The sequence below is a fragment of the Grampus griseus genome (assembly GCF_964374135.1).
Source record: "Grampus griseus genome assembly, chromosome: 2".
NCBI lineage: Eukaryota > Metazoa > Chordata > Mammalia > Artiodactyla > Delphinidae > Grampus > Grampus griseus.
Window position 1 is genome coordinate 168,240,455 of NC_139018.1, and position 121,896 is coordinate 168,362,350.

The 121,896-nt window shown below is 42.8% G+C and overlaps 3 protein-coding genes across 11 annotated transcripts; 2 read left to right on the forward strand and 1 right to left on the reverse strand.

The window, feature by feature from the left end:
* The first annotated feature begins 1,481 nt into the window (after positions 1-1,481).
* On the forward strand, positions 1,482-44,939 carry OPTN (optineurin). Of its 8 annotated transcripts, XM_082648941.1 has the most exons (16): positions 1,561-1,701; positions 6,282-6,410; positions 7,264-7,307; positions 8,518-8,694; positions 9,296-9,498; positions 13,953-14,114; positions 16,391-16,464; positions 18,620-18,754; positions 27,120-27,222; positions 28,729-28,844; positions 30,213-30,362; positions 30,739-30,832; positions 32,184-32,342; positions 37,131-37,261; positions 38,740-38,822; positions 43,150-44,939. In XM_082648941.1, exons 4-16 carry the CDS (start codon positions 8,529-8,531, stop codon positions 43,275-43,277), a joined length of 1,704 nt encoding a protein of 567 aa, XP_082505067.1. In that variant the 5' UTR covers positions 1,561-1,701; positions 6,282-6,410; positions 7,264-7,307; positions 8,518-8,528; the 3' UTR covers positions 43,278-44,939. The 8 variants fall into 8 exon arrangements, with proteins under 8 accessions (XP_082505071.1, XP_082505070.1, XP_082505067.1 ...); XM_082648940.1 differs by lacking the exon at positions 7,264-7,307; XM_082648942.1 differs by lacking the exons at positions 1,561-1,701; positions 7,264-7,307 and adding an exon at positions 1,862-2,196.
* A 12,235-nt stretch (positions 44,940-57,174) lies between these two features.
* Positions 57,175-88,337, forward strand: MCM10 (minichromosome maintenance 10 replication initiation factor; the record flags this gene model as incomplete). Its single annotated transcript, XM_082649442.1, has 19 exons — positions 57,175-57,181; positions 62,102-62,443; positions 63,248-63,352; positions 63,497-63,634; positions 65,273-65,444; positions 67,462-67,627; positions 69,332-69,499; positions 70,725-70,841; positions 73,495-73,694; positions 75,128-75,228; positions 76,209-76,319; positions 76,407-76,524; positions 78,235-78,463; positions 79,606-79,747; positions 80,375-80,493; positions 82,339-82,452; positions 84,343-84,488; positions 88,125-88,167; positions 88,254-88,337. The coding sequence occupies 19 exons, from the start codon at positions 57,175-57,177 to the stop codon at positions 88,335-88,337; spliced, it is 2,622 nt and encodes an 873-aa protein (XP_082505568.1).
* Positions 88,338-100,507: 12,170 nt separating this feature from the next.
* Positions 100,508-110,153, reverse strand: UCMA (upper zone of growth plate and cartilage matrix associated). Of its 2 annotated transcripts, XM_082649629.1 has the most exons (5): positions 110,013-110,153; positions 109,632-109,697; positions 109,452-109,547; positions 106,013-106,111; positions 100,508-100,925 (listed from the first exon to the last, which is right to left on the reverse strand). In XM_082649629.1, exons 1-5 carry the CDS (start codon positions 110,068-110,070, stop codon positions 100,828-100,830), a joined length of 417 nt encoding a protein of 138 aa, XP_082505755.1. In that variant the 5' UTR covers positions 110,071-110,153; the 3' UTR covers positions 100,508-100,827. The 2 variants fall into 2 exon arrangements, with proteins under 2 accessions (XP_082505755.1, XP_082505756.1); XM_082649630.1 differs by lacking the exon at positions 109,632-109,697.
* Positions 110,154-121,896: the final 11,743 nt, after the last annotated feature.

The following is a 121,896-nucleotide window of genomic DNA, read 5'->3' on the forward strand; positions in this document are numbered from 1 at the left end:
GGAGCAAGTGGGTCTGGAGAAAACGACCCTGACCACTTTCTCTACCAGAAGCTCACCCACCCTCAACCTTCTCACTCTACAGCTGGTGGCAGCCTTGTGTATGACGCCTCCCCCCACCCCTAACTATCCCACCCCATCCCATCCCATCCCTGCTCCGAGCTTCTCTAATACTCATTTAAGCTCTCCTTTAACATGGTTTAAAATACCGGAAGTGAGCCCGTAGAGTTGACTCGCCCCAGGCACCCCTAACAAGCCCAGGAGGGGCCCTCCAGAATTGGGTCTGGGGCACGTACTGACTTGCTAGCCCTCTTTGCCTTGAGCAGGGGGTTAGTCTCTGGGTGGTGTTAAGGGTCGGGCAGGAAGAGCTGGCCTGGAGCAGGCGGTCTAAATAGAGGAGTTGAATCCTTCAGGATACCAGGAGAGGGCGCGTCCCCCCCTTTCCTATTTCGATTAGGGTTTTTTTTTTCCGTTTCCGTCTAACCAGCAAGCAGTTCGGGTGAGCAGCAACGTGCTTGGTATCCCGCTGATTTGAGCAGCGTCAGCCTCTTCATTCGTAAATCAAGCTTCTTCCCACGTGCGACGCGTCCTTCTTACTCTTCAGCACAAACCTGCTCCCAGACTCTCTCTCCCCCACCTCCTGGGACGCCGCCCAAATTTGTTTTATCTTACACGAGTGGCCTGTTACCCGGAGAACCGGCCGCACCGGCTTCGCCGAGACCTGGACCTCGCGATCAGACGCCTTGTGTGTCCTGTGTCTGCGTCCTTGCTTATCCCTCTTCGCGGTGCTTAGGATGCAAACTAGTGCGGCGCTCCCTCCTTCCTCGTCTTGTTTCCTTACTTTTCACGCTGTCTAGTCTGGAGGCAACCACCCTCCTCCGGTCCAGTAGATCAATACTTCTGCCTTCCAGGTACAGTCCAGGTCGATCTAGTAATCCCACCTGCCTGGAGCACCTGAAACCTCCGAGTGTCAACGGCTGGCCTGTTCCCCGGGAACAAGAGCCCCAGAAGCATCCGGCAGGCTTTGTGTTTTTAATTAAAGGTCTATTTCAAGGGCAAAATCGGGTGGAAAGCCGTGAGTGCTCAATTAACTCTATCTAAATGTAAGGCCTTTAACAGAGGTTGAGGTCTCGTCCCAAGGATGCCTGGGACCGTCGCCCTCTTTCGGTGGGGCGCAGCGGCCCCCGTGGCTCTGGACTTCTACAGGCACCCCCTGCGGCGAAGACCGACACCTCACACTCCATTTAATTAACAGTGTTTTAATTAACGCCGTCCGTCAGGGCAGTCACACTGGCTTAATGCGCAACCCGCATTAACCCGCGTCCGGGTCTGGACCCTGGGAGAACTGCGGGGCTAGCAGGGAGGCTGTGGGCTGGCCCACGAGACAGGCAGGGAAGAGAGTTGGGGCGGGGCCTGCGGGGGGAGCGGCCTGCCGAGGGGCGGGCGTTGGGGGTGGGGCCTGCGGCGGGCGGGGCCCGGGAAATTCCCGGGCGGAGGTGAGGAGGCTGGCGCGACTGTCAGCTGAGCAGCGCTGGGTGGGGTCGCGAGGCCGCGCGTCCGCCAGAGGCTCCCCAGTCCCCGCCGCCGCCGCCGCCCCCGGCCGGTCCCCTGGTCGGCGTCTGCATCCGGGTCCAGAGCCCTCTCCCAGCGGTAACGATGCCGAGGAGGCAGTGACCCCGAGGGAGGCCAGAACCCGGGCGGCGGGTGAGCCGGGGCAGGAGGCGGGTAGGGGCTCCCTCTCCGCCCTGGAAGCGGTTCCCGTAGCCGCCTTCCCGCGACCCGGAGCCAGTAGGGACGTGGGTGGAGAGGGTGGGGCGTCCCCTCGGGTGGGACGGCTGAGCTCGCTGGGAGGGTTTCCGGGCCCTGGCGATCCTGACCTGGTGCGGAAGGGCAGCGGGGGCGTGCAGCCCAAAGCGCCCCTTCCCCCTTTTTTACCCTCCAGGCTGGCCGCAGGTGCCTTCCCTGTAGGTCATGAAGGTGGTCTGAGGCTGACATCCTTCCGCAGGTTGGGAATGATTGTACAGCCAGTTCCTCATTATAAGGGAAGGGGTTAAGGACACACCTTTGGAAGACGTGCAAACTACTCTAGCTTTACGAGATGGCCCAGGACACTGAAGAACCGGTGACCGCTCTCTAAGGTGGCGGTATTACTGAACAGCTGAAAAGAATCTTCATAAACCGTTGTGTCTAGGAGGGCATGTATGTATGTATGTGTGTGTTTATAGATACGTAGAGAATATGAATATGTGATGAGGCCGAGAACCCCAAAGGGATTGTTTCTATCGTGTAAGCTGCAAGCAATGAGCATCGCTAAGAGAAAATGTAACCCAGGTTCCGTCTAGCCTCCTTCCTCCACCAGGAAGACTGCTGTATGGAAATTATATGCCACAGCACTGCTTAAGGATGAAACGGAAAACCAAAACTTAAAACATCAAAAGCCTGGGATCTGGTTAAGCAAACGCACTGTTAACAGAAGAACCCCTCACCCTTGCTCTTTGCCGGAAGGAGAGAAGAGCTAGGGGGCCCTGGCCACCCCGCCCAGGATATGCCCAGTTTGGAGTGGGCTGGGGAGGTCCAGTAGCAGAGGCCAGTCCAGGGACTGCCCCGTAATGCCCTGGGCAAGGCAAGTCGAAATGTAGCCTGTAGAGAGGACAGTAATTAGCGTCTTCCGGGTGATTGGCCAGTTCTTCTACTGGGCCAATTTTAGTTTTTCATTATAAAAGTAGTATTTTTTTTTTTTTTGGTAACTGACCTCAAGTTGCATATTAATGTTATGGGTTCGAACTAAACTCCCCGAAAAAACAAAAACAAACATTCTTGAAAGGAATTGGTCACTGTTTTACCCTCCCATGGAATCCCCACCCTTAGGTAGGGGCACATGGGTATTCTCTTCTCCAAGCCTCACTTTTTCTGAATTTTATAGAGACTTGGACTGTGTGATATGTTCTTTGGAATCTATGGAATAGTAAATCCAAAGGAAAAGGAAGAAATTAAACTCTGTGTTTTGAAAATAAAATCTGTTTCACTGAGAAAGAAAAAAATTATATTGAAAGTTCTTGTTTTCACTTTGACCTATTATGTGGGTTGAGTAATAGAATATGTGTTATGAAATGACATCCAGATACCTTTGTAGTGATATTTTAAAAGTGGTACTAATTTTCAAAATAAGTTGAGTTCAAGAATCCGGAAATGAGTGCCACTGAACTGTAGAAAAACTCATAATACTAGTATGTCGGGTTTGTGTTTTACAAGTGTATGACTTTACCTCTTACACTATAGCTTCATTTCATTTCAGCAGACATTTCCCGAGAGCCTGCTCTCAGTGTGCCAGTCTGCAGGAAGAATAAAATAGAGACCTTGACTTAGGTTTGATGGGAACATTGACTGGCATGGTGTGATCACAGTACTTTACATAAAAGGACCAAGGGGGTGGAACACACAAAGCGCTGTTGGGTGCTCAGAGGAAAGAACAGGTCATTTTACACGGGACATCTGTTCGAGCTGGCATTGAACTGTCCAGTGGGAGTTTGCCAGGGTAAAAGCAGATCCAGGCATCTCGGGGAAGGGTAGAAAAGCAAAAGAAGGCCAAGAACTGTGAGCTCTTTAATGTGCCTCCGGCATGAGTGGCATTGGTGACAGGAGATGATACAGCTGGGTAAGTGGAGGCCAGTCTCTGAAAGGCCATGTTTGTCTTGCTCGGGAGCTGGAGCTCTGTCTGTGTGGGAGGGGTTTAAGCAGGGGGATGCCCTGGTATTAGGAAAGAAACCATGGAGGTAGTGGGGCTGCAATGGAAGGAGATGAGTCCAGCCATGGAGGAAGCTATGCAAATTCATTCAGCAAGTATTTGTTGAACCCCCATATATGTCGGGTAATGTTCTAGGTGCTAGGGACACGGCAGTGGACAAAACAGACGAAAGTCCCGTACTCTGTGGGCCAGACAAGACAAGAAGGGCCTGACCTAAGCTGGTGGGGATTGAGAGGAGGTGGGAGTGACAGGACTCGGTGACCCATTAGACTTGGGGGAAGAGCAAATAGGAAGAATCAAGCATAACTCTCAGGTTCCTGCCTTGGGTGATGAGGCCGTCTATTTCCATTTTCTGTATGTTTGCACTTACGAAAGTCAGAGTACCATTTCTGGCATAAAAGTTAAGTCTCCTTTTACCCCCTTAATAGGATATGTACTTTGAGTTCTTTTTCCGGGATGGTGATGAGTTTAGTTGATGCAATCTTGGAATGTTACTCAATCCCCTTGAAAACCCAAACCAGGATTTGCCAATAGCCAGCAATTGTCTCTGATCAGGAAATAGGTTTTCACTGTTTAAAACTAATGTATCCATGTGGGGATTGAACCTGTGAATACTTAATCAGCAGGTTCGGAGAATCAGCCACACCAGGGTAAGGACCTGGGTTTATTCTGTATTATTCTTGATGGTCCAACGACCAATGGAGAGAAGTCAGTGTAAGGCAGATTTCTGTTGGATACAAAACAGCTTTCTGGCAGTCAGAGCCATCCTGGAATAGAATGGGCAGTTGCCTGCTAAGGTCATGTGCTCATTTTTTCTGTCATTGAAGTCATTCGAGCCTGGTCTATATGACCATCTGCCATGGAAACCGGACAGGACATTCCTGCATTGAATAAGTTCGGCTGGGTCATTTTTAAGGCCAACTCAGAAACATGATTTAAGCTCCTGCCTACGAAGTCAAGTCACTGCTGTAATTACTTGACCTCTGGAATTAAGAACAATAATTATAATCAGGAATTTGAATAGCAGATCCAGGAATAAAATCTAGGAGATTTTGCTTTTGATCTTCCACCTTCCAGGTGGTTCCTATTTTTCCTCATTGGTGAAATCTTGACAAATCCTGTGCTAAATTAATTCACCCTTCTGTAGTTAAAAATAAAACACCTTTGTTTAGAAATGATGCATTTCTGATCATTGGTTGGATTTTTATGAGAAATTCTGTTATTAGACAGAATCTTGGAGTAAATGGCTTAGTTCCTTAGTTCATAACCTTTGAGGATGTGTGCAAGGATTTATAATACATCCCTGCATTTTCTCAATTGAAAATATTTCAAGGTGATGCTAAACATTTAGAGAATTCAGCTTTCTCTAACTGGCATTCTACCAGTAGACATCTCATATACGCACTGTACTGTGATAGGTTGTAATGACGCCCCCCAAATATTCTAAAATCATAAAATGCACTTTGAGTCACCAAAAATCAATTAAATTGCTTTTAGTAAAATTTTGTTTATAAGTATTTATGTGCTTATGTTTGGCATTTATGTTAACTTATATACTATGACATTTGAATTACCAAATAGTTTTCCTAACAATGCTGCGTAGCAAAGAGCTCACTATAATCGGGACGGGCGTATGTATTAGTGAGAGAGGGCAGCATGGCTATGAGGGTGCTGGGGTGTACGTGCTGGACAGTGCGGGTTGGACTGTGATCTTGCTAGAAGCTTAATACTTTTCATAGAGCTTTTGAGCTGAAAGCAGCTATAGTGATCATCATTTGCTAGGCAAGTCAGTAAATCATCACAGAGGTCAGATGAGTTCTCAAGGTCACGTGTCTGGTTAGTGGCACCCGGTTTATTTTTCTACTGTCTCCCTCAGCATAACCCTGTTTTGTTTTTTTTTTCTCTCATGTCCTTATAAAATCTGGGCAACCAGAAAAAGTTGATAAGTAGAATCGGTTTTAACTGTTACAGTTGTGCCTCAAGTCTTGGTGGAGATATAACGGAAAGTCAAGGAGGAAAAATACCGGAAGGAACAGTCTCTCTTTTCTCCCCTCCCCCTTCCCTTCTCTCCCCTCCCCCTTCCCCTACTCTTCCCTCCCCCTGCTTTAGATACTTTAAAAACAAATCTGTTAAATGTCTCCAAAGTATAGTCTAATCCTTGAATACCTGAGGAAATTTAATATTGACAAGTGAATGACACACGTTACAAGGATTTTATCTTTGTCAATTACTTAGAATTTTAGTATTCTTTGCAAAATAGATAGGAGCACTGTTATTTAGTAAAAACCCATTTTTATGAAATTTTAGCGCCAACGTAGTACTATGCAAAAATGAGTTTATGGAAAGTCAGAAACTGGCTTTATCCAAATTATTTTATGCAAAATAATCCCAATTATTTTATTGGGGAAAACAAGAGCAGTCTATTCTGGTCACCTAATGCTAAGAGATAGCACACTTTAGCAGTGTACCTCTTTCTAAATGAATCAGGATATGCTTTCAAAAGGCTCAAAATGCTTTATCCGTGTTTTTCACTTCATAGACTTGCCGTCCTCATTAAAGAATTCCATGAGGATGCCTTTCCTGTGCCAGCTGCTCTAGAGGAATCACACAGGCCACAGTGCTGGGGGCCGGCTGTCCCCTCAGCAGCACTGTCTCTGATTTCCTACAGGTCCTTTATTTTATTTATTTTTTTAACATCTTTATTGGAGTATAATTGCTTTACAGTGGTGTGTTAGTTTCTGCTGTATAACAAAGTGAGTCAGCTATACATATACATATATCCCCATATCTCCTCCCTCTTGCATCTCCCACCCTCCCAATCCCACCCTTCTAGATGGTCACAAAGCACTGAGCTGATCTCCCTGTGTTATGCTGCTGCTTCCCACTGGCTATTTTACATTTGCTAGTATTTGTAAGACCATGCCGCTCTCTCACTTCGTCCCAGCTCACCTTACAGGTCCTTTAGACCAAAAGCAGGTCACCAGGCTCTCAGTTCCAGGAGACCTCCAGAGAGCCTAGGGATTGCCTCCTGCCAGTGGGAAAGCAGCACCGCTCTGCACCCCAAGGGTTTGGTGCATTAATATACGGGCATTAATACATGGTGGTTTCCCCAGCTTCTGCCCTAACATGCGCAGGGACTTAACAACAAAAACCATAACTGAAGCTTCCCTTGCAGCCTCTTAGAGAGATAGTCATTTGTACTCTGCCTTCCTGTCGGCAGTGGCAGGTTCTATCGGCACACGTGGGAACTTCTCACAGGGACGAGGTTCTTTGGACGCAGTGAAAATTTGTTAGTAACTTGTTTGTAAGCAGTTCATTGACTGTTATTGCTAAGAAGTAAGAAGAAAAAATCCTTCCGGCAGCCTTGGTTATTTCTTTAAGATTTCTGGCAGTGTGCGATGGATGGGTGAAGTGGAATCTGAACTCTGGGTGAGGTGAATGGGCCCGCCTTCCATGTTTATCTATAGAGCACACCCAGAGGTTATACAGCAATAGATCAGAGAGCACTTCTCTCTCCTCAGCTTCCAGTGACTGATGCCGTAACTCTGCAATTCCTCATGAAAAGGTATATCATCATCTCTGTGAAATGTGTAAAAGAAAATGTTTGCCCACAGCATTTGATTTCTGTGTTTGCCCAGGTGGTAGGCCATACAGAAGTACAGTTGGGTACACCCATCTATCTTATTTATGGTCACACTGACCCCTCGACAAATAAAGTGGTATGCTTAAAATATTCTCAGAATATGCAACAACTAAGCAAGATTTTCTTAGTCTTTTAGAACGCTTTGCAAAAGTATCGACTATGGAAGCCTAAGTATTCAGTGCTGCCTTCACTGTATGACAGGGCTGGGTTTTGGAATCATCCTTAATGCTCGGTTGTGCCCTTCATTGAGTGACCTTGGATGAGCTATAAAACCTCTGTGAACTCAGCTCTGTCGCCAGGAAAATGGCTGTCTAGTTGAGTTTTAGTGAGGATTAGAAACTGACAGTCTGGTGCAGTGATCAAGAGCATAGTAAGCATTCGAAATACGTTAGTTCTCCCTTTCCTCTCAGCCAAATATACAAGAAATAAAGAGATTTTGTAACAATTAATTATTGAGATATAATTCACATACCATACAATTTCACCCAAAATAGGAAGATTTGAGCTTAAAGATTTTTCTGGGGAAAATCCATTTAATAATACTTTGCCAACATCTACAAATGTATACATGGAAAGCCTCTTGAACTCCCCACGTTAGGATTCCTGATCATCGTGGTATCATGTCCGTCTCTCCCTCCTCTATCCCCCATCTCCTCACTGTACCCCTTTATACACACTTATACACAGACATACACATACAAACTAAAGCTAGGATGTACCTTTTTTGTTTAAAAAGGAAGAATCAAGGTTGTTCAAAATATAATGGGAGAGGGCTGCCCTGGTGGCGCAGTGGTTGAGAGTCCGCCTGCCAATGCAGGGGACGCGGGTTCGTGCCCCGGTCCGGGAGAATCCCACATGCCGTGGAGCGGCTGGGCCCGTGAGCCATGGCTGCTGAGCCTGCACGTCCGGAGCCTGTGCTTCGCAACGGGAGAGGCCACAACAGTGAGAGGCCCGCGTACCGCAAAAAAAAAAAAAAAATATATATATATATATATATATATATATATATATATAATGGGAGAGAAAGCACCTTGTAGAATACTTATTAGCACTTGCACATGGGCTTGTGGGACTCGTGAGGACGCCATGCAGAGGGGAACAGTTATATTTTTGGTTTGTGACTTTTCCATAGGAACTGCTGCCATGTCCCACCAACCAGTTAGCTGCCTGACTGAAAAGGGGGACAGCCCCAACGAAACCACAGGAAATGGACCCCCCAGTCTGGCTCACCCGAACCTGGACACGTTCACCCCGCATGAGCTGCTGCAGCAGATGAGAGAGCTTCTAATTGAGAACCATCAGCTGAAAGGTGAGCAACACTGGCCCCATGTTTCTTCATTCACGCTGGGCCTTCGGGAATGCCATCCTTTGGTAATAGCTTATAGGTGAATCCCTGTCTCTGCGCCTGGTTCCTTGGGGGAAGAAAGAGCACAGAATTAGCTCTGAGTAAGGCTAAAGCTGTTTCCATTGTTTACTTTTGGATACAGGTAAAAATAAAGAGTATGCATCTCTGGGAAATGGTATAATGACATTTAGCCCATTTAAAAGGAAAAAGAAAACAAGGCTGCTATTATTACAGAGTTAGTCCTAAATATTACCTTAAAAGAAAGCCTTCTAATATCTCCAGCCATGGTTTTTGGGAGAACCAGTGTTCGAATCCAGGAGTGATGGACCTCAGTCTATGTAGTTATTAATAGACATTTTGTTATAAGTCAATAAAATCAATTTTATTTTCTTGAGACTCTTCAGGACTAGAGACATTAGACTCTGCTAGTCCTGTCTGGAAGTGGAAACCACTCACTCATCTTGCTTTGCAGTCTTTCCGGCTGACCCTGGGGCCCAGGTGGGTTCCATTCATGTCCCCAAGTCCAGTCCCCTGGTGTGACACTCTCCCTCTGCACCCCATGCAGAAGCCATGAAGCTGAACAATCAAGCTATGAAAGGGCGATTTGAGGAGCTTTCAGCCTGGACAGAAAAGCAGAAGGAAGAACGCCTTTTTTTTGAGACCCAGAGCAAAGAAGCCAAAGAGCGCCTAACGGCACTGAGTCTTGAAAATGAAAAACTGAAGCAGGACCTCGGAAAACTAAAAGGGAAAACTGAAAGGTCATTCGGGGTGAGCAGACTGACCACTTGTGATTTTACTCTGTTCGTATCTGTAGTGCAGTCTTACTTGACCAGACGTCTAGATCAAAACCTTTCACGGTGCAGGCTAGATGGGTGCTTTGCATTATCTTGAAAGAAGCGTGCTTGATGAGAACATTGGTTACAATTTTAAGGGTCATGGATAATCTCTGGTGAAGGAAAGAAATGGGTAAAGCTTTGACCATATTGATTATAGTCAAAAGAGTGTTACGGTTATAAGTCAGTATTTTGTATTCATTATAGATGGTACGGAAGGACCTCTGCCTAGAACCATCCAAGTGTTAGTCGTCAGTTTATGTCTTTGGTGTAGAATTACACTTTAGAAATCTATCACTCAGAATTTTCACTCATTGACCTTGTCCTTTCTCTCCGTCTATAGATTCCTCGCTTTATGTTTTACATTTACTTCTGAAAACTGGTTTGACAAATGTCATGTGATATGAGGCTGTAGGGTTGCCACATTTCCACTGACCCAAAGAACCCAAGAAGTGTGCTCACACCTGAGAACGAGTATCAAAGATGTGAGTGAAAAAGAAAATCAGAGCACATTTGAAGCCTCTGCCCATATTCTAAGGCTCACTGGGTATTATTTGTTTAGATGGACATCTGCAGTTCATTTTCTTCCAAACCTAGAACTTAACAGCTTTAGGGAGGATGGAACACTGGGTTAATTCTTGGATATCAGTGATTTTCTTTCCTTTTTTTTTTTTTCAGTTCATTTACAATATTGTGTTAGTTCAGGTATGCAGCAAAGTGATTCAGTTATATAAATTTTTTTCAGTTTATTTTCCATTATAGGTTATTACAAGATACATAGTATAGTTCCATGTGCTAAACAGTAAATCCTTGTTGCTTATCTATTTTATGTACAGTAGTTTGTATCTGTTCCCTTATTTTTTTTCTTTTCCATCATGGTTTATTACAGGAAGTAGTTTGTATCTGTCAATTCCATACTCCTCATTTATCCCTCCCCTCATCAGTGATTTTTCTTGAGACTTTACCTTGAACTTTGTTGATGTCTAATTTCTTAAATAGGTAAAGAATACAAACAAAGAAATAAAATAAGGAAAAGAGAAATATGGAATAATCTAAAGAATGAAAAGTTGTTTAGAAAATTATCATAGTTTATATCAATGATCTTACTCATCAACTCTTGCTCATGGGACAATGAAAACATTCAGCTTTAATAAATTTGTATTTGCATTGCAAATGTTTCATTATTGATAAGAGTTATCATGTCTGATGCTTCAGTTTGTCTTACAGGTCAAAGGGCATTAAGTCACTTCTTTGGGCAAAACCTCTCATTGTCTAAATATTTTTGAGGTAGAATACTCTGAAGAAATGATCACTGGGATATATGGGTAATTTTCTACTTGCTGGAAGAAAATATCTCACTTTGTTTTCCTCCCTTGGCTTTTGGGATGTGGGCTGACAGTTGGCTTCAGCCTGCGGGGGCCCAGCACTTTGAAGCCAAAAAGGAAGCTTCCAGAAGCAGTTTGTCTGCCTGAGATAGTCTGCCTGTAGGTTTTCCAAAAAGGTCCCAGGATTGGAAGAAGTTGAGATCAGAAGCTGGAGCTCTGGACATCTTCTTTCAGTGCAGACGATCAGCTGAAGCAAACTACAAGCAGGACTCAGAAATGAGCCCTTGGGACAAAGTGACATTTAGGACTCTTAAAAACCCTTGGTCATCAGCTGTATCCCCCCAGACTGTACCTCCCAGGCCCACCCCTTGCCCCCCCTGCCTCTTCTGTAATGTTTGTCCCCTGGACCACTTGTGTTGTTGTTGTTGTTTTTTGGTTTAAAAAAATTTTTTTTTATTTATTTAATTTATTTATTTTTGGCTGCACTGGGTCTTCGTTGCTGCGTGCGGGCTTTCTCTAATTGTGGCGAGTGGGGGCAGTGCAATGGGCTTCTCATTGCAGTGGCTTCTCTTGTTGCAGAGCACGGGCTTTAGGCACGCGGGCTCAGTAGTTGTGGCTCGCGGGCTCTGGAGCGCAGGCTCAGTAGTTGTGGCTCGCAGGCTCTAGAGCGCAGGCTCAGTAATTGTGGCACACGGGCTCAGTAGTTGTGACGCACAGGCTTAGTTGCTCCGCGGCATGTGGGATCTTCCCGGACTAGGGCTCAAACTCATGTCCCCTGCATTGGCAGGCGGATCCTTAACCACTGCGCCACCAGGGAAGCCCAGTTGTTGTTAATTTAGGCCCTCATCTTCCTGATTTACTAAAGCTCTCAAGGCCTCAGATTTTCCTCACTCATGCTGGCCCATCTTTGCTGCTGCTTCTGCAGGATGCGCCCCTCCTCCCCACTCACCCACCCCCACAAGCCATCAGGGCCTCTCCTGTGGTCTGTGTCACACAAGGGAAGGGAGCAGGGAATTTCCTTTGGAAATCTGCCTCTGATCTTTAGGGTGAGGCCGAGGCATTACTGGTTCTGTCCAGTTTCACTGAATTATACATCATAATGATCTCTAAAGAGTACTTTTTAACTTTTAACTACAGATGGCCGGGCAAAGGTCATTAGATAGACTCTTGTTTTTGGATTATAAAATGGCATATCATCCTGGGCACATTTCCAGGACAATACAAGCACAGAAAAAGACAGAGAAATTGTTGTGTCACGAAGGCTAATCAGTGCTAAGTGCTCAAAACTGATGAAACACATAACAAATAACGGAGCTGGGCTTGAGATCCAGAGAATAAGCCCTGGAAGTTTAGTCCGGGAAGACGATGGTCAGAGCCGGAACAAGTGAAATGCAGAGAAATTTAAGGTGTCACCTCACGAGGTGTTTTATAGCCAAATCAGCGGATCCGTAATTTCCCCAGGGTAGTTAAGAGATCCGCACAGTTGCATAAAAGAAAACTAACCTGACATCTGAGATTCTAGAGTCATGGCCTTATATCCCCAGTCGTCAGACCCTTGTTTAAAACTCTTATTTCCTTCCTTAAAAGTCCATTCTTCACAGTATACTCAGGGAGGGCAAGAGGGTGGATGTGAAAATCCCTCACAGAGCATAGTCTTGCCCTTCCCCACCTGCTTCCTAGTACCAGGCTAGGCAGTACATTTTCTTTTATGTTTTCGTGCCTTTAAATATACATTTCTTTGGTCTGAGTCATTACCAAGAGAGACTGCATAGGCTTCTAACCTTTCCTTACAGACCTAACCCTTCAGTTTTACAACGCGTTGCTTTTTGTAACGCTTGTGGGAGTTTCCTAGCAAGACGATGGTCCAAATGAAGGCAGAGCATGATTCCACTGGTGTGAGGGGCATTTCCATGCTGCCAATTACTACAAGCCCTCTCTTCTTAATACTTCATGGACTAGCTGGTTTATGGTCCGTGCACAAGCCTTTCTGATAATTTTTTGGTTTTACTATAAGCCTTTGGGCCTGTTTACCATTCCTTAGGAGATCTGTCATGGGGGTGTGTGTGTGTGTGTGTGTGTGTGAATTTTCTGTGTGTTGCAATCCTCTGATAATCTCAAGTGTATGTGCTTCTGGTGGCACCATGTCCATAAGAGCAGTGAGGGAAGAAATCAGAGAGGCTAAGAAGGTCACGACTGGAAGAGACCACAGAGACCACGTGGTACCACGTCTTTCTTTCTGAGCCGAGAAAACTGAAGCCAAGACATTGAGAGAATCTGCTCAAGGTGACACATGCTCTGATTAGCAGAGTGTGGACTAGAATCTGCTCTCCCTTCTCCCAAGTAAAAACACCACATGTCCACAGGCTCTTTCTCTTATGACTTTGTCATATGTAGTAACTGCAACAGGATGAACACAGCAGGTACTCAGGGAAATATTAATGTTTATTATTAATTTTTATAGAGGCAGAAATTTAATTTTTCCACCCTTGGTACCAGCCTCTGAATTTTCAGTTTTCTTATTTCTCACCAGACTTATTTTTAGCAACCTTAAAACATGAGCATAGAGTACTGTAGCAACCAGACTACTTACCTGGGAGAATTTCGTTGTGTTTTGTTATTACTATAACATTATGCCCTTGGTGCTCTGGCTTCTGAGTAGACATGACAAGAATGGGGAGACAAGAATAGGGGTGGGTATGCATTTGTAGGGGGGAGAAAAAGGCAAGAGGTTGAGTTGTGGCAGTTCTTTGTGGAATTCGGGACTAGAATTTACAAGTCTACCATTGCCAAAGTCTGGCTGGTTACTTTCATGGCATCAGATTATTTCAGCATGCTGAGGAAGCCTTTCTTGTCATGAGGTTATTTTAACTTCCACTTGTTTGCATATGATAAAATAATGTAAGCTTTTCCATTTTAATTGGCATGTCAAAATAAATGGCTAAGGATAAGCTAGAATATCCTACTGTAAAGCATAGCTGTCTTGCCAGTGGGTATGGAGACACTCGAGTCTGATGGCCAAGCCCCTAGCGTGATTCATTAATTCACTTTGCTCCTCGTCCCCAAGGTCCCCAAGGCAGAAGCAGAACAGGAAGTGGAACAGCTGAAGACCCAGGTGGCACGCCTTCAAGCTGAAAAGGTCGATCTGCTGGGCATCGTGTCTGAATTACAACTCAAGCTGAACTCAGGTGGCCCCTCCGAAGACTCCTTTGTTGAAATCAGGATGGCCGTAAGTGTGTTGGTTTTGGTTTTGTTTTAAGCAAGTTACAAAAACCTCACCTGGACAGCTGCTACAAATACCACCATTTCCTTTCAACATGAGGTAGCCAGATAGTGGGGAAACTTCAGCGTAGTCAACGGAAGTGTATAACATGATGCTTGCGGCTATCATAGCTGAAATGGAAAATACTGATTACCTTTTATGACCAAAGAGATAGTCCTTTTTCTTCCAGTATGTCCTGACAAGAGATAGTCCTTCTTCTTCCAGTATGTCCTGACAAATTTACGTGACTGACCTAAAAAGAAAAAAAAGGCATAAACTTTTTCAGCCCAGGTCTCAAAGCTGTGTTCAGCATTTCACTTAGGTAAGCGGAGCTGTGATCAGATGCGGTAAAATCAAAAGGCTTTAAAACACTGACTAATAACAGAACCCTCTTTTCAAGCAAAGTCTTACGAGGAACGTTGGTATATTAAAACTAAGAAGTGGAGAAAAGAAAGAGCAGAGTGGTTCTGGTTGGACCCTCAGGGAATACCCTGGCTTGTCCCTGCCCTCTAACGGCAGCTGCTAGGGAACCCCCGAGAACAGGGTTTGAAGGCAGGGTGGTCTAACTGGCATGTATGTGCAACCCCAAATGACGCGAGCTGGGCGAGGCAGCATGTGCCGGCCCATCCCTGGTGGGAAGCATGTGTCGGGGTAGCTGGCGTGCAGGCAGTCCTGCTAAAGAGCACAGAAGGTAAGTGAAGCCCAGAGGGACCTCTCCTCTGCCACTAGAAAAAAACTGCATACAGGGTGAGGGAGACAAGCCCAGGAGGAGAAAATCCTCCCTCACACACACAGTCACTCCAGCTTTGTCGGAGTACACGTCTGATACAGGCAGAGAGGTTACCTGTGTCTCTGAAAGAGAAAACTCGACTTTGTAGGTAAGTGGGAGTGGGGGCGGGGTGAGGGGCACCTTACGAAAGCTTAATAACTAATGGATGTGTCTGAAATGGTCGAGTGCGACTTTACCTTCTCATTTATTTGCTGTGCACAAGGTGAACAGAGTTGCAAAATGGCTCTTAATAGCCCTACCACCCACGCCCCTCATAAATATTCGATGAATAGGGGCTGAAGTCAAGCGAAGTAAAATACTAATCAGGAAGTACACTAATGTCAGAGGACTCTTTCTGCAAGTGAGCAAAGATTATGAAAACACAGCGTTGATCAAAGAGCGTTAACCTTCTGCAGATAGCTGATAAAATTCAGGAAGCCCAAGGAGCGTATCAGAAGTTTCCAAATGAGGCTTCTTTCTTTGGGATGAATGGTTAGCATAATATTCTCCCTCACTGATGAGTGACAGTTATTTCTAGTGTCAACATGTTTTTCTTGCCTTGCTTCTGTGAACAGAAAAACACTGCCCAAGATTTAGGAATGGTGTGCACACACAGAATTGTCTAGAACCATCTCTGTATTTTTGGAAGATCTTTCTGCTAGCTCACTGGAATAGAAATGTCTTTCAAGGGACTTCCCTGGTGGTCCAGTGGTTAAGAATCTGCCTTCTGATGCCGGGGATGCCGGTTTGTTTCCTGGTCAGGGACCTAAGATCCCACATGCTGCAGGGCAATGAAGCCCACGTGCCACAACTAGAGAGAAGCCCGTACGCTGCAACGAAAGATCCCGCATGCCTCAACTAAGACCCGACGCAGCCAAATAAATAAATAAATATTAAAAAAAAGAAAAAGAAAAAGAAACGTCTTTCAAATCATTTAAGTGTCTTAGTCTTCCTGTTCCCTAAGTGGCCCGACATGCATACAGATTTCTAATAGGACCTAACCTATGCTTGTGAGCCTTGCCCACAGAAAACAGCCTTCTTTTCAACGTGGCTTCAGCAAGTTCTAACATTTTGCATGTTAAAGGACTGTGTGGGAAAGGTATGTGGAACTGTCACTAGCTCTGTGTGACCTTAATCTGGTCGGGGAGAAGGGAACTACCAAGGAGAAAGAGAAGAAGATAAGCTTTCCTGTGCTGGCGGTCAGGTTGACTGCTGAATGAGAGGAGCCCGACCTTCTCGACCTTCTCGTCTTCGCCTGGATGTTTATAGTCCTGACGGGGAGTGCAGGTTGAGGGAAGGGTAAATTTCCATTACATTTGAGTGACCGAATTTAAACATCTCACATTTCCACGTTTGATAGGTTCCTTGGGTTGTGTGTCATCCAAATTCCTGCTCTTTTGCCTTTTTCTCTTTTGATAAGGAATTTGTCTTGCAGACATACTATGTTAAATCCCTTTCATTTCTGCTTTTACAGGAGGGAGAAGCAGCTGTGGCAACGAAAGAAATCAAGCCAAGTCCTGGGCCCACGAGAACTGATTCCATTGACACGTATGTGAAGACAGACTAGGGCTTTCAGACAGACACGCTGGGCAGTCTTGTCACTTTCAACTCTCCCCTGGGAGGCCAAACATGGTGGGCTGAAAAAGCCACTTATTAATTTATACCGGGACCTTTCAAGAATGTTCCATTTGAATTGCTATTTAATGTTGCAGCCCAAACTGGTGGAGAAGAAAAACTATGTTTGGTGCCTTTGTCGGTGAACTGACCCCTCACCACTCTGTGTAGAGGTGTTTCGTCTCCATCAGATGGGCAGTGAAAACAAGCTTCTTCTCAATTAAGAGACCCATGTTTCCTGATTTGTTTACCGGTGCAGTCTGATCCGGACCAGGCTGCCCAGCTGATAAGGGGGAAGTTTCCATTTTGTCTTCCCTGTTCATTCCCGAGTACAAGCCAAGGTGACTAATTCAGGATAATCTTCCATAGCAATGACTGTTGTTGCTCTGAGTGACGGTGGCTGTTTTTTGAAAGTGCCCAGATATCTTACCTGGTGAACTGCAAGTAGACTTGTGACAAGTAGATATTAGGAAGCCGACATCTTAAGAGGTGGGGGGACCTTGAGGAGGAGACGGCAGGGGAACTGGGCACCTGAGTCTCTTGCAAGCAGCTCTGACCCAGAATGCGCTGTCAGTTCATCCTCTGTAAGCAGGTTCCTACTGCATGACTCTGCTTAAGAAGAGTTATCTGAAAATTTCCCTAAGGATCTCTTCCCTCATAGGCTTTTAGTATCTTTTTTCTATAACTTGATGAATGTACTTATAAAACATAAAAGTGGGTTATTTTTTTTTTCAGTTATGCTCCCAAGCCTTTGTATAAGGGAGAAAATCAGGATTAGATAATATTTTTTCATCAAACAGGGCAGTTGGCAGAAATGAAAGTTACTCCCTTTTTTAGTTAGAAATTCCTCAGCTTCCCCCTTTCCCCTATTGCTTTTTTTAAAAAATTTATTTATTTATATTTATTTATCTTTGTCTGCATTGGGTCTTTGTTGCTGCGCGCAGGCTTTCTCTAGTTGCAGCGAGCGGGGGCTACTCTTTGTTGTGGTGCAAGGGCTTCTCTCTAGTTGTGGCGTGTGGGTTTTCTCTTCTCTAGCTGTGGCGCGCAGGCTCTAGGGCGTGTGAGTTCTGTAGTTGTGGTGCAGGTCCAGAGCACTTGGGCTCTGTAGTTTGCAGCAGGCGGGCTCTGGTTGAGGTGCGCCAGCTCAGTAGTTGTGGTGCACAGGCTTAGTTGCCCCGCACCATGTGGGATCTTAGTTCCCCGACCAGGGATCGAACCCGCGTCCCCTGCATTGTAAGGCTGATTCTTTACCACTGGACCACCAGGGAAGTCCCCACACAGCTATTTTTTAATAACAGCTTCCTTACCCTGTTTGAAAATATTTTAAGGAGTCAGAGATGGATTTCTAGGTTCAGAGTTTGAGCTTTGGCGATGGGAACTGGGATTGAATCCTGGCTTTTTGTTAGATGTGTGACCTTGAGTAGGTTACTGAAAGAGCAGCTGCTGTTGGCATCAGCATAGCTGTCCAGAATGTTTAGTTGCTGCAGTGCTCGTTGTGGTTTTCTTCATCATTGAACTGCCTCTTGATTTAATCTGAGTTGGAAATCAAGAAAAATATTTGACATGCCAACAGTGCCTACATTTCTCTTCTCTAATTGTTTGAAACCAGAAACAAAAATGATTTTCTTCTCCTGACTAGAGAACGTGGTGGTTTCAGTCGAGATGGAGAAAGGCCGGTGGTCTGCATGTCACCATGGGCAGCACACATGCTTGTGCCCTTTGTATGACTGTGGTCTTCCTGGAGATTAGTCCTCTAGAAAAGCCGGACACCAAAAACCAGGGCTACCTCTGCCCCACTGTTTCGGTGGGTCCTGTGGTCTGGTGCCGTGGAAATGGTGACCATTTGGAGGAAGCGAGCACGTGCAGTGTAAATCGAGCCTACCCATCAGTCCCCACTCCTTCCCTGGAAAGCATGGAGGAGTGAGGCACTGGTGGTCACTGGGCCAGCTGTGCTTGGTCTGTAAATGAGAATTAACTAGAGAATATTCTGGAAAGCAGTTCCTTTAAACCGGTTCCAGTAATATTCGTAGACTCTGACATTTTTGTTTTCTCATGAAAACCTTTTAACCTCTATGCTGTCCTGATGTAGGAGCAAATCTGCAGAAGGTGCCAGGAATTATTTGGAATTTGAGGAATTAACTGTGAGCCAGCTCCTGCTTTGTCTAAGGGAAGGAAACCAGAAGGTGGAGAGACTTGAACTTGCCCTCAAGGAAGCCAAAGAAAGGTATGAAATAGGCAATGCGAAATATGCATACATTGCTTTTTTTTTTTTTTTAAGAAGATGTTGGGGGTAGGAGTTTATTAATTAATTAATTTATTTTTGCTGTGTTGTGTCTTCGTTTCTGTGCAAGGGCTTTCTCTAGTTGTGGCGAGCAGGGGCCACTCTTCATCGTGGTGCTCAGGCCTCTCACTATCGCGGCCTCTCTTGTTGCGGAGCACAGGCTCCAGACACGCAGCCTCAGTAGTTGTGGCTCACGGGCCTAGTTGCTCCGTGGCATGTGGGATCCTCCCAAACCAGGGCTAGAACCCGTGTCCCCTGCATTAGCAGGCAGATTCTCAACCACTGCGCCACCAGGGAAGCCCCATACGTTGCTTTTTTAACAGTTTTATTGAGATATAATTAAGATACCATACAATTCATCCATTTGAAGTGTACGTTTCAATTTTTTTTTTTAGAATATTCACAGAGTTATGTAGCCTTTACCACATTATAATTTTAGAACATTTTTCCTTCCAAATAAGCAGCCCAATGCCTGTTAGCACTCACTCCCCATCCCTCCTAGTAATTCTACTTTCTGTCTCCATAGACTTACCTTTTCTGGACACTTCATACAAATGGAATCATACAACATGTAGTCTTTTGTGATTGGCTTATTTTATTTAGCATAATGTTTTCAAAGTTTATCCATGATGTAGCATGTGTCAGTTCTTTTCTCCTTTTTGTTGCCAAATAATATTCCGTGACGTAACTAGACAACGTTTTGTTTATCTCTTCGTCATTTGATGAACATTGGGGTTGTTCCCACTTTTTTCCCATTATGAATAATATTTGCTCTCAACATTCATGCACAATATTTTGTGTGGACATATCTTTTTAATTCTCTGGGTATATCCCTAGGAGTTGAATTGCTGGGTCACATGGTTACTGTTGAATATTTTGAGGAACTACCAAACTGTTTTCCACAGTGGCTGCACCATTTTACATTCTCACCAGCAATGTATGAGGGTTCCACTTATTCCACATCCACATGAACACCACTGTTGTGTATCTTTTTGATTATGACCATCCTCGTGGATGTGAAGTGGTATCTTATTGTGATTTTGATTCTGTTTCCCCAATGGCTAATAATGTTGGGCATCTTTTCATGTTGGCCATTTGTATATCTTCTTCTTTGCCCATTTAAAAAAATTGGATTGTCTTTTAATTATTGAATGGTAAGAGTTCATTAATATTCTGGATACAAGTCCTTTATGAGGTATATGGTTTGCAAATATTTTCTCCCAGTCTGTGACTTATCTTTTCACTTCCTTGTTGCCATCATTTGCCAAAAAAATAAATTTTTTTTATTTTGATCTAGTCCTGTTTATCTGTTTGGTTTTTTGTCCCTTCTGCTTTTGGTGTTGTATCTAAGAAACCATTGCCTAACCCAAGGTTACAAAGATTCACCCCCTGTGTTTTTTCCTAAGAGTTTTATACTTTTAGCTCTTATGTTTAAGTCTGTGATCCATATTGAGTACATTTTTGTGCATGGTGTGAGGTAAGGGTCCAACTACATTCTTGCATATGTAGATATATTGCTGTCCCACACCATTTGTTGAAAAGATAATTCTTTTCCTCACTGAATTGTCTTGACACCCCTGGTGTAGATCAGTTGACCATAAATGTAAAGATTAATTCCTAAAGACTCAGTTTTATTCACTTGATCTACATGTCTATCCTTATGTCAGTACTACACAGTCTTGATTACTTTAGTTCTGTAGTAAATTTTGAAATTGGGAAATGCAAGTCCTCCAATTTTGTTCTTCTTTTAAAAGATTGTTTTGACTATTCTGGGTCCCTTGTTTTTTTTTTTATGTAATTCTTAGGATAAGTTTGTTAATTTGGGGGGAAAAGCCAGCTGGGATTTTGTTAGGGATTGCATTGAATCTGGAGATCGATTTGGGAAGCATTGCCATCTTAACAATATTAAGCCTTCTGATCCATAAACATGGGTGTCTTTCCATTTACTTAGGTCATCCTTAATTTCTTTCAATGATGTGCTGTAGTTTTCAGCATACAGGTCTTGCACTTCTTTTTCAAAATTTATTCCTTTGTATTCTAGTCTTTTTGGTGCTATTATACATGAAATTGTTTTCTTAATTTCATTTTTGGATTATTCATTGCTAGTGTAGAGAAATACAACTGATTTTTTTTTTTTTTTTTTGCGGTACGCGGGCCTCTCACTGTTGTGGCCTCTCCTGTTGCGGAGCACAGGCTCCGGACGTGCAGGCTCAGCAGCCATGGCTCACAGGCCTAGCCACTCTGCGGCATGTGGGATCTTCCCGGACCAGGGCACGAACCCGTGTCCCCTGCATCGGCAGGCGGACTCTCAACCACTGCACCACCAGGGAGGCCCCTACAACTGATTTTTGTATATTGATCTTGTAGCCTGCAACCTTGCTGAATTCATTTATTAGTGCTAATCATTTTTTTAGTGGATTCCTTAGGATTTTCTGTAAACAAGATCATGTCATTTGCAAAGAAATAGTGTTACTTCTTCCTTACCAACCAGGATTCCTTTTATTTCTTTTTTTTGCATAATTGCCCTGGCTAGACTTCCCGTACAGTGTTAAATAAAAGAGGAGAAAGTAGACATCCTTGTCTTGTTCCTGATCTTGGAAGAGAACGCTTTCAGTCTTTCACCATTAAGCTGGTATTACCTTTGTTTTTCATAGATGCTTTTATCAAGTTGAGAAGCTCCCTTCTATTTCTAGTTGCAATTTTTATCATGAAAGGGTTTTGGATTTTGTTAAATGCTTGTTCTGAGTCTATGAAGATGATTGTATGGGGTTTTTTTTTAATATTTACCTTTATTTATTTGGCTGTGCCAGGTCTTCACTGCAGCATGGGAGATCTTTTTAGTTGCGGCATGCGGGCTCTTAGTTGTGGCATGCAGACTCTTAGCTGTGGCAGGCATATGGGCTCTAGTTCCCTGACCATGGATCGAACCCGAGCCCCCTGCATTGGATCACAGAGTCTTAACCACTGGCCCACCAGGGAAGTCCCTGTATGGGTTTTTTTTAACCTCTATTAATATAATGTATTACATCGATTGATTTTCCAATGTCAAACTAACTTTTCACCCCTGGATAAATCCCACTTGGTCATGACGTATGATCTTTTTTATATGTTGCTGGTTTGGATTGCTAGTCTTTTGTTAAGGATCTTTGCATCTGTATACCTAAGGGGTACTGGTCCGTAGTTTTCTTTTCTTATGTTGTCTTTGTCTGGCTTTGGTATAAGGGAAATACTGGCCTCATAGAATGTGGTATACACACGCACTTTAGGATAAAATTTATTTACCTCATAGAGTTGTGAAGTCAATGAATTTCTACGTGTGAATGAACTTTTTATGAAGGCAAAGTGCGAAATCACATAAGACGGGGGAGATAATGCAACAGTTTTAGGGTTCCATTGATTGCAACATTTAATAATAAATATACTATAAATAGAATATACTATAATATACATAAATATATTATGTCTGAGACATAATTAATTCTCTCAGACATTATAAATGGCTCATTAATCTTAAAATTATAGCACTATAAGAAGCACTTTCTAACTGAAGCAGTTGAAATTTTTAACTATAAGATCTGTTTTTAAAATATGAAGCGTAAGTTATTTATTCAGAATGAGGGTAACCTAGAATATTCAGTGTTTGTCCAATGACTTATTTGATCGTCAGCTCTTTTCAGAGGTGAAAAAGGTATGATAGCTATGAATCGTAGGTTTTTACCCCATATCCTACCACTGTCCCTTAGAAAAGTTCAGAGGTTAACTTCCAGGAAACTAGTACCATGTATTCTAATGGAGTAAAATATTCATCCTGCCTTTTTGACAAGTCCCCAAATCTAGTACTAATGCACAGAAAAATAATTAAGTAAAAGCATTCTTTTTACACCTTAATTATTCCAGCCAATTTTTAAAGGGAAGATGTTTTGCTTTGAAAAAGACCCTTAATAGTCGTAAGTAATCAGTGTGTTTCTGTTTCATTGGCACGTTTACCCTCCTGAGTTCTGCACACCATTCTAAGAAGTCAAGTTTAGCCAGTAATTCATCCTTCCTCAGATAACATGATTAGCTTTAATGATAAAAGTATAAACTTAGGAATTTTCTGATTATACATCCGGATCTTTCATATAATCTAGTATATATTTCCTGCTTTCAAAATAATGATAGCTCTCTGTCTGGAGGTATAGCTTTTCAGATTGCAGCTAGGAAGTCAGGCCTGCCTTTGAGATGGGTTTTTCCCTCTCTCACCCTGAGCTCCCTGTAAAGGATCCCTTTCTCAATAGCATTAAATTTCCATTTTGTGAGTCAGCCTTCTCGCAGTATTTAACACCTGGCAAGTCAGTGATTGGTTGCCAAGAGTAATGTTCCCCGTGTGGGTATATTAGGATGACCTCCTGGCTAAGGTCGGACTGAAATCAAGAAATAAAATCACTGATTCCTGGACAACCTGGCTTGATTTACTATGTGGGATATGATGGAAAGACGTTCCAAGACCTAACATGTCTTCTTCTCAAATACATAAGTCAGTCTTCAACCATTTTCATGAGAAATAGGGGTAACAGACAGTTTAAAATTTACTCTGAAAAGTTTTAGGGATTTGTGGGGACAGCGGACAACAGATTTGCCTTTCTTCCATTGTTTGCCAGGATTCATATATATTTCGTGCAATTTGTGTCTTCTAAACAAACTTAAACTGATAGCCAGGAAGGAGAGGGAAAGTATACATGAAGTGTGACCCGGGATAATCAAGAGGTAGTAGGGAAAAGTCAGCCGAGATGAAAATTTGCCCTACAAAATTAAGTTGAAATTCAAATGTAGGTCAGAAGCCTGCATCATATGTGAGTGGCGTGATAACGGCCCATCCTTCAACCCTGCACCAACCAGCTCTTGGCCCATTGATTTGCTTAGCTAGAAACAGTGCCTGTGCACCAGTTAGGTTGGGCAGTTTGCAACAGATACTAATGCTGTTTGTTTATTTGTTATTATCACTAAGTTTTTAATTTTTAAAAAATTTTTTAATTGTTTTTTTTCGGTACGCGGGCCTCTCACTGTTGTGGCCTCTCCTGCTGTGGAGCAGAGGCTCCGGACGTGCAGGCTCAGCGGCCATGGCTCACGGGCCCAGCCGTTCCACGGCATGTGGGATCTTCCCGGACCGGGGCACGAACCCGTGTCCCCTGCATCGGCAGGCGGACTCTCAGCCACTGCACCACCAGGGAAGCCCCTATCACTAAGTTTTTTAAAAATCAGGTTTGAATTCACATAGTTTAAAGAATTGGTTCCACAAGCTTTTTATGGAAAAACAGTAATTCTTTGACCAACCCCCCTCCACCCCCCACCTCCTTTTCCTGCTTCTCAGACAACCACTTGCAACATATTTAGCTGGTTCTTTTGATACATACTCCCATATATCAAGATTAAATTGCTACTTAAATTTTGTTTCCTATTTTAGACATAATCTATTGACCTCCCGCTATGAAGGATGAGGATTTAACTGCCTTTCACCCTCACCGTTGTCACTCCACACACTTCTGGACCCTTCTTCCCACCCCACTCCAAAACTGATTATATTGACATTCAGTTAGGTCACTACTGTTTATTATTATTTTGCGTACATACCCATGCACACATACAGTTCTCTGTTGAGCTGTGCTCTATGCTTTGACCACTTTTCCTTTTTTATACTTTAAAAAAAATCTCTATGCAGAATTACCTTTACAAAAATTTGCTTAGTTTCACCATACTCTTCTCCAGTGAGGAAATCTCAATTACATTCAAACATGTTAGTAGTCTAATAGTTTTCTCTTGAAGACTTTTCTCCTGGAGTCAGCCTGGTTGTTATCTAGGTCCTGCTGTATTGCAGTCATCTTGGAATCTCCCTTTGTCATTGTCCTGTGGAATTCCTTCATCTCTACTGTGTTGGATCACCTGTTTACTGAATCCAATGCCTTTCTCATTCCCTAAATATCTTTAAATATCTCCACTAACTTACTAAGGAAGAATATATGGGAAGGATATTTTCTGAGAACTGCATATCTGAAAATGTCTGTTTCTACCTTTTTATACTTAATGGATAATTTGGCTAGATATAGAAATCTGTATTGGATATAATTTTCCCTCCAAATTTTGAAAGCATTACTTCATCGTATTCTAGCTTTTGGTGTTAATGTTGAAAAACTCATTGCCATTCTGATTCTTAATCTTTTGGTTTAAAACTTCTTTTGTTTTTCCTCTCCCCCAAAGGTTCTTTGCTCTGTCCCAAGTTTTCTGACATTTCACATGTGCTTTGGTGTGACCTTGTTTTCATCCATTTGTTCTGGAGATTCTTGGCCTCTTTCTTTCTGCAAACTCATGTCCTTCAGTTCTCAAAAAATGATCTTGAAATAATTCAGGGATAATCTCTTATCCTCAGTTTTCTCTGTTCTCTCATTCTAGCACTACTGTTATTTTTAATTGGACCTCCTGGACCAGTCCTCTGACTTTCTCAACTGGGTGTTCCTCTTTTCCATTTTTCTCTCTCTCCTTACCTCTCTCTTTCTCTCCATCCCCCCTTCACTCTTGCTCTTTCTCTTTTTCTGCTTTCTGATACATTTGATCAACTTTCATCTTCTTTGTGGTGCGGGGGACAGTTCCTTTGAATGTTCCTCTTCCATTTTATTATGGTGGTAATACGTTTCCTTCTGTCCCTATTAATGATAGGTTTTTTGTGTTTTATTTGAAGTTTTTCCCCTTGGCATATTCTAATTTCAGTAAGTTGTTTTACTTTCTGGTTTACTTTGTCTGTTTCATTTTAAGGTTTTCCTGAAATGTCTGGTAATCTTTACTGTTTGATTGGATTTAAGACTGGGGGGTTAGATGCTGATCAAAGTGCTGTGTGGGGCTTCCCTGGTGGTGCAGTGGTTGAGAATCCGCCTGCCAATGCAGGGGACACGGGTTTGAGCCCTGGTCCAGGAAGATCCCACATGCCGCGGAGCAACTAAGCCCATGCGCCACAACTACTGAGTCTGCGCTCTAGAACCTGTGAGCCACGACTGCTGAAGCCCGCACACCTAGAGCCCATGCTCTGCAACAAGAGAAGCCACCGCCATGAGAAGCCCGCCCACCTAACAAAGAGTAGCCCCCGCTCGCCGCAACTAGAGAAAAGCCCGCACGCAGCAACGAAGACCCAACACAGCCTAAAATAAATAAATAAATAAATTTATTTAAAAACAAAGTGCTGTGTGCATGTGTAGGGAGATCTGGCCGGGAGGTTTCCTCGGGGAAGTCTTACGTCAGAAACTTTAAATCTTTTCCTTTTCCTGATCAAATTCTCCAGAGGAGACTTTTCCAGTCTCCTGTCTGAAGGGTACTTTTCTAGATGCCAGCATTCTGGAGATGAGTAGGAACAGAAGGCTGAGGGTCTTAGTATTCTGTAAGTTCCCCTCTTTTCAGTAGGGAACCCAACCCCTCAACTCTGATTAATGACTCTGAGTCAAGAGACCCTTTATTTTATGACCTTCTAGTCATTCTTAAACAGGTCCCAACTTTATCCCCACGTCCAGAGGTACCTGGTGTCACTGATTCCTGAGCCTTTGGGGTCCCACAGTATGAAGTGGGTTCCATCTTGGCTCTCCCTACTGGTGGCTCAGATCCAGTCCTCTTGGGCTATCTAGTCAGTTCCCACTCATACCTAATGCTTCCCAAATCTTCTTGCTATTATTTCCTCTCCCTTTCTCTTTGTTCTTGTAGGTATGTGGTTTTTAAAAGTCATTTTAGTGGCATTCAAGGTGGGAGAAAAATTACATGCGTATATTTAAATCTACCGTCTTTAACCACAAGTCTCTTTATTTCATTTGTATCGGGATGGCTTTCATATGATTATGATTCAGTGTAAGAATGTTGCTATATTTGTTTGTTTTCAGGACCTCATAAACTTATATGGGTCCCAAAAAACAAGTCTTTCCCTCTCTGCCGGATCCTTATAAAGGGACACCCACTCTCATGTAGCACATATGCATGCACATGTGTACAAACATAAAAACACAAATTTAAAAAATATTTCTGTGCATGACAATGACGTGAAAAGAGGCAGTATTTTTCAGTGTTCAAGATAAATTATACATATCTTATACCTCCATGTGCATTCATCCCTTAAATCAATTCTAGCCAATATCAGATTGAAAGCAAAACCAGAGCTAATATAGAGAATGCGAAGAGATTTTGAAAACATTGATCTTCTATCCAGATTTTGAACAGTGTTCTTTTCAGTGCTTCCGCAATTGTTTTTCCTCTGGAAGCCAAAGAGAAAGTAACTTTTCTATATTCTTTAATTTTTCAGAATTTCTGATTTTGAAAAGAAAGCGAAGGATCATTGTGAGATTGAGACCCAGACAGAGGGGCGCACAGAACAAGAGAAAGAAGAGGAGAAAGGCACGGAAACTGTGGGTACTAAGAGTCTAAGACTGTTACCACACCCCCGGTGGACAGAGAGTAGTGCAGGCGCTGGAGCCGCGTCTTGTGATGTGTTATTGGCTTTCGCAATAGAGAAATAATTTCCATGTTGAGTATTTTCTATTTCTCTCATATTTCCTTGTCCTGATCTGAATTTCAGTCATTGTAAATTGTACTGAGATGTATTCCTGTCCTAGTGATTCTAGGAAATCACGTCTCTCTCTCTTCTTGGCTGATTTTCTCTCCAGAATTCCTAAGTGGACAGGCCCACTAATTGAGAAAGGAATTTTGTCCAATTTATAATAAGATCATTTGAGGATGTGACCCAGAAAGATCTTGGTTCTATCCCACTACTGGTTTGAACAAAAGAGTATGAACAAAAAAGGCTCATTTTTATATACATGCTCATATACATTTCTGTTCTGTGGCAACTCAGAGACGTGCCTCGTAGCCTGCAAACAGTCCGAAGCTTGGGGAAAGGTCATGAAGGCAGGAAGTTGTAAGACCCATAGTAGCCCGTGAGAAAGGCATTTACATAAAATACTTTAGCTGATTTATTTATACAGCAAGTATATATCAAATGCCTACTGTATGCCATGCTCTGGGCTGAGTCTCCTACTTTCAAGAGAATGGAGAATATTTTAAAAACTGAGATGAAGAGAACACCTGTGAGTAGTAGTACCCTGTTGACTACAACTAATCGGTAACTAATAATAGAGAAGTACTGAGACTTCCATGGCACCATAAAACTCACTGACAAAAATTCTAGAGCTGCCAGGGAAAAGGCAGTACAGTGAAAATAGTTGAGTAAACTAGAAAAATAAATCAGCCAGGGAACACGGGCATGAGTTGCTAGCTGGATAAATTAGATTGTGCTTTGACATCACTGTGATCTATGATCCCTTGAACTATGATCAGGATTCTTTTCTTTTTTTAATTTATTTATTTTTGGCTGCTTTGGGTCTTTGTTACTGCATGCGGGCTTTCTCCAGTTGCGTCGAGCAGGGGCTACTCTTCATTGCAGTGCACGGGCTTCTCATTGTGGTGGCTTCTCTTTGTTGTGGAGCATGGGCTCTAGGCACGTGGGCTTCAGTAGTTGTGGCTCACGGCTCTAGAGCACAGGCTCAGTAGTTGTGGTGCACGGGCTTAATTGCTCCATGGCATGTGGGATCTTCCTGGACCAGGGCTCTAACCTGTGTCCCCTGCGTTGGCAGGCAGATTCTTAACCACTGCACCACCAGGGAAGTCCAGGATTCATTTTAATTAAGATAAAGACATTATCACAAGTGCATCCAAACTGATCAGTTAATGATCTATAATGAAACAGAGTTGTACCCAAAGCTTTTTTTTTCCATACAAGATATTTCGGGCGTTAATTGCCAAAAGTTTAATCAATTCAGCAGTCTTATTTAGACACCAGTGGTTCACACTGTTTTCTCACAAAGAGGTTCATTTAGCCTCTGATAAACGCGTGTTTGTGATTGCCTGGATGACAGGTTGGAAGTGAAGTGGAAACGTTGAACCTTCAGGTGACAACCCTGTTTAAGGAGCTTCAGGAGGCTCACACGAAACTCAGTGAGGCTGACCTGATGAAGAAGAGACTTCAGGAAAAGTAAGAATGAGAGACGAATTTTATCCTCCTTTGAAAAGTGTACAGTTTTACGAAATATGTTAATATACACAAATATAGTTTTATTACTGTTTTACTGAGTAAAAGAAAAAGAGACCTAATTAAAATATGAATTCAGAAAACACTAATGTTCAGGTTAATATAGAAACATATTAAGAAGTCCTTGTAGTAATATGGGGGAATGGGCCCAAGGGACTCTGATTCTGCTGTTTGGGGACATTTGTTAAGCGTATATGAAGACCTGGAAAAAGCAGTGAGCCAGACTTCCTGTGACTTACGTGAGCTGACCACATTGATGTGAACAAACATAAAAGCTACAAAGGGCAAGAAGAACTTGAGTGAGATTTACTTAGGAAAAAAAAATTGATTTTCAATCAGTTATGAAGTCTAATTTATAAATTGGGAGAATTTTGCATTTGCTTGTTTCTCTTGATGTAAGAAGTTATCCCAAATTTAGGAAAGCTAAGTTGATGTTGTTCTTTTGGATTAGTTAGCAAACATATTTCTAGCCCAATATACAAGTGTATGTTTCCACGGAGTTACACTGACCAAGGTTGTACAGTATTAATGGTTATCTAGTACAGCATAGCAGCTGATGCGAAGGACTTTGGAGAAACAGACCTAAGGGTGAAATATGGATCTACCCCTTCTTTGTGGTATTACCCTGGACAAGTTATTTATTTAACATCTCTGAGTCTCAGTTTTATCATTTGTAAACTGTGTGTCATAATTCTGACTTTGTATTAAGTAAGCTAATGTTTAACATGCTTTGCGTTAATGCCTTGCACGTAGCTATCAATGGTTTGTATTTGCTGTTATATTGAAATTTTCTCTCTGATCTTTAAGAGGACTGAAAGCATTTCCTTCTCCCCTATTGAATCTTTGTCAGAAGTCATATTTTTTATGCTTAACAGAGCCCATAGTTTTAAAAATACTAAAGATATCCATGGATCACTATATGAGAAGCACCTCTAGCCAATTACTAGTTTGGTCTGTATCTAAATCACAGAAATATATTTGCATGACTAGTTGAAACAATTACTCCAGGTAGACAGTAGCTTGTGTGATCTTAGATCTGTACTTGTTTATGCTAGGCATAACGGTTCAGAAATATGGAAATTTCTTTTACAAAAATCTGTATTTTTTTATATTCAGGCATAATGGTTCAGAAATATTACTTACTTGTAGTAAAGAAGCAGGGAGGATAAAATATTTAATTTTGTACTGTTAAATTTTTGAAAAATGTAATCCTAAAATTCTTTGCATTTGCTACATAATCTGGGGATTCGTTTAAAAGCCACTGAGAAATGAAGTATTGTTTTGTCCTCATGAAATTTTGCTCTTTCTTAGATGTCAGGCCCTTGAAAGGAAAAATTCTCCAAACCCATCAGAGCTGAATGAAAAGCAAGAGCTTGTTTATAATAACAGAAAGTTAGAGCTCCAAGTAGAAAGCATGCGATCAGAAATCAAAATGGAGCAAGCAAAAACAGAAGATGAAAAGTGAGTATGCTGTGACTGAATGGCTACTTGCTAAAAGAAGATAGAATAGCTCTTTTATGCAGATTGGAATCAAGATTTAAGAATAAATTTAAAATTTTTTTCTCTTTTATTTATTTGAAGGCGTACTAGTAGACTTTTCTGAGGAGATAAATGTTAAGTTTTATAATAACAATTATGAAAATTATTTGTAATCTATCTTGATTGGGGAGGGGGGAATTGTTTTCTTTGCAAGTAAGAACATGCTAGTAGGTGGTGGGATGATAAGGGTGGGAGGGAAGATTTTGTCACCTGAGTGTTCAGAAGAGGGTTGGGAGGTAAGACTAAGCTTCTATGATATTTTTCCCAAGATTCCATTTTAAAATTTCTTTCTAAATAGGTCCAAATTAGCCACTCTACAGTTGACACACAACAGGCTTCTTCAAGAATACAATAATGCACTGAAAACAACTGAGGAACTAAAAAGAAGAGAGGTACTCATAGAAAAAAAATTACTTTCATAGCCATTTAACATTTTATGTAAATATCTAAAGTAGTTGTGTTAATCCTTAACTAGGTCTGATTTCAAGGGTTGTTTTTCCATTTGTAATTGATTTCTTGTGTCTAAGTGTTTATAACATTTTATAACTCCTGATATTCCACACATGTATAATGTGCCTTGTGTACAGAGGTGATGTGCATGTCCTATGGTCGGAGTACAGTTTTAGCATTTTTTAAATAAATTTATTTACTTATTTATTATTTATTTTTGGCTGCATTGGGTCTTTGTTGCTGTGCGCGGGCTTTCTCTAGTTGCAGTGAGTGGGGGCTACTCTTCGTTGCTGTGCACGAGCTTCTCATTGCAGTGGCTTCTCTTGTTGCAGAGTGCGGGCTCTAAGCACGCAGGCTTCAGTAATTGTGGCACACAGGCTCAGTAGTTGTGGCTCGCGGGCTCTAGAGCACGAGCTCTAGAGTACAGGCTCAGTAATTGTGGCGCCTGGGCTTACTTGCTCCGTGGCTAAGCTTTTAGCATTTCTAACAGTGGATGGGTTTGTAGGAGAGCTGAGCCTGGGCTCCTACATGAGTAATGACTGTATAGTGAGACTGCTGCCTGGAGCTATCACAGGGCTAGCTTGCCTGCTGTCAGTGAACTTGAGGCCCTGGACTTATCCGGCTGCATCTTAAATTATTGTAATAGTAATAGTAATAATGCCCCCAGAATGGTGTGATAATTTAAACACCATGGATAGAGATGTCAGGTGATAGATGTAGTAATTAACCCGATGGTGGGAATCCTTTCACGATGTATATGTATATCAAATCATCACATTGTACACTTTAAATATTTTACAATTTTATTTGGCAGTTTTACCTCAATAAAGCTGGAATAAATAAAGACCACAGGAGCTTTGAATTAGAAGGGGTCTTTGAGTTTATATTCTTAGAAATATATTTTCTGTTTTTCATTTACTTTTACTAGAATATTGTTCCTCTCTAGGACCTAGTAAATTTTTAATTCAAACATTCCACTGACTTCATAAAGTTAAGAGTAATGTGAGTGAAATAATAGGAGTATCAGCAGCTTACACCCGCCCTGAGATAGGGTTTACTATTTTCTCCCTTATTTTAGTGTTTTCTTTTTATAAATCATTATTTTAAATTAGGAAATTATTATCTTCAAGGTGTAAATTCAGTGCATGAAAGTTGCCGAATAAGTTATCACTGCTGATTACCAGAATAGTTTACAGCCAGTCATTTTTTAAAAAATAAACCTTCATCTAATATTTTACTAAAATAGGTTGAATTATTTCAAAACCATGTCTAGAATAAGTTTGTCTTTTTCAGTCGGAAAAAGTGGATAAGGTGGTGCTGCAGGAACTGAGTGGAAAGCTGGAACTGGCAGAGAAAGCCCTGGCTTCCAAGCAGCTCCAAATGGATGAGATGAAGCAGACCATCGCCAAGCAGGAGAAGGACCTGGAAACCATGGCTGTTCTCAGGGCTCAGGTAGGCTTCGTTCCCAAATGTGAGCCGAGGCAGGCCAACCCCGATTATATTCTCTAACAGGAAAGTGATAGTGCTTAAAGTATCTGTTTTGATTTTATACTATTTCCACCAGTATATTTTTAAAAAACCTTTTTACTGAAGTATATCACAGGTGGAAAGTGCACCACACTTTTAAGGGTATTACTCACTGAATTTACCCATTCTACAGTTTATAGACAGCTGGATTGTTTCCAGTTTGGGGCTTTGTGTTTAATGTTGCTCTGTCATTCTTACGCGTGTCTCTTTGTTCACCTGTGCATTCATTTCTGTTGGGTACACACCTAGGAGTGGAACTGCTTGTTCATAGAGTATGCATGTTACCCAGCTTTAACAGATAATGCCAAAGAGGTTTCCAAAGTGGACCAGTTTTCACTCCCACCAACAGAGAGTTCCTGTTGCTCTATATCCTTACCCATACTTGTATTAGAATTTTTAACGATTCTAGTGGGTTTATGATGGTGTCTCATTAAATCTGCATTTCCCTGATGGTATGAGAGTGAGTACTTTTTCAGATGTTTACGGCCTTCTAAGCATCCCCTTTTGTGAAGAGCCTGATCAGGTCTTTGCCCAGTTTTCTTCTGGTTTTCTGGCTTTTTCTTCAATTTATAGGAGTTCTTTATATATTCCACATACAAGCCCTTGCCAGTTATACTTTTTGCAGATTTCTTCACTCTATGATTTGCCTTTCCACTCTCATGAAGGTGTCTGTTGAACGAAAATTCTTAATTTTAATGCAATCCAGTTTATGAGTCTTTTTATTTATGATTATAGTACTTTTTGTGTCCTGTTTTAAAAACTTTCACTATCTCAGGGCCATGAACATATTCTCCTATGTTGTCTTCTAAAAGTTTTATGGTTTTGCCTTTTACATTAAGATCTAAAAACCATCTGGAATTAGCTTTTCTATATGGAGTGAGGTAAGGGTAAAGATTCATATTTTTTTCTGCATGAATATCCTGTTCATTTGGCACCATTTATTTAAAAGGTCATCTTAAGGACTCTGATGCCCTCTTTGTCACATATTGTGTCCAGGTACCCACGGGTCTATTTCTGGATTCTATACTGTTCCATTGGGCTATTTGTACATCCTTGCTCTGGTACCATACTGTCTTATAAAGAATCAAATGCTTTGATATCTGGTAGCAAGTCTTCCTACCTCATTGAGATTCTTCAAGAGGACCTTAGGTTTTCCTTTTCTTATAAATTTCAGAATTCGCTTGATATTTTCTACACAGAAAAAAAACCCTGGGATTTTGATTAGAATTTTATTAAATATATAAAAATCAATTTGGAGATGATTGGCAACTTTACATCATTGACTCTTCCAGTCCACAAACATGACATATCTTCTTTAATTATTTTCAGTCATATTTTTAATCTTCTTAGTAAAGGTTTTGCTTATCTTTTATTAGATTATTCCTAGATATTTTCTATTTTTTTGATATTTTCTATTTTTATGATAGTTTTATAAATAGCATTTTTAAAACTTCATTTTCTAATGGTTGCTGCTATATAGAAATACAATTGATTCCTAATATTGACTTTCCATGCAGTAAACTTACTCAACTCACATTTTAATTCTAATAATATTTCTAAATATTCCTTTGGACTTGGTACACTAAGATCAGTTAAATAATGACAGTTTTTTTTTTTTCCTTTCCAGTTCATTATATTTTTTTTTCTTTCTTTTTCTTGCCTTATTGCACTGGCTGGGACCCCAGTGCAATGCTGTGTAACAGTGGAGAGAGCAGGCAGCCTTGCCTTGCTCTCAGTCTCAGTGGCAGTGTTTCCAACATTCCACTGTTGAGTGTGTGGTGTTTGGTATAGGCTTTTCATGGGTATCACTTACTAGATTAAGAAAATTCCCTTCTCTTCCTTGTTTGCCAAAAATGTTTATTTTGAGTGGATGTTGAATTTTATTTAGGAAATGTTTTTCTTCATATAATGATATAATTAGATAATTATATGCCTTTTTCCTTTAATTTGTTAATGTGGTAAATCACACTGATTTTTAAAATATTAAACTTTGCCTTTCTTGAATTATTCTCTGTATATATTGTTGGATTTGGTTTGCTTATATTTTGCTTAGGATTTTTGTATCTATATTCTTGAGTAAGATTGGCCTAGAATTTTCTTTCTGCTCATGTCCTTGTTGGGTTTGGATTTCAGGGTTTTACTGGCCTCATAAAAACAAGTTGGGGCACATTTCTTCTCTCACTGTTCTCTGGAAGAATTTGTGTACAATTGGCTGGTTGTGACTGTTTTGGCCCACTTTTCATACTGGTGGGTGGAGTCCTTAGAGAAGAGTTTTATTAGTGAACATACATCCTGCCTGAGATGTAAAATCACCAAAAAAGTGGGGGGAAACCTTTTTTTGTTTGTTTTTATTTTGTTTGCTTAATTAAAAGTGGGATCATGCCATACATTTTGCACTACTTTTTCATTCATGATATATCTTGGATATCTCTCCATGTTATTACTCACAGCCATATGTAGTTTTTTTTAACAGTTGTATGGTGTCCAAAGTGTACATTGCCATGACAGGTTTAACCAGTCCTCTATTAATGGACCTGTAGGTTGTACCAGTATTTTTGCTATTATCAACAATGCTGAACTGAACATTCTTGTATCTGTGTCTTTGTGCACTTGTGGAATCTCTAGTAAGATACAGAAATGGAATGGTTGGGTCATTGGATATGACTGTTTTTAAGTTAAATAAGTATTACCAAGTTGTCTTCCAAAAATGCATAATGAAAATTATTCTCTTACCCGAAGTAGATGAGAGCTCCTATTTCCCCACATCCTTGCATCACTCTTTTAAATGTTTGCCAATCTGAAGAAGATAAACAGATTATTTGTAGTGTAACAATGCCAGAAGTTTATTATTCCCTATATACATACTCAGTACCAGCTGCCCAGAGTGGCTGGCCCAGTGAAATATGGAAGTGGTTGACTGAACTTATGGGTTTAGTTTTATTTCGACAGGAATAGAATTTCAACCTGAGCTCTTTAAGGCATTTCCTTTGTTTGTGCATGATACTGTAGTCATGTACTTTTGCCATGTTCTGTACAGAGACATTTGTTTTGATGGATACTCTTGTTCATTCATTCAACAACTCTTTTTTGAGCACTTTATGTCAGACACTGTTCTCACTGCTGGGGATATAGGAATGGACAAAACAAAGGCCCAGTTCTTACTGGCTCAAAGCTCATAACTGATGGAGGTGAGACTCTAACTCAGATTTAGGTCTGACTCAAAAAAAAGCCCATAATCTATCAATGATAACCATAAAATGTTGGATTACTCACAAATGGCAGAAGTCCCTTAAAATGATCTACTTCATACTTTTTTGGTAACTACAGTGTGATTAGAATATTTAAATTTTTATTAATTTTACTTTTTAAAGTAATGGATAAAAATTTGTATCCGAAAAAATAAATAATAAATAAATTTGTATCCGAGAACCACTAAATTTGAAATGAAAAACCCAATTTTAAATATAGGAAGTTAAAAACTGGTATTGAAATAATGCTCAATTCACTATTAAGGCATTCATTTTCACTTTATAATTTTTGTAACAGTGAAGAAACTACATATTATGGCATATTTACTTTTTTATAGGTAACAAATTATTCTCCAAACGTAGCAGCTAAAACAACAAGCATTTGTTATCTCACACAGTTGCTATGGATCAGGAATCCAAGAGCAGCTTAGCAGGGTGATTCTGACTCGGGGTCTCTCATGAGGCTGCACTCAGGATGGACTGAAAGATCTATTTCCAAGATGGCTCATTCTCATGGCTATGGGCGGGAGGCCTCAGTTCCTGACCATGTGTGCCTCTCCATAGGGCTGCTTGAATACCCTCATGACATGGCAACTAGCTTCCCCCAGAGCAAGTGATCCATGAGAGAACAAGGCAGAAGCCATGGTGTCCTTTATGACCTAGTTTCAGAAGCCACACACCATTACTTCTGTAATATCCTAGTGGTTACACAGGTTGGCCCATTCACTGTGGGAGGGGACCACATGAGGGTATGATTACCAAGAGGTAAGGATCACTGGCGCCATCTTGGAGGCTGGCTACCACTGTGGAAAGCAGTATGGTAAATGGAAGCGTCCATGGTACATGGGCTTCAATCTGGGTTCAAATGCTGGTTTGAGCACTTAACTAATTTCCCCAAGATTAAGAGCTATTAAATTTATAAATGTAAGATGAGCATAGCAATTCTGCCTTCCCAGGATTTTGGATAAGGAGGAAATAAAATGGTCAATAAGGGCACCAAACATAGGACGCTGCAGATGTTTGGAATTCAATAAATAGCATCTATTTATTGTTGTTATTTTAAATTTAGCTTAAGGCCAGCCTTCATGAATATACCTGACAGGGTAAATAAACCATTTACCATATTAAGCTAGTACTGAATATTATTTTTAAAAAAGAGACCAGAGAATTTTACTGAACTAATGGTACACACAGTATTTAAACTACCTATATCTATGTAATTGCTGGGCTCTGATAGTTTAAAGCACACACACACACACACACACACACGTAACTTGTGTCTTCTCTTTGAAGGTAGTTGGAAAGTCATGGTGATTACACTGGTTTCTAGCAGGGACAAGTACCTGTTATTTGCAAGACAATGTCACAAGATGCAGCACTACCTCTTCACCTTATCAGCAGGTGAGCTGTAGAGAATCCACATTTGTCTGGGTGGTAACTTCTGTCTCTTTTTTTCCTCTAACAGATGGAGGTTTATTGTTCTGACTTTCATGCAGAAAGAGCAGCAAGAGAGAAGATTCATGAAGAAAAGGAGCAAATGGCATTGCAGCTGGCAATTCTGCTGAAAGAGAATAATGCTTTTGAAGATGAAGGCAGGTGAATGAGGGGAAGACTTAGAGCACATATCACCCGGTCTGTGGGAGAGGTGACCCACAGTGTTTCCTAATTAGAGCTATAAGAATCGCTCTGGGGCTTCCCTGGTGGCGCAGTGCTTGAGAGTCCGCCTGCCGACGCAGGGGACACGCGTTCGTGTCCTGGTCTGGGAAGATCCCACATGCCGCGGAGCGGCTGGCCCCGTGAGCCATGGCCGCGGAGCGGCTGGGCCTGCGTGTCAGGAGCCTGTCCACAACAGTGAGAGAGAGGCCTGCGTACCGCAAAAAAAAAAAAAAAAAAAGAATCGCTCTGAGCACACTTTGCCTGACGGTGTCCCTAACACTTAGTTTGCCCTGCCAGGCCTGGCAGCATCTTGTGGGAACCTGATCGAGTTCTTTTAGATAAATTGTAAAAACGTGACATTATGTGTTCCGAAGTCATATCCTGCCATTGTCATGGATGAAATATTCCTAACACTTTAAATAATTCTGTAATGTTTTCAAAGAAAATACTGCTAAAATTACTTCTATCTTTAAAATTTTCATTTTGATAAAAAACTGAAATATTGAGAAATAGAAAATAGAAAAATACAGAGAATAAAATAATAAACACCAATATGTATCCATCCAGAATCGACAGTTACTAATATTTGTTTTATTTTCTTCAAGCATATATATATATATATTTTTTCCCTTTGCCGTACGCGGGCCTCTCACTGCCGTGACCTCTCCTGTTGCGGAGCACAGGCTCCGGACGCACAGGCTCAGTGGCCATGGCTCACGGGCCCAGCCGCTCCGCGGCACGTGGGATCTTCCCGGACCGGGGCACGAACCCGTGTCCCCTGCATCGGCAGGCGGACTCTCAACCACTGTGCCACCAGGGAAGCCCCAAGTATATTTTTATTAAAAGAAAAAGGAGTTGTAAATGAAGTTGCAGTCTTCTCCCCACACCCCCTGCCATTATAGTCCTCTCTCCCTTCCCCACACTGCCTGCAACAGCATCCCCAGCTGTTTTGTACTTTTGCATATATACACATCTATATAATATCTTAAAACAAGGTAATATTAATTTCTTAAAACAAGGTGCCTAGGTTATAAAACGGTCACTATAGGTATTATTCTGCAACTTGCTTTACATAACTAATTTTGAACTCTGTGTGTGTGTATATATATATATGTAGAGTTACTTCACTCTGTTTAATTGCTCTGTTGTGTCTTGTTTTAGAAATATGCCACTTTTTTCTAATCTTTTCCCCTGTCAATTGACATTTTGTTTGTTTCCTGATTTTTAAAAATCTTATTTACTTTTACTACATTGTGTCCTAGTGCCAGTAATATTTAAAGCTCAAATTACTCTTAAGTTCTGGTTTCTATGAACCTTGGCTTTGTAGTTTAGGTCTTTTTTTCTCGTACTTCTGTTGAATGCCTGCTCAACGTTGTCGTATTTCAGGGTTTCACATATAGTGCTGCTTTTCATCCCAGCAGGCAGTCCCTGATGGAAATGCAGAGCCGTCATGGGGCGAGAGCAAGTGACGCTGACCAGCAGGCTTATCTCGTTCAAAGAGGTGAGTCATGTGTGATTCTAGGTTGTCAGGGCTCCTGGGGTTAGCTATCCTATGAAGAAGATGCTTGAAGAAAAATTCCACTATACATCTATACAATGGATTCCAAATCAAGCTACCAAAAATGTAGCACCTATCAGTCGTTTTTCCACAGTACCTCAAACTCCATCTACTCTCTACTGAATCCAGACCAGACTCTTCACACTAGCAGTTAAGGCCTGGCATAGCCAAACTTTTGAGCCTTCTCTCACTCTTTTCCCCTATAGATATTAGCCAGTGGAATCACTTCCTGTTCCTTGAACTTATCCTAAGCTTATATAGCTACATATACTTGCTTATGCGGTATCCTTCACGTAGATGCCCTTCCCTCATTCATATCTCTCTTCCTACAGTCTCTTTCCAATGAACTCTTACCCCATTATTTATGTGTTCTAAATATGCATTTAAGTACTCTAATAAATAAGCTCCCTTGGAGCTTATATGCTCACCTGCTTCCTGTTTTGCACATAGTAATGTTACCATTTATTGAGAGTTGACTATGCATGGATGCTGTGCTGATCCCTTCATACATATTATTTCATGTGATCCTCAAAAATTCCACGAGGTATATAGTATCACCATCTTCCAGAAGACAAGGTTAAATAACCCAGGATCACGAGGATTTTTAGGCACAGAACTGGACATGGGACCCAAGGTTATCTGACTGTTCACCACTACATGGTACTGCATGTAATAGATTGGCACTAATTATATACTACATCCAGATTTTAATTCCCTGAGTGAAATTGATCATGACACTTATTCAAAGTATGGTGCTTTGTTTATTGCGTGGTTTCAATACTCTAGTAATAATGTTCCGTCATTTACAGTAAATTACATCACTGAAAGGGAAGTATTTTCCTTGAGTCTAGATATGAAAAAACATAAAATTCACAGGATCAAAGACTGACATAGCTAGATGAAAAGTTAATAGCAATGCCACTAAGAAGAATCAGGGTGTTAGATGTTATCCAAAAAAAAAAAGAGAGAGCGAGAGAGAGATGTTATCCACATTTCACATAACTGGTTCTTTAACTTTTTTTAAATGCTGGCTGAGTCTAAGTCCCTTCCACATACCAACAGACTATTGAAATGGAACTATCACAGTGTTATCAACAGCAAGGAAGCAATATTAGTATGTATAGTTAACTATTAAATCCTAGGGAAATTTCTGAGTATCCCTTTTACCTCCTAACTCCACCAATGCCCCTGCCAGAGTTCTTTTACAGGAAAAATTAGGTTAAAGTAAATATTAGAGGTAGTAATTCAGGTTAAAAATACACATAGAAAAAAAATTCCACAAAAAATAATACACATGGTATTCATGGAGCATATGCAGAAGCAGCACAGGGACTGACATAAATATTAGCCTCAGGCATTTTTTAGCATCAGCAGGTAAAGCTGTGTTCTCTGAAGGCTGCATCTACCCACATGAGCACCACCAGGCCTTTTCTCTAACGTGAATTTAAATATCCTATAGCAACATCCATATACCCCATACCTAGAAGTGCCTCCAAGATTGTTTTGGTTCAAAAAACGGACAATCTCTTGCACCTGGATTTCTTAGGGGAAGATATAAGGCAAATATCTATTTACACTTAAAAAAAAAAAAAAACTGGTCAAACACTCTTTGACTTATAATCTAAAAATTGCCACAGAGGGGCTTCCCTGGTGGCGCAGTGGTTGAGAGTCTGCCTGCCGATGCAGGGGACACGGGTTCGTGCCCCAGTCCGGGAAGATCCCACATGCCGCAGAGTGGCTGGGCCCGTGAGCCATGGCCGCGGGGCCTGTGCTCCGCAACGGGAGAGGCAACAGCAGTGAGAGGCCCGCGTACCACAAAAAAAACAAACAAAAAAAATTGCCACAGAGTGCAAGTGTATTCTTAATTATCCTAATAAGCTTTTTTGTCTTATAAAAAACAATATTCCAAACAGATTGTCTTAAGATTTTTTGTTTGTTTCCTAACAAAGCTGCCTTAAACAATAGCTCCCCTCAGTATATTTCATCATGGTTGTCCTCTGCCGTCTGCAGCCGTCTAAGTGTCTACTCTGGTCTGGGCGCTTGACTGAACACGAGGGAACAAAGGGGCATAAGGCATGGTCAGATCCGTGAAGGCCTATGGTTTAGTTGGAGAGACAGGATGTGCACATAAAAAGATGAATTCATAATACAAGATAACAAGTAAGGAATAGAAATAACAGTGCTGGAGATAAGAGGAAAGGATAACCCCTAAGGGCCAGGGGGGTTGAGAAAGGGCTTGGAAAGATGTGACTTTAAGCTTGACCTGGAAGCCAGGATTTAGATAACTTCTGTATGAGAATAAAGGGGCAAAGGCAGAAATGAGTGTGATGTGTTAATAATGAAAACTGACTAAGCTTATTTTATAGTGAAGAGCCAGGAGGCAGAGGGAACCCATTAGCTGACTGATAAAACAGCCCCAGTCTGCATCTTGAAACCTAGACCAGGACAAAAATAAAGGCACAGACAGATGCAATAAAGTTTAAAGGGATGAATTAACAGTCCCTGATAAGTGGCAGATTGTCATCTAGAGCAGGGTTTGGTAAACTGCAGCCCACGGGCCAAATCTGGCCTGTCTCATGTTTGCATAAGTAAAGTTTTATTGCAGCATAGTCATGCCCTCTTATTGACATATTGTCTGGCTACTTTCATGCTACAGTGGCAGACTTGAGTAGTTATGACCAAAATTTATGACCTGTAAAGCCTAAAATATTTACTGTCTGGCCCTTTACAGAAAGTTACTGACCCCTGATCTGAAACAATGAGACTGTTAGAAAGCTCCCTGCTTCAGAAATCATGCTTTGCGATCAGTATTTCTATTCAAGGGTGCTTCTAAAGTTTGCTTAACACAAACTATCCGTAACAGTCTCCCATGTTAGTGAATTCAAATAATATGCTCAGAAGCAAAAAACCATACTAAAAGTTACCTCGGGCTTCCCTGGTGGCGTAGTGGTTAAGAGTCCGCCTGCCAATGCAGGGGACATGGGTTCAAGCCCTGGTCCGGGAAGATCCCACATGCCGCGGAGCAACTAAGCCCGTGCACCACAACTACTGAGCCTGCACTCTAGGGCCCGTGAGTCACAACTCCTGAGCCCACGTGCCACAACTACTGAAGCCTGCGCGCCTAGAGCTCGTGTTCCGCAACAAGAGAAGCCACCGCAATGAGAAGCCCGCGCACCGCAACAAAGAGCAGCCCCTGCTCGCCGCAACTAGAGAAAGCCCACGTGCAGCTACGAAGACCCAACATAGCCAAAAATAAATTAATTAATCAAAAAAAAAAGTTACCTCCACTATCATCTGCAAAAACAAACATTTTGGGGGCTGAATAAAAATCTAGAGACCTGGGTGGAGACGCTGAAAAACTAAAATGCTTTGCATCGGTGCAGAAAGATCAGATCAATGAGGTGCTCTGGGAACTAGAAACCATTTCCTGTACTGAGCACGGTCTGCACACAGGGGACCTGCTGAGAGCCCTGACTTCTTCAGAGCGTTCTTTGATTTAAGACTTGAACCTCAGTCCAACTCCAGAATTGGGGGAAACAATAGGACTGATTCTTCAATTCCTTCTCCTCACTTCCTTTATCTGGATAACTCTTGTTCATTCTTAAGACTCCTCTCAAGTGGAGCTGGTCTCATCAGGGGGCCTGTCTGCACCGAGCAGTCTGAGCCAGGCGCCCTTTCCTGCCCTCCCCAACAAAACCACCTTGTGTCTGACACAGCCTCAGTGCTTCCCTCACGTCGTGCCACTGTCTCTTTTTCTTGCCTGATGTCCCCACCATGTCTGTATCCCTCTCTCCCATCTCCCAAGTGCTCAAAAGCATCTACTGAATGGCCGTAATTGTTGTCTCTGCTCCTGAGAAGGTCCCTGCTGTTCCAGGGTCCCTCTCCATGCTCTGCGCACTGTCCAAATTCTCTCCTTCTCCTTAGCTTACATCCTCATCTATCCTTTTCTTCTCTCAAATATTCTAGTTTTTACTAGAACATGTATCATCCTGTACCTAAAACCAAAACCACATATTTTCACATACCTAGAACCTAGAACAGAGCCTAAATCCTAAAACATGATAGGGAAGCAGGTATTACTTTTGGAGATTTTTTTCTATGTGTGTCGATTACTTCAGTTAAAGACCAAAATAAAACCTGTATTCATTTCCCACGAGGTATTGATTACCAAGTTTAACTGATGTTAAAATTAAAATTTACCATCTGTTTTTAAAAACTGCTTGCAGCATGGAAGGAATGGATTAACATTTCATTTAATGCTTATTCCCAGGAGCTGAGGATAGAAACTGGATGCAGCAGGAACAACAGAATATTCCAATTCATTCTTGCCCCAAATGTGGAGAAGTTCTGCCCGACATAGATACACTACTGATTCATGTTACAGACTGCATCATTTAAGTGTTGACCTTTCACCTCCCCCAAACTGTTGGTAAATGTCAGATTTTTTCCTCCAAGAGTTGCACTTTTGTGTCATTTGTTTCACTCAAATATTTTGGCTCATTATTTTAGGAGAAAGAAAACCATTATGTTCTAAAAAGGACATTTTTTGGTGCATTCCCACAAACTCGCAAAATAGAATCCTTAACGTACCACTCTTCTGATAAGAGGTCTGTTTTTTTTTTAATATTGTTGATGTGAGCACTGAACTGTCCATGCGGGTTATGAGTGTGTGACATCGTGGATAGAGTAAATGTGGTAATAAGATGGAAGAAGCCTCACTGATTAAGAACTTTCTAAGGAGGCAGGAAAAATGAAGTGGTCACAGATTTAATCAAGAAAGTGTCTTTGAAGTATTTTTAAATAAATTACATTGTTATTTTTCTTTATTCATTTAAGATAGATCTATCTGGGGTTGTGTATGTATGTATATCTTACAGTTTTATTTCAGCCACAGCACCAAAATTACAATGTGGCTCTTTTCAGATGAGCCCTGTGACCTTTTACTTGATCCTCAGGACAAGTGAAAAAATACTGACCTACGTGAAGCGGATATATTAGGTTCACTGGATGTCATGTAATCATCCACAGTGTAAAGTTTTCTTTTTCTTTTGTTGTGCTGCAGGTATATGTTTATCAACTATACAGTAAATAGTGTATTAATTTCTAAAAAGAATAGCTATCTATTAATTTTCTTCCTGGATCAGGCTCTATATTCATAATCACAAAAATAGTTATTGCAAAAAAAATAGTTATTGCAAAATAAAATTTTGCTTATGAATCTTTCACATTGTTCATATATGACTAGCTAATTTCATAGGATGTGTTTTCTGTATTCAGCTTCATATAAGCTTAATACTTATTCAGAACCATTTTGTTAATTCCGTGAATATGAGCAAATCCCTTTACTAGATACCGGTAAGTGGTGTTTGAATTAGAAACTGTTCTTTCTAAGGAGGTGAAAAGATAGGGATTTGCCGTATTTTGTAAACCTACAGTTTACCAGCCATAAAAGTTAGCAATGTCCTTATGTATCTATATCCTAAAATATTTAAGAGAAAAATTTTAAATCTCCTCTGTTTGACTTTGTCATAAGAATCTCTCCTACACAAACTTGACTTGTGTGTGCCTATGTGTGTAGGTATATATATTTTTTAAAACAGGAATCAAAACAGTTAATTACAGCTTCATGCCAGGAGAACACACTGCACAAATTCAACAGTAATTTAGATCCCCCCCACCCCAGGGGGTTTGTTAAAGACATTTCTAAAATAACTATGAAATTTTTACTTTTAATTTCTTGTTTATAGTTTCTAGTTTAAATTCTTTTCCCTTACTATCTTATATTGGAGAAGATAGATTTCTACAGTATCCTAAATAAAAAAGCAAACCAAATGGTTCTACACTTATGATATTGGGAATATCCTTTTACTTTGTTCAAGTAAAAATATTAACCTGATCCCAATGTGAAATAACAGTGTGAATGTGCTGATTAAGCCTGTTATCAAATTGTTTCCTTGCTAATTAGATGGATTGTAAATGAAGGCAAGTTCATATGGTCAATTTAAATTGAGGCTATTGTTTTGGGGGAATCAAACAGTTTGGTAAACAACTTGTAAAGTCTGTGCATGTCTTGTCCAGTTAATTTAGTCTTCAAGGCCTTGTTCCATGTTACCAGTTAACTACACCTCATCAGAATTTAGGTCCCTCTTCTAGGGCCAGCCATGCTGTATTCTTGTGTGGCTAATGGGAACAACAGAAAGATGGCAAATGTGAAGAAATATGAGGGAGCAAAAGAAACTTTTACAGCTAATAATTTTACACAATTAAGTCTTTAAATATTATGTTAAAAATAATTTTGTTCTGGCATGTAAGGAGCTTGGACGTCATCACTCCTATCCTTATAATGAGAAAAACGCCGAACAAACTTAAAATCGTCAACTCTTTTAAATCTTTCAGAGAACTGAGGTCACAGGGTAAACCTTTGCCCCCAAACTGGAGAGACAAACAGGGAGATACAGAGAGTCGCTGATGACCAGACCACAGTCTCAGGAGCAGAAACCACAGTAGGAGCCAGTACCTGAGTAGGAAAATGTAAACTGTAATTGAAGAATTGCTAAAGTCTCAGTGTGGATGAGCTTGAGAGTTAAAAACTCCAGGGGGAGCCCAGTCTTAGGGGGAACCCTGCACTTTCATGAGTTTTACCTCCACAGATCCTACCAGATTCCCACAGTAAAGATTAGAAAAAACTCCCCCATAATTCCAGCAGGGCTGGGGGGCAGGTGGGAGTAGACATTTTGAAATACACCAGAGCATTCTGTTCTTCTTAAGAAGTTTCCTCAGGGAAACTTTTTTACCAGAGCCTTACTTGCTGGGATATTATCAGAGCCTGACCAACCTGGGGGAACAGATACACCCAACTTATGCCCCCTTATTCTTAGCACCTAAGGAGGAGGGAAAAAACCTGTAAAGGTCACAGCCCAGAGGCACAAGCTCACGAAAAGACTAACCATAGACCTATAGAATGCTTCCCCTCCCCGCTACCCCTCACCACCACATCAACAGGGCTTCTGTATAATAACAAGGGATTACAACGGAAACAACTGCACATCTTAGACTTTCTCTAAGAAGTCTATAGGGAAACCCAAAGACAACAGTGGAGACAAAAACAAGGACACCAGAGGAAATTTCAGCATATGACACAGCTGCAGCAAACACTAATAGTCCAACTCCTAACCAGATAAACAAAAACCCCACACCAAAGGCCTATTTACCACAGTTCCTTTTACCTAGTACATCATGTTCAGTTTTCAACAAAAAATTATAAGGCATACTAAAAGACCAAAAAACAGTTTTTAAAGATAAAGAAAGCATCATAACCAGACTCAGACATAATGGATAGATATAAAACGGAATTTGAAACAACTGTGATTAACATCCTAAGAGCTCTAATGGAAAAAGTGACAATATGCAGGAACAGAGGGGTAATGTAAGCAGAGAGATGGAAACTCTAAGAAAAACTCAAAAGGGAATACTACAAATCAAAAAGCCTGTAACAGAAATAAAGAATGCCTATGATGAGATCATGAGTAGACTGACCATGGCTGAGAAAAGAATCAGTGAGCTTGAAGAAATGGCATGAGAAACTTCCAAAACTGAAAAGCAATTTTAAAAAAAGAATGAAGAAGAACAGAATATTCAAGAACTGTGAGGCAGTTATAGAAAGTGTACAATGAGAATACCAGAAGGAGAGAAGGGGACAGAGGAATGTTTGAAGTAATAATGGCTGAGAATTTTCAAAAATTAATGACAGGTACAAACCACAGATCTGGGAAACTCAGAGAACACCACACAGGATAAATGCCAAAAAAGTCTTCACCTAAGTGTATCATGGGCAAAAAGCAGAAAATCAAAAACAAAAAAAATTTTTTTGAAAGAAGCCAAAAGGGAAAAATAACTTACCTGTAGAAGAGCAAGGATAAGAAATATATCAGACCTCTCTTCAGAAACCATGCAAGCAAGAAGACAGTTGAGAGAGAAGAACCACCAGCCTATAATTCTGTGTCCATGGAAATTATTCTTCAAAAGTGAAGGAGCAGTAGACTATCTTAGACAAACAAAAGTTGATGGAATTTGTTGCCAGTAGACCTGCCTTGCCAGAAATGTAAGCTCCTCAGAGAAGGTCAAAAACTCAGATCTATAAAAAGAAAAGAAAAGCGTTAGAGAAAGGATACATGAAGATAAAGTCTTTTATTTTTCTTATTCTTCATGAACAGATAATAGGTTTTCTCGTTTTTTGTTTTTTGGTGTTTTTTTTTGGCTGTGCTGCATGGCTTGTGGGATCTTAGTTCCCCGACCAGGGATCGAACCCAGGCCCTGGCAGTGAAAGCATGGAGTCCTAACCACTGGACTGCCAGGGAATTCCCAAATAGAATACAGTTTGTTCAAAGTAACAACAGCCACATGTATTTGGTGATTATAGCTAATGGATAAATGAAATAAATGACAACAGTGTTATAAGGGATAGGAGGGAAGAATTGGGGATACTCTGTTACAAGGTATTTTCCCTACCCATGAAGTGATATAGTATTCTTTGAAAGTGAACTTGGATTAGTAGTCGATGTATATTGCAAACTCTAGGGCAACACCACCCCACGCCCCAAAAAAAAGTTTTAGAAAGTATAATTGATAGGCTAAGAGAAGTGAGAAAATGGAATAACATAAAATGTTCCATTAAAACCAGGAAAGTCAGAAATAGAATGAAAGACAATAGAAGAAACAAAGAACAAGGGCAGTGAACAGAAAACAGTAACAAATATGGTAGATGTTAATCCAGTTATATCAGTAATCACTTTAAACATCATTGGTCTCAATATACCAATTAAAAGACAGAAACTTTGAGAATGGATAAAAAAGCAAGACTCATCTATATGCTCTCTACCCACTTTAAATATAAAGACACATATAGATAAAATGTAAAGAGATGGAGAAAGATACAGCATGCCAACACTAATCAAAAGAAAGAGTAGCTATGTTAATTTCAGACAAGATTTCAAAGCAAGGAAAATTATCAGGGATAAAGGGGCATTACAAAGTGATATAGGGATCAATTCTCCAAGAAGACATAAAAATCCCTACTGTATATGTACCTAAAAACACAGCATCAAAATACATAAGGCAAAAACTACAGGGAAAAATATACCAATCCACTAGTATAGCTGGAGACTTGAAAATCCCTCTGTCAGTGATTAACAGACCCAATAGGCAAAAAACTCATTAAGAACATAGTTGAACTGAACGGCATCAATCAACTACATCTAACTGACATTTATAGAATACTTCATAGTGTACATATGACAGAATACACATTCTGCTCAGGCTCTTAGAGGACATTTACCATGACAGACCACATTCTGAGCCATTAAACACAGAAATTTAAATTTAATTTAAGAAATTTAAAACAACAGAAATCATACACAGTATGTTCTCATACCACGGTGGAACTAAACTAGAAATCAATAACACAAAGATACCTGGAAACCCTCAAAACACTTGGAGATTAAATACACTTTGTAAGTTATACATGGATTAAGTAAGTCTCAAGAGAAATTTAAATATATTTTAAACTAAATGAAATATAACATCAAAATTTGGGGATGAAATGAAAGCAGGGCTTAGCAGGAAATGTGTCGCATTGACTGCATATATAGAAAAGAAGATCTAAAAGCAACAGTTAACGCTTCTTTAAAAAAACTAGAAAAAGAATGGCAAGTTAAACGCAAAATAAACAGAAGAAAATAATACAACTGAGGCCAGAAATCGATGAAATTTAAACCAGGAGCTCGATAGAGAAAATCAATGAAACCGAAAGCTGGTTCTTTGAAACAACTGATAAAATTGATAAACCTCTACCCATGTTAACTAAGAAAAGAGAAGACACAGATTACCAATATCAGTGTGCCATGAATAATTGGAACTTGAAATTAAAAAAACACGATAACATCTATATTAACACCCCAAAATGAAATGCTTAGTTATAAATCCAATAAAATATGTATAAGATCTGATGAAAGAAATAAATGGAGAGATATTCCATGTTTATGTATAGGGAAACTCCATATTGTTAAGATATCAGTTCTTCCTAACCTGATCTACAGATTCAATGCAATTACAATCAAAATCCCAAGTTATTTTGTGGCTATCAACAAACTGATTCTAAAGTTTATATGGAGAAGCAAAAGACCTAGAATAGCCAACACGCTATTGAATGAAAAGAACAAAGTTGGAAGGTGGACACTACCCAACTTTATGACTTACTATAAAACTACAGTAATCAGGACAGTGTGGTACTGGTGAAAGAATAGACAAACACATGAATGGAACAGAACAGAGAGCCCAGAAATAGACCCAGAGAGTCTTTGACAAAGGGGCAAAAGCAATTCAGTGGAGAAAGGATAGTATTTTCAACAAATGGTGCCGGCACAACTGAACATACACATTCAAAAAGAAAAATAATAATAATAATCTAGTTGCAGACCTTATTACACCTTTCACAAAAACTAACTCAAGCCACAGACTGGGAATAAATCTTTACAAAACACAGATCTGAGAAAGAACTGGTATCAAAATATCCAAAGAACTCTTAAAATGCAACAATAAGAAAACAACCCAATTTTTTAAAGGTCAAAAGATAATGGATACCTCACCAAAGATGTAGAGTTGGCAAATAAACATATGAAAAGATGCTAAACCGCGCACGTCTTTAGGGGATTGCAAATTTCAGGATACCATCTCACACTTATTAGAATGGCTACAATTCAAAACAATAACACCACCAAGTGCTCGGGAGGATGTGGAACAGCAGGAATTCTCATTCACTGCTGATGGAAATGCAGAAGGGTACTTTGGAAGACAGATTGGCAATTTGTTGCAAAACTAAGCACACAATCCTTGGAATTTACCCAAATGTATTGAAAACTTACATCCATACAAAACCTGCACATGAATGTTCATAATAGCTTTACTCATAACTGCCAAAACTTGGAAGCAACCAAGACGTCCTTCAACAGATAAATGGATAATCAAACTGTGGTGTACATCCATGTGATGGAATATTATTCAGTGCGAAAAAGAAATAAGCTATCAAACCACAAAAAAAAAAAACATGCAAAGACCTTAAATGCATATTGCTAAGTGAAAGAAGCCAATCCGAAAAGACTACACACTGTATGACTTGAACTGTATAATGCTCTGGAAAAAGCAAAACTACGGAGACAGTAAAGAAGGTCTGTGGTTGCCAGAGGTTTGGTGGAGGGATGAGGGGTTAAGAGCACAGAAGATTTTTAGGGCAGTGAAACTATTCTGCATAATACTGTAATGGTGGATACCTCTGTCAAAACCTACTGAATGTGTAACAAAGAGTGAACCCTAATGTAAACTATAGACTTTAGTTAATAATGTATCAATATTGGCTCATCAATTGTAACAGAAAGTCCCATACTAATGCAAGATGTTAATAATAAAATTGTGTGTGTGCCAAAGAAAACATACAGATGGCCAAGGGGGCACATGAAAAGATGCTCAACATCACTAACTATTAGAGAAATGCAAATCAAAACTACAATGAGGTATCACCCCACACCAGTCAGAATGGCCATTATCAAAAAATCTAGAAACAAAAATGCTGGAAAGTGTGTGGTGAAAAAGGGAACCCTCCTACACTGTTGGTTGGGAATGTAAATTGGTACAGCCACTATGGAGAACAGTATGAAGGTTCCTTAAAAAACTAAAAACAGAACTACCATATGACCCAGCAATCCCACTACTGGGCATATACCCTGAGAAAACCATAATTCAGAAAGAGACATGTGCAACTTCCCTGGTGGCGCAGTGGTTAAGAATCTGCCTGCCAATGCAGGGGACATGGGATTGAGCCCTGGTCTGGGAAGATCCCACATGCCACAGAGCAACTAAGCCCACGCACCGCAACTACTGAGCCTGCGCTCTAGAGCCTGCAAGCCACAACTACTGAAGCCCGCGCTCCTAGAGCCTGTGCTCTGCAACAAGAGAAGCCCCCACTTGCTGAAACTAGAGAAAGCCCGCACACAGCAACGAAGACCCAACGGAGCCAAAAAATAAATAAATTTTAAAAAAGAGGACGTACCACAATGTCCACGGCAGCACTATTTACAATAGCCAGGACATGGAACCAACCTAAATGTCCATCGACAGGTGAATGGATAAAGAAGATGTGGTGTATATATACAATGGAATATTACTCAGCCATAAAAAGAAACGAAACTGAGTTATCTGTAGTGAGGTGGATAGACCTAGAGTCTGTCATACAGAGTGAAGTAAGTCAGAAAGAGAAAAACAAATATCATATGCTAACACATATGTATGGAATCTCAAAAAAAAAAAAAGGTACTGATGAACCTAGGGGCAGGACAGGAATAAAGACGCAGATGTAGAGAATGAACTTGAGGACATGGGGAGGGGGAAGCTGGGACGAAGTGAGAGAGTGGCATGGACATATATACACTACAGAATGTAAAACAGATAGCTAGTGGGAAGCAGCTGCATAGCACAGGGAGATCAGCTCGGTGCTTTGTGTCCACCTAGAGGGGTGGGATAGGGAGGGAGGGAGGAGATATGGGGATATATGTATGCATATGGCTGATTCACTTTGTTGTACAACAGAAACTAACACAGTACTGTGAAGCAATTATACTCCAATAAAGATCTACTAAAAAAAACTGTGTGTGTGGAAGGGGCTATATGGGAACTCTGTTCTTTCCACGCAATTTTTCTGTAATCCTAAAATTGCTCTAAAAAAATAAAGTCTATTATTTTCTTTAAAAATGAAAAAAAAAAACCTTTTAACTATATATAAGATTATTTAATATGAACACATATAAAATTGTTCACATTAAATCATAAAATCAAGATTATGGTGAAAATTGACCAACAATTTCATTTGACCCATAATGAAAGGGCTAAGTTGGAATTGCTTTTAATGAAATATCAGATTTATTATGCAATCATTAATTCATGGAAGAAAGCTGATAGAACAGCTAGTTGCAGCTTTGAAGTGTAATAGGAATCAAGTATATGGACCAATATTCAAATGTTTTAGTGAAAGGACAGGTACCAAAACTGCTTTGCTATGAAAGCAAAAAGTAGAAATAATTTTACCATCTTCTTTGGTATCCTTTGACTTACAGAGTTCGTCATTTTAAAAATTATTGAAATAACATTATGTTCTCTTTGTGAAGATATTGGTCATCACTGAGTTATTGCAAGTGTTCTTTTTTCTAGGTAAGTAATTGCAAAGATATGAAGTATAATACAAAAAAATATTGGCTTAGGAACTCTCAGTAAGCTGATAGGTTTATGTAGCAATTTTGTCCTTTAGAATTTATTCTGCATGCATAGAGTATGTATTGTAGTTATTAACTCAGCAAAACCAAGGAAGAAATGTGTTGAGCATTCTCATGAATTAATTAAAACCAGCAAGGCTAGAGTTGTTTTTATTGGCTTCTCTTTGCAAAGCATCAGTTGAGATGGAGGAACATACCCTGTTGCTTGAAGTAACCTCTAGATTGTTTGAAAAGCAATAGACATTTATTTGGGCAACAAAGACAATATTCTGTTAGGAAAATTAAGGAGGCTGGGTTTTCCTTTCTCAGGAGGGCCATTCATCTTCAAGTAGAGAACTGCCTCTGAGGAAGGATGACAGTTTTCTCAGTAAAGCGTTTTTGTTCAGTTAGTTGGGCAAATTCAAGTTTGGGATAAGACTCTAGAGAATTCTGTGCCATAAAGCATGAGATGTGAAGGCAGATGTAAACAGATGTCTACAGGGAGGTGGTGTGGGTGCTTTGGAAACCGGCTGTTAATTCCAACAGAAGATCTGATTTTCTGATTTTTTTTTTTTTTTTTTGCGGTACGCGGGCCTCTCACTGTTGTGGCCTCTCCCGTTGGCAGAGCACAGGCTCCGGACGCGCAGGCTCAGCGTCCATGGCTCACGGGCCCAGCCGCTCCGCGGCATGTGGGATCTTCCCGGACCGGGGCACGAGCCCGTATCCCCTGCATCGGCAGGCGGACTCTCAACACTGCGCCACCAGGGAAGCCCTGATTTTCTGATTTTGAATAGCATTGTTTCCTGCTGGGCCGAAAGGTGGAAGCATCGATTTAATCGTCTGGTGCATTAACCCTGGAAACATACTCAAAGATATTCTGCTTCTACAATCTCTACTTTAGAGAACTCAACTGCACTCACTAAGCCTACACCTGCAGCCCTGATATGTCCCCTTGGCTTGCGTCACATATCTAAAGGTAGCGCTGAAATCTCCCCATCGCCTCAGGCTGAACTCACATCTCTACCCTGTCCAAAGCAAGCTCCTCCTCTGTAAGTCAGCCGTCTCTCAGCTGTTGCCAACCTGGCCATCGTCCTCTCCTTTTCCTGCCAAAGGTAACTTTCCTCTGGTCAGTTACCAAAGCAGATAAGTTTCCCTCGTAAAGTGCTTCCAATTCGTCCCTTCCCTTCAGCTCTCACAGTCTGGGACTATCACGATCTATCAAGCTTCTTTGTCTTCAATTTCTGGTGTATCCAGTTCCTGAGCACCTATCTTTTGAATTTTTTTTTCTTTTTGGCCTCACTGTGCGGCTTGCAGGATCTTAGTTCCCTGACCAGGGATTGAACCTGGGGCCACGGCAGAGAAAGCACCAAGTCCTAACCACTGGGCCGCCAGGGAATTCTCCCGAGCACCTATCTTTGTTAGCTTAATCGTCCTAAGCATTGCCTTATAAAGTAGTAAGAATAAAAGTTATTACACTTTTAATGCTTACATGTGCTGGGCACACTGCATATTTTCAAGTTTTTCTCATGAATCCTCACAATACCCTGTGAAATAACTATGACTGTCCTTGTTTTGAACATAAGTAAGTTGAGGCTCAGAGAGGTTAAGTAACTTAGCCGAGGTTGCACAGTTAGCATGTGGCAATTAAAAATCATGCAGTCTTAACTGCATAGTCTGGGCACTTAGCCACACCTTTCTCTATCCATCTACCTTCCTCCCCCACCTGCTCAAACGGGGTCCCTTTACCGCTTACAGAATATTCATCATCTGCCACCCTATTTGTTTTACCTACATTTTAAAATGTTTCCACCTCATCTTTCCACCTATCTTTTACCTCCTCATCAGCAAGACTGGTGCTCCCTGGTAGTCACCTTATGTTGTCTTTTATGCATAGATCACATCTCCCAAACTAGACTAAATGCCTACAATATGTACCTTGTCTTTGTCCAAACATGTACACCTGAGGCACTAAGATTATGGCTGATAACCAGTGTGTGAAAAGGTACTGGAAATTCTCATTTGATCCTTCCTGAAACCCTCTAGTTATCGCTATTATCAGCACTTTACGGATGAAGAAATTGACCCCCCGCCCCGCCCCCGCCAAAGCTAAGTGCCTTGTTCAGGAGAAAATACTCTATTCGACTTTTTCTCTCTGTAAACATTTATTGTGTGCCAGGCACCAACAGCAAGAGAAAAGACAGAGGAAGAGCTAGGAAGATGAAAAAGACACGGTCCCCTGGTCTCCCGATGCTGACATTTTGGTGGGAAGAAGCAGAAAACAGTTATTCCCAACTCTGACGCAATTAAAGTCCACGGACCACGAACTCCTCCGCAAACAGTGGTTTCTACTGGGTCTAAGAATCTCATCTAGTCTTTCCTTCTCATTTTACAGACGGTGACGACGGTCAGAGAGAGGTAAAAGTGGACCAGATTTTTGGTTTGTTTTTCAGTCCCATTATCTCAACTGAAAACGAGGTTGTAAAATAACCAACCGAGCGAAATTATCAACAAGCCTGTTCAGACCTCTATACAGTCAACCCAGCCACAGGCAATCTGTGAGGGCAGGGGGAAGGTCTGCAGTGGGTTCCCCGGTTTGAGCCTCAGTGTGCAGGCTTCTCTGCGTAAAGCATAAGAGAAAACGAGGATGACACGGTCAGTGCCGGAAAGTGTCAGGAACTAACTTCTGACCTTCTATGAACATACCGTACCGGGACAGTTCTACTTCCCGGCGCCTGTGGAGACGCTATAACACTTACCGGAGGAAGCCAGGGCTGCACCGACCGGAAGTTCCCTTGCCCCCAACAAAGAGGGCGCCGGTCACGTGAGCCAATCAGATTGCTCTACGCAAGGGTCACCTTCTTCCCGCCCCCCCGCGGTCGTTTCCGCCAAGACCTCTGAAGTAGCCAATCAGTGCAGCCCCGAGCCGGCGTGCGTCTGACGTCAGAGGCGTGGGGGCGGAGTCGAGTTGGAATTTTGGCGGTCTGGCTGTAGGAAGGGAAGGAGTTCGGAGCCGGTTAAGGAGCGGGCCTGCGACTGTTGAGGGGCAGGGTGAGGGACTGCCCGCGCGCGTCTGTGGGAGAGTTTAGCGAGCTCCGAGGGCGGGAGGCGCGGAGTCCGGGGGCGCTCAGGTGGGCGAGAGTGGAATTGGGCGAGGGCGGGGGCGACCTGGGCCGAGCGCGGGGCCGGGCGCGGGGGTGGGCGCTGAGTGCTGAGCGGCGGAGGTTCCGGGGCTGGGGGATTGCGGGCAGTTACGAAATGCACCGAGAGGTGCCAGGTGTTCGGCCGTCCAGGCTATTTAAGGGTCCAGTTTCTTCTTTTTAAAGATAACCTTTTAAGACGCTTGCTAAACGGGTGCCGTCTGTACTGTGTCTTATTCATTCATTCATTTGTTCAAATTGATGATTTGCTAATAGTTACTGAATGCGTCACCCATCACTTCAGCCTTCGTGAAGTTTACACTTTAAAGTGGCTAACAGGTAACAGACAGGTACACCATAGTGGAATGTGCAATAAAGTCGTGAAAAGGAGGAGGTGAGAGGGTTCCAGGGGCCTGGTCAGATAGGGTGGTCTGGAAAGGCTTAGAAAAATGGAGAGTTAAGCAGAGACTGAGGGATGAGAAGGAACTAGGGGAGAGCTTTTCAAAGAACCTGAGGCCCCAAAGCACTTGTGTGTTCAAGAAGTTGAAAGCAGGCTAGTCTGGCTGGAGCATCCTCCGTGGGGGGGAGGGGGGACGGAGTGGTTTTAGAAGAAACTGAGGAAGTGGAAGTAGGCGGGAGAGAGTAGCCATTGCCTCGCAGGAACTTTTGTAAATTTTGTTCTAAGGGCAATGGAAAAACCATTAAAGAAATTTTATCAAGGGAATGCTGCCATCTGACTTAACGTTCCTAAAAGACTACTAAGGAAAGAAAAGATTACCGTAGCTTTTGTACAGAGGATAAATTACAGAGACAGTGGAGACCAATACAGGAAGCTAACACGGTAGTCCAGGCAAAAGATTGATGGTGGCTTGGACTAGGCTTTTTGGCAGTGAAATTGGGGAGAAGTAAAAGATTTGAGCAATATACTGGAGATAGAACCCCTAGCACTTGTCGGATGGTCCTAGGTGTGAGGGTGAGGAAGGGTGCGTGGGTTTGTTCGGGGGAAAACAGGGTTGGTTATACAAATAAACAAGAACAGTTTGCTCCTACCTAGCCCTCAGGAAGCTTACAATCCCGCAGATTCCCCAGTAGACAACACAGTGCAGGGTCCATAGAACCTGCATGATGGGTCCATAGAAATGTTTGTTGAATAAATGAAAAGAAAGCACCATAATTAATACTTGACATTGGACTTACCAAGGTCATATATATTATAGGGCCCATGTAAGTTAAGCAGTAGCCTAGAAAAATTTATATTTTCTTCTTGCAGTTCTAAAAACCATTTTAAATGAAAAAAGGAAACTGCACAGAATTATATGACTTTATCCTAATTAACTATGCCAACTATTCCTCTGAGCTTTGCTAACTAGTACTGAATCGAAATCTTGATGTGACTAAGGCTGCAACTAAGTAGAACCACACAGTAGGCTCTTATGGACAATGTAGACCTCAGATGTGTTACAAGAAATAAAACAGATAATAGCCCTACTATTTAGACCAGCCTTCATAATACCTGTTCACAATTTGTCTCATCTGTGTAACCTAATATCAAACAAACTATACCTCAACCGAGTTTCTGTAACCATAGATTGGAGACAAGAAAAGGAACTGCTTCCATACTAGGAGGCAGATGGTGTTGGTGGTGGGGTGAGAAATAGCCAGAGTCTGGATGAATTCTGAGCTCGAGCCCCCACAATATGTAGGCTTCTGGGTTTGCTGGATACGCGTGCAATGTGAGAGAGAAGACTCAAGGGTGTCTTTTCTTATGTTCATTTCACACAGCCAAGGTCCTGCATCTCCTGCCATCTCCTGGGCACCTGATCCTGCCTCACAGCTCTCCATCTCCACTGTTCTCTTGACAGCATGGATGGTGAGTCCTAGCCGTTTTCTCAGTTCCTCTTTGTTTCATGGAAAATCACTCTTGTGTTCATGGGCTTGTTGTTACTTATTCCACTTATAAAATAGTGAAAATCGCTGCCCTCCCCTTAAGCACTGTCTGAGTGTTTCGAAAGAAATCTCACTTCAGTCAGTGAATGTTATTTGTTTTAATCAGGTGAGATTTCTGTTCCTGACAGCACTGATTGTCTTTCATAATAACGGTAGTTGACATGTACTTACAATATGCCAAGCACTGCTCGGAGATCTTACGTATACAGTTGGCCTTCCATATCTGCGGATTCAACCAACTGCACATAGAAAACATTCGAGAAAAAAAATCCAGAAAGTACCAAAAAACAAAACTTGAATTTGCTGAGAGCCGGCAAGTATTTACATAGCATTTTCATTTTATTAGGTATTATAAATCACCTAGAGGTGATTTAAAGTGTACGGGAGGATGTGCATAGCTTATATGCAAATACTACGCTGTTTTATATAAGGGACTTGAGCATCTATGGATTTTGGTATCCATGCGGGATCCTGGAACACATGCCCTGTGGATACCAGAGATGACTGTATTAACTGATTTTACCCTCACAGCAACTATTTTATAGACCGGAAGACAGATGTCTGAGTGACTTGTCACAAGTGAAACTGTCAGAGGCAGGGATTTGAACCCAGGCAGCCCACGTCGGAGTTCACATTTGATATTGAAATCTGTTGAAATGGTTTCAGTCTAGCTCTCACTTAAATTCTTATAGTGCTTTTAAATTTTGTTCATCTTGCAGGGATGTGTGCAAAATATTTACCTAGCAAAGTGATGTTGCTCTAATTAGCAGAGCTTAGCCTGAGAGCAGCACAAAAATGATTGTGCTGGCTGTGAAGAGACCCTAACAAGTAAAATGCATTATTTTTCTGGTTGTGTAATTTTGTTTATTATTTTTCAAAATTTTTATTGGGGTATAGTTGATGTACAGTGTTGTGTTAGTTTCAGGTGTACTCTGGCTGGTAATTTTAAAGCCCAACTTTGTTACACTTTGACTTTTAAAAAAATTAAAACCAAATGTTGAAATTCATCGCACTGTGATAATATGTGAGATTGATTGTACCATTGGTATAATGATAGTTTCCTATTTCTTAAAATCACCAAATTACCTACAGAGCCATTGATGTAATACAAAGTGTAACTTTTTGCTGTGAGGTGGTCATGAGAAGAAGTGGTGAATGGGTCCATGTTCTCTCAGAAATCACTGTATCTAAAAAAAGTCTCATTTGGCTGGCATGGCTTTACAATTTGGTCCAGTACAGACGAAATCAAAAAGTTTCCTGGTGCTAGGTGCTGTTGAACAACATCCATGTTTACTTGCTAGTAGAGAGAGCAAGATAATAAAAAAACAAGTAGGGAAATATCAGGTAGTTGGTAAGATGGGAGGCGCTGGAACGAGCTTGGATGCTGAGAGGAATGCGCCAGGAGACAGGGAAGAACCGGTGATGTGGGAGAGAGCTGGTGATTGTCACCCGAAGTCCTGGAGAAGCTGAAAGTGGGAACCAGTGTCTAAATGGAGAAATGGACCAGAAATAGGACTCGACACTTCATCTGTCATCGCTGGAGGAAAAGCAGAGAATACAGGCTCAGGTTTGGTAGTGAAAGATGATGCAGTCTGATTGCTTCTGTGTTTTTTCCTATAAAATACGGAACAGCATCAGTCAGCCAAGATTAAAGTGGGAGGAGAGGGCATCAGAGGTTTAAGGAGAGACGTGTGAAGGAGGTAGAGAACAGGAAGGCAAGTGTATCAGGGAAGTGTGAGGATTTTTAAGCAGTATTGACTGCCGTTTGTTATTGGCGGGTGTATATTTAAAGTTAAACCAGTCATGGTGGTGGGTCTTTGTTCAGGAAAGTTCACCAGGTGGAGTGCAGGCAGGGAGGTGGTGGCCTCTCGGATTTCATCAGGGTTAAGAACCATGAGGGCAAGAGAGACAAGCAGGGGCGTTAAGAAGCTTTAGAAGGCAGTGATTATAATGATAGAACATGGATCCAACGTGAGGAGATGGGGTATGAGGGTGGTAAAAACACTGTAGGAGGGTCGATGGATTTGGACATCTTTTTTTTTTTTTAACTTTTATTGGAGAATAGTTGATTTATAATGTTGTTTAGTTTCAGGTGTACTGCAAAGTGAATCAGTTAAACATATATCCACTCTTTTTATTTTTTTTTTCTTAAGATTCTTTTCCCATATAGGCCATTACAGAATATTGAGTAGAGTTCCCTGTACTATACAGCAAGTTCTTATTAATTATCTATTTTATATATAGCAACGTGTATATGTCAGTCCCAATCTCCCAATTTATCCCTCCACCCACCCCCATTATCCCTGGCAACCATAAGATGAGGGGAGGACAGGACCATTGAAGGTGAGGTCAGGAAACAGAGACGAAGGCATTGGCTGGATCATCCTTGTGCAGGTTGTAGTGACTGAGAATGGTGACAGCAGTAGAGATGGAGGGGAAGAGGGAGGCATCCAAAGGGAAATCAGTCGGTGACAGCAACCAGGAGGGGATCTTGATGAAAAAAATCTTCTGTCATGAACTGTGGCTTGAAGAAAGTTAAGAGGGGGCTTCCCTGGTGGCGCAGTGGTTGAGAGTCCGCCTGCCGATGCAGGGGACACGGGTTCGTGCCCCGGTCCGGGAAGATCCCACATGCCGCAGAGCGGCTGCGCCCGTGAGCCATGGCCGCTGAGCCTGCGCGTCCAGAGCCTGTGCTCCGCAACGGGAGAGGCCGCAACGGTGAGAGGCCCGCGTACTGCAAAAAAAAAAAAAAAAAAAGTTAAGAGGTTCCAGAGTGAACAGGGATAAGCAAAGAAGACATCAGAACCCTGGAGTTGATCTCCAGATATCTATTGCATGCTTAGTGCGTGCTGGACACCGTTCCAGCATTTGCAGTGTGGATGATTAAAGAACTTCCACTCAAGAGGGTCACAGGGCAGCCAGATTTTTGTTGTAAGAGCAACTGAAGATATAGGAAATGGGCTGGTAGTAGATTCTGTTGGGTCCAGAGAGCAGATTCCAGGAGTTTGGGAGCAAGGATGGTGGAAGATGGAGTAGTATAACTTGGAGAAGACAGATGATTTGGGGTGGTGACCGAGGTAAACTGGGATGGAAGGCATCACGGGATCAGCCCTGGTCCTCATGAAAAGATGGGTTCAAGGCCCAGAGTGTGGAGCCACTAGGCAACCTTTTTCACCTGTGGCTCCCAGTGGTGTGGGCCCAGGCCTCTTCCAGGGTGTGCTCTTTACAGCAGCTTGGAACGGGAGAGAGAGGAGGGCCTCTTGGCTCCGTTTGGGGGTGTGGTGATCTCAGCTGGCGCCTAGGGAGTCTCATGGGCTCTTCTCTCTTGCTGCACCCTGCTGTCTTGGAGTCTTTGTTGACTAAGCAATTCAGACTAATCGTTAGGCAACCCCTGACTTTAAGCTTTAGACTCTTCCATCAGATTCTAGGCCTTGAGTTTGGCTATTGGCTCATTTCCTTCTGGTAAGGGAGCATAGAGCAGTGGAAAGGATATTGGTTTATTGATCTAGAGATCTCCATCCTAACCCAGGCTTCTGTGCTGACCTGTTTCACCATGTGATCCTGAACAGACCCTTAACCTTTCTAGGTTTCAGCCCCTGTCTTTCGAGCGAGGGGGTGCATCACATATTCTTAATGATTTTGCTTTAAATGCCTTTGATTTTATAAAGGAATCATGCCCAAATAGGGGAAAAAATGAGCAAACAAAATAAACAGATAAATCAAGAAAGAAGGAATCCAACTGGCCAGTAAACATAAGCAGTTCTCTACCTCACCAGTAATCCTGGAAATGCCAATCAAAGCAGCAAGCTACCTTTTAAAATCATTCATCAGATTAGAGAACATCTTAGATGAGGTACCAGATGTTGGTGAGGCAGTAGGGAGAAACTCTCACAAATGTACAGGAAGGTAGATACATGCTTGCAGCCTAGTTTGCAGTGGGAAAAAATTAGAACTAGCCCGTTTATTGGAAAATGGCCTTTATTGGAAAATGGGTGAGTAAAACGTGATACAGTCTTACCGTGGAATACTATACAGCAGTTGAAAGAAATAAACTACAACTATATTTTGATTTGGATGAATCTTACATGCAATGTTGAATGAAACCAGGATAGGAGTAACACGTACAGTATGAAATAATCTATATAAATATTTTTAAAGCAACCGAATACTATGTTAATGAATACTTATATATTTATGTTAAAAGTATGAAGAATGGCCTCGAGTGATATAGCAAAATTATGACAGTGATTGCAGTGGGGCCTGGAGCCAGCCAGTGGTAAGGAGTTGGGACAAGATTTGACGTGATAAACCTTTTAAACTTTTTTTTTCCCCAACCATTTAATGTACAAGCTAAAAGCAAACATGATAAAATGTTAGTGATGGCTAATTCTGGGTGACAGGATATGAATACATTTAATATAATGCTTTGTAACTTTCTATAGTTTTTAAAAATTGCTCAGACGATTAAAAAGTGAGGGAATATGTCCATCTAGAACCTAAATGTATACTTAGCATGTTTTCCAGTTATTCCCTTGTGGGTTGAATTTCATTTGCAGGAAGTGTCTGATTAGCTGAAGTAGCACAGGTAAACAGGTCTAGCCCAGTGGCTGCCCCACGGTGGTCACTAAGCAGATACTGGCTCCTGCTTTCTTAGCCCAGTGCCCTCCAAGAAGCACTTGGGGAGAGGAAAGGTAGAAACAAGAACAATACTTACACCAGGCAAAATGGTGAATCTGCCGAGTCATTTTAACTGCCTTATGAATGTTGAATGTTTTAACTCTGCTTGTCAACGGCTGCTTTTCACAGGTAGGCTTTCTTTCTTTGCTTTTTCTTCTTTTTCCCATAGTGGAGGAGGATGATTTGTCTCTGCTGACCGCACTGCTGGAGGAGAATGAGTCGGCCTTGGACTGTAATTCAGAAGAGAGTCAGCCCTTGACCCAGCAAGATGGTGAACCTGATGCATTCGATGAGCTCTTTGATGCTGACGGTGATGGTGAATCTTACACAGAGGAGGCTGATGAGGGTGAAGTGGAAGAGGCTGAAGACCAAAAGGAGAATTTGGATGCTCTCTTTGGAGACATGGATGACTTAGCAGATGAGGAAGAAGCTCCTACGTCGCGATCAACGCACAGCAGGGTCCTCCCTGGTCCTGCCCCCAGTCAAGGGAAAACGAATCAGGAACTGCAAGGTGCCCTACCACTTGCTTTCTCTAATTCCTTTACAGTAGCCCTGATGCAGACCGCCCGTCTTACAGCTTTCCTCAAAGTAGCTGCCGAGTCAGGGGTAGAGATGAAGGACTTTGCCAAGGACATTGGACGAGTTAGTGGAGCGAGCATTTAAAGCCAGCATCGGAGGGTACAGAGGCCCCCTTATATCAGGGTCAGCCAGGTGTGACTGATCCTTCGCAGAATGGCTCTAACATTTCTCACGCTCGTTACAGAAAAATAATACTTCAGGATTTAGCAAAGGGGGCCAGGGACAAGACTAGAAAGCAGCTACACGTTCTACTTCAGCAGAAGACCATTTCTGAACACTCACATTGAGGACTGCCATTTCCTTATTCCTGGCGTCTTTCTTATATATTTTTAAATTACAGTAAAATTCTGCTCTAATCAATGGGCTATTTCTTCTAATACAGGAACCAGCATTTATTATATTAATTATGGTACTTGATTTACGAAATAAATATAATCATTTCTTGACTTAAGAAACTGTCAACCATGGACATGTATCTGTGATTATCTGTCAGTAGTACAAATTCATAACCAGCTTTGGTATTAGAGATTTGATTACTGGAAATAATCATGTTTCTTTCTCTGAGGGGACCCCTTCGAAGTGCAAAAGTTAATTGTGAGTTTTCGGTATGTGATTCTATTGTGGGTCTCAAGGTTGTGGAGGTGATGGGTGGACATCAAAAATCATTTCAGCACTTTCATCATGTATACTATTTCCTCTGGTCTGGTTCTTAAATCAATATATTTTTCTTCCCTAGATGAATTAAGGAAGTTGCAAGAGCAAATGAAGTCCTTACAAGAACAGCTGAAACTAACTACAATTAAACAGCCTGCAAGTCCAGCCCGTCTGCATAAAACCCCAGGTAATCAGACTAATTCTAAGGATAGTATGCATTTCTCTTACGAAGAAATTATAACATTACTTCTGCATCCAACTCCTGGTAAAACGGTTTTTGAGCCCCTTTCTAAATTTTCTTTACTAATTTCTTTTACTTTTAATCGAGTAGATAAGTCTCCACGTCCCCCTCTTAAGGAGAAGAAAGTTCAGAGAATTCAGGAGTCGTCGCGCTTTTCTGCAGAGCTTGACGTCCCTACTCTACCAAAACCCAAGCGGGTGGCTCGGACACCCAAAGTTTCACCTGCAGGTGTAGTACTTGAGGCCTCCCTGGTTTCTCACTGCTTGGGTTCTGTTTGCAATATATTTTGGCAACGTCATGTGTGTGTGTATGTGTGTGTGTGTTTTGGTGTATCTTACCTGCCCATTGAGAAAAGTAAGCTTCCTGGGAATGGAAACCATATGCTATACTTCCTAATCTTTCTCTACATCTCAAAGTGCTTAGAAAATCCTGAGGTAGAGAATAGATAATTTAACTAAATGCTTAGTGGATTCAATATTTTTTTAGCTCTTATAGTCCTATAGTTGACTTGAATTATAGTCAAGTATAACCACTGGGTTGAGTTCTTATGCTAGCAATCTAGAGATTTAATCTTCAGACTGTGAGACTGATCCCCTTATAAAATGATCAAGTTTTATGTGAAGCCAGGTTGTTTTAAACCAGAAGGTCCATTCTTTAGAAAAGGCTTCTTTGCCAGGAGTATAGAATGGTACTCAAAATCCTATTTCAGCACGTACATATATACACACAAAATAAAATGAAAAGGATTTATAAGCTCTATGTATTGGTTTTGTCGTACTGCCTTTTTGCCCAAAGTGATTCTTTGGAAGATCTAAGACAAAATGGTCTGGAGATAACATAGTTTAGAGTAAGCAACATTTTATTGATCACATGTTCAGAGAGGCCCTTTTCATTACAATATGATACATATGGCTCAATAGGACGGAATAGCTGTAGGCTCCTAGTGTTCGTATTTATTTGACAACAAATTATATATTCCATGTATCCACTTATTAATAGTGTTTATCCCCTTAGGACCTTTGGTATATTACTAAGCTGTTTTATTAGGCAATGTCCAAAGTTAGGTTTTGAAGGGATGGGTCAAGGGCATGGTTTCTGGAGATTCTAAAGTTCTAGGGTTGTCCTGGCCCCTGGCTTGCGAGAAGTGATCCAAAGTCGCTTTGAAGGTAAACAACAATCTTACTTAAGAGAGAGAGACATTGTATTAAGGAGAGTACCCAAGCTTTCTGACCCTCAGGAGCATTATCAAATGCTTCTAAAATATGAAAAGTAACCATGTCAGAATACCCTGGGCCCCCTAATTACACCCCCCCCCAAGTAAAATGGGATTGAAATGAAATGAAACAAGAGATAAGAAAACAAAGGGGAGCTCACTTTGGATGTTTTTCAGGTAGAATTTGACCCTGTGCATACATCTCCACTAATTACTGATTTCTGTAGGAGGTCTCTACCTCCCTTATGGAATCTTCTGCAGTGCTCTGTATATGGTGAATACTCAGTAAATGGCTTTGCCCAGAGGAACAGTGTTTTAGAGCAGCACTGCTGCAGCAGCCACTGGCTACATGTGGCTAAGTAGATTAAATTAGGCATCATTTCCTTAGCTACACCAGTCAGTTTCAAGTGGGCAGTGTCCACCTGTGGCTGGTGGCCGCCACACTGGACAGCGGCGCTATAAAACATTTTCATACGTGGCAAGCTCTTTGGACCACACTGCAGATCTGGTGGTAGTACAGAAATGGTCCTGTGGGCTTGCTTTGTTCTCTCAAGATTTGGTTATTGCATATGTTGATTAAAAAAAGAACCAATTCCATTTAATGTTTAGTTATCAGTGTGGTTTTCTTTTTAATTTTTATGTTCATTTTTTAGAGCCCCAAAGCTCATCTTTCAAGATGACAAGTGCACCTTCCCAACCACTCCGAACAACTCCTGGGAACAAGCCTGGTGGGATGACGAGGGATCAGAGTGCAGGGACCCCCAGGAGCTCTGGGGAAACAACTCAGACAGTCTCCGTGGAAGCCTTCTCCGGCCTGAGGCTCAGGTCAGTAACTGTAACGGGCCTCTCACTGTGCTCATAGGCCCCACTAGATGCCTCTTCCTCCTTCCTAGGGACTTGGCGTTCCAGAAATAGTGTGTTTGTACCGCAGATCCGCATAAGACCTACAGCTCTTGAACTTGACCATACTAGGCCATCAGCACTGGGTTTGAACCATATATTTACATGTGAATGAGGAAAACTTTCTCTTGCTTGTGTAAAGAATAAAAGACATATGTTCATAAAAAGAGGTCAGTAAATAATAAGTACTGTATTTAATCAGAAACTGATGGAAACAGTGATAGAGACTATTTTTAAACACCTAAAGGTATGTACAGTTTAACCAGGATAGTAGTATCTTCTTACAGTTGATGTTAAGAGAAATAGCTGTGCTCTTTTTCTTCCTGATAACTTTTAAGGCCAATTTATATTCTGTGTATCTTTTCCATGGAGAAATTAAGATATTCAGTTAAAATAGGAATAAATCCCAGGATCAGTTCAGGGAAAAGCCTGGACTTTTAAATCTTCTGTGCTCTGCACCACTACTGCCTTGCATCTCCATTATTACTGCTCTTGAAGCCCAGGGCAGAGCAGTAACCCTTAACTCTGAAACCCGATTGCCTTTAGTACTGTCTATCTGAGTAGCCAGGTGCAACCCCTCTAGAAGACCTGAGCTGTCAATCTAAAATAAAACTGCTAAGCTCTTAAATAGTTTATTATTAAGCAGGGGGAGAACAAGTGACTGCTAACATGCAGTAGAAGTTTATTGTAAAGACTCCGTACTCTCCAAAATTGGGGGGAAGATCAGTATCTTAATTACATTTGAGACAGTGTCGGAGGGACAGAATACAGTAAAAGCTCATTGAGGGGGCTCAGGGTTCTTTTTCAAGGTAAACGTGGCCCTCCTGAGATGATACTGCCTTTCCCAGTTGAAACTCCCTACAGATAATGAAAGATGTTGCTGATGTGAGCGAGCTGAACGTTTGAACTGTATGGAAGTAGATGAAGTTGAAACACTCAGCCAAAGCTTCTGAGGGGCCTACAAATTCAGCGGATTGCAGAATCGTTTGAGTCTCTATAATTGTTCTACCTGAACCATAGAACCTAGAAATACTCGGAAGGATCACTGCCTGATAGTAACCTATTAACTTACAGAAATAAGGCAAAGAAAGGATTTCTTCACCTATGTCAGTGTTTCCCTCCTGAATATTCTTCATTGTTCAGAGGTAGCTCTTGGACTTTCTATTCTAGAAGCCTTCTGAAAGAGTCAGAAAGCATGTTTTTTCCTGTTTTCTCTTGTCCTTGAATATGTAATATGATCAAACATGGAACAGATGTTAATATTCTACTAGAGAAAAACAATTTGCAAATTCATGAGTTTTTAGCCACTCATTAGGAAAAAGAATATATTAATCGAAGCTAGGTTCAAAGCTTTTATTTATTATGTGAAAAGGTTGGCTTAAAGAAAACTAATTAGAAATAGTAGAACTTCTGAAATTCTTACAGAATTGATGGAATTGAAATATCTTATTTACTTAAGCAATTCATGATTTTGTATTAAAGCCAAGAGATTATTTTTAAAAGGATATTATAACTTTATATTAGAATTCATAAGAACTTAAAGAATTTGTGATCTTTATTTTCTACAGAGGTCCCAGTTCTAGATCCAAGGAAAAGCAAACCTAGCTTTTAAAATTATCTCTCTCTCTCTCTCTTTTTTTTTTTTTTTGGCCGCACTGTGCGCCATGTGGGATCTTAGTTCCCTGACCAGAGATCAAACCCGTACCCCCTGCAGTGGAAGCACAAAGTCTTAACCACTGGACCGCCAGGGAAGTCCCAAAATTATCTCATTTTTATCTGCTGTAAAAATATGTGCCTTGTCCATTACTACATAACTACACCTCCCTGAAAACAGGTGCTTTAGAGATTTCTGCCAATTACATCTGTGCTAACCAATTTGCTACAGTGCCAGATAATCTCTTCTTAGAATAATAATCTACCAATCGCTGGTTTCTTGACCCAGGAAGCCTCGAGTATCCTCCACAGAAATGAACAAGAAAATGACTGGCCGAAGACTGATCAGACTATCTCAGCTCAAGGAAAAGATGGCAAGTGAGAAGCTGGAAGAAATAGACTGGGTGACATTTGGGGTCATATTGAAGAAAATCACTCCACAGAGTTCTAACAGCGTAAGCCATTTTATTGATTTCTCAGCTGTTTCATCACAGATTGACAGTGGGGACTCATATGTTCTTGATTTGTTACCCAGAGGCCATCAGTATTTCATTTTGAAGTCATTGCTAATAAGTTCCCAAGTTGCCACACCATCGTTGGGTTGGTACCCGAGGGGGAGATGTGTAAGGAGGGCCCTACTTAAAGAACATCTGGTTGTACAGGCTTCTTGGGCTTTTTACTGTCCATGTCATTCTTTCTTATGTCACTTGTCATTGTTTGTTGATGCATGTAGATGCCCCTATGACACTGCAGTCCCTTTTGTGCAAGGGAAGCAGGTCCTCAGAGAGGCTGAGTTCACAGATCCTTTGGAAGCTTTACTAGGTGTAAGATGTCAATTGCAACAGTCCTGAAATTGCTGACTTGTGCCAGTACAGTATGGTATATTTAATTTGATGGATATTGCAAAAGATGTAGCAAGTTTTAAAATAACAGTTGACTGAGGCATAACAGGAAAATTATTTTATGGCCTGACACGTCAGAAAATCTGGATGCTAAGCCTCGTTCTCCACTTAGCAGGAGTTGTGGCCTTAGGGTGGCCCTGAATCTTTCTTTGAGGACCTCCGTTTCCTTACCTGTAAAATGAAGGAACTGGCTTTTGATTCAAAGGCTCTCTCTAAAATACTGCAAATAATCTTGCTCAAAACTAATTCATTCTCCAGTTTAGAACTTGGCCAACCTTAGATTTTTTTATGAGCTCTGACACGAGGGCTTGAGTTTCAGATTCTGAATCCTGCTCTAGCCCTGTTCTATCTCGCTGAATGTGAACAAGTCTGGTTTTCATTTGGTTAAGTTCCTAATTGCATCACTACTGGCTATAATGACATGGAAATAATAGGTGTGAAATTTATCTGAACTCCTCTGTACAAATCCTTGGGAGAATAATTAGAATACTTGAGTCTAGGCGATAGCTCACCATAACCTGTAACCATGCCCACTCTGGGCTGCCTCTGAAATAGCTTGATTCAATGTTGTGTGAATTATTTTGTTTAAAAAAAAAATCTGTAAACATGGAAGATGTTCATATTATAAATGGGCAGCATTTTGAGTTGCACTTCTTGATATGTCATAGTATTTCCAAAATTTTACAGTTAAATACAACTAGTTTTCTTTAAATGATGCTTTTTTCTTCTAAGCTAAGCAGAGATTTAGAAACATTAAGCTGAATCCTCCTTATTAATATTAATAACATAATCAGTGATAAATAATATTTACAAAATTTATATTAGTAAGTTCTTTTTTTATTGAAGTATAGTTGATTTACAATGTTGTGTTAGTTTTTGGTATACAGCAAAGTGATCCAGTTATACATATATATATTCTTTTCCATTATGGTTTATTACAGGATATTGAATATAGTTCCCTGTGCTATACAGTAGTGGTCCTTGTTGTTTAAATATTTTATATATCATAGTTTGTATCTGCTAGTAACAAGTTTGCTATTGGCTTGCCTTTCTTCACCTTCATTTCTAAAATGAGAAGAGTCATACCAAAACCTAGAGAAAGGATTAATTTATAATTAACAGACATTCTGATGATTACATATTCAGGGTGGGTTATACTTAGATATTTTTCCACAGTAGAACACTCGAACAGTAAATGGAGACATTGTAACCCATTGTTCAAAATTTATTAAAAATAAGAATAAATGTTTGCTCCAGGGGAAAACATTTAGCATCTGGCGATTGAATGATCTTCGTGACCTGACGCGGTACGTGTCACTGTTCCTCTTTGGAGAGGTTCACAAAGAACTGTGGAAGACTGAACAGGGTACCGTCGTAGGGCTGCTCAACGCGAACCCCATGAAGCCCAAGGATGGTTCAGAGGAGGTAAGACTCTGTTTCCATGATTTTTTTTTTGGTCTTTATAACTTAGCTGAGTTCTATCACAAACATTTATATCGGTCTACCTCCAGGTAGTAAGTCAAGCTTTTATATTCTTTTGTCGCATTAAACTGGTTCTGTTTATTCATCTATCCCCCACCACCAACATGCTGAATTGCAGACTGCTCTGGAGTACTTCATAACAACTTCTTTCGTTATATCTTTTCAAGTTCGTTCCAAGGTTCCTGTAATTCTTTCAACTCTTGGGCTCAGGTTCCCTTAGATCTCCCATGAATTTCCATGATGGCATTGAGAAGCCAAGGGTTTATAGTTGAGGGAACTGTGTTCCATTTGTTAGTACAATCATAGCTGCAGCTTGTGAATTTTCATTTTTAAAGTGAATTTTCATCTTCTCAAGCATCATTAGAGTTTGGATACTACCTACTGATTCTCTAGTAAATTGCAAACTTAGATACAGTATGAACAGCAACAGTTTCTCCACTCAAGCCAGCAAGAAGCTACTGCTTCTGTTGTAGGCAGATTATTATATCACAAGGAGTGAGAGACTAAGTTATTTCATTCCTTGCTTTCACAGAGAAGGGCAGCAAGTCTTCATTTATTGGTTAAGAAGGTGTTTGGCTACAAATAACAGAAGAACTTCGCTACAGTTTCTTTTTCATAGTAAACCCTGGGGTTTGTTTTTCTTATATAATAAAAAATCCAGACATAGGCAGTGTGGTGATGCCAGGGCTGGTGTCCATGAGTCTCTCAGCCTTTTCCTCTTAGTCACAAGATGGCCGTGAAGCTCTAGCCATCATATTTCCATTCAAGGCAGGAAGTGAGCCAGGCTCCTTGCTCTGCTTTTAAAGGAAAGCAGAAGCTTTCCCAGCTACCTTCCCTGCTGACTCCTGCTGAGTGGAGTCACATGACCACCACTAGCTACAAAGAATGCTGGGAAAACTGGGAACTGGATCCATCATCTAAGGCTGAGCGTTTGGATTCTGATAGCAAAGACACGGGAGAAAATAGATAGTGGGTGGAGAACTAAATGTGTCTTCTACACGTCCCATTTCTACAGCTGTCTTATGGAACACTGGCTTCAAATTCCAGTGCACTGATAGAAAGGATAAAAAGCTTCTTAACTCGCGCCAACTGTTGTTATATCCAGTCTTGCTGTTGAAAGGCCGTACCTTTGTCTGCTTTTAACTCCAACTCCCCGTTTTTTCTACAGGTGTGCTTATCTATTGATCATCCTCAAAAGGTCTTAATTATGGGGGAAGCTCTTGACCTGGGAACCTGTAAAGCAAAGAAGAAGAATGGAGAACCGTGTACACAGACTGTGAATTTGGTAGGTTTCAGCTTTGTTGGGGTGGTTTTTGCTAAAGACAGAAACTAATAGGAATAAATTATAGGTACTTTACCTGTAATGACCTGTTTGGAACTGAGTTTCCTACATAACAGGAAGCATCAAAGTGAGAAAATTGAATGTGTGGTTAATAATGGCCAGTTTACAAAGCTGAGGGTGGGGGAAAGATTTAACCTCTTAGGAAAGTGATCTTTTATTGCTAGCTGACTAGGAGGTATAAGAAAGATAGAATTTTAATTTGCCCTCAATTCTTTCTAGTGGTGGAGATTAAACACTAATGATGAAATATACCGAAACCTTATTTTAGTCAATACTTAACTCCATTATACCTTTTCTTAGAGCTTTCTTTTTAAAAAAATAAATAAAGCTTTATTGAGATAGAATTCACATACCAGACAATTCACAATTCTAAAGTGCACAATTTAGTAGCTTTTAATATATTCAGAGGGTTGTGCAACCATCACCACTATGTAATTTCAGAACATTTTCAGGACCCTTCCAAGAAACCCATATCCATTAGCAGTCATTCCCCACTCTTCTCTCTCCCCAAGCCCTGGCAACCACTAATCTACTTTCTGTCTCTATAGATTTGCCTATTCTGGACATTTCATACAGTGGAATTGTATAATATGTGCCTTTTGTGTCTGGCTTCTTTCACTTAGCATAATGCTCTTAAGATTCATCTGTGCTATATCCATGCTACAAAGCCATTTATTAGCGCTTCATTCCTTTTTATGGTTGAATAATATTTCATTGATGACCACACTCTTTTTATCCATTCATTGGTTGATGGACGTTTGGGTTGTTTCACATTTGACTGTTACGGGCAATGCTGCTGTGAACATTCACGTACAGGTTTTTGTGTGGATGTCCATTTTCAGTTCCCTCGGGTATATATAAGCCTAGGATGGAATTGCTGGGTCTTATGGTAACTCTATGCTTAGGCTTTTGAGGAACCACCAAACTGGTTTGCAAAGTGACTTTTACATTCTCCCCAGCAGTATTGTAAGTGTTCTAGTTCCTCCACGTCCCGGCCAGCACTTGTTATTGTCTGTCTTTGATTGCAGCCATCCCAGTGGATACTATCCATCTAAGTGGTACTTCTTAGAGCTCTTTGAAAGGATTAAATGACAGATTTTGGTTTCATCTCTTTTTGTTTCCCTCATTCTTGTCTAACAGATGAACTAGTGAGCAGGACATAGGAAGGAGGGAGATGGTTGGAAAAAGAGGTCTCAGGGGGAGTACTTGACAAATCACTTAAAACGCCACTGCCACCATCTCTGAGGTTCACCCAATAGGGTAATACTTCGGAGTTTCTCTTTGTTTCTTTCACTGAAAGGGTAGCATTCGTCCAAGAGTCAACCAGAGAAACAGAAAACCTCACTAGAAACTGATTTTGTTTTATTTTTAACTTTTATTGAGGTAAAATTCACATTATGTATAATTGACGATTTAAAAGTGTACACGTCAGTAGTATTTAGTGTATTCGCTTTGTTGTGCAACCACCAGCTTCTTCTAACTTCCAAACCTTTTCTTCACCCCATAAAAACACACCCTACCTATTAAGTAATCACTTGCCTGGTGACCTGTAATCTGCTTTCTGTCTCTAGATATATGCCATAAAAGGAATCATACAACATGGGACCTTTGTGTCTGACTTCTTTCGCTTAGCATAACCTTTTATTTTATTTCCTTTTTTTTAAATAAATTTATTTATTTTATTTTTGGCTGCGTTGGGTCTTTGTTGCTGCGCGTGGGCTTTCTCTAGTTGCAGCGAGCAGGGGCTACTCTTCGTTGTGGTGCACGGGCTTCTCATTGCGGTGGCTTCTCTTGTTGTGGAGCACGGGCTCTAGGTGCGTGGCTTCAGTAGTTGCAGCACGCGGGCTCAGTATTTGTGGCTCTTGGGCTCTAGAGCGCAGGCTCAGTAGTTGAGGCACACAGGCTTAGTTGCTCCGCGGCATGTGGGATCTTCCCGGACCAGGGCTCGAATCCATGTCCCCTGCACTGGCAGACGGATTCTTAACCACTGCGCCACCAGGGAAGTCCCTAGCATGACCTTTTCAAGGTTCATCCTAGAAGCTGATTTTACTTCCATTGTAGAAAGAGGGCAAAGGCGGTGAATGATGCCACTTTTTCACCCAAGTAGTGTGTTCAGAGGAGTTTAGGGGAAGAACGTCTCCCACCAACCCTGCTTTTTGTTTTTAATTTTTATTGGCGTAGAGTTGATTTACAGTGTTGTGTTGGTTTCGGGTGTACAGCAAAGTGAATCAGTTATACATATATCAATACATATATCCACTGTTTTTAGATTCTTTTCCCGTATAGCCCCTTACAGAGTATTAAGTAGAGTTCCCTGTGCTCTACAGCAGGTTCTTATAGTTATGTATTTTATATGTAGTAGTGTGTATATGTCAATCCCAATCTCCCAATTCATCCCCGCCCCCCCCATCCTTACCTAGGAAAAGAACTTCAAGTTGCTGCTTAGCTGTGCATCAAGAATGGTCTCAGAGGTCAGCAGGGAGGCTTCTTCTCGCAGAACAGCTCTCTGTGAGACTGGGAGAAAGGATCTGTGTCTCTTAACGTTGTCCCCGGCCTGTCTCCCTAACGCTGATGCAGCCGCTCTTCCTTTTTACAGAATGACTGTGAATACTGTCAGTATCACATCCAGGCCCAGTACAAGAGGCTCAGCGCCAGGCGAGCAGACCTGCAGTCCACCTTCTCCGGCGGCCGAATTCCAAAGAAGTTTGCCCGCAAAGGCATCAGCCTGAAAGAAAGGCTGTGTCAGGATGGTTTTTACTACGGAGGAGTTTCTTCAGCCTCGTATGCAGCCTCAATGTGAGACTTTCTCAGGGCTTCTTTGGGGTCAGCGGTCTTGCTTGTCTTCTTTTAAGAGTAAAAAGAGTGGTTGTACGTTTCTATCCCGGTCCTGGAAGACTTGTACAGGTTTTATCTCTCATAGCGTGCTGCCTGGAACAAGACGGCTGAGGGCCTCTTTCGTTCCTGGGAAGAGAGGAAAACACTCAGAAGGCGGGGAAACTAAGTCAGGTCATGGTGGTCTTTAACAGGGAACCCACACGTCCTCTTTGGCTTCTAATGTGAATAGTGCTGCTTTGTCAGGGCTGATGGGCCGTTAAAAGTGTTAATCATAGTGTTGACATACTTGAAATCATTTCCCTGACGACTATTAGTGCGAGGTTGCCGACCTCGTGGAACCCACATTTAATTTAGTGAATGAATATGCAGAGAAGCCTCACGGGGGAGGGGGCGCTGCTGAGGCTGGCATGCGTGGCCTCCCCTCTGGGGATCTCATTCTCTCCCTGGAGTCCCTGAGTAGATGATGGATGGCCTCGTCCCTGTTCTCTAGAAAGTACGTCTGAGGATGTGGCAGGTGGGGACCTGGCTCAAGGGAGCTACACTTGGTCCAAGAACAAAACAGATTTTGTCCTCGATCCAACAGAAATTGGGCTAGAGGACTCTCACTTCCTGTATATTTTGTGATATCAAGCACATTTTTAAGATTTAAAATAATTTCTGTATTTTACCAAATTGCAAAAAGCAATACACATATGTTATTTTAAAAAAATGTATGGAGAGTTTAGCCAAAAGAAGACAGTAAAAACCATCTATAATCCCACCACCTAGATAACTGTTAGTTTTGGTATATATGGTTCTAGGGGTCCTTTTTTCTCAAATGTATAACGTTTTAATAGTATAAAATGAGATCATAATATACCTATACTTTGCCAACGTTCTTTTTTCCCACATAAAATAATGAATTTTACTTTGTGGAACATTCACTTATGGCATTATTTTTAGTGGCTACATGGTGTTCTTTTACATGGCTCTGTGATAATTTAAATAAGTCTCCATGGATAAACATTTATAGCATTTCCAACTTTTAACAATACAAACAAAGCTTCCGTTAATATCCTAAATTTTTGCATAGGTCTTAGGTAAATCCTAGACTACTTGGTGAGTCCTAGTCTACTTGATCAAAGTGATGGCATATTTTTTATTTCTCTTGCCAACTTGCTCTTCCGGAACGGCCTTCAATCAAATTTGTAGGTCGCCTGTTGTTTTATATCTGTGACATAATGCACACACCAGTTACGCTGTAGGGCCATGGTATTAAGAAAGTCTACTTACATGGTGATTTGAGAAACGTTGACAGTTTGTAATAAATGACTACTTCTGCACCCTCTTTACCTCACAGAGTGTTGAAGTTCAGTGATTTTCCTTTTTTGAGGGGGTGACTCTTGTCATTTCAGTGCAGCTGCTGTCGCACCTAAAAAGAAGATTCAAACCACTCTGACTAATCTGGTGGTTAAGGGCACAGACTTGATCCTTCAGGAAACTCAACAAAAACTCGGTAACTTTGTTTCTAGACACTATTTTTCTTTCTCAGGTTTAAACATGTAGCCTTCAGGATTGAAACTGGTTAGATCCTAACACTAAGTTATACTTGGTGAGTGATGTGGCCTCAGCAGAACGAACCAAGCTTGGTTGGCAGCATCTTAAGAAAAAACAGCATATTAATCTTAGCTGTGTCTTAGCTTTTTAAAATGTCTTGATGGGGACTTCCCTGGTGGTGCAGTGGTTAAGAATCTGCCTGCCAATGCAGGGGACACAGGTTTGTTCCCTGGTCCAGGAAGACCCCATGTGCCGCGGAGCAACTAAGCCTGTGTGCCACAACTACTGAGCCTGTGCTCTAGAGCCCGTGCACCACAACTACTGAAGCCCGCACACCTAGAGCCCGTGCTCCACAACAAGAGAAGCCACCGCAATGAGAAGCCTGCACACCGCAACGAAGATTAGCCCCCGCTCACTGCAACTAGAGAAAGCCAGTGTGCAACGAAGACCCAATGCAGCCAAAAAAATAAATAATAAAATAAAATAAAATGTCTTGACGTATCTGAGTCTAACTCTTAGTGTCCAGCACTAGAATCAGTAGTATCAGGCTCCTAGTCAAACTCGTCGGTTATCTTTCATTAAAACAGGTCTAGGTTGGAGAATGCCACCTCCACCCTGTCCTTGGGGCTCTGTTCATAACAGTGGTCCAGGTCTAGCATGGATCCTTATGTATAGTGCATATTCCAGGAATAGTGTATGAAATGACCCTGCAGGTATTAGTATGCTAATCATTTTTCAAAAATAAGATACATTTGTCTTACCCTTGCAGTCCTACTGGTCTGAGGTTAGAGGTAAAAGATTCTCTTTTCTCTTGATATTCCATCTACTTCATTTACAAATAACTAAAGTTATGAAAGCAGAGTTTAAAAAGGGATAAGTCACACGACATAAAATACTCTGAATTTTGAATCCTCTAATGCTGATATTTGTATATTCCAGGAGTACGCCAGAAGAGCTTGTCTTGCTCTGAGGAATTCAGGGAACTGATGGACTTGCCTACATCTGGAGCCAGAAACTTGAAACATCATTTAGCCAAAGTCAAGTCATCAGGTAGAGTCAGCCTGTACCTGCTCTGGTGTCTGCGCGTGGGTCCCCACAGCCTCTCAGAACCCCCTCAGCCTGTGCCTTGTGTTTCAGGGATCATGGGGAGCCCGAAACCTGCTTTCCAGTCTATCTCGGCATCAGCCTTCTTGAAGCAACAGAAGCAGCATATGTTAGAGTTGCGGAAAAAGAAATCAGAAGAAATACAGGAACGGTAGGAGTCACAGATTTAATGTTCCCTGTTTAGGTAGCTCATCTCAGGAATTCTGAGGATGTCTTAATAGATTTCAAAAGTGTGACTTTGGATTTGGGGTGGTTGGCTACCTTTTTAACTTTGGAAGTTTTTAAAAAATTAATTTTAACATAACCTTTAAAATTATAAAGCATTTAAAGTTATGTATTTCTGACTTATGCTAGTAAATCCTGAGACCTGGTGGTACAGGCTGCAGTAATTAATATCACTGTGGAAACGAGAAAGGAGTAACATATAAAGACAGTTTTGTGAAAAGGGAAAGTAGGTGTTGAGCTGTTTGGTGCCCATTTCTCAGTTTTGCCACAGTTAGGTTTTTAATTACAGGCTGGGCCAATGCGTAGATTCTGCATTTGTTCAGGTCAGTGATAAAAATGAGGCACTGAGAATGGAGAGTCATTTCAGAGGCAAAAGCAAGTGGAAATGGGTGTGGAAGGTAAACAAATCAAAGACTCTTGAACTCAAGTTATGCGATGGTAGCAAGAGCTACTGCTTACAGTCACCCAGCATGCGCTGAGCCACACTGCTTTACACTGTACACACATCCCATCGGTCCTTACCATAATCTGCGAGGTGTTCTTAGCCTTGTTTTAGGGCGAATGTAACTGAAGACCGGAGAGTTAGTAAGTGGTGGAGCCAAGTTTGAACTCACACCTACCTGTTCTACTCCAGTGTTGAACCATTATGCTGTCCCAGATCTAGGCTCCTGTAGGGTACCTAGTTCCATGGAAAAGGACACCTATTACGAGTCAGGAGGAAATGCTTTGGAAAAATAAGAGAATGGATTTGGCCTCAGGCAGGTTAGTTTGAGGTGCTGGTGGGATATCTACAGAGGTATTCATCAGGGGCCTACAGGTGACGTAAATGTATATATATGGACATAAAAATGTATATGGAGTTGTGAACCTTGTAGGGAGTAGAAAGCACCCGTCAGTTTAAAGGCATTAGTCTGAAGTTTTTCAGAATTTTGCTGGCCAAACAAAACATACCTTTGGGCAGGATCTGCTAGGCAATTTGCAAACTCAGCCTAGAGCCTACAGGAGTGGGGATGTGGTAGGGGAGAGAAGACTGGCCCAGGATTACCTGGTACTACTAGTCCCGGGCCTCTCACTTATGAGCAGTTGGCTCTTGGGCCTCAATTTCTTTATCCCTACAATGAGAGGTTTGGCCTAGATGATTTCTGACCTTTGTTGTTTTTAAATAGTCCTTAAAGCCATATATAAAATAATCACTGTGTGAATTATAGCACCTTTCTGTTAGGACTTCCAAATGTAACAAATGTGTTATCTCTTCCCAGTAGAGGAAACAAAGTACAGAGAGATTCGGTGAGTTCCTGAAGGATCTCGGCTAACCAGAGGGCTAGGAATACAGTCCACAGCTTGCCTTCAGGGCTGAAGGTGCTCCATAGTCTGCACCCACTGGGAAGCGAGTTGATAAGAATAGTAATCAGTTCTAAACTGGGGAAACAGTGAGCACTTATTCAATGAAAAACCAGTTAGCTTAAGAGTTAGTGAGGCTAGTATTGTTTTTACTGTGCACTAATCTGAATTAATAACCAAGAAGGGAAAATTATTTTACTGACAACTGCTTATCAGCTGGTGGCCTGCCTGCGGTCTCCCAGTCTGCATGTTTTGTGCTCGTGTGCATAGTTTGTGACTGCCTATTTCTTTAAAGATTTCTCCAAAGTGCGAGTGAAGTTGAGAGCCCAGCTGTGCCATCCTCTTCTCGACAGCCCCCTTCTTGGTCTCCACCAGCGGGGGCTGAGTTCCCCAAGCTGAAAGGAACCCCAGCCATACAGATGCCAAAGCTTGGAAGAGACATCCCAGAAGGAGATGATGTCCTATTTTTTGATGAGTCACCACCACCAAGACCAAAACTGAATAAGTTAGCAGAAGCCAAAAAGGTAACTGGCATCTCTTTTCTTCACCACTTGAATTTGTATTCTGTGACACACAGCTGGTATTTCAAACTTTATATACCTGTGACCAGGAAAGACAGTCCCCTCATACCTATTTATTGATCATGATAACTAGTCAAAGGAATTTTAAATGATAATGGGTATCAACATAATGCCATTAATTTAATCCAAGAGAACTAACTACTGTCTCCATACTAGTTCTTGTTGGGCTGCAGGAGATAACCTAGAAGAAGATACTGTTTTACAGCTGGAGACCCTAGTATTAGGGGGAAACATTCTTGGAATTGTTGAGGCAATTGAATTGTCAAATAGTGGTTTAAAGAATCCTTCTTTAAAAGAAATCTTACACAGAAGCCCAGTCTGTAGACAGATAAAAGCTAAGCTGCTCTGATTGAAGTGGGAATTGGGGGTGGTCAGAACCCCACCACCTCAGCAAGCTCTGTCTCTCCTTTTCCTGAGTCACCCTGAGCCCCCGACTTGAGCCTGTCTTCTCTTTACTCTAGTTAGTAGCTAGAACCACATGAAGGGCAAAGGCTAGCTGCAAGCCAAAGCCATGCCTACAGTAATAGTAATAGCAATTATGCACGTATGTGACTGTGTGTCTGTGATATGTGCATACATGCTATTTACTATGTGCAAGTACATGCTTGGCTTGCATTGTCTCATTTTATCCTTAAAACCACAACCCTAAAAGGTAGGTTAGTGCTGTCATCCCCATTTCGTAAATGTAGAAACTGAAGCTGAACAATTAAGTCAGGTTATAAACTAGTAAGTGGCAGGGCTGGAATCCTTTCCTAATCTGTCTATTCTGAAACAAACTTCCAAAATGTTTATGTGGTTCCTCTGTGGGCCTAAAAGCCTACACACTAGCTGAAGGACCAGCTGAAGTTTAACTATTGATATTTAAATAAGCTGAGATTTGTTTTACTAACTTAGAGACCTGTCTTCCATTCTTTGAAATTTTAATAATTGTGTTAATAATGCTAAGTAAAATGAAGATATATTTTGCTAATGTATGTTTGAGAACAGCCAGAATTCCCTGGCTAATCACTGGAAAGGGATACAGAGCTACAGATGCCTATCTCATCTTTTAGATTTTAATCTCCCTCTCTTTCCTTTTTTTTTAGTTGGCTGCTATAACCAAATTAAGGGTAAAAGGCCAGATTCTTACAAAAACAGACCCAAACAGCATTAAGAAGCTAAAGGAACCCCAGGATGTCCTGGAAGTGAAGGAACGTGTAGAAAAGAACAACACATTTTCTCCTCAAGGTACTGCGAATGGGAAACTTAGTAGTAGGAAAGAGACACTGCTTATAAAGGAAATGGTCCAAAACATAACCAGCCTCCCTGACATCAAAAGACATTATTTTATTTCCATTTACCTCTATGGAGAGTACCTAAGTAGAATTTCTGCAGTTGGAACTGATTGTTTTTTATAGTCACATTAAATTAAAATGAAATTATGCACAATTTGAAAACTTGAGATTACTCATTGAATCTTTGCACATACATATTAGTAGAAAGATTTGTTTTGAAAGAAGTAGAATTCCTTTGTTTTAAATTGCCCTATTTTTATTTTTAAAACTCTGAAGCTGGCAGTGTCCTTTTAACATGAGTTTGTAAATAGGAATTTTGTTGTTGTTGTTGTTACCTGTTTTCATAATTGGCTCTTATTTTAAGGTGAAAACTATTCTAATTTAGTGGTCAAGTCTGCCATCCCCTCCCGCATATTCTAGTTTGTACTTCTCAACTCAGTTCTCTAAGAGCCATCCTTTGCTCATACCAAGTGGGGGTAAATGCAGTTTGAAGGGTCTTGTAGGGGGAGACGCAGCTGAGTTGGCGAGGCCCGCTGGCCCTCTGAGGTTCCTCTGTTCACTCTTTTTCTTTCTGCTCTAGCTGAGGATGAATTGGAGCCTGCCAGGAAAAAAAGGAGAGAACAGCTTGCCTACCTGGAATCTGAGGATTTTCAGAAAATTCTAAAAGCAAAATCGAGGCACACAGGGATCCTAAAAGAGGTAAAAAAGAGCCCAGAAGGTCAAAGGTGACAGAGATGTCCTCAGACTCGGGCTAGTATTGTTAAGAATCTCTTCCTGTTTCCTTAGCCGAGATGTTAGTTGTATGTCAGTTTGTTTGATTTTGTTTTGAAGAACAGGAATATTGCTAATAGATTTTAGCTTTGCCTTTGTTGCATTGAAGAATATCATTCAACATTATTTAAATTGACTTCAGTATTATAAAATGTTTCAGTCAATATTTTATAACTTTGAAGTATATTCTATAAAAATGTCAAATTAATGTGTTGTACACCTAAAACTAACTAAGGTGTTGTACACCTTAACTAAGTTAAGTCAACTATACTTCAATTTTAAATGATTAATTAACTCTTTAAAACGTTTACCTGTAGTTATGGCTGTGAAGTTATGTTTTAATGGCTCTCCACTATCTACTATTTTCTGCCTTGCAGTATGGGAAGGGATTTTTCCATTCATACATTTTTATATGGACCCTGCAAATGCTCTAAATCAGTAGTTCTCAACTCAGCACTCACAATGCCCCTTTTTAATAACAAGTGTTTTGTATTGTTCTCTTATTCTGAAATTAAATTGTGGATAATGTAAATTACCTAGCTAGTAATTTCAAAAATACCAATATAATATCCTAGCTGTAATATAAAGAGGAAAAAAGGAAAATGTTTATAATAAAAATATGTATTTCATTATGTAAAATACATGGGCACAACTACCCTTGAAGAAGTAATAAAATAGAGGCTTGGATTTGTAAGTATATATAAGTGGATTTATCAGGCAGCTAGCAATGAATACTCAGTAGATGTGTTTTCTTAGAAACTTGAATACCGTGGGCCTATTTCTTTGACAATGTGGTTTATTTTTTTAAACTTTTGAAGACATCAAAGCACAGTTGTCTCTCCACATCCACAGGACTTTGGGAACAGTCAGTGTATGTGAAAACCATGCACAAGTATTGTGGTGTTGTATATAATGCTTTTAGGTTTGAGGGTTATAATCGGGTTTTTCATCCACATGGATGCCCTGTAGAACGTTGAGAACAATCCTTTGATGTGTAAGGGACTGTTCCATGCATTGCAGAAGGTGTAGTGTCCGTGGTCCCTGCCAGTAGCAAAGGTTATGGTCACTGGGATAACAAAAAAAGTACTCCCACAGATTTTCAAAATGTCCCCCACTTAGTACCAATATGCCAAATGATCTGCCTTTCTTTTCATTAACAAAGGGCTAACGAGACAATGATATAACTTTCTACTGGACTTGAAACTCAGTCAGGAGAGGTGCTCAAGCAGACCCCAAAAGACTGTAGAGCTGAGTTCCTTGGTTCTTGTGGCCACCAAAGACCTTGCGCCTTTTGCCTGGTGCAGCTGCACTGACTCGAGCTGTGACCACATCCTGCCCTGAATATCTCTCTGCCCTCACACCTCCTACCTGTGTTCCAGACAAGCAGGGATTGTTCCTGCCAAGTGCTTGGTCTGGAGAATAGTATCGAATAGAATGGGTGTCATCACTGGGGAAGCATCCAGCACCTCTCCCATAGCTGAATCTATATTGGAACAGTGGAAACAGTTCCCTTCTGGTGCGCACTTGATCTGATGATGCTGTTAATCACATCAGTAGTTTAAATTTGTATTTAGTGTCTCACACATCACCAAATGCTTTCATACCCTCTTTTTGCCCATTAAGGGCTTGTTTCTACTTACCGTCTGGGGTTGCAGTTCATTGATCCTCATACAGTTAGCTTGTCTGTTCAGTTCAGATTTGATTATTATTAAGCAGCTGCCTGAGTCTATATCAGATTTGGTACAAGGTCTTCTGGATGTCTTGTCATTCCAGGCCGAGGCTGAGCTGCAGGAACACTATTTTGAGCCCCTGGTGAAAAAAGAACAAATAGAAGAAAAGATGAGAAACACCCGGGAAGTGAAATGTCGAGTCGTGACGTGCAGGACGGTGAGTGCGGGAGACAGTTCTCCCCACGACCTGTCTGGGGTTGCTGGGACTCAGCAGGATGTGGAGAGTCTGGGGTGTGGGCCCACGTCTTATGACAAGAGTCCTGCCCGGGCCATTTAATTAGGCTGCAAACCAAATGGCGTCCGATAGCCCAGCACCGGGCTTCTCGTGACCCATCCACTGAGCTCTGATGGTAGAGCCTTTGTATTGAGATGTTCCTCATTTGGCCACAGCTCCTGGTTCTGTGGAAGAGCCTCTTCCCATCTGACCACTGGACTGAGTATTCTTATCTCTCCTCCTCAAGTTTTAGCACGCCCTCAGTCCATAGTACCTAAGACCCTGGGGCCTTGGTTGAACAACTTGATTTGGCATCAGATGTCATGAGCAACTACTGTTGTTCCCTTCTGCTCAGGTCCTAACCTACTAGATTGAATCTCAGGGCAGAGTGTGAATTGTATTATTGTCTCTGTTTGTGGAATTTTTACCCTGAGTCTATTAGAAAATTCAAAATCCTCTACTCCTCAACATTAATCAAAAATGGCCAAAAAAAAAAGTTATTGCTGAATACTACTTCCATTACCATTTCTTTGAAATAAGTCTGCATGGCTAATCCGCTTCGTGAACACATGTAAGAGGAGAAAGAGGTTTAGCTTACCCAGTGCAATTTTCTCTATCTTTATTCTCTTTAAAACCTTAGATTCTCCTTTACATTTAGGGGATGGGCCAAAAGGTGGAGCTTCCTTGAGAAAGTTCAGACTGTGGAGAATCAGTAAAGCTTTTACTTCATAGGACAGCTTTTCCTCTGACAGCGTGGCTGTATTAGGACAAAGCTGGTGTATTCATTTCCTGTTGCTGCTGTAACAAATGACCACCAACTGGGTGGCTTAGAACAACACAAATTTATTATCTCACAGTTTTGCAGGTCAGAAGTGGGTCTCGCTGGGGTAAAATCCAGATGTCAGTAGGGTGCGTTCCTTTCTGGAGGCTCTAGGGGACAGTCCATGTCCTTGCCTTTCCCGGCTTCTAGAGCTCACCTGCATCCCTTGGATCGTGGCTCCTTCCTCCATCATTGAAACCAGCAATGGGAGGTGGGGTCCTCTCGTCACAAATCAACTGATTAGCAACTGTAATTGCATCTGTAACCTGAATTCCCCTTTGCCATGTAACATAACATGCTTGTAAGTTCCAGGGAATAGGGTATGCACATCTTGGGGGGATTATTTTGCCTGCCCCAATTGGCATACCACTCTCCTCTGCCCTCTTTGAGGCTGCCAAGGCCAAAAGTTACTTATCTAGACTCTGTGATTACCCGAAATTACATTGCACACTGTCTGGCTCTGTTTCAACCTTCACCCATCATTTCTTGTTCTTTTCAGTCCTTTGAAGGATCAAAATTAAAAGTAAATTAATATCTGTCTTGGTTTTGCTGTGTATGAAATAGGAGTAGTAATAAGTTTATAATCCTTTCCAGTGGCCTTATAAGAGAAAATGAAAGAGCAGCTCATCATCCTTCCTGAATAGGCCCCATGGGTGTAATCTGTTGTCTTACAATAAGGGACTACAGTGAATACAGGGCAGACCAATCAAAGCTACTTAGAGATTTCCAATCCTTTTCTTCCTTCGCCCTAGCTATTGTCTTGATGTCACAGAAGATTATTGTGTATTTTACACCTGACATTGGGGCAAACATGAGAAGAAGTGGTATCAGTAGGGGGAAAGTCAAGAAATCACATGATCACTGCAGCCAGAAGATAGTAGCTCCACCGGCACCTGCCTGGTGGCGACGAAAGAACAGAAGTTCTCAGGACAGGCTGCCCTTGTGGCGGGTGGCTCATTTCTCCTTCGGAGCTCTTGACATGACATGTGCCTTCTTTCTGCTGTTCTGTGCAGTGCGCTTACACCCACTTCAAGCCTCTGGAGACCTGCGTCAGCGAGCAGCACAACTACCACTGGCACGACAGTGTGAAGAGGTTTTTCAAGTGTCCCTGTGGAAACAGAACTGTCTCCCTCGGCAGGCTCCCCCAAAAGCACTGCAGGTTTGAGAATTGCTGGGGTTCTTGGTCTCATCCAGGCTTCCTGAACCTTTTTCCAATTCCCATGTGTTGCTGTTCCCTTGGAATTGTGGACAGTCCGTGACCCCGGGAGGGTCACCCTTGCTCTGTGCTACCTTACGGCTCCTGGGTATCCCCAAATGCTCCTGGAGGGAAGGGACCCTGCCCCTTTCACAGCTGTATCCCCAATACTAAATATAGGGCCCAGTGCATAGTAGGTTATCAGAAATGTTTGTTGAATAAATAAATGGAGCCTGCGTATGGTGGGTTGGTGAAATATGTGTGTTTGTGGGGGGCTTGGATAGGGAATTTTTTTTCTCTGCTGTAAAGAGTTATTTGTTTAAATTTTTATAATATGTGAGTATGTGTGTTTTAAGGGACTTTTGCTTTTACTTTGGGGGGGAATTTTGGATACAGAGGCAGAGCTGCTGTGTTTGACTACTCAGGGGGCATGCTTCATGTAGAACAGCCTGAGGAATACCTGTGCAGTTCGGGGTGCAGTTTGTAGAACATTGTCCTTGGTGCGTTCAGTGCTCTCCTAATTTATGTATTTCTCTGTCCCCTTCTTCACTCACTATGAGTGTTGTTAGATATCTTTTCTTATTTTCCTTTGATTTATCAATGTGGTACATTACATTGTTAAGTTTTTCTGAAGTTGAACTTTCCTTTTTTATTCCTTGGATAAGCACGACTTATCCTGATGACTTTTTTTATTTCAGCACACTGTTATAATCAATTAGCTAATGTTTCATATGCGATTTTTATATCTATTCATAAGTGAATTAGACCTTTTTTTTCCTTTTCTTATATAGACCTATCTCGTTTTCAAACCAAGATTATGTGAGCCTTATAAAACGAATTGGGCAGCTTCCTGAAATAACCTATCAACTAGCAATTATTTCTTGAAAGTTTAGTAAATCTCAGCTATAAAATTATTTAGGCCCTGTTCTTGGAAGAAAGGGGTGGCTTTGATTACCATTTCAATTTCATGGTCTCTTTTCTACCAATTTCAGCTTTTTATATTTTTCTAGGAATCCATTTCATTTAGATTTTCAAACTTATTAATATTTAGTTGTCCCTAATGTACTTTTTTCAGTCTGTTACTTGCTATATTTTATTAATAGGTATTTGCTGTATTTTGTTTTGTTGTTTTTGTTCTTCTGTTTTTCAGAGTCAACCTTGATAGAAGTCTCTGCGTTCTGTTAACCTTTTCAGAAAACCATCTTGTAGTTTTCTAAACATTTATTGATTTTCTTTCTGTTTTCCTGATTTCCACCCTTATCCTTATGTACTTATTGTTTCTTTGGGTTTGCTTTGTACCGTTTTGTGTACATTCTTCAGTTAAAAGCTTAAACTCAACTTATTAGTATGTAACCTTTCTTGTTGCCTCATAAATCAGTTTTTTTAAATGAATTGAAGGTTTGTGGCAACCCTGAGTTGAGCAAGTCTATTGGCACCATTTTTCCAACAGCGTTTTATTTATTTATTTATGGCCACGTTGGGTCTTTGTTGCTGCACGTGGGCTTTCTCTAGTTGCAGCGAGTGGGGACTACTCGTCGTTGAGGTGCGTGGGCTTCTCACTGCTGTGGCTTCTCTTGTTGCGGAGCACGGGCTCAAGGTGCGTGGGCTTCAGTAGTTGTGGCTCGCAGGCTCTAGAGCGCAGGCTCAGTAGTTGTGGCACACGGGCTTAGTTGCTCCGTGGCATGTGGGATCTTCCCAGACCAGGGCTTGAACCCGTGTCCTCTGCATTGGCAGGTGGATTCTTAACCACTGTGCTACCAGGGAAGTCCCCTCATAAATCAGTTTAAAGCTCCTATTTCCCCCTAAGTAGTTCTGCTTTATCAGTCACCTGCAAAGTTTGATACTTAGTTAAAATTATTTCTTAATGTCTTGGATGATTTCCTTTTTGACCCAAGAGTTAGTAATATATATGGGATTGATTTTATCTTTTTTGTTATTAATTTCTAACTTTATTGCATTATTCTTGAAGGACATAATTTGTATGATGTTGATTCTTTGGAATTTGAGGCAATCTCACTATCACCTCTTCACCAGGATATTCTCACTACCTTTTTGTTTGCTCATTTCGTTTTGGTTGTTGTTTATTTCCTGGACCCCTAACTCTACTCATTTCCAGTTTCTCCAAAGCTGATTTGGGATGAGGGTGGGGGCTAGTTCATCACCTTGTCAGGAGTTGGTTTATGCATCTTTTTACAATCTAGGTTAGCATTGTTCTAAGTAGCTATTTGTATACTGATATCTGACTTCTCTCCAAAATATTGTAACAGCAAGAGCTTGTGTAAAACATTTGATTATCAGAGAAATGTGTTCATTGAGGATAAGCAGTAAGTACAACTCAAATGGAAGAACACGATGCCTTTCAGCCTCCAGGTGGCACTGTTATTTTTGTTAACATCTGCTTTCTCTGGTCTCTCTCTTGTCAATTCTTGATCTCGAGCAGAAATGGGCAAACTGTTTCTGTGAAAGGCAGATAGTAAATATCTTAGGCAGGCACTGTGGTTTGTTTCACCGCTCTTGTGGCAGCCATAGGTGATGCTCAAACAAGGAGGCTTGGCTGTGTTCAGCAAAACCTCACGAAAACTGTGGCAGGCTGGATTTGGCCCTTGTGTTGTAATTGCCAACCCCTGACAGTAAGCTGTGCGTAATATCATCACTGATCTGGTCGTAGGCCACGAAAGTCTCTCAGTAGACATTCAGTTGGTCTCTAGCTGGGGAAGGTGGTGGAGAGGCTCGGGGCTAAGTCCTCGGGCAGCTGATGCTCAGGGCGGGAGTGGAGTCTAAGCCAGATGGGGAGGAAGGATGAGGCTGGTGGGGTGGCCCCTACAGCCCGGACCCTCTCAGATCCAAAGCTGCTGGGAGACATAGTCCCACGGCTTCACTATATTTCTTTTCTGTTTCTCTCTCTCTTCTCCAGAGTAAACTTCATAGACAATGAGCTGTCCCCATAGCATCCCAGTGCCTCCTCGGGGCTGGATTCACTTACCATGTTAAAAAGTGAGAATGAGAGTCTGCAGGCCCTTTGAGTGAAGAGAGTGAAAAATCTCTGGGTTATGAAAAGATTTCCTTCCTGTTGTGTTGGTTTCACACCAAATTTAACATTGACCTTTGAGTGGAAAATCAAGATAGCACTGTCTTCCCTGTTCTTAACTACTGAAAAAGGGGGAGGGGGAGGATTGTTCAAACCAGAAGGAAGAGTAATCCTTTCTTATCACAGCCTTTTAGTTCCAGAACAGGAGAAAAAGGGGCAAGCCATAGGCTGCACGTAGCTGTAGGCTGGCTTCCTCGATCCAAGGGTCTTCCCAGTGACCAGCACTGGAAACCAAGCTTGCACTCACCACCTATAGCATGTGTAGCCCTGTTATACTACCATTTGAAATTCCTTCTCTGAAGTATCTAGCTTACTGCAGAGTTGAAGACCGTTTCTCAAATCACTGTAGTATTTTCAGTAGCAATAGAGCATAGCCTGGAATATGAATGTCACCTTGATCAGCTTCTGCTTAAATGGGGGAGATCTTCCCCCAAGTGCAGGGAGTGCTATTACCTTCATGTCTATGGGCCCATAACCTCACTGCTGAGTCAATCCCATCTTTTCTGTTTCAGTAATTGTGGCCTCTTCAAGTGGGAACGGGACGGAATGTTAAAGGTATGTCATCTGCAAGGTGATGGGTTTTAGTGACCCATGCAAATAATATTGACCCATTTCTTATTAAACTATTTTTATTTTTCTAGGAAAAGACAGGTCCAAAGATAGGAGGAGAAACCCTGTTACCAAGAGGAGAAGAACACGCCAAATTCCTGAATAGCCTTAAATAGCCCCGACTTCAAACAGGTACCCACAGCCTACATTGCTTCTTGTGGTTCTGGAAAAGCAAGAGTATTGGCTCTGAATTGCCCCTGTTCCTGATTGACACAGTCAGAACGAATACTTGCTAAGCCTACAGCTTTGCCTCCTTCCTCGGTTGTGTTGGTTTAACATCAAATTTAACGTTGACCTTTAAGTGGAAATTCAAGGTATCATTGTCTTCCCTGTTCTCAGTACTGATGGCAGAATTCACAGTTTTTATGCCCCAAACTGGAAGGTAGATAGAGAGTTGTGTTTCTCTCTCTTGGGTTGTAGAGAATGCAGTGTTGCTTCTTGATCACAATAAGGTTCTGGTATTTATGTGGACACCCAGAGACAAAAGAATGAATTTAGCTCAGGTAACCTGCCTAACTTCTGGGCTTCAGTTTCCTCACATGTAAAATGAGGAAGGTTGGACTAAATGATCTTGAAATGTGTCTTTGAGCACTCAAAGTCTAAAAATAATACAATGTTTTGCCATCTAGAAAATTATGACCGTCGCCCTTGATAGAGAGTCTTGCTGTATTGATATTAAAAGCTGGGTTCCTTCTGTTGATTCCACTGTTACCTCTCTTTTGTTCTTGGAAATCAAGTCACTGACCCACTTGGCATTTCAATTCATATCTATATGGTCTCTGTGCTGTTAGAATATCGTGGAGCTCTGTAATGGAAATGCCTAAAATCTCATCATTTTAAAGGTGGCTTTATTTAAATATGGCTTAAAGAAAGTGAAACCTCTAACCAAAACAAACATAAAATTTGAGAAGCCATGAAGCCCAATTGGAGAACAGAAACATCCCAGAAGGAGAATCCTCTGGAGTTTGGGATTTGCAGATATGCTTTATCATACACGTTAAGAATTATAGGTCGGGGATCGCTGCATGTTGCAGGGTGAGGGGCAGCCTGGGACTCGTGGTTACGCCCGAGTCTCAGCCCTTCCGCTCGCTAGTTCTGTGTCCTCAGCCGAGGTGCCCGTCCTCACTTTCCCCGTCTGCAAAACGAAGGCGATGGTGTCTTGGTGGCGCGGACTCATGTGAGATAGCGCGTATGCGCAAGGGCTCAGTAGGTGCGGCTTTTGTTACGCTTCCCAGGTAAAAGCACAGAGACCCGAGAAAGCAGGCCCTGAAAGGAGAGTTTGGTTGCGGGTCGGGAGGCGGTGTCGCAGGTGAGGCTGGAGAAGGAGGCGGTGGCAGACCTTGAACTTTGCAGTGCCTCCTTGGCTGTGGTGAGGACATGGGTCTTGGTCCTGTGTGTGCTGGGACCCACGAGAGGGTTTTCAGCAGGGGACTCTCTCATACCACTCAGCTGCTGCGTGGAGAATGAGGCGGGGGCAGGGGTACTAAAGGCAGAACGATGCTGGCAGATCGCAGCACCTGAGGGAAAGGAACGGCAGCCTGAACGGAGGGGTGATGATGGAGGTGGACAGTGGTGGATGGCCTTAAAGGAACAGACAGATTGTGCTGGAGAGGGAGTCCAGGGTAGCGTTCCGGGTTAGGTAACTAACTGCATGGATGTTGAGGGGAAACTCTGAAGAGGTGGGAGACAGACAGCCCAGACGTTCAGCTGCACCAGGCTTCCCACCCAAGGGAGATCAAGGCCGTGGCAGGAAGCAACTCTGGGGCAGCTTGGCCCACAGGGCAAGACCCATACTGTCTGAGGTTCCCCCAGAGGTTGCTAAGGGCACATGGGAATGTGGACTGTAGCCACCATTTGGTACAAACATTAGGTGCTCAATATGCTTCTGAAGAAATAGCAATTTTATGAGGACCAAGGGCCAGAAGAATGCGGTCAGCATTCCAGATAAGGCACGATGGGGTTCACCGGGTCAGCTCCGTCTTGTCCTTCAGCCAACTCAGAGGCACCCATAATGTCTTGGGTCTTTGCCCTGAACCAGCCCAGGCTTGGGAGTCACCGTCAGGAATCAGGGTGTATGACTCTGTTAGAGTGACCGGCAGAAGAATAGATGGGGAGGTGAATGTTACTCATGGAAGATCCTTTCCAGGTCATTCCTCAAACACAGCTCAGTATTTATGGGTGAAATGATAAAAATGTCGAGGATTGGCTTTCAAAGCAAAGTAAAGGGATGGAAGGCAGCAACGGGGCTTTCGGTGAACCACAAGTGGCTGAGTTACCAACTGTTAAAGCCGGGTCATGGGGACATGGAGACTACTGCTCATCTCTATATTGTCACTTATGTTGTAAGATGTCATGATGAAAAGGAAAAAAACAAGATAAGCAGCTTGAGCATGCTTTCTCTGTGACGCCTGCCCAGTGTCCCTGGGAGCAGTCGGCGCTCCTTCCTCCAGATTGTTGCTGTATTTTGAATGTTGCTCTGGCAGGGAACTTATTGTAATGGGTTTGTTTATCCATGTCACCTGCTAGCTTGTATATTTTAGTGTGGTTCAATTTCCAGGTGCCAAACATAGTGCTGACCTACTGGTGCTCAGTGAATGTTGGGTGGGTGGAGGGATTTTACAAACTGTGAATACAAGGAACTTAATGTTTTCTGAATTGTTCAAACAAACAAACAAAAAAATAGAAGTATAGGTCAAACCTCACGCAGATTACCACCAGAAAATTCCATTTAGGAGAGTCCTCTGCCTGGGCGACCTGATTTTCCAAATACCGTTTGACCCAAGTGAATGCCACTTAAAGATTGGGTCAATTGGTAGGATTATTATATTGGGATTTAAACTCTAGCTAGGAATAATTTAGGTTTCCCCCAAGATGGTATTATAGTAGGGACGTAGGTGGTTGTGAGAGGTGGTTGCTTTAGGTTTCCGAGAGCCAGAAATAAATTTCACATGCCTTAGATTTCATCGAAGTCTGCTCTCTGTGCATAGAAGGTGCTGTGTCTGATGCTTGCGTTCCCCCTAAGGTCACATCCTTATAGCTATATCTTTAGGAGTATTTCACTTTCCAGGAGGTGTGTGTGTGGTTTTTTTCTTTAATTTTTAACAGAGAAAATGTTTAAGTTTCAAAAAGAACCAAAAGCCCTTGAAATTCTGATATTTCTGATGGCTCATCTTGAGTAGATGTGTTTGTCCCATAAACCTAAAAGAGAGCTATGGATCTGAAGCAGGTCACTACTGAGCAGCTGCCTGGACACAATGCCAGGTTGCTCTTTGAGGAGCCCCTTCCTATGTAAGCAACTTGTTCTCGTTTGAACCAAGGGTGTTGTCACAGTCCGGATTCACTTGTATATTGTGTATAAGTCATGTAGTAACTTTCTTATAAAGGTTAATGGGTGAGCTGAACCTAGATGCCCTCTGTTTTTAAATTTGATTTTTACATTTTAAATAATTAAAAATATAATTGAGTTACTTCTCAGTTACTCTAGGTGTTGGGGGGCTTCCACTGGGTTGCCTTGTGTGTGTGTGTGTGTGTGTGTGTGTGTGAGAGAGAATATTCAGGGATGGGAAGGGATGGGTGGGCTGGAGGGGGCACGCACTTGTTTGCATTGAAAACGTGATTCATCGTGAGGCAAGTCTTTAATCCTGCCACCTTCTTTATCAATGTGTATTAAATGCTTTCATATAAATCCAAAATGTGTGTTTTTTTCTTACGCTGTCTTTGACAACATAGAGATTATTGTATAATCACGGGCCATCAGAAGAGAGTAAGCACACGGTGGTCTAAGTTAGTACACAAAAACTGGCCATGTCCTTCGTGGTTGATCACAATGTTCTGATCTTTACAATAGATTTTTTTTTTCTATGCCTTTTTCCTTTATTTTCTTTTTTGGTTTATTTTATTTATTTATTTGGCCGGGCCACAGGGCTTGCAGGATCTCAGTTCCCCGACCAGCGATTGAAACTGGGCCACGGCACTGAAAGCCCAGAATCCTAACCAGTAGGCCACCAGGGAACTCCCTATGCTTTTTTCTGTTTAGAGGAATTAAGTGGCTTTTTAAAGAAAATCATCTTTTTCTTGAGTTTTGTTAAACCATACTTTCCCTTTCCAAACAACAAAAGGAAAACTGAACTAATGTAGATAACAGTGATCCAGAATAGCAAATAAGAAGCTTCTGAATGATTGGTGTGGAATTGTCCCCAAAGGGAACTTAAAACATTTAAAGTTTCCACTTTTAAAATTTTTCCAGTTTTCAACTTCTAAAAACGTTTCAAGTTGATATATAGCTAAGTTGACAGACAGTGATTGAACGATTGGGTTCTTGTGTAAAAGTTGATGATAGAAGTAAAGCTTGATGTTCATAAGAGATTAAATGTGTCTGACAACATTAATTTTTTAAAATCAGGAGAGTAAGTCTGTTTGCCTAAGTTGTCACTGCTAGCAGCCCATCAGAGCCTCTGCTCTTACACGTAAAACAGACATCTCAGGTGCCACGAGGAGAGATTTGCAAACAGCACCACTCAAAAGAAGGATGACTGACCCCCAAAATGAGATTCTGTATTTGCCAATATTGAAGAAAGAAACGGTGATATATCTAAAGAAAATAACAGAGAGGCACAAAAGGTGGAAGAAATCAGTTGGCATAAGTCGACAGCAGTTTGTGAAAAAGCTGTGGAATTTTAGAAAATTAAAGAAAGACAGTATAGCCACACAGTTGAACTCTCCAGATCAAAATGGGGGAGAGGCCTGACATGTCCTGCACAGTCAGACCATGTATCCAGTAAGACTGACCTGCATTTTGGAGAAAAGCAGGACATCAGTAATCACGGTGGTGAAAACTCAAAGCCATTTCACCAAAGAAAGGAAGAAAGAACTAGAAATACATAGAGAGTGGATTTTTGTTATTCACAGTAATTATGTTTCATAAAGTCACCAGCTGAACTAGCAGATACCCAATCACTGCTCCTAGAGGAAATACAGTCTTAGGTTCCCTTGAGCCTCTGGTCACGTCTTCTTCACCGGATCAATACATAACCTTGTATTATGTGTGTTTCTGTTTAAAAACACCTTATTTAATATGTATCGTCGATTCATTAACATGGAACTCACAGCCGACAGCAGTGTATCTCCTAATGGAACAAAGCTGATCTCATCACACGCTTTTTCTCCAGAGGGTGCATCCCAGCCTTCTTGCCCTCAGGAACACTTAAGCACTATGCCTGTGGGCCATTTTCAGCAGCAAAAGTACACCAAAGAAGCACAAAAATGTGATGAACGTGGCATGAAAACGACATCTTTTTACAGCATCAGAGCTGAAACCAGCAAAAGTTGTTGTTCTACCTCAGCTGAGAACAACTTAGATTTCTTGTTGGTCTGCACATGTGCATGTCCGTAAGTGACCACAAAAACACCACATTTATTGCTTTTATAAATTTTAGCAATTAGGTGAATTTGGAAAAACATGGCATCCACAAATAATGAGGAGCAACTGTATAATATTTCCCAAAACAGGGCCAGATCGGGAGTGTCCCCATTTTGCAGATTAGAAAATTCAGTGATTTGAAACTATGGGAAGAAACCAGGATTGCAATCAAGTCTGTGGTAATGTTGCTTGAGCAGAGACTTCTCTATTGGTATTTTTTTAAGTCAACTTTATTAAGGGCTAAATTTCACACAGCAAAAGGCACGCATCTTAAGTGTACAGTTTGGTAAATTTTGATGAATTTATACATCCACATGACCACCACCACAAGCAAGATAGAGAACATTCCCACCACCCCAAAAAGTTGCCTCTGCCACTTCCCAGTCAGGCCACATGCCCTGGTCCCATCCGTCACTGATCCGTTTACAATCTGCTTAGATCTGTCTTTCCTAGAGTTTCATATAAATGGAATCATACAGAATGTACTCTTATACTTCACTCTGCATATTTTGAAATAAATCCATGTTATTGCCTGTGTCCATAGTTCATTTTTTATTGTTGAGTATTTCAACTGTATGGATATGTCACTGTTTATTCGCCTGTAGATGGACATTTGGGTTGGCTTGTTTCCAGTTTGGGGCTGTTACGAATAAAGCCATTAGCAATATTCAGGTATAAGTCTTTCTATGGATATGTTTTTGTTTCTCTTAGGTAAATATCTAGGAGTGGGATTCCTGGTAAGTATGTTTAGCTTTATAAGAAACTGCTGGGGCTTCCCTGGTGGCGCAGTGGTTGAGAGTCCGCCTGCCGATGCAGGGGACACGAGTTCGTGCCCCGGTCTGGGAAGATCCCACATGCCGTGGAGCGGCTGGGCCCGTGAGCCATGGCCGCTGAGCCTGCACGTCCAGAGCCTGTGCTCCATGGCGGGAGAGGCCACAACAGTGAGAGGCCCGCGTACTGCAAAACAAACAAACAAACAAAACTGCTGAACTGTTTTCCGAAGTGGCCTTTTACATGCACACTGATGATGCACCAGAGTTCCATTTGCTCCACACCCTCAACAGTACTCGGTGTTGTCAGTCTTCTCAGTTTTAGCCATTCCTGATGGGTGTGTGGTGGTATCTCATTGTGGTTTTAATTTGCATTTCCCTCATGACATCTTTTCCTGTGCAATTGGCCGTTGGTATATCTCTTTTGGTGACATATCTGTTTACTTATTTACTGGGTTGAGTTGTAAGAATTCTTTCTATGTTCTGGATACAAGTGCTTTTTGTGGATATATGTATGGTGAATATTTTCTCCCAATTTGTGGCTTGCCTTTTCATTTTTTTAAGTGTCTTTCAAAGAGCATTTTTGTCATTTTGGTGGAGCCCATTTTATCACTTTATGGTTCATGTGTTTTGTATTCTAGCTAAGAAATCTTTACCTGCCTTAAGATCACAAAGATTTTCTTCTAGAATTTTTTAATATGGTTTTAGCTTTTACTATTAGGTCTATGATCCATTTCAGGTTAATTTCTGTATAAGCTGTGAGGTAAGGGTTGTGGGTCCTTGTTTTCCAAATGGACATTTAGTTGTTACGGCACCACTCAGTGAAAAGATTATAATTTCCTCATTGGATTATTTTCACTCCTTTGTCAAAAAGCAGTTGACCATACATTTTGGGGGTCTACTTCTGGACTTAGTGCTGTTAAATTAATCTGGATGTCATTCCTTATGCCAGTACCATTGTCTTAATTACCGAAGCTATATAGTAAGTCTTGGAATCAGGTAGTGTTAGTTCTCCAGCTTTGTTCTTTTTAAAATTTGTTTTGGCAATTCTAGGTCCTTTGCGTTTCAGTGTAAATTTCTGAATCAGCTTATCAATTTCTACCCCAGAAACCCTGCTGAAATTTTTATTAGGATTGTGTTTAGTCTTTAATATTAAGATTTTGTATCTATGAATATGCCTCTCCATTTATTTGGGTCTTCTTTAATTTTCTCAGCAATGTTTAGTGGTTTCAGTGTACAGATTGTATATATATTTTGTCTTTATTTTTAAATAGTTTTGATGGTGTCATCAACGGTATTTTTTTCCATTTTAATTTCCAATTATTATTCTGCATACATACTAGTATACAGAAATACAATGCATATTTTTCTATTGGCCTTGTGTTCTGGGACCATGCCAAACTTACCTACTAGTATAGCAGCTTTTTTATACATTCCTTAGGATTTTCATATGGGATCTTGTTGCCTGAGAAGTTTTAACATTTCGTTTCCTGTATGACTTTTTTTTCTTGTTCCCAGTCTGAGGAGGAAAGCATTTTCCTTCACCATTAAGTGTCAAGGAAGTATTTTGAGTAAGGTTGGATGAGATCTCTAAATAATGGTGTGGTTTTTCTGTTTGTCTTCTCTTATATTCCCTGGAGTGATGTTATCAATTGACCGTTAGTGGGCTCAACCTTGAGAGGAGGAAGTGGATTCAAGTCCTGAGCTAAGTACATTTTCAGGTGGTGATGCTGACTTTATTACATAATTATTAATCTTGCCCAAACAAAAGTAGTGTCCAGTTGTGTGTCATTCGTGCACTTTGAGTTAAAGGTTCAAGAAAAGCTGTCTTCAGTGACTTACTAAAGGAATGTACTATTCTCTCTTTTTCAGCAGTGATTTCAAGGGACCAATCTAACGGTATATTTGGGTTTTTTATTATCTAAATCCGCTTACAAAATAGAAAATATCTTGCACCTTGTTACTACAATTCTGTGCTGGGTACATGATAAACAAACCAAACATGAGCTAATAAAATCATACTCGAAGGCTCCCGGACCTCACTGCCTCATATTAATGACGTTGTCATTTTATTTAGAAAGTTTTTAATTTGGGAGCCTACACACTAAATGGTTCAGGCTCACTAGTGTGTTATTTGAAACTCATTATTACAGGGTCTAAATTAATGAGAAATTATCTAGAAAAATATTTTTCACTTTTCGCTTTATTAAATCAGTGTTCTTTTCAGTCATGTCTCCTCAAATATCGCCGTTCCCATAGGAAGCTTTTTCTTTAAAAGGCTTTATGAAAACTGCTTAGCTATAAATTACTATACAGATTTTCAGTGGTAGAAAATTAGTTTAATATGTAAAGTAGGCATCACTGGTCAAAAATGAATTTTAAAGTTTAAAAATAAAAGTGGAAAAGAAGTATAGCTGGATACTTAGATGTGCACAGGTCACTTGAAGGATGCTCAGGACTTGGGGATGATGGTTTTCTTTGGGAGACAGGGAAAAGATATTGAATTCTTTTTTGTCCTGTGAAAAATTTAAATCATGTGTATACATTGCCTATGCACAATATTTTTAATTAAAAAAATCAAAATAACGTGGAAAGTGGACAAAACTTTTTTTACAGTGGTAGTACACTGTAAGATCACAGAGTATACCAGTTAAAATTGTGAACTAGAATATCCATACTTAACCAATTTGCTTTTGGACAAATCCCTTAAGAACTTTTAAATTATGAAAAACTTGCCAAAGAATTAGAACGTAATGGTTGAAAAGGAATTAGAAATGAATTTTCCCAACTAAATATTTTTAAAAAGCATATGACACTTTTTTAAAAAAAATTTAAAATCATTTTGGGTCTTAGGAAAATTACCACCTCCTTCCAGAAATCTAAGTAAACAAAGGCACATGATAATAAGTTACAAAATCTCCCCTGGAGCACACACACTCTCAAAAAAATAAAAGAAGAAGGAGAAGATGAAGAAGAAAATAAAATGACAACATACAGAATTAGTGGAAAAAAATAATGAGTTTTCACCAATTCATCGTTTGACAAAATTTGTTTTCAACCACTTACCTGGAACCCCTAAAGGACTTGGGGATGGTAAGGAAAGAACAGAGAAGAGTTAGAAGAATGTCCCAAAGGCCACCCTTTTGACAAAGCCTATCTCTGAAAATATAGATCCTCCGTTACTAATTCCTATGAAATTCAGCTACCCCGATTCCGGTCATGTTTCCTTTGGCATCCTTCTCCCTACCCAGGAAATGGCTGCAATTGGTTCTGAGAGAAGGAATTCTAAAACCCTGAGGTATAATGGGGCCCTTGTTAAGGATGGGGTAGAACAAGGTAATAGAATTCTTCCTTCTGCCAGAATTCTTTATCTAGAGCTGACATGCCAAGCCTGGCTCTTGAACAAACAAGGAAAGGCTGCTTTTCTTTTTTTTTTTTTGCGGTACACGGGCCTCTCAGTGCTGTGGCCTCTCCCGTTGCGGAGCACAGGCTCCGGACGCGCAGGCTCAGCGGCCATGGCTCACGGGCCCAGCCGCTCCACAGCATGTGGGATCTTCCCATACCGGGACACAAACCCGTGACCCCTGCATCAGCAGGCGGACTCTCAACCACTGTGCCACCAGGGAAGCCCGCTGCTTGTCTTTTAAACCGGCCACTCACCGAGACCATTCTTGGTATTTGACATCTATATGGGCCCGGCGTTCCCTCCTGTGTAAGCAGCAGGCTTTTTGAGCCAGGTGGCTGCAGAGTATGGCCTTGAGTCAGACTCCATCGGCTGCCGTGCACCTGGTTCCTGGCCCTCCGGTCAGAAGGCGTTCGGTGTGTGATTGTCACCATATGAGCCAGACTGTGGCTCCTTTGTTTCCTGGCTGAGGTGAGAGAGCAGTGCTTTGCCTTTTCTCTGTTGTACATCTGGGTGTGTGAAAACACACGCACACCCTCGTCGGTTGGGGTTACCAACCTAAAGGGTCAGGGGCTGGATCTTCTGGCTTGGCATCTGGCTCCTGGTCAACCAAGAGGGCATTTCATGCGGGTAGAGCACAGGCCCACTTGGATCGCTGGCCCAGCAGCTGGCAGCCCTGACTCAGGACCTGAACTAGCAGTCAGCAGAACTTGCACCTGCCCCATGACAACCCTGTCTCTCGCTTCCCTGAGTAACCGAGCTGAGCAGAGGCACTGTGGTTCCTACATGCCTGTAGTAAGAATTTCTCATGTGTGTGTGTGGCCGGGTACCATGAGGGGCCCCGCCCCCGAGAGCACAGACCCTGGACCAGGGGGTCTGTCTGGCCCGTTTGCTAAGGCTCCCTGTCCTGCTCTTTTCAAGGGTGCAGTAGGAAGCGGGTGGGATGCGTGTGTGAGGCTCCTGCCCTGTAGTTCAGAGAGGACCATCTCTGACCTATGTTCCCCTCAAGCTGACTGATTTCTCCAGTGTAGACCAGAGATTGCACAGATGGAGGACAAATAGCAGAGCTCCCTTTTGGTCTGTTCAGCTTTACGCTCCGAAACTTTGGAATACTCATTCCTTCCAAATAATTTCAGTCTCATCAGGTAATAAGAAAAAACAGTAATGAAATGTTGAGGCACCTGCAGAGTTTATATTTCATGCCAATTTCTTCCACTGCTATCACCTTCTAAGTTGAAGCTCCTGGTACTTGTAGTGGGAGCCGTGGGGGGCAGCGGGCTTCCTGAAGAGCCTGTCTGTCGAAGACAGGCCCAAAGGCGGGGGGTGGCCAGTGGGAAAACGTAGATCGTGTAGGTGGGGTGTTCGCTGACAACCTGGTTTCAGGTAAAGTGCTGGCTCTACATGAGGCAGCTTGGAATGTGCATAATTGCTTGATCACTACATGTTTTTAAAGATTTTATCCCAGGCTTTTAAAAAGTTGCTTTGCATTCATTGCACAGTGTCCAGATCTGGTTAATTGTTCCACCTCTGGTGGGGGGTTTTACTACAGTTGAGCAGCTTTTCCTCGAAACAAAGTTGCCCTTTACTGTTCTGGAAACCCAGCCTCCAAAGCAGGCTGGACCAGCCAGCCTGGGACCCAAGTCAAGGCGGCGGAGGCACAAGGCCCAGGAGCGGGGCGGGGAGGTGGCCAGGAGTGGGTGCTCATTCTTCACCCACAGTCCGCTTTGTCTTCGAGAGCTGACCCCACAGGGGTGCCCACTTAGGCTGTTCTTGAGTTTTCTGCATTCTTAGTGTGGAATTCCTGAAGGCAGTTGGGAGCAAGGCTGGAAGCAGCCTCGCGCAGAGTCTGGGGCAGGAAGGCAGAGCCCTTGGGACAGAAGAAAGGGCACTGCTATGGGCGGAATTGTTTCCCCAGAAAGATATGCGGAAGTCTAACCCCTGAGACCTGTGAATGTTGACCTTATTTAGAAATAGGGTCTTTGCAGATATAATCAAGTTAGTGGGCCCTTAACTCAATGACTGTTGTCCTTATAAGAAGAGACACAGAAACACAGAGGGGAGAGTGTGTGGAGACATGGGGAGAAAAGGCCGAGTGACAGTGACGACAGAGACTGGAGTGACGCTGCCACAAGCCAGGGAACAACTGAGCCCCCGGAAGCTGGAAGAGGCAAGGGAGGACCCTCACCCGGAGCCTTAGGAGGGCGTGTGGCCCTGCCCACACCTTGACTTCAGACTTGTAACCTCCAGAACTGTGAGAGGATAAATGTTCATTGTTTTAAGCCTCCCAGTTCTGGCACTTGACTATGCAGCTCTAGCAAATTAATACTATGAGGAAAAAGGAGGTGATACTAAAACTAAGCCTTATCTGCTGTCTAGTTTTGGTTACAGCCGGCCTTGCTCTTACCCTGGCCTCCGAGTGATGCCATTAAGAAACCACCGTTGAACCTTAAGACTTTTTTCAGAGACGTGAGAAGCACCTGGGCTTTGGAGAATGGTTTTTCCCAAACAGTTGCATTAGCAGGTCCCTTCCAGTCACGTGACTGCTGAGACAGGCTGTGGAAATAGTGAGCAGTGCTCCTGAGTCCAAGCTTCCCGACACCCAAGTCGGGAGAGGCCCAGTGTCACCTGGGAGGGACAAGCTGGTGCGGCTCAGCGTGAGATTCAAGAGGATGGTACAGAGTGTTGACTCAGCGTTTTTATTCATAAACTATAAGCAGACACGTGGTCTTTTCTCTCTACTGTGATTCTTTCATTGTTCTATGGGCCAGGAGTCTCACTGTGGGAACCATGGCGAAGCAGTGGGAAACCACCATAGGGGTGATGCCCCACAGGCCTTGGCTCACCTCAGAAATTCACCTGCCCAGAAGCGCAAGCCAGGGCGTTTCCATCCACGAGAACAGAAGGCCCCAGGCTGAGGCCCTGGGAAGGGGCCTGTTTGTATGCAAAAGAGGTGCCTGAATGCCGAGGGTGGGCGGGTTTGTCAGGTGCCGTCTTCTGGGTGCATCCGGCTGAGGTCAGATATGGTGGCGGTTGTAGAGATAGGGTGGGTACAGGCCGTCACTGTGCCACTGGCGCCACTGCTCGATGGCCTCCCGGCTTCTCTCTTCCTGTTCTGGGGACGAGAGATGAAGTCGTCGTGTGAGGATGGAGGGCTCTGATCTGGGGGCAGCCACCGAGTCCGCCCAAAGCCCCCCCCCCCCCCCCCCGCCTGTGACACGTAACATGAACCACTGTGCCTGCGTGCATGGATGACAGACAGAATCCCAGCTGGAAGGGCCTGAGAGGATGCCGAATCTAAAGGCCTCGTTTTCATACAGATCGGGCCCAGATAGGTGAGCGTCACAGAGCTGATTGCCAAGAGAGAAACTGGCCCAGAGACACACCAACTAAGACAGAATCCAAAATCACAGCAGCAGAAAAACAGACTGCAAACCATACTGTTGAAAAACTCATGGAAATGATTGTCAGTTCCGAGTGATGGGATTATAAGTAAGGTGTTCCTTCTTACTGTTTCTTAGCTTTAAAAATAAAGTTATGTTTTTAAAGCTAACTGGGGAAAGGGGTGGGTGAAGCACGTGCAGGAAGATCTTGATAATCCCTGATTCTGGGTGATGGTTACATGAGAGTTTGTTATACTATATGCTTTTCCATGTGTTTGAAATGTTTCCTAGTAAAGGCTAAAAAGAGCAGAAGGGAGTTTTTAATGAGTAAGAAAGTCCTGATTTTTCTGTCTTTGATAAGACATGTTTCTGAATAACGCCTTTGTGAAGCTATAGAATTAGGCTCCTGAGGCCAGTTCAAGGCTGCCTGTCACTCACTGTTAGGTACGCTCACTGTCGCGTTAAAGCGCGAGCAGATATCCCAAGGCTATTGGTGTTTAAAAAGCACCCTCAGAAAGTTAAACAGAATTACCATTAACCCAACCGTTCTTAAAACAAGAATAGATGAATCGATAAAATGTGAGATGATAGATAGATAGACAGACAGACAGGAATATATAGATATGTCTGTATGTATTATTCAGCCATAAAAAGGAATGAAATTCTGATATGTGCTATAACATGAATGAGCCTTGAAACATGCCAAGTGAAATACACCAGACACAAAAGGACAAATATTATGTGATTTCTCTTCTGTGAAATATGTAGTATAGGCAAATTTGTACGGACAGAGAATATATTAGAGGTTTCCAGGGCTGAGGGGAGAGGCGAGTTAATGCTTAATGGATACAAAGTTAGTTTGAGGTGATTAAAGGGGTTTGGAAATAAATAGTGGTGATGGTTGTGGATGTACTAAATGCCACTGAATTGTACACTTAAAAATAGGTAAGGTGGCAAATTTTGTGTTCTAGATATTTTACCACAATTTTTTTTTTGAGTATTTGGAGAAAAAGTTGAGAGGATAGAAAGTTAATAGAAGGTAATTGCAAGGATTCAAAACTCAAAATGTCTTCCTTGCCTATTTTCTCAAATGTGGGCTTCACCAAAAAGCCTGTGACCCTGCCTTGGTGCTAGTGACACGCATCCTCTGTGGCATTGGGCAAACAGGACAGCCTGGTGGCTTCAGGATGTGGAGGAAGTGGGTGTCCCCGTGGTCCTTAGCACCTGTGAGAGCCAGGTGCCCGCAACAGGAAGGGCCCTTGTGACCACGGGGTGTGCAGGAGCCATGTCTGCTGGGTATGTTTCCTTCTATGTGAGCTTGGGGTCGGCGCTACCCTGGGTGCTGAGAATCCTCTTAGGGACTTGGTTCCTCAGAGGAAACCTGGAACTCAGAGTCAGCCCAGGCTGTTAGCCTTGGGCCATTCAGACCTTTCTCAGGCCACGTAGAGCAGCTACCCTTGACCAATCTTGAGAGCATGATTCTGACATAAAAGTTGATTTTTTCTTCCCAGATCATGCTGAACTCTTCTTAGACCATTTCATTTAGACAAAGGGAAGGTCTCGCTGGTAAAGACCCAAGGCCTGGACACTGTAGCCTTCGTGTAGGGACCACTTGTGGCCAGGCGTCGTGCAGCCAGCCTGGGATAGCCTGACCCAGGCTTCCGGCTTTGAAGGTGGAAGCAGACCTGGGCTGCTACCACGTAGACCTTAGAAGTGGGAGTTCAACACTGTTTATCCTAAGCTTTTGGAGGTAGAACTCAGCTATTTTTGCCTTGAAGTTGGTGGTTTTGAGTAGAGTTACAAGCTGGAGCCGTGACAGAGCCGAGTGAGACTCTAACCACGCCCCTCCCACTTCCCCAGACAAGGGCCAGTATCCTGGGTGGGTTGGTAGAGGGGCCTTTGACTAAGGTGGGGTTTTCAGGCCCTCAGCAAGGTCACCGGTGTCCAGAAATCTCCCTTCAGACCACCTGCCTAAAATTCCTCCACTGGAAACCCAAGTCCTTCCCGTCCCCCGTGGCATCGCTCAGCGTTCGCTTTTATGCAGCAAGTACCTCGGGGAGAGAGCGATCATCCGCTGCTCTCCAGTGTTCTGAGAATAGGTGACGTTGTCAATCAAGAGAGCTAACCGAACCCGGGGTCCTGACCGACGGGGAACGTGGGCGCCTCAGAGAAGGGCTCTGAGCGCTGCTCACGGTGGAGGTTTCCGGCAACCTGGCCTCTGTGCATGGTCTGTTCCGGGGCAGAGGCAAGGGAAGGGGGGAAGCGGAAGCGAGTTTCACCTTTGTCAGCGTTTACCCTCGGCCGGGCTGGGCCCCCTGCGCCTCTTTGCCTCTCCTTCTTTCATCAAGCTCGTGGGGGGGGCGACCCCCGCTGAGCCGCTCCCTCCCTCCATCCTCACGGGCCAGTCCTTGGGTTGAAGAACCTCTCCAAGACCTCTACGCATTTGGTCTTCCTTCGGTACAAAAACATGGGCTTTGCTGGCAAACTCGCCTTCATTTAAATCCTTCACTACCTGCGTCACCTTGGTTATTCATGTATCCTTTCTAAGCCTGAGCTTTTAAAACTGTAAAGTGGCAATTGTAAGACCTGAGATGCTGGTCGTAAGCATTAGGTGGTTCAGTACAGTGTCTGGCAGGGCAAGTGCTCAACCAGTGACAACGGCTGCTGTCACTACAGTCCCCGAAGGCCTGTGCCCTGCCCTGCAGCCTCTTCCTCTATGGGCAAGGCCTGAGGCCCCTGACCTTAGTCTCCTCTGGCTTTGGTGGAGGACCTGGCATCCCTCAGGTGCCTAACCCCTCATCCTAATCCCTCGTAGGAGGGAAAACAGGGAATGGTTTTCATCCAGATGCTAGGGATTTGGACCTGAAATATTTAAAAATGCACAAAATAAAATGCTGCTATTAATACTGTGAGTTAGGGGCTTCCCTGGTGGCACAGTGGTTGAGAGTCCGCCTGCCGATACAGGGGACGCGTGTTAGTGCCCCGGTCTGGGAAGATCCCACGTGCCGCGGAGCGGCTGGGCCCATGAGCCATGGCCGCTGAGCCTGCACCTCCGGAGCCTGTGCTCCGCAACGGGAGAGGCCACAACAGTGAGAGGCCCGCGTACCGCAAAAAAAAAAAAAAAAAAAAAGCATAGCACGGAAACTTACTCTTGGAGGATAGGGTTCTATAGACAACAAATGCAAGGAAGTCTTTAAAAACTAACGTCGGGCATCCCTGGTGGCGCAGTGGTTGAGAGTCCACCTGGCGATGCAGGGGACGCGGGTTCGTGCCCCGGTCCGAGAAGATCCCACATGCCGCGGAGCGGCTGGGCCCGTGAGCCATGGCCGCTGAGCCTGCGCGTCCGGAGCCTGTGCTCCGCAACGGGAGAGGCCACAGCAGTGAGAGGCCCGCGTACCTCAAAAAAAAAAAAAAAAAAAAAAATACTGTGAGTTAAAAAAAAAAAACACTGAAGGAATTTTAGAGGCCACATCCTCATTTTTTAAATGCTTCTCCCCAAGCCGTCCACCAAGGTAAACAAATCTTTAACAGGAGTATTTGCCTCTGAATTACTACAGTCTGAGCTTTCCCCAGGATGTTTGATTTGCTGGGATCCTGCCCAACACCTGTCTGCAGGGCTCAGCCAGGTGCCACCTGCAAGGCCATGGGCATGGCCTGCAGCCCCCTGATACCTGGTGATGGTGTCCTTTCCACTAAGAGGTGCCTTAAGGGCATATTACCTCCCAAATCCACCAGAGCAGGCAAGCGAGGGGTTGACAACTTGGGAACTGAAATTGCAGACTTTCTCTAACAAAGGTCACCTTAACTGGGGTCTTATGTCCAAGCTCACCTGCATCCAGGAACTTACTTGGAAGCATTTAAATCTTGAAGTTTTGGAAGAGACCGAAAAAGGAATAAAAACACACATTGGCCTGCCTGGTCTGATCCCTATTACCCTGTTCTATGGATTTTTTGCTATAGGTGACCCTTGAGGGCACTTAATAGATACCAAGTCGAATCCCATCCCCCATGGGAGGCTGGGATTCAAAGGCAGAGCCTCCCTCCCCCTCCACCCTCCCCCACACCCAGAGGCCTGGTTGAAACCAGCATTCCTGGGAGGAGGCTGGAGCCCTGTCTCCCAAGGCCAGAGGGTGGGGATGAGGTGTGCTGACTGTCTGGTGAGAGACACAGAGGCAAAGGTCAAGGCTTTGCAAACAAGATGCTCGGGGGCCCCCTGGGTGAGGGAACACGCAAACCCCATAAAAACTTGCTCTGGGTGAGGGGAGCCGCCCCGTGGGCTGTAGATGTTGACGCTGGAGGTGGGGAGGGTACAGAGCTCCTGTGACCGGAGCCATCTGAGCTCACTTGTCCTGGTTTGCTTCCACTGGTCACCCGATGCTGATGATAATAACTAGGTAAATGAAGGCCTAGGTTTTCCGGGATGGGCAGTTCCTAGAGCCATGACATTGATGGAAATCCAAGGCCCTTGAAAGTGAGTTTGAAATCCTCCCAACTCAGCTCTAACGGGAACTAAGCCAGGAGTGCAGCTGCTAAGACAAAACACACACAAGTAGGAGGAGAAAATACGATCAACCAAAAACTCCCCCAGCCCCACAGTCTCCAAGCCAGTGGTGTTCTGTCCTCTTCCATTTCTTCTCAAGTTCTGTAGCCACTTTTGTGACTTTCTCCCTGTTTTCCGAGACTCCCATAGATATGAATTGAAAGTAGACCTCCTCTTACCTCCCTCCTCTAGGTAAAATTTAGGGATAAGTACAGGCAAATCACATGGTTCTCCTGCAGAGGTCCACTTCCCCAAAGTCACTGGCTGACGAGCTCTTACCATCGTTTTGCTCCTCCACGAAGTTCTCAAACTCGTTCCTTTGTTCCTCGTAATGTTCTTTCCGTAGCTCATCCGCCTGCAGCTTCTGCCTGTTCTCCGCTGGGGGAGGGGAAGAGGCGAGAGTTGCCCCCAAGAATAGGGGCAGCCGCACGCATTTAGGGGGACACTAATCATTCTGCCTGAGAAACTTAATCAGGTGCAAAAGGGGCTGTTTGTGAGGGGCTAAGAGTGGGGCTTCACTGAAATGGTTCACTCCTGACACAGACTTTAAAACCTGAGGGACCTGGGGGAGTATCCCATCCAACTGCCTCGTTTTGTGAGTGAGAGGACAGACCCCCAAAAGGTGAAGCCATTTAGCTCCAGGTGCAAAATGAATGGTGTATCCAAGCATGCTGGTCCTCTTAGAAGCTAGGAATTTGATGACAGAAATGAATTCTATGAGGGAATAATCCAACTTAATTTCACATTAATTAACCTGCAAGTCCATTCAGCATCTTTGCGCTCCTATCATGGCCAGAATATATAGTAAGCACTGGGATTAAAAAGTCAAGTAAGAAAGATTCTGTCCCTCTGCCTAAGGGGCTTGTGATCCACTTAAGGAGAAAGATATGAAAATAAATTACACCGAGCATTATGGCTGCTGTGATAGAAATTGCCACAGGGTATAAGGATGTGGTCCAGGGAATCTAAGATGATCCTGATATTCATGCCCTTAGGTGATTCTCTCCCCTTGTGTGGACTGGCCTAGTGGCTCACTTCTAATGGGCAAAATATGACAGAAGTGACGGGATATGACTTCTGAGATTAGGTTACAAACAAGACTGGCTTCCATCTTGGGTTCGTCGGTCTGTCTGTCTATCTATCTGTCTATCTCTCACTTTTGCTCTTGCTCGGAGGGAAGCTAGATGCCATGTTGTAAGCTGTCCTGTGGAGAGGCCCACTCATGGCAGGAACTGGTGTCCTTGACCAGTAGTCCGCAGGACTTGAGGTTTGGCAACAGCCATGTGCGTGAGCTTGAAAGCGAATCTTCTGTCAATCAGGCCTTGAAATGAATGTAGCCCCAGCCAATACCTTGACTACAGCCCATAGAGACCCTGAGCCTGAGGCCACCAGCTAAGCTGGACCTAGACCCCAGAAACTGGGACAATAAATGTTTGTTGTTTTAAGCTGCTCAATTTGGGGCTCATTTGTTACACAGCAGTAGATAACTAGTACAGGATATGGGGTGATCGGGTAAACTCCCTGATGATGAAAATACCAACCTCAGGTATCCCTTAGTTTGTGAGGCAATGCATTCCAGTAAAGTTGGCTGTAAACTTTTTTATGAGGAGTCCCAGTTTCACATTATAAAGCTGAAGGTACGCCTCTGGTTGGAGAAATACCCCCAGTGATAACTGAAAACTGCCACTGAGAACACGTAAACATTCCTTGGCTGTTGAACATGAAGCTTACCAGAGGGAACCTTACCTGAACTGCCAGGTCACAGCTCACCAGCAGGTGCAGCTGTCCCTCATCTGCTGTAATGTAGCCCCCTCAAAAAACCTCTCTCGATTTTAGATTTTCCAACGTCAAATAAGTTTCTAGGTTCATCCATTTCTGCCCTCACACCTTTACATCTTTAGTCTGGCAGAAGCTTAGAGATAGGAATTGCCTGTTTTCTGGTTCCAGATTCAAGTTTATCAAAGTGTTGCCTGCCTTTACTGAACCTCAGACATAACTGGGCATTGTTCTACCCATCACCGGAGTTGACCAGGTAACAATAGATTAACTCAGGTGCATCCTAGATGTTCACCGGGCTGTCCTGGGTTCCCACGACTGAAACCCCGAGCTTCCAACCTGGGTGACAGACCTCTGGCTTAATCGTGCATCTCATGGTTCTGAATCCACTTAGAGAATGGAAACTATTTGCCTCTTAAATTCCTGCACGTTCCCCGCTGGGAGTCTGCCAAAAGTTTGCTTCTCTCATTTCCGTCAAGAACTGCCCAAACTCCATCAGTCTTTTCAGTGTTTCTTGACATTTGCTAACCTTTAAATCCCAAATTGTGTGAGGCCTGGAGATTTTCCCAGTGTGGTTGTACTTCTCCACTTAAAAAAAAAAAAAAAAGGGAATTTCATCTCCAAGCATTTTCATCTCACTTCTTGCCCATCATTTGAAAACAGTCCTGTTATTTTCACTGAGCAAGTTACCTTGCTGAGTGTGCTGAGAGGCACAAAGAGTTTATTCAGACAGACACATAAGTAACGAATCTAGCCTTGGACTCAGAGTCTGTCAGAGCTGAGTCCTTGGAAGAATCTAGTTCAAGGACAGAGAACTCAAATCCCTTCAAGGGTCGGCAGGTCATGGAAATGAGGGTCTCTGCCAAGCAGGGGATCCCAGGGCCTACTTCAGGCTGAGAAGGAGACAGACTTCTGAGCTCAAAAGCCTCCCAAATGCATTGGAAGTGAAGACTTTTAAAAACACTGCTGGCAGATGTAGAGAATGGACTTGAGGACACGGGGAGGGGGGATGGGAAGGTGGGACGAAGTGAGAGAGTGGCATGGACATATATACACTACCAAATGTAAAATAGATAGCGAGTGGGAAGCAGCCGCATAGCACAGGGAGATCAGCTCGGTGCTTTGTGACCACCTAGAGGGGTGGGACAGGGAGGGTGGGAGGGAGACACAGAGGGAGGAGACGTGCGGATATATGTATATGTAGCTGATTCACTTTGTTATACAGCAGAAACTAACACACCATGGTAAAGCAATTATACTCCAATAAAGATGTTTAAAAAAAGTAACTAGAAAAAAAAAAAAACACTGCTGGCTGAACACCACTCTTTCAGGGGCTTGTAAATAAGGAAACGGGCCCAGGGAGAAGAAGTGGTCAAGGCCACTTAGCAGCAAAGCTGACACCAAGCCCACATTTCCAGTTCCCGGTCCCATGTGCCCTCCTCCCTGCTTACAGTGCCTGTAGGGTGCACCATGAATACCCGGAAAGCACACACTGAGCTATTGTGTCCCCTCTCCACTGAACATAGATTTTCCCCTTAACATTTCTTTTTCTGGCCTCGCTACACGGCATGCAGGGTCTTAGTCCCCCGACCAGGGATGGAACCCGTGCCCCCTGCAGTGGAAGCAGGGAGTCCTAACCGCTGGACCACCAGGGAAGTGCCGCCCGTCCCCGACCTTAACATTTTTAACTTTCAGAAACTGAGATGCAATTCAACACTTAAGTGCATTCAGTGTGGCCCTATCCTCTTTGTTTCTTACCCCTGCAGCATAGCCAATCAAAGAGTGACCTACAATCGAGGGAATGTGATGTAACTTCTAATTCAGAGCTGCAGTCACTGAGACCCGAGGGCCTAGGTTGAGCCCTTGGTCCCTGGCCCAGCTGACTGTGGGAGAGAGAAGGAACACGAGGCAAGAGCAGAAGGCAGGCCACCGGCATCCTTACCATTGACCTCTTCTCGGGATTTGGAGGACCGCTTGCCTCGCTTCTTGAGGAAATTCAAGGCATCTGATTCCTGCATGAAGATCTTCCCTTCCACGCCTGAAACCCGAGAGAAGCCGGTCACAACCGGCACATGCTCACCAGGGCTACCTCGGGAGCCCCCTGGGTGGCTCCGGCACTCACCTTCCTGCACCTCATGTCCTGCCAACCGCCTGGTGCCCACCGCCACAGCAGTCCCCTCCCGCAGGGCTGTGGGACGAGAGCACAGCGTGAGGGCTGCCGCACCCCGACAGGAGCCCTCACCCTGAGCCAGGCCGGGACAGTCCTTCCCAGGGCTGTGACTTGCCCTGGAGACTGGATGCCTCAGATACCAGCCACACAGCCAACTTCCCCAAGAAACCACCAGGCGTGCTGGTTTCTCTGTACTGTGTTGTATTATACGCACAGACACACACAAACACACACACCCAGGTACAGCCTTCTTAACAGAAGGTACACCCTCTACCTGGCCACCTGAGCAACCTCACCTAACACCGAGGCCATCCTGGGGCCTCGCATACTCACTGGACAGGAGCACAACGGCTGAGAGACAGCAGATCAGGAACAGCTGTCTCCAGGCCATCTTTGCAAAGGCCGAGGCTCTGTCTGGGAACTGCAGACACAGGGTTCTACAGATCCTGAGGCTGCCAGGTCCTCACTACTGTGTCAGGCAGATCAGGAAGGAGAGAGAGAGGCAGGAGGCTGGGATGCCACTGAGGGGGGTGGGGGGTGGGGAGTGGGAGGGGTCCCGGCCGCGACTTCCATTGGCCGCGCCTGCCAGAGTACCGGAGATGTTTTTGGCACCTTGCAAACCACACAGAAGCAGAGTCTGTCATCGGAGCCTCAGCCAGGACAGTTCTGAAGTGGCCTTTCCAAGATCCGCACCCAAGGAGTTGCCTCAGAGTCAGGATTCCAAAGACCAAGGGCAAATTTCAAAGAGCCCCTGGCATCTGCTTCAGGGGAGGTGGGGACTCTAGTCCTGGAAGCTGAAGCATGTGGGGGGCTCAATGGGGGACTTTGACTCAGCTGTCAGGCCAGGAGGGACCGTAAGGCTGGAAGAGCCCCCCTTAGTGTGATTCTGGCATGGACACGTGGGCCATTCTGACAGTAGCCCCCGACTTGACATGTCCCCAGCTGATGCTCACTGTCAAGCAAAGCAAAGACTCCTTGGCCTGGGGCCCTCGAGCCCTTTCAAGACATCGAGAAAGAGAGGCAGTCAGCCTTCCACGGGAGAGAGGCGGAGCACAGAGTGTAAAGAGCCCCTCCTCTGGGCACGCTTCTCACGGCACACCCCATGTAGGGGAGGAAATGCATTCCCAGAAATGGAAATGCTGATGGAATCCGAGCCCTACGGGGCCATCAGAGCCCAGTCCCTTAGGAGCTTTGTTCTTGACACTGTCATGTAGTTTGAACCGTCCAAAGAGTTGCCTTTGGGCATTGTTTAGAATCGTCCTAATAGTGACCATCCCTAGACCCACCCACATGAAGCTCCCCTTTCATCAGACACGTAGTAACATCCCACATGTACTTGGACCATTGGCAGGAAAAGAATGTTAATAGCGGAAAAATAAGCAAGGCACAGCCAACAAAATAAATGGGTTGTTTTCCAGTGGAGGGAAGTGCGACTGACACCTCTGCCAGCTCTCGGTGGCTGTGAGCACACAGAGGGCTCCCCTTCAACACTGGCTGACCTCACTTAACCAGATGCGGGTGGGTTCTGCATGATCAACCCAGGAGGGGCAATACCCATGAGGACACATCAGCAAGGATTCATCTGTCAGGTTGACTAGCTGTCACTTGAAAGAGGGAAGGGCCAGGAGACAGAGCGATGTTGATGGGACTTGTGGGTGAGAAAGTGGGTGTGTGAAATACCTGTGACATCCTTGATACACTAATTCTTCTTGCTGCCTTTTTTAGTTCCATTCATTTCAGCCATGAATATTTATCGAACACCTACTCTAAGCCAGGCATCTGTGCTAGTCACATGCTCACCAGCTTTTAGTAAATCTGCCCAACGTTTCCGAAGTACCTTCCACCTCAGGTCGGACACTGTGCATCCACTGTCCACGCAGAAAGGCTTAGGGAAGAATCTCAAGCCCTAGGAAGTTCCCTCAGACCCAGCCCCGAAGAAAAGGGCAGGAGATCCAGAATTCACTGAATGGAGGATGGAGGCTTGCAATGGGATGTAAGCTTTGTTCTGGAAAAACAAGCTTACATTTCTTACATACCAAGGCTGGTGGCCTGAGATTTCTATCGGCTACACTGATGTGCTCCAAGGAATGGTCTGGCCACGGCTGGTCTCAAAGTATGATCTCTCAGTTCTTCCAGAGTTTTCTCTCCCTCTAGACCCTTTGGTGTCTACACTTCCCACCCTCTTTCATTTTGCACCTTCAGCTCGCCCACCTCTGGGGCTGCTCACTGCACCTGGCTGTGCTGCAGAGGTGGCCTCCTCGTGACATCATACCCCAGAGTATAACAAGCCACCCACCTCAAGGCAAAAGCATGATTCTAATGCAACTATAATTTTATGAATATACTAAAACCCATTGAATTGTACACTTTACGTGGGTGAATTGCATGGTATGTGATCAACACCTCAAAAAAGCTATTACAAAAACACGTGTATAGGGTGCTTCCCTGGTGGTGCAGTGGTTGAGACTCCACGCTCCCAATGCAGGGGGCCCGGGTTCGATCCCTGGTCAGGGAACTAGATCCTACACGCATGCCACTACTAAGGAGCCCGCCTGCCGTAACTAAGACCCAGTGCAACCAAATAAATATTAAACAACAACAACAAAAACGTGTATATACACATATATTACACAATATGGAAACAGCTTCAGGATACTCATCTGTAGGGGTCATGGGGGTTGGGGGAAGGTCAGGAAGACTTTAAAGAAGCACTGATGGCTGAGATGAAGCCTGAAAGATGAGGGTTTCCAGAGCCCAGTTAGACGGAAGGCATTGTCAAAGGGCCCAGAGAAATGAAGCCCTTTTGAGAAATTGCAGGCAATGAGCAATAGCAGAGCACGGGAGCACACGGAGGGGCTGGAGGTAGCCAGGGCCTAGGTCACGGTGTAAGGGGTCTGGCCTCCATCCTTGTAAGACTAGTATGGCAGCTGTAAGCACATATCCCAGGGCCAGTCCCCCAGTTCAGCCCCAGCTCTGGACTGAACCAGCTGCATGGCCTTGGGCAAGTCATTTTACCTCTCTGTGCCCAATTCCCTCCTCTGTCACACAGATTGATATGAGGATTGGAGACAATGCATCCACGGTTCTTACAGCAGTGCCTGGCATGCACGGACCATTGTATATGTGTTTGCTCTCATGACACAATAATGAACCATTGAATGATTTTGAGCAGGTAAGTGACATGAGGGTTTTTTTTAGGAACACCACACCCGTGATGTGGAGGGTGAGAGGGATTAGACTAAAGTGGAGACGAGAGAAGGCTGTTGCATTCGTCCAGGTGAAGCTCAGGAATGGAGAGGACAGATATTTAAAAAGATTGAAGAAATAGAATCAGTGAGACTTGATGACTTATTAGCTCAAGGGAGTGAGGGATTGGGAGGTGTGCATTTCAGGTGGCTCCTGAGTTTTTAGTTTGGATAACTGGGTGGATGGATGGTAAGATCATTCTGTGAGGTGGAGAAAAGAGAGGAAGTTCAAGGGGTGTGTCATTGGACAAATCAAGTCCAGTGATCTGTGGATTCAAACCAGGTCTTCTGATGTCAAATCCAGTGTTCTTCCCATCTTCCCACAACCGTAATTTTGTGAATATACTATCCCATCCCCACGGTCAATTTTAGAACACTTTCATCACCCCCAAAAAGAAATTCCATATGCATTAGCAGTCACTCCTCATTTTCCCCAACCCTCAAAGCCCTGGGCCACCACTACCCTGCTTTCTGTCTCTGTGGATTTGCCTCTTCTGAATATTTCACCTAAATGGAATCATACCCTGTGCAGCTTTTGTGACTGACTTCTTTCACTTCAAATACAGTGTTCAAGGGTCATCCATGTTGTAGCATGCATGCAGACTTCATTCCTTCTTATTGCTAAATAATGCCGTGTTGTACAGATATAGCATATTTTATTTATCCATTCGTTGGTTGATGGACATTTGGGTTGTTTCTACCTTTTGGCTATTATAAATAATGGTGCTATGAACATTCTTGTGCATGTTTTTGTGTGGGCATAGGTTTTCATTTCTGTTGGGTGGATACCTAGATGTAGAATTGTTGGAACATATGGTAGCTCCATGTTTAACTTCTGAGGAACTCTCACATTATAACTAAGATGTTCATTTACTTGTCTGTCTCCTTCAATGCTGTGAGGTCTCTTTGAGGAGGAGTTTCCACCTTGTTCATACCTGAGATGGTCTCTGGCACCGAACTGACGCATAAATGTTTCAATAAACATTAATCAAGGAAAATACTCTGGGGTGAGGGCATTAAAGGGAAACATTTATGAGCTCACTTCAATGGGCTATTCATAAGAAGGTACCTCCCCAGGGACCTGAAATTTCCAAGTATATGTATCACTGGGTTCAGGGTCCTTCTCAAGCAGCAGACATGAATTCTGTGGTTCATTTGTGGGTTGTCTTAGAGGGCAACCAAGATGGCCTTCATGTTCCCCTCAGTTTGACTGAACTTTAGACAGGTTTCTTTCTGACTGTAAGCCCCTGACCTCCCTTTTGTAAGAACATTTAATTTAGAAAACGTGCGCTTGTAAATGCTTACCCTGCACCTTTGAAATGTATGCAAATCTTCTAACCTCTTGCCAGACATTCAAGCCAGGAAGTGCCTTTCTCAAGGACCTGGGAATCATGTTTTTGAAATGAAAACACCAAAGGAGATAGCACTTCTATCTCACACCAGAGGAGATAGCATTTTTGCCCTCTGTTGGAGGGTAGGCACCTGACTTTGACGGGCACTTTATTCCAATTGTGACGGCCAATTAGCAAACACAGGTGGCCTGTGATTCCCCCTACCCTAGCTCTTAAAACCTCTCCACGTCTACCATACCATCCAGGAATTCCACTCCTGGTTATTTATCCAAAGAAAACAAAAACACTAATTCAAAAAGATACATGCTTAAAAAAATAAAAAAAATAATAAAAAGATACATGCACCCCAATGTTCACAGCAGCATGATTTACAATAGCCAAGATATGGAAACAACCTAAATGCCCATCAACAGATGAATGGGAAACAAGATGGGGTATATATACACAATGGGGTATTACTTAGCCATAAAAAAGAACGAAATGTTGCCATTGGTAGCAACATAGGTGGACCTGGAGGGTATTCTGCTTAGTGAAATAAGTCAGGCAGAGAAAGACAAATACTGTATGTTTTCACTAATATGTAGAATCTGAAAAGTAAAACAAATGAACAAATATAACAAAACAGAAACAGACTTACAGATACGGAGAACAAACTAGTGGTTTCCAGAGGGGAGGGTATAGGGGGAGGAACAAGACAGGGGAAGGAAATTTAGAGGCACAAACTACTAGGTATAAGGCTGTAATGTACAGTGCAGGGAATATAGTCGATATTTTATAAACTTTGTATGGAGTATATTCTATAAAAGTATCAAATTACTATGTGGTACACCTGAAACTAATATAATATTCTAAGTCAACTATACTTCAATTGGAAAAAAAAATCTCCAGCCCTTTGTTTCAGTAGAGTTGAGATCAGTCTCTCTCCTCTATTGCAATAGTCTTTTTATGTTTTATTTTTTAATTTATTTGGCTGTGTCGGGTCTTAGTTGCAGCACGCGGGATCTTCATTGCGGCATGCGGGATCTTTCGTTGCAGCGTGCGAGCTCTTCATTGCGGCACGCGGACTTCTCTCTAGTTGTGGCATGGGGACGGGGCGCTCCCGAGCATGTGGGCTCAGTAGCTGTGGCATGCAGGCTTAGTTGTCCCTCAGCATGTGGGATCTTAGTTCCCCGACCAGGGATCGAACCTGCGTCACCTGCATTGGAAGGCAGATTCTTAACCACTGGACCACCAGGGAAGTCCCTACTGCAATAGTCTTGAATAAATTCTCCCTTGCTTTTTCTGGTGCAGTTTTAACTTTGACAAGGGCACTGACTCAGCATCTCATTTGATCCACCAGGGAAAGAGGGCATAACTCATGTAAGTGGAAATGATCCTTAGGGAGTGGGTCCGTGCAGGTGAGGTCACCAGATGCCATGGCCCAACTGTAAGTGTTATCCTGAACTAAATATAGAAAAACCCGTTGTCTATAGCTAATACTAAGAATATATTATGTTCTTTCATTTCACTTCATTTTCAATGGACTAATTCTACCCCTGAGTACCTCCCCGTGTGGTAGAGGTGAGTTAAGGATTGTACCAAAAAGGGGACTCATGACCCTTGGAAGCAGGAGGTCCTCAGAGCTCGGCCCCCTCAGGAGCCCTCACAGAGCACGTAGATGGACACCTTTCCTGCCGCCTCCTCAGTGAGAAGGAGACACCCTATAGATGTGAATGTGAAGGCTTATTTGTTGGGCAAGAGAGTGAAAGTTTGCAAAATATAAAGTTTCAACTCATTTGAAGTGCCTCTGGATCTGACTGTGTTGACACAGGTGGGTGTGGAAAGTGAGGGCTTCGTGAGTCAGGACAACATTTCTAAAACCTTCCTGGTTTCTTATTTTCCTGTGAAAGACATTCACTTCTCTAAGCACCTAGCCAGCGTGTCATAGAGCTTCTTTATAGCTCTTTCCCTCATGCACCATGGAAATATTATCAGTCCCTATGAAAATGGTGTCTAGAAGTCTCCTCCTGAAATTAAGTCTGGCAGGAGATGTCTCCATTCAGTGCAATCGGCATCACTACACTAATGTTCTGTTCTCAGTGTGACCAACGACTTCCTTGAGTTTATAGAGAAAATTATAACCCTTTCTCTGTGTCTTGCTTTCCCCACATGCCATGCAAGGAAGCCAAGAAGCATTTGCCTTCCACCATCACCACTAGGCTATATGACACATTAGCGGGGAAAGCTCTGAAAAGGGCATGGGGTCTTCTACAGCTGCATGGAGGACTGCTGTGAATATGAGTTGATATTCAACAGACAAGCACTGTTATGGCTAAAACAAGTTACTAAAATATCAAAATACTTCCTTATCAATTGTTCAGTATCCACTTTCCTGAGCCATCTCTCACCCACTGTTGCCCCAGGTACCCCAGGCTACCTCGCAGGACTCCTACTTTCCATAGTCCATTATCCAAGGGGATGATGCTGGGCCCAGCGGGGAACCCTGCTGTGCTCCCACAGCTGGCCTTGATTCTGATTGGTCAATGTCTGTCCTGTGTCAGCTAAACATATTAATATCCCTCTGAATTCAGAGATTTCTAATTACTCACGAGTCATCTAAAATTACATTATATTTTTTCCCACCTCTCCTCTTTGCCACCTTTTGTGTTTCTCACACCAAAGTACTATCCCTAACCCTCACCAAAAATCCCACACCCATTACAAAGACTCATGTGCACCGAGGTTTAAAGTATCTGTACTTACAAAAGTGAAAAGTGGAAACAGTCTAAATAAAACAGCAGGGCACACATGATGGTGTATGTGTGAGAGAGGAGTGTGTACCTATTGGAAATGTTATGGAAGATGGAGAACATGATGGTGTAATAGTTGCTGATGAGAAGCCACAACAGTGTAGGTAGCCAGAAAGGTGTTCCACCGTGACAGGTTCTCCTGGTTTGCTGAGGAATCCCTTTAGAGTTGGGGTGAGTAAAGTAAGTCAGTGATGTAAGGGAAAGGTGAGTTGGGCCCATTTTTCTGGAAGGAGGTCAATCACCTGGAATGGGTAGATCTTCACTGTTGTGAAAATTAGTCACTTTGGCAGGTCTTATGGGACGGGGAGGGGTTGGAGGGGTAGAGGAGGAAGAAGAGGGGCTGGAGGGATGTTTCAGGTCAGTGAAGGGGGGTCTTGGGCAGGTCCTCACCCAGCATCGCTTGGGCTTCTTGTCAGTGGAAACAGCAAGAGCTGATCTTTAAGACTGCTGAGACTTGTCATAGCTTGGGCTTAAGACCCTAGACTGAGAGTCACCTGGGGCTCATCTCCGCGCAAAGAAACAAAGTGAAGGACGTTTGTTCTGCTACCCGTGGCAGCAACTAGAGCAGAGCACGTAGCTTCCACCTCTGGAGCGCCCTGTGCCGCCACGGTCACCTGTGCCCTAACCGTACGAGCCTGAGCCTTGTGACCCAGACCCACTGGCTCCCACCTTCCTCAACAGACTCTTGCCTTTGACCCATGAGACTGAACCACTGCCCACTTTCCAAGCTGCCCCAGGCTTTGGGAGTAGCATCTTGGTGCCTGGGTTACTGGTACACCACACCCCTAGCCTTCACTGCTCAGAAGTTGACCCGTCAGGGATTTAAAAAGCCTCCCAGTCAGAGTGGCTTGAAGCCCCTGTCCTGAAGGTGACACTTGAAGGTGGGAAGCCCACCCCCAAGGGTTTACTGCTCTACGTGGTGACAACAGCTTAGCAATTACAACCACTTTAGGAACTGAAGACTTGACCCAGCCTGCTGACGGACCCAACTCACCGAGGGCAGGTTCCAGCGCAGACCCTAATCTCACTAGGCCATGGTCCCAAGCTTAACCTCCCAAAGATGCAAGCAAGGCAGATTGTACGGCTGCCTACAGGACCCGTGACGTACGATGGGAAAGAGCCTGGACTTCTGTCAGATGGAGAGACTTGAACGTTCTCACTCTTGGGTTGGATGGATATACATTAGCTTTACTCTAGAGGGTTTAGAGATGTGGTTCGCAGACTTGACTATGAATTCAGATCTCCCTGGTGCTTTAAAAATACCAGCACTGGGGACGCCCCTGGCGGTCCAGTGGTTAAGACTCCACAATTCCACTGCAGGGGGCACCGGTCCGATCCCTGGTTGGGGAACTAAGATCCCGAATGCCGCATGGTGTGGCCAAAATAAATAAATAAAATAAATTATTTTAAATAATACCAACATTGGGCCTCAACCTCTAAGAGTCTTTGTGTGTGTAATTTGAAAAATTCACGTCTTTCACAAATGAACGTATCTATGAAACAGACACAGAATCAGGGACCTAGAGAATAGACTGGTTATTGCCAAGGGGGAGGGGGGCTTGGAGAGGGTTGGATTGGGAGGCTGGGATTAGCAGATGCAGACTGCTTTATGTAGAATGGATAAACAACAAGGTCCTACTGTATAGCCCAGGGAACTATATTCAATATCCTGTGATGAACCATAATGGAAAAGAAGGTGAAAAAGAATGTATATATATGTATAACTGCATCACTTTTCTGTAAAGCAGTAATTAACACAACGTTATAATTCAACTATACTTCAATTAAAAAATTTGTTTTTTAATTTTGCAAGGACAGAGGTATTATGGATAACCTAGGTCTGCAGTGGCACCTAGAAAGTTGTGCATTTTTCTCAACAAAGGCACGCTCTCTCTCTGGAGATGAAATACAGAGCTGCTTTCTGGTTTCAGGATGGGCTCTCTGGGGGAACAGAAAGGCAAGGCCCATGGAAGAGCATACAGATAAGGTCTATGGGACAAGAAGTGTGGGCCAAGCTGACTGGGGTCCCTGGCCATCCAGGAATCCTGTGAATATAAGGCTTATATCCTGGATTCTCCACAGTCTGGACAGCTCGGCACTACATAAGGCAGGCCCAGGGAGGAGAGAAACTAAGTCACATCAAGAAGCTTGGGCCAGGGCTGAGCCGTGTTAAAGGAAAACAGGCACACAGTCCCCCCCAACTTGTCTTGCCCAACTTGTGGGGACAGCTTTGCAGGCAAGACTCGGGTGCGAGGGGACTCTGTTAGCCTAAGTCCTACACGACAGGCCTGGGGAACCAAAAGGACTGGTAAATAGCAGGCAAGACCCCTGACCCTCTTCCTCCCACCAGATGCCAAAATGCATCTCACCGGAGGGAGAGGGCATCATCCTGTCACTCCCAGTAACAGCCCAGCACTGGGGAATATTTTAGGGTGTAGGTTCCCCAAAGTTTGGACACCCTCTAGTACAAGATACTCCAAGATGAAAGGCTTCCAGGGTCAGATAAATTTGGGGAGTACTATATAGACTCTGTTCTCCTCCTTTGCGCCAGATTCACAATGCACAGGAGCATATTAAAGGCTCTGACAAGGCCTGCAGCTGGAAAATGTTTTTATTTAGCATTCCCCGAATTTAATTGACCATGCCATCTTTATCCCCCGGGATAAGGGAAAGAGTCAGCAGTTAAATTGCTCCGTTGCTGCCCCACATCATCCTCCGACGGCAGAAGTTCCCCAGGCCCTCTCTGCAGATGTCCCTGTGACCAAGCTGCAGGCTGTTTTGTTGTGAAGCTGTGGCTGGTTCAGTGTCACACCAGCCATCTGGCCACTGCTCCCTCTCCTTCCCAGCCTCCCCTCCTCTCCCTCACTCTCATCTCCTGGGGTTTCACTCCCCAACAGAGTCAGTGCAGAAGTTTTTGCATCCAGTTCTGAGACTTAAGGAATCAGAGCTCACATAGACACTTCCTCTACATTCTACCAAGGAAAATAAACCACAACCATGATTTTCTTTGTGATTATAAGTAAACACCATCAGCAGGTATTCTGAGTGTGGTGTGATAGAAAGCGTCTGATCTAGGAATTAGAACTCCGGGATTTTCCAGTCTCATCTCTTGCACAAACCAGCTAAATTACTCTTCAGAGAATGGATTACCAAAAATGGGGCAACACATGTTTGTCCTCATATCTCACATTTGTGAGGATTAATAAGCATTATAGGGACTTCCCTGGTGGTGCAGTGGATAAGAATCCACCTGCCAGTGCAGGGGACACGGGTTCGATCCCTGGTCTGAGAAGATCCCACATGCCACAGAGCAACTAAGCCACAACTACTGAAGCCCGCACGCCTAGAGCCCATGCTTCGCAACAAGAGAATCCACCGCAAAGAGAAGCCCGTGAACCACAACGAAGAGTAGCCCCCGCTCGCCACAACTAGAGAAAGCCCACACGCAGCAATGAAGACCCAACGCAGCCAAAAATAAATAAAATTAAATATTAAAAAAAAAGCATTATAACTAACACTTGTTGAATGCCTACTACACTGTATGATCTCTTTTGATATTCCACCAACAAGCTGGATATTTTTACTTTCAAAGACAGGCCTTATTAATTCCATTTTTCAAATGAGCATTCTGAGACCCAGAGAGGTTAAGTAACTTACCCAAGGTCACACAGCTATTTAATATCAGAGCCAGGAATTAAATGCAAGTTCGTCTGACCCCCAAGCTCATCTTTCCACCGTACCGTCCTGCTTGTCCAGTGAGGAAATGCATATGAAAATATGTTAAACTCCACAAAACATAGTAAAATGTACTCTGTCAGAGACTTCCCTGGTGGTCCAGCAGTTGGGACTCCATGCTCCCAATGCGGGGGCGCCCAGGTTTGATCCCTGGTCAGGGAGCTGGATCCCGCATGCCACAACTGGGGATCCTGCATGCCATGGCTGAAGATCCTGCACACCGCAGCAAAGACCTGGCACAGCCAAATAAACAAATAAATACTAAAAGAGAAATGGTAGCATCAAAAGTTTTTTAAAAATGTATTCTGGGAGTTGAAGACACCACTGACCACATTTATCCTAATAAAGTCTATGTTCTTTGAGGCCTTTTGTTCTGGAAATGAGACACAAAGTCAGTGACTTAGACAAGAGTTAGGTCTTTTATGTATATCCTTTTGGCCCCTAACTCCTTCTTGCCACTAGAGATACCTCCACACATTGCCATAATTTTTAAAAATTGTCTCAGACCGGTAACAAATATTGGCCGTCTCTAAGCCGGTGTCCTCTCTCTCCCCGCCTCGGTGGCAGCCAGCAGGTGGCATGTGGCTCACATTCTGTCCCCAGAGCTTGTCCCCAGGTCTTGGCTCCAGAGCAGGGGCCCCAGGGTCAGGGGTGGGGGTGGGAGGGTCACAGCTCTTGCTGCGGCCACTGGCCCAGCCCATCTTTCGTGTGTGCTCTTGTTCACTGCATGCCGGGCCTCCTGGCTGCCTGCATGTTTCTGAGCCCTAGAGAGCCTGCCAGCACGGCGCATGACTGTTGCCTATGGTCATGATCTGTGTCTGTTGTTTGTAACCAAGAGTTTTGATGGACATTGATGTATATAATTAATTAATTAATATATATGGACATTGATGTCCATATAATTTGATGGACATTTGATGTATATAATTGATGTATATAATTCTGTGACTCTATCAGCATCTCCTCTGCACCTCAGAGGAGCTCCTTTCTGGGCTACAGACTACACCACAGGTCTCGGGGGTGTCCCTAACTTAGTCGAGATCAACAATGGGCCACATCAAGGAAAAAAATAAGGATGTTAACTAAATTTCTGGTA

Coding starts and splice junctions, on each gene's coding strand:
- OPTN (XM_082648938.1), top strand. Junction 8,695..9,295: donor TGAGAACCATCAGCTGAAAG/GTGAGCAACACT, acceptor CACCCCATGCAG/AAGCCATGAAGCTGAACAAT. Junction 37,262..38,739: donor GCTTTTGAAGATGAAGGCAG/GTGAATGAGGGG, acceptor TTTTCATCCCAG/CAGGCAGTCCCTGATGGAAA.
- UCMA (XM_082649629.1), bottom strand. CDS start 110,070: ATGGCCTGGAGACAGCTGTTCCTGATCTGCTGTCTCTCAGCCGTTGTG. Junction 109,698..110,012: donor AGCCGTTGTGCTCCTGTCCA/GTGAGTATGCGA, acceptor CTCGTCCCACAG/CCCTGCGGGAGGGGACTGCT. Junction 106,112..109,451: donor ATCCCGAGAAGAGGTCAATG/GTAAGGATGCCG, acceptor CCCCTCCCCCAG/CGGAGAACAGGCAGAAGCTG.